General features: G+C 52.5%; 5 protein-coding genes across 18 annotated transcripts in view; 1 reads left to right on the forward strand and 4 right to left on the reverse strand.

Annotated features, from left to right (window-relative positions):
* Window positions 1–582: 582 nt before the first annotated feature.
* Window positions 583–10,845, reverse strand: FNDC5 (fibronectin type III domain containing 5). 2 transcript variants are annotated; one of them, XM_029081498.1, is made up of 6 exons: window positions 10,687–10,845; window positions 6,028–6,143; window positions 5,595–5,793; window positions 4,971–5,063; window positions 4,100–4,233; window positions 583–2,290 (listed from the first exon to the last, which is right to left on the reverse strand). In XM_029081498.1, exons 1-6 carry the CDS (start codon window positions 10,781–10,783, stop codon window positions 2,249–2,251), a joined length of 681 nt encoding a protein of 226 aa, XP_028937331.1. In that variant the 5' UTR covers window positions 10,784–10,845; the 3' UTR covers window positions 583–2,248. The 2 variants fall into 2 exon arrangements, with proteins under 2 accessions (XP_028937331.1, XP_028937332.1); XM_029081499.1 differs by lacking the exon at window positions 583–2,290 and adding an exon at window positions 3,067–3,234.
* A 4,804-nt stretch (window positions 10,846–15,649) lies between these two features.
* HPCA (hippocalcin) lies at window positions 15,650–34,558 on the forward strand. 5 transcript variants are annotated; one of them, XM_029080483.2, is made up of 5 exons: window positions 15,650–15,749; window positions 27,769–27,805; window positions 30,208–30,608; window positions 31,638–31,743; window positions 33,048–33,145. In XM_029080483.2, exons 3-5 carry the CDS (start codon window positions 30,231–30,233, stop codon window positions 33,143–33,145), a joined length of 582 nt encoding a protein of 193 aa, XP_028936316.1. In that variant the 5' UTR covers window positions 15,650–15,749; window positions 27,769–27,805; window positions 30,208–30,230. The 5 variants fall into 5 exon arrangements, with proteins under 5 accessions (XP_028936316.1, XP_028936315.1, XP_028936314.1 ...); XM_029080482.2 differs by having other exon boundaries at window positions 15,651–15,749; window positions 30,211–30,608; XM_029080481.2 differs by lacking the exon at window positions 15,650–15,749 and adding an exon at window positions 26,625–26,832.
* Window positions 34,508–47,423, reverse strand: TMEM54 (transmembrane protein 54). 6 transcript variants are annotated; one of them, XM_029080478.1, is made up of 7 exons: window positions 46,790–47,423; window positions 46,336–46,517; window positions 37,728–37,921; window positions 37,084–37,143; window positions 36,318–36,506; window positions 35,537–35,671; window positions 34,727–34,847 (listed from the first exon to the last, which is right to left on the reverse strand). In XM_029080478.1, the coding sequence occupies exons 2-7, from the start codon at window positions 46,478–46,480 to the stop codon at window positions 34,773–34,775; spliced, it is 798 nt and encodes a 265-aa protein (XP_028936311.1). In that variant the 5' UTR covers window positions 46,481–46,517; window positions 46,790–47,423; the 3' UTR covers window positions 34,727–34,772. The 6 variants fall into 6 exon arrangements, 5 of the variants coding, with proteins under 5 accessions (XP_007669944.2, XP_028936311.1, XP_028936310.1 ...); XR_003765066.1 differs by adding an exon at window positions 35,233–35,413 and having other exon boundaries at window positions 34,758–34,847; window positions 46,336–47,423; XM_007671754.3 differs by lacking the exon at window positions 34,727–34,847 and adding an exon at window positions 34,508–34,639 and having other exon boundaries at window positions 46,336–47,423.
* Window positions 47,424–47,498: 75 nt separating this feature from the next.
* RNF19B (ring finger protein 19B) lies at window positions 47,499–70,041 on the reverse strand. 3 transcript variants are annotated; one of them, XM_029080475.1, is made up of 9 exons: window positions 69,315–70,041; window positions 55,267–55,472; window positions 53,870–54,011; window positions 53,098–53,260; window positions 52,411–52,525; window positions 51,440–51,580; window positions 50,690–50,897; window positions 49,735–49,866; window positions 47,499–48,330 (listed from the first exon to the last, which is right to left on the reverse strand). In XM_029080475.1, the coding sequence occupies exons 1-9, from the start codon at window positions 69,929–69,931 to the stop codon at window positions 47,874–47,876; spliced, it is 2,181 nt and encodes a 726-aa protein (XP_028936308.1). In that variant the 5' UTR covers window positions 69,932–70,041; the 3' UTR covers window positions 47,499–47,873. The 3 variants fall into 3 exon arrangements, with proteins under 3 accessions (XP_028936308.1, XP_028936307.1, XP_028936309.1); XM_029080474.2 differs by having other exon boundaries at window positions 53,870–54,014; window positions 69,315–70,038; XM_029080476.2 differs by lacking the exon at window positions 47,499–48,330 and adding an exon at window positions 48,344–48,477 and having other exon boundaries at window positions 53,870–54,014.
* Window positions 70,042–106,558: 36,517 nt separating this feature from the next.
* The window catches only part of AK2 (adenylate kinase 2), a 19,466-nt gene continuing 1,860 nt past the window's right edge, over window positions 106,559–124,164 (reverse strand). Inside the window, exons 2-7 of one of the 2 annotated variants that reach the window (XM_029081016.2) lie at window positions 118,000–118,125; window positions 114,734–114,844; window positions 114,482–114,576; window positions 111,398–111,470; window positions 110,050–110,245; window positions 106,559–107,449 (exon numbers count right to left, since the gene is read on the reverse strand). In XM_029081016.2, coding sequence (XP_028936849.1) covers window positions 107,442–107,449; window positions 110,050–110,245; window positions 111,398–111,470; window positions 114,482–114,576; window positions 114,734–114,844; window positions 118,000–118,125 — 609 coding nt within the window. In that variant the 3' untranslated portion in view covers window positions 106,559–107,441. Of the gene's footprint in view, window positions 107,450–109,907; window positions 110,246–111,397; window positions 111,471–114,481; window positions 114,577–114,733; window positions 114,845–117,999; window positions 118,126–124,164 lie in introns of those variants that run through there. The other variant, XM_029081015.2, reaches the window with a different exon arrangement.

The raw sequence follows: 124,164 nt of genomic DNA on the forward strand, positions 1-124,164 counted from the left end.
TACAGTCTGCCGGGCGGAACATAATGTTGTTCCTTTTACTGCCAGGAACCGCGCGCTGTGAATATTGAACCAGGGAGAGCTACCTTGGGCTCCTGTTTTTCTCCCTCACCCTCCTCCCTCTCTCTTGAAAACACAAGCCCTATGGGATGACCAGAGGTGGGGAGTCTGTATCTCAGAAATCCAGCACCCCCAGAATCAGACCTCCTTCTCTCCCCCAGTCCTCTCTTCTCCCCATTCCCGTCCCCCCACCTGACTTTCTTGGCAGTGGGGGTCGGGGGCCTGTCTCCCCTAAGATGATGATGGAGCAGCTATTTTCTCCTCCTGCACATGCCACCCCCATCTGTCCCAGTTTCCCCCCTTCATCCTCCCGCCTCAGGCTCCGCTCCACTTCAGCTCCGGGTCCTGCTGGCGGGCACCTTCCCCGGGCGCCGCGAGAGGAGATGGAGGGAAACGATCGACTCTTTCTCCTTCAAAATCAGCTCCGCCTCCTCCCCCATCCATCCATCACGCGCGGTGCAGGCTGCAGGAAAGACAGGGTGGCGGGGGCGGGGGGGGCGGGAGAAAGAAAGGCCAGGACGCCCCTTCTCTGTGCTTTTTTGTTTTTTATTGTACATTAAAAATTGGTTATTGCTCTAACTGGATCAAGAGGTATTGCCCTCTCCCCTAAGGAGGCTCGCCTCCTAGCCCCGTTCAGCAAGGATGGAAGTTACACGACAATGGATTTGAACCCTCCCTTCCCTCGCTGGCATTGGGGAAGCCCTTGATGTTGAAATCCCTCCTCGGGCTAAGTCTCGCCACCTCCCTCCCACGCGCACTGCTCCCGGAAGGCTGAAGAGAAGGATCGAGACGGTGAAGGCCTAGGCTAGTGAGAGCTTCTTAAGGTTGTCGAGATGGAGCTTCTGTCTATAGGCAGAGACCCGCAGCCCGCTGGCCTGCCTCTTACTGTCTGGCCGAAGTGCCACACAAGGTAGAGAGGGTCCTCGCACCTTAGATCAGTTAGTCTAGACCCCTCTCCCCTTTGGTGTCTTCAATCCATACCCCCTACCCATTGTCGCGAGGCCCATCGCTCGCTGGCAACCTGGACGTGTGGTCCCCACGGGGGGTTGGATGTGAATCAGGAGAGCAAGAGGCCCCCTGGTCCTGCTCTACCTCCAGGTCCTGGAGGTGCAACCCTGGCATCAGGCAGTGGCTTTCCCTCAACCCCGGACGAGATGGCGTCATGAGGCGAAGAGGGTGATCGGGGGTGGGGGTGGGACGGGGAGAGAGAGGAAGCCAGGCCTGCCCTGCCCCAACCCTCCCAGTGCTCTCCAAGCCCTAGGAAAGAGCCAGTTAATGGCCCAGTCCAGGCTGGGCCTCTAACCAAAGCCACCAGGCTTCCGGGTTGATGGGACCAACGGGATTTCACTCCACAGATGGAGAGGCAGGGCCGGGCTCGTGTGTTCTTCTCACCCCTGCTTTCCCCTCTGGTCTCTGGTGGAGCTGGGGGTCCCGGTCTGCTCATTAGTAATGGAGACAAGGAGACCCGGGGCACAGGGGTACAGACAGAGAGGTGAGATGGGGTGATGGTGGCAGACCCCTGATGCCCTCACCCAGAGAGGAGCCTTGGAATCCTCGGAGAAGAAATGAAAGACCATCGGGTCCACACCCCCCCAATCCCTCCTCCCGCTTCTGTGTCCCCAGACCTCGAGTCGCAAGGGTGTGAGTCGGAAGCCGGGCAGGGCCGAGCTCAGTCCGGTCCCTAGGGAGTGAAGACCGAAAGGCAGGAACCATTGTGTGTTGTGCATTTCCCCAGAAGGGAAGACCAGGCCTGAAGGGAGCAGAAGGCAGAAGATTGGTCCGGTGCAAGAGGAGGGTCCCAGGGGAGCCGGAGCCGGACATGGGGTAACCCGGCCCACTGGAGCGTTTTCAGAGCCTTCTCCTTCCTCGGGGTTGGGCCATTCTTTTTTTTTTTTTGCAGGATTCAGCTTTCTGGGGTTGCCCAGCCCACCGGACTCTTGTCAGAGCCTTCTCTTCCTCAGGGTCGGGCCATTCTTTTTTTTTTTTTTTTGCAGGATTAGGCTTTCTGTGGAGCCGCCACCCCCAGGATGGGACAGGTCGGGGGGTCGGGAATGTGCAGCGGTGGGTGTGCTCTTTCCAAGCTGCTCTGTGGGCCCCCGGTCCCCCCGGCCCCCCGGGATGTGCGGAGACGGAGCAGGGGAGCGGGGAGGCCTTCTCCCACAGGCAGGAAGGCAGGCAGGCAGGCAGGCAGTCATGCTTCAATGATGTTCACCGAGGGCTTTTGTTTGGGAAACTGGAAGAGGAGGGGAGGTGGGAAGACAAATGAGAGAAGTCTCCAGGATCCACCAGGCCAGGCAGAGGGTCTAGCATTTGGCCTGGAGGTGGGGAGGTCAGGGGGAAGAGACCCCGGCAGAGGGAGACCAGGGGAGAGGATGGGACAGGAAGAATTCCTTGGGTTGGGTTGGGCCTGGAAGGCCAAAGATGGTCAACTGAAAATGAAGGTGGCCTCTAGGGAGGTTCACTGCTTACTTCCTGATGTCTTTTTTTCCCTCCTTCCTTCCCATTCTCCCACCCTCCTCCTCCTCCCTTCAGCCAAAGAAGCCAAGAGGCCTAGTAGAAATAACACATCTGGGAGTCAGAGGACCTGGGATCTAATCTCTGGATCTAATCTCTGCCCTATCACTTGCCTGCTGAGTGACCTTGGGCAAGTCACTTCACTTCTCTGTGCTTTAGTTTCTTCATTTGTCAAATGTAGATTCAATGCCTGTTCTCTCTCCCTCCTACTTAGACTGTGAGCCCTGTATGGAACAGGGACTGTGCCTGACCTGATTATCTTGTACCTACCTCAGCACTTAGTTCAGTGTTTGGTACATACTAAAAATACTAAAAAATACTATTATTGTTATCCAGGGATCATTTTGTAGATTACCAGCAAGGCCTGGGAGGGGGATGTGAGGCAGGAGTGGAAGCTTTAGTGGGGAAGAGCAAGACCTAAGAATTAGGAGGAAGAGAGAAAGTCCGAGCGTGAAGGGGCAGGGGAGACGGAGAAAGAGAAAAAAAGCTCAGGCATCAGTTGTCATATCACTATCTTCACCATTCCAGTGGAGGGACAGGGATGATCAGGTCTGTTTTACAGGGAGAAACCGGGGCCTAGAGACGTGAGGGACTTGTCCAAATACCACAGCAAAGTCTAGAACCCTGGTCTGCTGATTCCTCTTAGTGGGAGAGGGGTCGAGACTGGAGAATGATATGAGGGAGGGGAGGGTGGGGTCAGAGGAGGCTTTCTGACTCCCAAGAGTCTTCCCCATCTGGGGAAGTCCCACCCAGAAGGGGGAGAGAGTGATGGGGTGGGGTGGCTGGAGCTGTGAGGCTCCTCTCCATCAACATCCTCCCCACCCTAGCCTATGGCATCAACCCATGCATGGCCTAGTGGAGAGAGCAAGGCCTGGGAGTCAGAAGGTCATGGGTTCTAATCCCGGCTCTGCCACTTGTCTACTGTGTGATCTTGGGCAAGTCACTTCACTTCTCTGTGCCTCGGTTCCCTCATCTGTAAAATGGGGATTAAGACTGTGAGCCCTATGTGGGACAGGGACTGTGTCCAACACGATTATCTTGTATCTACCCCAGTGCTTAGAACAGTGCCTGGCACAAAGTAAGCACTTAATAAATACCATCATTGTTAATAACCCAGCTGGGGTCTCTCCGGTCCCTGGGCCAGAAGCATCCTGCTCTGCTCTCCAGGCCCCACAGCTCCAGGCCACCCGGAGCTGGAATGGGTGGGGTCCTGGCTCTATTGACCCCACTGGCTCTGCTGAGTCCCCTGACCCCATTGACCCTGCTGGCCCCCATTGACCCTGATGGCCAACTGATCCCCCTGAAGCCACTGGCCCTGGCTCATCCTGCTGGCCCCACTGGTCCTGCTGTCTCTGGTGGCCCCTGACACCACTCGTCCCATTGACCTTGCTGAGTTCCCTGACCTCACTGGTCCTGGATGACCCCCGCTAGGCCCATTGGCTCTGCTGACCCTACTGATCTGCTGGATCCCACTGAGCCCACTGACCCGGCTGACCCCACTGATCCTGCTGACCCCACTGACCCTCACCTTGCTGCGCAGAAGGCCCCCACCCTGGTGCTCTGGGGTGCTGCTCTCCGACGGACTCTTGGCTTTTTCCTTGTTGTTGTTTGGCTCATTGTCCTTGATGATGTCGTACTGCCGGCAGAAGAGGGCGATGACTCCTATAGGTGGGGAGGAAGGGAGGAGAGATGGGAAGGGAGCTGGGAGGGAGCTGGGCTCCCACAGCAGAGCCCTCGGGGGGCATGGAGGCAGGGGACTGCAAAAGATGATCTCTGAGAAGCCTCCCAGCCCTGTCATTCATCTCCCCCCGGAATACACCCTCTCCCTCCTCTCCCTCTCCCTCCCCCCCTTGCCCACCTGCTCCCCTCTGGAGAGACCTCCCAAGTGGAGCTAGGAGGCTCCCAGCTATATGCGTGACTTAGTGGATAGAGCACGGGCTTGGGAATCAGAAGGACCTGGGTTCTAATCCCGACTTCACCACGTCTCCTTTGTGACCTTGAGTAAGTCACTTAACTTCTTTGGGCCTCAATTACCTCATCTGTAAAATGAGGATTAAGAGTATAAGCCCCATGAGGGACAGGGGCTGTGTCCCACCTGATTACCTACCCCAGAGTTTAGAAGAGTGCTTGGCGTAGAGTAAGCGTTTAACAGGGACCATAGCTTTTCTGCAGTTGAGTCACCGAGGGAGGGAGCGACAGGAGGGAGGGGAGCTGGGGACAGGACCCCTGGGGTCCCATGGTTACCCCGGCCAAGAATCTCCAAATCTTTCACGGGTCCTTCTGGGAGGAGGTGGGGGGAAGGTGGTCTCCTTGTTTCATGGAGTCGGGGTATTGAGAGGGGGAGGGGAAGGGGGAAGGATGAGGCCCCCGGTGGGGGGGTCCTCACCCGCAGAACTCACCCGCCCACATGAACAGAACCACGGCGATGATGAGCACCTCCCCCGTCCTCAGCTGCTGGTCCTTGCTCCCCATCTCCTTCATCGTCACCTCGTCTGCCGGCAGGAGAGGGACTCTGAGTTCCTGGCCTCTCCCCACCTGCCCGCCCCCCCCAAGACTGCCCTTCCCCAGTCTTCCCCTCCCCCGGGGGTCCCTACACCTCCGTCCCCTTAGCCACAGGCCGGGCCCGAGGAAGAGAGGCTCCTATAACACTCCCACCTCGCTCCCTCCACTGTGGCCAGGGCCCCAGGGGTAGGAGCTGGCCCGCTCTGGGGGTGTGTTGGTAGCAGGGGAAGGATTTGGGCCAGGGGGAGCCCACCGGGCTTTCTCCACCCCAGACCAACCCCCGCGGTCCCAGTAGCATCAATCCGGCTAAGGATGCTAAAGGCGAGGGAGTCTGATCTATTATATTCTAGGCTGTGCCGGCTGAGAGTGACGGATGGAGAGAAGTGGGGCCGGCGCTAGTCCAACTCAGCAGACTCGGTGCAGGCCGTTGCTCAGGCCACGAGCTCGGAACTAACGTCTTTAGGAGATGCGGACCCCCACTCCCACCCCCACCCCCGCCCCTTCTGGCCCTGCCCTCCTGCCTTTGTTCTTGGAGGCCAGCTTCTCGGCCTCGCGGGGGGTCTTGAAGAGGACCGGTTCACTGGCGGGGCTCTGGCCCTGGATGGAGATGGCCTGCACGTGGACGATGTACTCCGTGTCCTCCTCCAGGTCCCACAGCGCGCACGACCGCGTCGTCGTGTTCACTTCCTGGATGAAGCGGAGCATCCTCACGTCCTTTTTCTGCAGAGGCCAGAGCAAAGTTGGTGCCTCCCCCTGCCCGACGACCCCGTTCCTCTCTCCTCTCTCATCCACGCCTCTCCTGCACGCCCCATCCCTCCTCAGCCTCCCCCCTTTTCTCTCCCTCACCGTTCCGCCCTCCCCTCCATCAGCGACCCCCTTCCCTTCCCTCCAGAGCCCCCTCCCCTCCGCCCGTCCCTGTTCTCTCCAGCCCCCGGCCCCGGGCCTCCACGATACCTGCTGAGAGATGGCAAATCCAATCACCGCCTCGTCTTCCAGAACGTCCCAGCTCACCACGGCCGAGTTGGCCTTCAGGTGCTTCACGGTGACGTTGACCGGGGCGGAGGGACTGTCTGGAGCGAGAGAGATGGTCGAGGTAAGAATCTGAGCGGGGGCTGAAGCAGCTGTTCTTCTAGCCGTCGCTCTCCCCCACCCCACCAAAGTCTGGGATCTCAAGGACTCACCCAGAGGGAGCCCACCCAATGGGGTCAGAAGGAAGGGAGTGGGGAGGAGATTCTGTGTAGATTAAACATCCAGGCATAGCTGGAGAAACGCTGAAAGTAAACCAAAGAGAGGTAGGAGCTCAGAGACAGAGAGACAGACAGACAAAAAGATAGAGAGACCCAGCGAGATGGAGACTCAGACAAAAACCCGGAGAGTCAGACACGCAGAGAAAGAAACGTGGAGAAATAGGCCTAGAGAGATGGAAACACAGGGGCACCCGGAGAGAGGCAGAGACCTAGAGAGAGGTAAAGACCCAGAGAAACAGAAATAGAGAAAGAGACTCACACAGATAAAACCCAGAGAGTCAGAGACACACAGAGACAGAAACGTGGAGAAACATCCCCAGAGAGACCCAGAGAGAGACAGAGATGAAAAAAGAGGCAAAGACCCAGAGAGACTAATATATAGAGAAATAGATTCAAACAGACAAAAACCCGGAGAGTCAGAGAGAGAGAGACAGACAGAATCTCGGAGAAAAAGAAATGTAAAGATTCAGAGATCCCGGATGGATCCTCCCACATTGCCCCATCTTCTCTCCTGGCCACAGCTGACTGACCCCACAGTGTAATGATCAGGCCAGAGAGCATGTTGGCGTGGCCTTGGAAAGAGTCCACAGGGTGTTTTCAAGGAGAGGCAGAGTGAGACTCAGAGAGAGAGACAGAAATGTCTAGTAATCAAAAGGCAGGGGTTAAGTCCTGGCTACCTTGATCTATCTCAGGAGACCCCTGGCTGGTCTCTGGCCCCATCGAACAGGAGGGGAAACTGAGGCAGTGCCCAGGCTTGTCCTAAACTGCTCAGTCCCTGGGGTAGACCCCGGGGCCTGGGACATGCCTTGTCATCCGTCCCTCGAGGGAGGCTGCTGAATCTATTAATCAATCAATTAATCATATTTATTGAGCACTTACTATGTGCAGAGCACTGTACTTATGACTGCTGACGTCAGCGGGTGGGAGGGGATCTCAAGGGGAGGCTGGGGAGTGGCTCACCCTTGGCTGCTCCACCCTGATGCCCTGCCCTTCAACCCTGATGCCATGACCTCACCCCAGCTCTCTCTAGCCTTATTATAAGAGGCTTAGGGTCCCATCCAGACCCCACCCCCCTGTTTTCATCCCAGGGAAGATGTGGGGAGAGGGGGCAAGGTCCCTGCTATCTGGAGGCTGGGAGAGGGACTCGTGGCAACCACAAAATTTCTGCTCCAGCCTCCAGACTAGGAGTCCCTCATGCTGGGCAGCAGTATGGGCCTCCTCCTGACTGGGGTGGGCACTACCAGACAGGGACCAGAGGACAGTAAGGGGCTCCTGAGACACCACTCCGGACTCTGGTCATGCCGAGAAAGGAATGGGCTCGGGGTCAAGGCTGCTTGGGCCCAGGTTCAGGGGAGCGGTTGGGGACAGCCACCGCTGATTCATAACGGAGGCACGTGGGCTGGGGCTGAGCTGGGGCTCCCTGGCAGCCAAGCAAACTGTGGGGAGGAGCCTGCGTCAGTCCTAGGACAGAGCCCAGGTCTCTCTCCACCAATCCGTTCCCTCCCCCGGGCCCGTAGACCTCATCCTGGACCACCAATCCCCCCTCCCACCCCGGTCAGAGAAAAAAGGTCAAATGGGAGCCTGGGGCCTGACCCTGGAGAAGCTATGACCTTCCCTGATCCATTGACCTTGGCATCAAAAAGGTCAAAGGGCTCAGGCAGCTGACGTGGGAGCACGGGGGAGAGATGAAACCTGAGTCATCCCGTCTCCCACAGGCTTGGTGGCACCTGGAAGAGACGACAGGGTCTCGGGAACCTGGGGGAGCGTTTCCCGCTCCTCCCTCTCCCACTCCCCCCCCCCATCTTGAACTCCAGGGAACTTCAGAGTGTGACTCCAGCCTGGACTCCCTGGGTCCCTGGCAGTGTCCACTCCAACCTCAAGGGTGGAGGGGCTCCCTTATTCCTGCCCCTCTGGGCAAGAAATGGTCTGGGCTGACCTCCTTGCTCTTCTGCCTAGGGGGAGGGATGGGAATTAAAATGGCAGGGGAGCTACCGGGGCCCCATACGGCCCCATTCAGGAGTTCCAGAAAGAGGAATAATCGTTTTGAGGGTGAGGGCCAGTGGTCCTGGGCCTCAGTCTCCTCTACAGTTGGGAAAGCCTTCCTCCAGACTGAGGGAGAAGCTCGGGCAAGCCCCCTCCCTGCTGGCCAAGGGCTGCAGGGGCTCCCATCAGCCTGGATCAGAGGGCAAAACAGCAGAGGTTGCAGGAGCATGTGTAGGGCGGGTGGTGGGAGAAAAAGTGTGATCTTGGGCAAGTCCCTTTATTTTTTCTGTGCCTCAGTTACCTCATCTATAAAATGGGGATTAATACTGTGAGTCCCACTTGGAATAACCTAATTACCTTGTTTCCCAGTACTTAGAACAGTGCTTGGCTCATAGTAAGCGCTTAACAAACATCGTCATCATTATTATTATTAATAAACCAACCCCGAGGGAGGAGTCCCTGAAAGAGCAGATGCAGCTGGGCTGGGGACTGGACCGGACCGGGAGGGAGAGGAGAGGAGGGGGCTCTGGATGGATCTGGCAGGGCATCCTCCTGCCCCGTCTGCTAGGAAGAGAAGCTGCTGGGGTGGGTGGGGGCGCAGGGCTCCTCCAGGCCAGGAACTCCTCCAGAAGGCTGGGGCCAGGTTGAGGCTACAGTGTACAAAGATGGGCTGAAGGATCTGGAGGTCTAATGAGGGGGCTGGAATCTCCTCCTCTGGTCCCCTTTCCTTCTTAAGATCTCTGCCACATTCAGGCTGGCCTGGAGGAGTCAGGGTGCTGTTGCTGCTGTTGCTGCTGTTGCTGCTGTTGCTGCTGTTGCTGCTGTTGCTGCTGCTGGGGTGTGTGTGTGTGAGTGTGTGAGTGTGTGTGTGTTTGTGTGTGTGTGTGTATGAGAGAGAGATATAGGGGGACAGATATTGAGAGAGGAAGAAAATATGCTTTCCTATTTGTGACCAGCCCCCTATCAAACATCCCTTTCTGGACCTCCTCAAAACACAGGCCCACACAAAACAACACACAGACACCTACTCACCCATTCATGTATTCTCTCTTTCTCTCTCTCTCACACATACACACACACACACACACACACACACAATCACATGCGCTTGCCCAGCTGCCCAGGAGGGATTTAGTGATCCCTTCTTTTGCTGAATTAGTGCAGAGACAGTGGTGGGGAGGAGGGGCTCATGAGCGGGCAAGGGGAGCGGCCTTGGGATGTCCCTCTGTCCCTGGATCCGCTTGACCCGGAGGCCGTGTGTGCTCAGGAACTGAGGAGGGGGGAAGGGACTCACTATGGGGATGGAGGGAGAATCTCCTTGACGGACCCTACTCCCCAAAAAAATCCCTGAAAAACCAGCCCTGAATCCTGCGCCTTTTCTAACCCTCGAGTTAAGCACAGCTCTGGCTCACTCTCAGGCCCAGAGCTGGGTCCGGGGAGGGAACACGGAGGCCTGAGAGAGACAGTGACCGACAACAGGGCAGATAGACGTGGCCGGGGAGTTACTTTCAGCCCCAACACCGGGCCCTGGACCCCCAACTTCAGTCCCCGGTCCCAGCCCCCGGCCCCTGGCCCTGAACACCCGGCCTCCAGCTCCAGCCCCCTCTCCCGGCCCCGAACTCCCAGTCTCCAGCCCCCAGTCACGGCCCTCAACTTCCAGCCCCAGCTCCAGCCCCCAGTCCTCGGTCCTAGAAGCCAGCCCCCAGGCCCAACCCCTGCCTCAGTCCCCGGCCCCCAGCCTCCGTCTCCGACTGACTCTGGATGCCGTGTCCCACTCTCCAGCCCTCCCAGCTCTCTGAATCCCCGGCCCTCTCTCCCCAGTGCTTCTGTGCTCCAAGTCCCTAGTGCTCCTGTGCTCCCAGCCCCCAGTGCTCCGATGTTCTTGTGCTCCCCGCCCCCGGTGCTCCTGTGCTCCTGTACTCCCAGCCCCCGGGGCTCCTGTGCTTCTCTGCTCTCGTGCTCCCGCGCTCCCAGCCCCCGGGGCTCCTGTGCTGTGCTCCCAGTCCCCGGGGCTCCTGTGCTCCTGTGCTGTGCTTCCAGCCCCCGGGGCTCCTGTGCCCCTGTGCTCCCGTGCTTCTGCGCTCCTGGTCTCCCGGCCCCCTGGGCTCCTGTACTCCTGTGCTCCTGTGCTGAACTCGCAGCCCCGGGGGCTCCTGTGCCCCTGGGCTCTTGTGCTCCTGCGCTCCCGCGCTCCCGGTCTCCCAGCCCCCGGGGCTCCCGTCCCGGCCGGGCGGGCAGGCGGCCTTGCCCCCATCCCCTCTCTGCTGGGACGCCCCGGGCCCCCCGGGCTCCCCCCGGGTTCTACCCCAAGGGCAGGCAGAGGAGCGGCGCCCCCCCCCGGCCCCCCGGCCCCCGGCCCCCGGCCCCCGGCCCCCCGACTTACCCGCCTCCACCAGGAAGAGGCTGGCATAGCTGAAGTAGACGAGCAGCGCGGCGTGAATGTAGAGCAGCGAGGCGTCTGGGGCCCGGGCCGCCCGCATCGCGCCTCCTCATGGGCAACGGGGGCGGTCTCCGCTCCCCTCCCGCCCCCCGCCCCCCGTCCGGCCCGGCCCGGCCCGGCCCGGCCCGGCCCAGCCCAGCCCACCCCCCGGCTCCTCCCGGCCGGGCCGGGCCGGGGGGCTGCTCACAGGCGGCTCCCTCCCGCTGCCCGCTGCCCCCGGGCCGCCCGCATCTCAGCACCGCGGACAGCAGGTCCTGCCCCGCCCGCCCGCCCGCTCTTCCTCCTCCTGCTCCGGATGATGCTCCGGATGATGCTCCGGATGCTCCTGCTGCTGCTGCTGCTGCTGCTGCTGCTGCTGCTGCTCCTGCTGCTGCTGCATCCACGTCTGTCCGTCCCCGGCGGTCAGCCTCTATCCCGCCGGAGCCGCCCCCGCTAGCCCGCTCCGCTCCCTCTCTACGCCGCCTCTCAGCCGCTCAGGACCCTCCCCGGACCCCCGCAACTTGGGGTCCCTCTTCGCGTAGAGGCGGCTTGGGGCCCGAGGAACGGACGGGCGAGCCGGAGGACGGACGGGCGAGCGAGGGAGAAGGGAAGGAGGAGGCTTTAAGGGCGGCCCGAGGGGGCGGGAGCGCTCCCTGCTCGCTCCAGACCCAGGCCGGGCGGCCGCGAAAGAGGAGGAGGAGGAGGAGGAGCCAGGGGAGGACCCGGTCCCTCCCAGCCCCTCCCTCTCCTTCCTCCTTCCCCGTCCCTCCCCCGGGGCCCGCGGACCCTGGTGTATCCCCTCTGGACTCCCCCACCCACCCACCCTCCAAGAGAGAGGTGAGGGGCGGGCACCACTGGTGGACGGCTGGGGAGGAAGCAGAGTTCTGGACAGGGCCCCCAAGGTACGTACAGGAGGGAAGGACGGAAGGAGAAACCTCACATAACCTTCCTTCTGTCGTTCCCCTCTGCCCTGCCCTCTGGGTCCCCTAAACTCTGCCCCCAGCAACCGGTTCCAGTTTCAGAACTCCTGCCCCTTCCTCCCAACTCTGGATCTCATCTGGCCCAGGTCCCCTCGGGAGGGGTTAGGAGAGCTGGGGCCCCTCGGGAAGCCAGTGGATCTGCCGGAGGAGCCGCCTCACTGGAGGAAAGGAGACAAGAAGGACCCAACCTAATTCACCTAGTTCCCTTTTACAACTCTTCGGGATCTGCTTCGCCCAGTTTCCCTGCAGCCCTCCCCGCCACACTCCTGCTCTCCTCCCTCTTCCTATTCCCTTTGGCCAGCCGGAGGGGCCGGGAACCCGGGTAGGGGGAGGGGCAGTCGCTGTGATTCAAGACAGAGCGGAGAAGCCAGACTTAGCCTGGGCCTGGTCAAGGCTCCAGGGACTGGCTGATCCAAACTAGTTTCCCCCTCCTTACCGGGGGGGTTGAGTAGGAGAGGGAGAGCTCCCGACCCGAACAGTTCCCTCATGGGAATGGAGGGGTTAAAACCACTGGAAAGATGGAGGCAAGAGCCCCAGGTTCAAGAGGCATTGGCGGGCTGTGTGACCTTGGGCAGGTCACTTAGCCTCTCTGGACTTCCACTTCCTCATCGGTTCAGTGAGGCTCACTGGCCTGAAGGAAAGAATCAAGCGGAGACAGTTGCTGTGAGAGCATTTTGGGGTATCATGCATGCGCAGTTTCTGGGGAAGAATCAGAGAGCTGGGCCCAGGCCTGTAACTGGTTCTGAGGAGCTCGGTCCCTCTAGGAGCTGAATTCGGGCTTCTCATGGGGAGAACTCATTTATTCATTCATTCTGTCAGTCGTATTTATTGAGTGCTTACTCTGTGCAGAACACTGTACTAAGCGCTTGGGAGAGTACAAGACGACATTAAATGGAGATATTCTCTTCCCGCATGAGCTTACAGGCTAGAAGGGGTGACAGACATTACTATAAATAAATAAATTACAGATATGTACATAAATCCTGTGGGGCTGGGAGAGGAGATGAATAAAGGGAGCGTGTCAGAAACCGGACCCTGCCATCAATCCATCAGTCAATCAGTGGTATTTATTGAGCACTTTCTGTGTGTTTGGGAGAGTACAATAAAACAGAGCTGGAAGACATGTTCCTTGACATGCCTTGGTTTGGGTCTCCTTTTACACTTCTCACCTCCTCAGGAATATTAGAGCCTGGATAACCGCCCCCCCCCCACCAACACACACACAGACACTCAGATGAATAGGTACTCACACAGAAAAAAACACGCAAATGGTGCACACACATCCACAAGAAAAACACACTAAGAGCACACCAACAGCACCACACTCTCCCCCATATACTGACACCAGAAACAACCTCCACATGGACCAGAAATGCACTCCCTCCTTCCTCCTCTCCCACCTTCTCCCAGCTGAGGCCGAGGCCTTGGTTCCCTCCTTTATTTTTTTTTCCTGTGGAATTTGTTAAGCACTTATTTTGTACCAGTCACTAGACCAAGTGCTGGGATAGATGCAAGTTAATCAGGTTGAACACTGTCCGTATCCCACATGGGGCTCACAGTCATAATTGCCATTTTGCAGATGAGCTAACTGAGGTTCAGAGAAGCTAAATGACTTTCCCAAGGTCACACAGCAGACAAGTGGCAGAGCAGGGATTAGAACCCAGATCTGCTCTGCTCCTCTGTCTTCGAGACATGGGGGTTGGGGGGGCAGCTTCTCCTTCATCCTGCTGCCCCTCCTCACCTACCCCCTTTCTTTCCTGTGACCCCCGTCCCCTTATTCTGGTATCTGACGCTCCTGAGGCCCTGACTTCCAACAGACCGTGGGGACTCGGGCACTGACGCTGTCCAGACTCTTCCTTCCTTCTGGGAAAAAGGTGGCAGGGACACAATCAGGGAAGTTGGGTGGGAGGGAGGAAGTATGGAAATATTGAGAAGCAGCATGCCTTAGTGGATAGAGCACAGGCCGGGGAGTCAGAAGGTCATGGGGTCTCATCCCTGCTCCACCACTTGTCTGTTATGGGCAAGTCACTTCATTTCTCCGTGCCTCAGTTACCTCATCTGTAAAATGGGGATTAAGAGTGTGAGCCCCATGTGGAACAGGAGCTTTCTCCACCTGATAAGAGTGGAGCGTGGCTCAGCGTGGAAAGACCACGGACTTGGGAGTCAGAGGTCATGGGTTCAAATCCCGGCTCAGCCGCTCGTCAGCTGTGTGACTTTGGGCAAACCCCTTGACTTCTCTATGCCCCAGTTACCTCATCTGTAAAACGGGGATTAAGACCGTGAGTCCCATGTGGGACAATCTGATCACCTTGTAACCTCTCCAGCGCTTAGAACAGTGCTTTGCACATAGTAAGCGCTTAACAAATGCCGTCGTTATTATTACCTTCTATCTACCCTAGCGCTTAGAACAGTGCCTGGCATACAGTAAGCGCTTAACAAGTGCCATTATTATTATTATTAATAAGTGTGGAAGAGGAGGTCTCCCAGAGGTCATGTTTGTCCCCCTACTTTCAGTCGGACAGGTGGGAAGGGGTGTGTGGGTGTGAGTTGGGGGGGTGGTCGGGGGTCTTAGCGAGAGCGAGAAGGAGTCAGCCGGGTTGGACCCTGAAACGTGGTTCTTTACTGCCGCCTGCTGGCCACCGCGCACACCCGCAGGCCCAGGCCCCCTGCGCCGCCTGGGCCGGGGCTGGGAGCTCGTCCCGCCTGGGTCCTCCGAGCCTCCCGGGGCCTGCACTTCCCCGGGGGTTGGGATTCTTGGAGCCCCCAGGCCCCCAGAGAACCTGAGGGTGGGGAGTGGAGGTCGGAGGAGGCGGTGGGGGCGCGAGGGAGGGCGAGGGAGGGCGAGGGAGGGCGAGGGAGGCTCCCGCAGGCAGGTTGCAGGCCTGTTACACCAAGTCCCCAAGCTGCTGACTCCGGAATCACAGACGCTAATTTGCATCTTGTTCTGCGCATCCTTTGCGTGGCATTCATTGTCATGCCTTTCGGATTGTCAGCAAGCCCAGCTCCCGCTCCCCATCCAGCTGGGCGGGACTGGGGGGTGCTTTGGGGACACCCTTGGCCAGGAAAGGGGGGCGGGGGGCTCTCAGCCAGAGAGGAGACTCCCGGTGGGAAGGTATAGAGAGGCGGGGAGACGAGGGGGCCAGAGGGAGGGGTCTCCCCCCAAAGGCCAAGCCCCCCGCCCCTCCTGGTCCGGGAGGCTACCCCGATCTCTCACCCCTCTTCGTGTGAGGCTCCAAACCTCTCACCTCCCGTCTCTACTCTTTCTCTCTCTTCCCAACCCCCGGGCCCCGGCGGGAGCACGTGCGAAGACTGCAGGGAGAGGGGAGGAGCAACCACCCAGTACGGCGGGGGGCTTCATCACCTCCCCACCTCGGTCCCCATTCCCGGCTCCCCCATCCTGGTTTCCATTCCCCGGTCCCGGTTCTCCCCATCCCTGTCCTCAGTCCCCATCCCGTCCCCCATTCCCAGCTTCCCCCAAACCGGACAAGCCACCTCCCCCCACCCCACCAGGCCTTTACTCTCCTTTCACCCGGAGAGAGAAGCCTCCGTTGAGACCCTCGATGAAAAGTAGCATGGCCTGGTGGATAGAACATCCTCACCCCCCCTCCACTCCCCAGTGCTACACACCTCCCCTTCTGTCAGTCAGTCCTATTTACTGAGCGCTTATTGTGTGCAGAGCAATGTACTAGGCCCTTGGGAGAGTAAAATACAACAATAAACAGACACATTCCCCGCCCACAACGAGTTTACAGTCTAGAGGGGGAGACAGACATTAATATAAATAAATAAATTGGAGGTGCATACATATGGGCTGTGGGGTTGGGAGGAGGGTTGAATAAAGGGAGTCAGTCAGGGTGATGCAAAAGGGAGTGGGAGGAGAGGAAGGGAGGGCTTAATCGGGGAAGGCCTCTTGCAGAAGATGTGCCTTCAATAAGGCTGTCTGAGCATCAGCCCCCCAAATTGGGGCACCCCCCGACCAAGAAAGAGGGCCACCCCCGGCCCCTGAGACCCACCCTCACCTGGTTCTGACCTCCGCTTCCCAACAAGGTGAGAGTTAAGCAGCCTTAATACTCTCCCGGGGTGGGGGGCAGGGAGGAGGGGGGCAGGGTCTCCCAACCGTGGCCTCTCCCCTCTGCCTGGCCCCGGACCCCACTGGGGAATCAGTGCGGCTTCCGGGCTGGATCAGGCCCCGGACCCAACGCCGGGCTGGGATTCCAGGAAACTTCATTAGGCCACAAATCCCTGAAACAGCCGTGGACCTGACGGCTGGGCTGGCATCTGGGTTTAATCCCTGTCCTCCACCAGCCCTTCCTCTGTCTACCCCTCCCCCCCAAAGACCCCGATGCCAGAGTTTAGGGGGAGCCCCCCCCCCCATCCCAACCAGGGAGGAGCGGCGAGGACTCTAACCCCAGGCCGAACCGCAGACTCTCCCAGGACTCATGTGTTTACTGGTGGTCTAGAAGTTAGAATCTGGCACTCTCACAGCCGCGACCTGGATTCAATTCCTGATCAGAGAACCGCGTTTCAGGGAAGCAGCATGGCTTAGTGGATGGAGTACGAGCCTGGGAGTCGGAAGGTCCTGGGCTCTAATCCCTGGCTCTGCCACATGTGTGCCGTGAGACTTTGGGCAAGACACTTCATTTCTCTGGTCCTAAGTTACCTGCTCTGTAAAATGGGGATTGACTGAGAGTCCCATGTGGGACAGGGACTGTGTCCTACCTGATTAACTTGCATTTGCCCTAGTGCTTAGAACAGTTCTTGGCACACAGTGAGAACTTAATAAGTACCATAATTATTATTATGTGGGACTTAGACCCTTGTGTCTCTGAAGACTACATAGGAGAGGCAGGGAGCTACCCATCAATCATCAATCATATTCATTGAGCACTTACTCTATACGGATCACTGTACTAAGCACTTGGGAAAGTACAATATAGCAGAGTTGGTAGACGTGTTCTCTATCCACAAGAAGCTTACTGTCTAGAAGGGGAGGCAGACATTAACATAAATAAATGAATTACAGATCTGTATGTAAGTGCTGTGGGGCTGAGGGAGGGTGCTCATTCATTCATTCATTCATTCAATAGTATTCATTGAGCGCTTACTATGTGCAGAGCACTGTACTAAGCGCTGGGAATGTACAAATCGGCTCATCACAGCTTCCACCCGATACCAACCCTCTGATTGGCCTAACAGCCTCCTGTACAATATAAATAAGATAGGAGATAGAAAATGAAATACCTGCTCCCTCTCTAAGACTGTTAGTCTTGTGTGGCACAGGAGAGGGACTGGAGTTTTCAATCTATCTTGTACTTGCCCAAAGGCTTAGCACATTGCTTGTCACTTACCGTGTGCATCTAATATGTGTGCACGTGAGATATGAGTGTGTGTGTGTTTGTGTGTGTGTGTGTTGGGGACAGAAAGGGACACCCTTGGAATGTGTATACATGATATCGGGTATGTGCGAGTGGGCCCTGGGGCTGGGATCACCCCCAGGAGCTCCTCAGCAGCCCGTGCGGAGCAGGAGAAGAGCCCAGAGCCGCTTCCCAGTCACCATGGAAACGGAGGAAATACCTGCAGGTCTCCCTGGAGAGTGAGACACCCAGAGAACGCAGAGACAGAGAGACAGAGCAGGAGAGGCTCAGAGAAACACAGGGGTCCGGGGCGCAGAGGCAGAGACCCAGTGCTGGTGGGCCCGAAAGACAGAGACGGAGACAAAGAGTCAGAGGCAGGGGGAGACAGAGACCCGATGCTGGAGGGTCCAAAGGCAGAGATGGAGTCAAGGAACAGCGATAGGGAGAGACAGAGAGGCAGTGGCGGAGGGCTCAAAGGCAGAGACAGCAAAAAGGGGCAGGGACAGGGAGACACAGAGGCCCAGAACCAGCAGCTCCAGCCTTAAGCTGCCTCCTGCTCCACTGGATCAGGTTCTCCTCCTCAGGAGCAGGATTAGGATGGGGTGCCTGTCCTCTGCATCTCCAGAGCTCCAAGGGGCATTTCCAGGCAGACCCTGCCTCTGCCTCTGTCCTTGCCCTTGTCCCTGCAGGTACTTTTCCTTTCTGGGTCTCCTGCTGGGCACTGCCAGGGTCAGGCCTGGAGAGGGCCCAGAAGGGGGCATAAACCCCTTTACCAAGGCAGTGGTCAGAGGGATGGGAGAAAAGGGAGCAGAGAAGAGGAGACGTGTGAAGGAAAGAGGGAAGAGGGTTGGAGTAAGGGAAGGGCCTGGCCCTCCTGGCACCACCTCCTGCTCCCTAAATTGTGCCCACTCCCATCCTCCCCAGGCTCATGTTCCATGCCTACTCCATGCCCACACCCCACGCCAACTTGCCAGGGGGTGCCCAGACCTAGGCCCGAGATCTCCATTTCCCTCTTGGCCCCGGGCCCGGGGAAGAGATTACTGAGGTTTTAGGGACAGGTTTGAACCGAAAATGGGAAGCTTTGAGCCCAGCCTGCGTCAGCCCCGAACTGACATCCAGCCCCAGGATTAAAATAGATACGAAGATTAGGCGGGGGAGGGGGAGAGGGGCTGGGGCTCTGGGGGGTCCGGAGGAGAGGCCAGCCCGGGGGCGGGTCACAGCCCTGGATTCTCTGAGCGGTTCCCTCCCCCCTAGTCAGTCCCTTTGCTCTCCATTCTTTCTCCTCATTCTCTTCAGCATCCCTCCCCTACCTCCTCCTCTCTCCCTAATTCCCTCGCCCTGTTGGGATTGGGAGTTTTCACCCTCTATTGCCCTCTCCCTTTTAGGATGCTGGCCTAGTCTGGATTTTTCAAGTAGGGATCTGATGGGTAGGTGGGCTGGAAGTATCAATGAGGCCTAGTGGATAGAGCACGGGCCCGAGAGTCAGAAGGTTCTGGGTTCTAATCTCAGCTCTGCTACAAGTCTGTTGTGTGACCTTGGGTAAAAGTCATTTCACTTCTCTGGGCCTCAGTTACCTCATCTGTCAAATGGGGATTAAGACTGTGAGCCCTGTATGGGACGGAGTTATGTCCAACCCGATTACCTTGTATCTACCCCAGCTCTTAGAACAGTGCCTGGCACATAGTAAGTGCTGAACAAATACTATTATTATTATTATTATTATCTTAACATCTGGAGTGCCCGGGGCACAGCCAGGACCGGGCCGGAGTAGGTACAGAATCCTCACGATCCCTGTCCCACATGGGGCTCACGGTCTAATTAGGAGGAAGAACAAGTATTGACTCTCCAATTTACAGATGAGGAAACTGAGATATAGAGAAATTAAATGACTTGCCCAAGGTTTCACAGCAGGCAATTGGCAGAGCTGCGGCAGATACAAGATAATCAAGCCAAACACAGCTCCTGGCCGACACGAGGTTTTGTCCAAGGTTAAGCAGCAGACAATGGATAGAGTCGGCATTAGAACGCAGATCCTCTTGACTTTCAGGCCTGGGCTCTATCTTCTAGACTGTGAGCCCATTGTTGGGTAAGGATTGTTTCCATTTGTTGCTGAATTGTACTTTCCAAGCGCTTAGTACAGTGCCCCGTGCACAGTAAGCGCTAAGTAAATACAGTTGAGTGAATGAATAGGCCATGTTGCTTCTCAGAACTGGCCCAGTACTGCTGACTGCCATAAACTAGACCATAAATTCCTTGATGGCAGGGATCCCGCCTACCAACCCTTTTGTACTGTACTCTCCCAAACATTTATCACAGTGCTCTGCATCTAGTGGGCTCTCAATAAATACTCTTATTAATAATAATAACAATGTTGGTATTTGTTAAGTGCTTACTATGTGCAGAGTACTGTTCTAAGTGCTGAGGTAGATACAGGTTAATCAAGTTGTCCCACGTGAGGCTCACAGTTAATCCCTATTTTACAGATGAGGTAACTGAGGCCCAGAGAAGTGAAGAGACTTGCCCACAGTCACACAGCTGACAAGTGGCAGAGCCGGGATTCAAACCCATGACCTCTGACTCTCAAGCCCGGGCTCTTTCCACTGAACCACGCTGTCTCCCAATCAATCATGGTATGTAGACATGATGGGAGACAGGGACTGTGTCCAACCTAATTCATTTGTACCTACCCCAGCACTTATAACGGTGTTTGACACGTAGTAAATGCTTAACAAATACCATTGAAAAAATTCCATCGATACAATTGAATTTTACATCACAGGGACCCACTCTCCACTGAGTCCATTGATGGAATAGGCTGGGAAGCAGTGTGGACTAGCGGAAAGAGCACAAGCCTGGGTGGCAGAGGACCTCGATTCTAACCCTGGTTCTGCCACTTGCTTGCTATGTGACTCTGAGCAAGTCACAAATTCTCAGTGCCTCAGTTTCCTCAATTCTTTCCTCACTCTTGTCCTCTAGGCTGTAGGCTCATTGTGGGTAGGGATCGTGCCTATGGACTGTGATGCACTGTACTCTTCCAAGCCCTTATTACAGTGTTCTGCACACAGTAAGCGCTCAATAAATACTAATCAATGAATGGTATTTTTTGACAACAGAGCACTGTTCTAAGCACTTGGGGGAGTTGAAATACAACAGCGTTGGCAGACACATTTCCCCGCCCACCACAAGCTTACAGTCTAGGGGGTAGAAAGACATTAATATCAATCAATAATTTTAAATGCATAATTTAAATAGGTGCACATAAGGGCTCTGGGGTTGAGGATCAATTAATACCATGAATTGATTGCCACTTAAACTGTGAGCCCCATATGGGACAGGGACTGTGTCCAACCAGATTAACTTGCATTTACCCCAGCATTTAGAACAGTACCTGACACATCGTTAGACTACTGAAATACCGTAATCCTCCTCATCTCTATCAGCATCGGCAACAGGATAAGGCCCTGTTGTGTCAGATTTTGGGGCTGGAGTGAGCCCCCCACCCAGCCCCCTGCCCCCTAGGATCACATTCATCAGGCCGAATATATCTCTCCCACCCTGAGAATAATAATAATAATAGTATTTGTTAAGCTCTTTCGATGTGCCAGACACTGTATCAAACTCGGGGGTGGATACGCGTAAATTGCACTGGACACAGTCCCCGTCTCACGTGGGGCTCCCAGTCTCAATCCCCATTTTCCAGATGAGGTAACTGCGGCCTAGGGAAGCGAAGTGACTTGTCCAAGGTCCCTCGGCAGACAAGCGGTGGAGCTGGGATTAGAACCATGACCTTCGGATTCCCGGGCCCGGGTTCTAGCCACTTCGCCAGGCCGCTTCTCATGTCAGAGAAGGAGGGTGTCAGCTCTGCCGGGTGACAGCCCCCTTCCCCCTCAACCCACGGAGGGAGGGCTGAGTCTTTCAGCTTCTCCGTGAGCAACATCTTCGGGAACAGGCGTTTCGAGGCTCGGAGGAACACGACCAGCCGTCTCCCTCTGGCTGAGCCTCCGGCTCCGGGGACAGCGTCTTCGTCTTCCCCTCTGGTCCGTGGGCGGTCCGCGACGGAGCAGAGATGGGAGCCGGGGGGAGGGGAAGACAGAGGGGCCCGAGCCCGGGGCCTCCCCCGATCCCCCCAACCGGGGGGCGAGGGCCGCTCGGCTCCCCCCTCGCCCCTCACCGTGGCCCTCGAGCATCGTTGCCGGAGCGGCGATTTTAATCACTTTATAAATGTTTGTTTGTGTAATTCAGACCGAGGGGGCTTCTTCGTCCATCTGCCCGGCCATCTGCTCCCGACATTATTTCTAAACCGTTCCAGTCTGGGGAGATTGCGCGGGGCAGGGACTGAGGGGGCTTGCCGGGGGGTCTCACCTTCAGCTCTCTGAACAGTGCTTGGCACATAGGAAGCGGTTAACGACTACCATGATTATGATTATTATAAGGAAGAGGGATCTGCTGGGTTGACCTCCCCACCACCACCACCTCCGGCCCCTTCTTCGAACAGGGGGAAGGACTGAGCCTGTTTCTCCTAACTGCTCCTCCCCTCCAATCCCACTCCCTGCTCCTTCCCTGGATCTGGCCGGGAAAAGGACCAGGGCTCCCCAAATATGAATATGCATCTTCTTCTGCCTGCGTTTGCATATCGCTCCCCCCACCCGCACCCCATCCTGGCCCCGGGAATGTCAAAGGAAATAGAAAAAGTGAATGAAGCCTCTTCTCCAGCTGCCTCTTGTCCAAGTCTCATCCTCAGGGCAGAACACCCAAAAGATGAGGGGCAGAGGGACAAATAGATCCTGCAGAAGCTGATGGTCCTTTTCATTCATTTATTTATTCATTCATTCATTCATTCATTCATTTGTTCGTTCAATGGTATTTACTGAGCGCTTACTGTGTGCAGAGCACTGTACTAAGTGCTTAGGAGAGTACAATACAACTAGAAATAGACACATTCAGTTAAGATGCCCTGGTCCACCCTGGGGGTGCTGTAAGCTGTTGTGAGAGGCTCTGGGTGACGGGGTGGAGGGATGGGAGGTTGGGGGTGGTGTGGGGGGGGTGTGGGGAATCAGCCTGGCAGCTCTCTGCTCCTCTGCCCTTGAAGCCAGCCCCATCCTCCTCTCTCCCCTCCTCTGAGATGTAAAAGCCAGCGGCTCCAGGTTCCTTGGCAAGAAAGGGGTTAGATCCAGGGCCTGGGTTCTAATCCTGGCTCCGCCACTTGTCTGCTGTATGATCTTGGGCAAGTCACTTCACTTTTCCATGCCTCAGTTACCTTAACCGTAAAATGGGGGCTAAGACTGTGAACTTTGGTCAGGGACTGTGTCCAACCTGATTAACTTGTATCTACCCCAGTACCTGACTCATAATCAGCACTTAACAAATACCGTTTTAAAAAAAGGAGGGGCACTAAGTCATCCTCTTCCTTTTCCGGAGGTGCACCTGGAGTAAATTCACTTACATTGCAGTAAGATGGATCAAAGTGAGACTCTAGTAAGCACTCTTGACTATGGGTGTTCTCAGGCAGTAAGTTTGCAATGAGCAGGGAAAGTGTCTGCTAATGTATTGTACTCTCCCAAGCACTTAGTACAGCGCTCTGCATAAAGTAAGTGCTCAATAAATAGCATCGATTGATCAGATCTTTAAGAACCAGAGAGATGTCTGTCTAGGAGAGGAGGCGGAAGATTGGATGCAGGTGAGAGAAGGACCCAGAAACCTCCAAGAAGACTCTCCTCCCTCTCCCTCTCTCCTTTTCTCCTTTTAGTGGTATTTGCTAAGCCCTTACTATGTACAGGCACTATTCTAAGCTCTGGGATAGATACCTGCTAATAGGGTTGGACACAGTTCATTCATTCATTCATTCATTCAATAGTATTTATTGAGCGCTTACTATGTGCAGAGCACTGTACTAAGCGCTTGGGATGAACAAGTCGGCAACAGATAGAGACAGTCCCTGCCGTTTGACGGGCTTACAGTCTAATCGGGGGAGACGGACAGATAAGAACAATGGCACTAAACAGCGTCAAGGGGAAGAACATCTCATAAAAACCGATGGCAACTAAATAGAATCAAGGCGATGTACAATTCATTAACAAAATAAATAGGGTAACGAAAATATATACAGTTGAGCGCACAGTCCCTGCCCCGCATGGGGCTCAAGTCTTAATGCCCATTTACACCCATTTTACGGATGAGGCAACTGAGGCACAGAGCAAAGAAGTGATTTGCCCAAGGTCAAACCGTAGATAAGTGGCAGAGCCGGGGTTAGAACCCAGGTCCTTCTAATTCCCAGACCCGCTTGATCCACTAGACCATGCTGCTTCTCTACCTTCTTTCCCTCTCCTTTCATCCTCTCCCTCCCCTGCCCCCATCTGGCTGGGTGGGACCAAACTCCACCCAAGAAGCTTTTGGGACCACTTGGAGAGGACCCAGGAGGCTAGGCCGGGGTCCTTGGACAGGGGTCCCCGCTGATGGTCCTGGGCAGTCAGCGGGAGGTTGATGTGAGGATGAGGATGGACACTGTTACTCTGGCAGCTGCCTCACCAGCAACACCCGAGCCTGCAAACTGCAGAGTGATGACTCTTGGAGGGCCCTGGGGGCCGCCAGGGTGGCGGGGGGCATTGGGGGCCACCGCCAGGGATGCCACGGGGGCTGCTGAGGGGGAGGGGATCCAGTGCCCCCTCACTGGCAACCTGGCCCCTTTGCCAGGACCAGCAGAGTCTGTCCCGGGCAACCTTCCCTCCCTCCCCTCTTATTGCCCCCAGCCTGGCCATCCCACCTTCTCCCACTCCCCATCCATCCATCCATCCATCCATCCATCCATCCATCCATCCATCCAACCCCAGCCTGCTCGGGCCACCAATCGATCAATCAATCGATCATATTTATTGAGTGTTTACTGTACGCAGAGCACTATACTAATTGCTTGGGAGAGGACAACACAACCATGTAACAGACACAGTCCCTGCCCACCACTGAGCTGCCGGGTCCTGCCGGGCCTGACATTCACTGGAGTGAGATGGCTCTCCACCCCCTCTCCCAAGCCATCCGGCCATGGCCCGGTACAGCTTGGCCCCCACGCGTGACGGCTGCCTTGGCTCCGTGGGCACCTTGTGGAGGCAGGTTATTGGCTGAGCCCGTGCTGAATTCGAGGCAGCAGATTCCGGCCTTTCTGGGGGCGGGGAGAGGGGCGGAGGGTTAGCTGACCCAGATCCCTCTGCAGGGAGATCAATCAACCAATCGATATCGAGCCACCTACCGTGAGCAGAGCCCTGTGCTAAGCGCTCGGGAGAGGACAGTGCAGTAGAGTTGGAAGACGCGATCTCTGGCCACAAGGAGCTTAAGGTCTAGAGAAGCAGCATGGCTCAGTGGAAAGAGCCCGGGCTTGGGAGTCAGAGGTCATGGGTTCGAATCCCGGATCTGCCACTTGTCAGCTGTGTGACTGTGGGCAAGTCACTTCCCTTCTCTGTACCTCAGTTACCTCATCTGAAAAATGGGGATTAAGATTGTAAGCCTCACGTGGGACAACCTGATTACCCTGTATCTCCCCCAGCGCTTAGAACGGTACTCTGCACATGGTAAGCGCTCAACAAATACCAACATTATTATTATTAGAGGAGGAGATGGACATTAAAATAATTTATAGAAAGGGGAGATGATAGACTATAAGGCTGTGGACTAAATACTGTGGGGCTGGGGGTGGGGTGGGGAAATCTGATCATCCCATCTTCCTCCACTCTAGCCCAGTTGTCCACCTACCCAGGACATCGTGATGGGATGGGGAGAAGTAAGGCTCGGGGCTTCCCTGGCATCGGCTGACCAGGTGGCAGGCTGGCATCCTCTGCCCAGTGTCCTCTGGCCCCTCTCTTCTGGAGCTGAACCCTGGCCCTGGAGGCCACAGGCCCTTGAGAGAGGGTCAGTGGGAGCTGAAGGGGGGAAGAGCGGAGGAGCAGTGACTACTGTCAGGACACCCACCCTCAGGGGTAAGTGGCAAACACAGAGTGGCCTAGTGGAAAATGCCTGGGCCTGGGAGTCAGAGGACCTGGATTCTAATCCCGGTTCCATCGCTTATCTGCTGTGTGACCTTGGGCAAGTCTTTTTTTCAGGTATTTCTTAAGCGCTTACTGTGTGCTAGACACTGTTCTAAGCAGTGGGATAGATACGAGCTAATGAGTTTGGACACATTTGCTGTCCCATCCGGAGCTCACAGTCCTAATCTCCATTTTCCAGCTGAGGTTACTGAGGCCAGAGAATTAAATGACTTGCCCTGGTCACACAGCAGACAAGTAGGGGAACCAGGATTAGAACACAGGTCCTTCTGACTCCCAGGCCCATGCTCTTTCCATTAGGCCATCCTGCTTCAAGTCAAAAGTCACTGAACTTTTCTGTGCTTCAGTTCCCTCATCTGCAAAATGGGGATTTCCTACCTGTTCTCCCTCTTAGTCGGTAAGGCCCAGGTGGAACCTGATTATCTTGTATCTACCCCAGCACTTAGTACAGTGCTTGGCAAATAATACTAATAATAATGATGGTATTTAAATGCTTACCATGTACCAAGCACCTTTCTAAGAGTTGGGGTAGATACAAGGTAATCAGGTTGTCCCACGTGGAGCTCACAGTACTTCTGAAAGACCCCTCCCTCTGGTCGAAGACCTCTGCTTTTCCCCCCTTCACAACCCCCCCCACGTCCTGGCAGAGGGTTGTTTTGTCCCCTGTGAGCCAGAGCTGAGGCTGGAGGCTCCAGAAGACTGGCAGAGGAGAAAGGAGGTTGGGGGCAGTAGGATTGGGGTGGGGTCTGAAGCGGGAAGGACCCTTCCTTCACATTCCTCTACCCCCTTACACACTCAAGACCCTGAGATCCCTAAGGCAAGGAGGTGGGGAGGGTCCCAGGAGACAGGGCAACATTAAGGGGAGCAGGCCGAGTGAACACCTACTGAGGGTCGAGGGAGAGGATCCCTTGAGAGGCAGTGTGGCTTACTGGATAGGGCATGGGCCTGGGATTCAGAAGGTCATGGGTTCTAATCCCGACTCCACCACTGGTCTGCTCTGTGACTTTGGGCGAGTCACTTCACTTACCTCATCTATAAAATGGGGATTAGGACTGTGAGCCCTGTGTGGGCCAGGGACTGTGTCCAACCTGACTGCCTTGTATCTACCCCAGCGCTTAGAACAGTGCTCGGCACATAGTGAACACTTAACAAGTACCATAATTGCTATTATTACTCTAATTATTAGTGCGCTTTACCGTCCAGGCGCCCTGGCATCCCGAGGGCATCCTGAGGGTATCCTGAGGGCCTCCCTCGGCCCCCTCCTCATCCTCTCTCTCTCCCCCCGCTCCCGTGCCATTCACATGGCGTTCGCCCCCAGGAGCTCCCAGGACGGCGCCAGCCCGCCTCTTTGGGCACGAGGTGGAGAGGCCGGGCAGGGCGATTCCCCGGAGCCGGGGCGCGGAGGGGAGACCAGGAGGTCCGGTGGGCCCCCCGGGGGAAGGGGAGGGGAGGGGCGGGCCGCAGGGAGGAGACAAGGAGGGGGTGGGCTCAGCCTCGGAGACCCTCCCCCTGCCTCCCCCCGCCCCCGCCCGGAGGTGCCGAGCCCCGCAGCAGCCCGGCCCGCCAAGACTCCGCTATTAAATCCGGGGCCGGGGCTGAGCGGTCCGCAGAGCCCAGACCCGGGGGGCGAGGGGCGAGGGGCGAGGGGGACGGGGGAAGCGGGGGACCCGGGAGAGGAGGCGCCTCGCCTCTGGTCTGGGCAGTGCCCACCGGCCCCGGGGGCAGAACCAGCGGGTCCAGCGCCAGGTGGGTAGGGGGGCGAGGGGGTGGGGGGGAGAAGGCGGCGGACCAGGGGGCCACAAGTTGCCCGGCGGCGGGGGAGGGGGCTGGGCCGGGGCGGCACCGGCTCCACGCGGGTCCTTCCCTTTGGGGTTGGAGCGGGTGGGAAGGGATGGATGGAGCTGGCGGGGGCGGGGGGTGGGGGGTGGGGAGGCTGTCCTGGGGTGGGGGGCCCATGATCTCCCTCCTCAGGAGAGGGGGTCCCGGGGCTCTGCCCGGGGCCACTCCCACCGCCCTCCCCGGGGAGCTAGTTGAGGGGGGCCGGGGATGCCCGGGATGCGGGGGGGCTGGGGATGCTCGGGATGCGGGGGGCTGGGGATGCTCCGGATGCGGGGGAATGGGGATGCTCGAGATGCGGGGGGCTGGGGCCGCTCAGTTGCGAGGGGCTGAGGATGCTCGGGTTGCAGGGGGCTGGGGATGCTCTGGTTGCGGAGGCTGGGGATGCTCTGGTTGCGGGGAGCTGGGGATGCTCAGTTGCGGGGGGCTGAGGATGCTCGGGGTGCGGGGGACTGGGGATGCTCGGGTTGCGGGAGCTCTCGGAACGGGCTTCCCCGTCTCCCGCGGACCCTCCCTCTCTCTCGGTCGACCCTCTCATCTTCTCTCCTTCCCCCTGCCCCCTTCTGCTCTGCCTCGGGAGCGCGGCGAAGGACCGGAGCGGAGAGCCCGGCGTCCCCCTCCCACCGAGGCGGGGAGCGTGCGGGAGGAGACGGGGGAGTCCTCGGAGCCGGCCAGGGGCGGGGACCCAGCCCGGGGGAAGACGAGGCCGAGGGGGAACGGGGGGAGGGGGTCTCCCCTGGACGGGGAGGAGGGCGGGGGGCGTCTCCCTCCTTCTTCCCGGGGCCTCGGGCTCCCCCCCGTCCCGCCCCTCCGGCCGTCCTCACCCGCCCGCCTTTCTCTTTGCAGAGCCCGGTTTCTCTGCGCAGTGTCTGCTCGCGTCTGGGTGAGTGGGGCCGCGCTCCGGGTGGGGCTGGGGGCTCCGAGGGAGGAAGGGTTTTCCAGGATCCCGGGGGTGCGGGGAGAAGCGGCTCGGGACCCCCGGGGCTCCGACTGGAGCCCGTCTTCCCTATCGGGCCCGGGTCCGGGGCGCAGGGGATGGAGAGAGGGGTGGGAAGGCGGGGAGGGGGTCGGGCTGCGGGTGGGCGCGCATCTTGCGCCGGGACCTCCCGCCCCGGGGGAGGGGGCGAGCCGGTGTCAGCCGTCGGGAGGCGCTTCAGCTCCGCCTTGGGTCGGGGGGCGGGGGGCACGAGGAAGCCGGGGGGCTCTCCGAGGTCCTGAGGGGAAGACCTTGAGGGCGACGGAGAACGAGACTCGAGGGAGAACTGCCCGAAGGGTCGGGTTCACCATCCCCGAGACTCATCACTGCAAGGACCCGTCGGGGGGCGGGGGGCGAGGGGTCCTGAAGGGTTCCAGGGGGACAGAAGCGGGGGGCTGGGGCTGAGCCCCCTTCCCTCTCCCCCCGGGGAGGGATGAAGTCAAAACCTGCCGAGGAGGGAGTGCCGGGGGCGGCCCATAGGGACCCCTCAGCTTTCCCTCTCGCGCTCCCCATCGTTGTCTAACCGGCTCGGATCCTCAAGCGCAGGGCGACGCTCCCCTCCCTCCCTCCCTTCCCTCCTTCCCGCCTCCTCCCCCGGAAAGGTTCAATCCCCCTACTGCCCACCGGTTTCTGCCCACCGGTTCCTGCCCCTCGATGGGCTGACCCAATTTGAGGGAGCCTCGCACGAGGCGCTCCTCGGAAGAGAAGGGGGAGGCACTCTGCCTCCCACCCTTTAGCTGCAGCCTCATTCGACCCCTCCCAACTTCTCCCAGGGGCTCCAGGCGGTGCCCACCCGCCCTTCCCCTTTCTTCTCCATCCCCACCCCCACCCCCGCCCGCGCTGCCCCGTTCGAATTTGTCCCCTCCTCGTCCCCCCCCCCCCCACCGTGGGTATCCAGATACCTGCAGATTCTCCCCCAGGGAGAGGAGGAGAAAGGGGTAAGAATTCTGTAGCTCTCCGGCCCTTCCCGGTGGGCCCTCAACCAAGGCTTTCCCAGGTCCGCCCCCAGCCCCAGAATCTAACTCGCCCAACTTGTCCCGGAAGGGACACGGGCGGGTAGGGGGTCAGGGTCAGGAAGTGAGGGGTCGGGATCAGGAGGTAGAGGTCAAGGTCAGGAAATACAGCAGACACACATACACACACTCTATCATGCCTCCAGTAACCCTACAGTTAAACATACACACCTGCCTCGAGTGCCCCAAGCGTGGACACGGTTTCATTCACCCCATGGACCCACAGACGGGTGCAAACACTCTGTCCCACCCAGGGACACGGAGCCATGTCCAGGGAATCTCACACTCAGATCTATTCTTTCTGGAGTCCCAGATAATGATGAAATGTGGCCTTTCTCACGTGGGGAAACTGAGGCTCTTTGAGCTAAACGGCTCTGGCTCCTCGCGATGCCGCACGCATGCAGACACAAGCACGCATACACACACGCTCACACCCATATCCCCACGTTTGTGTGCTCACACTCGGTCGGTGCTCGACACAGTGCAGATAATAATAATTATCATTGTTATGGTATTTGTTAAGCGCTCACTAAGTGTCAGACACTGTACTAAACACTGGCATGGATACAAGCAAATCCAGTAGGACACAGTCCCTGTCCCACATGAGGCTCACGGTCTCAATCTCCATTTTACAAGTGAGGTAACTGAGGCACAGGGAAATGAAGTGATGACTTGCCCATGGTCACACAGCAGACGAGTGGCAGAGCCGGGATTAGAACTCATGACCTTCTGACTCCCAGGCCCGGGCTCTAGACGCTACGGAGTTGGAGGGCAATGATAGTTGTTTTTCCCCTGGAGGCTCCCCCTCCCTCCCTCCTCTGGGCCCGACCTCTAGGCACTTCCCCCCCCCCCCCTCAATTCTCCTGGGTCCCTCTGGATCGGCAGGGAGAGACTGGGCAGAAAGCAGGGGGAAGAATATGTCCGGCCACTCCTTGTCCGTCTCAGTCCCTCAGGCCACTCGGCCCCACCCTGGACCAGGGGAGCGGCTTCCTGCCTTGGGAGAGATTTCCTGCCCTGGGAGTCCCCGGGCGGGGCAGGAATTGGCCGTGGGGGGCGACAAGAGACTGAACCGGAGTGGTCGCGAGAAGTCAGAAGGGTGGAAGTGGGCAGGGAGGCTGGACGTCGCCGGTCCCCACCGGGGCCGAGCGCGTCCCCCCTCTCCGAGATCCCGTCCCCACCCGGGAAGGAGGGAGAGATTCCCAGGAAGGAGGCAGAGGGGCCGGGGGCGCCTTCTGTCCGCTCCCTCACCCACCCATCCACCCACCTACCTACCCACCATCGCCTCTCCTTGGGCAGCAGGCCGGGACTCTGGAGCGACCATGGGGAAGCAGAACAGCAAGCTGCGCCCAGAGATGCTGCAGGACCTGCGGGAGAACACGGAGTTCTCGGACCTGGAGCTGCAGGAGTGGTACAAGGGCTTCCTGAAGGACTGCCCCACGGGCATCCTCAACGTGGAGGAGTTCAAGAAGATCTACGCCAACTTCTTCCCCTACGGCGACGCCTCCAAGTTCGCCGAGCACGTCTTCCGCACCTTCGACACCAACGGGGATGGCACCATCGACTTTCGGGAGTTCATCATCGCCCTCAGCGTCACCTCCCGCGGCAAGCTGGAGCAGAAACTCATGTGGGCCTTCAGCATGTACGACTTGGACGGCAACGGCTACATCAGCCGCGAGGAGATGCTAGAAATCGTCCAGGTGCCGGGCCCCGCCCCTGACCCCTGACCTCTTCCCGTTCCCTTCCCCGTCCACCCCCGCCACCTTCCTCTGAAACCTCCATCTCCCGTGCACCTTCCTCTCTCCCTCCCCCGGCCTCTCCTTGTTATCTCCATCTTCCTCAGCCTCCGTCTGTTACCTCCCTCCTCGGCGCTGCCAGCCTCTCACCCAAAAGTGCCCAAGCTGTTGACTTAAAAGCAGATGCTCATTTGCATTTCGTTCTCGCATATATTTGCATGCCATACACGGACTGTCCAAAGTCTTGGGCGCCCCCCCCCCAATTCCCACCATCCCCCCCCCCCCCAGCTCCTTTCCTCCCATCGTGCTCTCCCAGCTGGGGTGAGTGCGAGGCCGAGACATCCACCGCCTTTCGGACTCCCCGCTTTCTCTTCTCCTGAGGCCCTGCCTCAACCCAACCCCCAACTTCTGGACCCCCAAGATCCCCCTCCCCCCCAAAACCTTTAGGCTCCAGACCTCTCCAAAGCCCCCCAGTCCTCGTCCTTTCCCGAGGGCAGAGCCGGGAACGGGGAAGGTCACCTGGGAATTCCGCCGCCCCCTTCTGGTTGCGGTCGGTACTGCAAGCTCGCATCCCGATCTACCTGGGGTTTTCCCGGTCACTGCGGGGGTCCGAAAGAGGATGGGGAAGGGTCGGGGAGTCAGGAGTCGCCTGCCCCCACCCCCAAAATCTGGGGCGGCACCCTGTGCCTGCTGCAGGGGTGGGCGGGGGGGCGCTGGGGCAGACAGATCCGCAGCTAATCAGGTCAACGCCGCTGGCGGTTCACCTGCGGCAGGTCCGGAAAACGCCTGGGGATCCAACCCAGCTCTATTTTAAGGATGCTCTACCCTCCCCCAGGGCTCCAGCCCCTTCCCCGCCCCCCGGGGCTGTTCCCGGCTTGACTCTGGGCTCACTCCGGCTTCTCCCGGCTGGGCTGTCAGTTGGTTGACCACCCCTCCCACCCCGCGACTCTTTCTTTCCTCCCCTTTCTCTTCCCCACCCATTTCCCTCCTTAGGCCATTTATAAGATGGTCTCCTCCGTGATGAAGATGCCCGAGGATGAGTCGACCCCGGAGAAGAGGACGGAGAAAATCTTCCGCCAGATGGACACCAACAACGATGGTGAGAGGGGGACTCGGGGAGTTGGGGGAGGGGGGCCGCGGAGCCCTCCAGGGGGTGGCCCAGGATCCCAGCCCCTCGCCCCGGTGCGGGAGAGAGGATTGACCGAACGCGGGGCGGAGGGGCTGCGGAAAAGATCTTCCCCCGGCTGGAAGCTGTGGCGGGGGCTGGGAAGAGGGGGACGGGAGCGAGGAAGGCGTTCGATTGGGGGAGATGGGCTCTAGACTGTCAGCTCATTGTGGGCAGGGAGCAACTGTGTTAGTAATAATAATAACAATTATGGTATTTGTTAAGCGCTTACTATGTGCCAAGGCACCGTTTTAAGCGCTGGGGTAGATATGAGGTGATCAGGGTGTCCCACGTGGGGCTCACAGTCTCAATCCCTATTTTAAAGATGAGGTAACTGAGGCACAGAGAAGTTGTGACTTGCCCAAGGTCACGCAGTAGACAAGTGGCAGAGGCGGGATTAGGACCCACCTCTTCTGATTCCCAAGACCGTGCTCTTTTCCACTGAGCCATGCTGCTCCGCCACTTGTCTGCGGTGTGACCTTAGGCAAGCCGCCTAGCTTTTCTGTGCCTCAGTGACCTCATCTGGAAAATCGGGACTAAGACTGTGAGCCCCGCGTGGGACAACCTGATTCCCTTGTATCTACACCCAGAGTTAAGAACAGTGCTTGGCACATAGCGCGTCATTATTATTATAGTGTACTCTTCCAAGGGCTTAGGACCATGCTCCGCAGACCGTAAGCGCTCATTAAGTATCATGCATTCATTCAATAGTATTTATTGAGCGCTTACTACGTGCAGAGCACTGTACTAAGCGCTTGGAATGTACGATTCGGCAACAGATAGAGATAATCCCTGCCCAGTGACGGGCTCACAGTCTAATCGGGGGATCACTGATCGATTGGTGCAGGAACTTGGAGGGGCTAAGGTTTACCGGTCAGTGACATCCCGACTCTGCCCTTTGTCAGCTGTGTGACTGTGGGCAAGTGACTTCACTTCTCTGTGCCTCAGTTCCCTCATCTGTAAAATCTGTAAATGAGCCTCACGTGGGACAACCTCATTCTCCTGTATCTTCCCCAGCGCTTAGAACAGTGCTCTGCACGTAGTAAGCGCTTAACAAATACCAACATCATCATCATCTCCCTTTTCCGCTCCCCTCTGAAATCAAGGGGAAGGCCCAGATCGGTCCCAAGCTGCAGACGGGGGTCTTTGGGGTGGGGTTTGGGGGGGGGGGTGGTCGCGCTGCCGGGTGCGGGGGTGGCTCGGGCCTAGCTGAGATCCGCTCTCCTTCTCCCACCCAGGCAAATTGTCCCTGGAGGAGTTCATCAAAGGCGCCAAGAGCGACCCGTCCATAGTCCGGCTGCTCCAGTGTGACCCCAGCAGCGCCTCCCAGTTCTGAGCCTCAGGGGGAGGGGTGGACTGGGAATCCTCCCCCCTCCCCGCGCCGCACCCCCAGACCCCCTTCCCCCGCACTCCCCCGCCCCCCGTCTTTGCTTCCCCTTCGCTCCCGGGGTCGCACGGCCCGGCAGCCGCCCCCCACCCCCGCGCCCCTCACCCCCCACCCCGTGGCTGTGATCGTGTCTTCCCCAACCCCCCACCCCGGGGAGCAGGGGCCCGGATCGCCAGGGAGAGGGCCGGATGGGGGTCCAGCTGCCCCCCGGCTGGCTGAGGGAGGGAGGGGATCCAGGCTCCCATCTGACGGGACCAGCCTGGGGGCGGGGAGAAAAGCGGGGGAGGCGGCGGTTGCACCTGGGCTCAGCTGGTTTGGGTCAGGCATCTGACAGAGAGACCCCCGCCCCCCGCCCCTTATTCCTCCATCCTGCAGTAGGCAAGGGGAAGGTGGAGGGCACGGGGCTGGGCACCTCGGGCACGGGCTTTCGGGAGGACCACTGTGGGAGAGGCAGGGCCAGGGGGGATCGTCTCCTCGGGCCTATCAGCCTCCCCCCAGGCCAGGCCTCCCCCTCGGAGCTGAGGAGGTTGCGGGGGGCGGAGGGGTTGGAGAGGGAGGGCAGAGCCGTGCCCATTCCAGAGGCCAGCCTACTCCCGTGCCCCTCAAGGCCCGGGTGTCCCATTACACGTACACACACACACACACACACACACACACACACGCTCACTTCCTTCCAGGACACAGGGCCAGAAGGGAAGCAGGAAGCTTCCACTGGCGGCCGGAGAGTCCGGCAGTCCCAGTTAGACAGGATCCACCTCTTTGGCTTCCCGTCCACCCTCGCCCCAATTCCCTCGCTCGGAGGAGGAAGGGAAACTCCCTGCAGACCGCCCTCCGCCCCCTCCCCCCCGACTCCGACCCAAGTATCCAGGTCTACGGCCACACCCCTCTTCCCCCGGGGCCTCCTTCTCCCCACCCGCGGCCTCCGCCCACCTTGTCAAGTCCCAAAGCTGCCGTTGCAGGGGGAGGTGGGTGGGGAGCGAAGATATTGTCAAAAGGGAACAAAGCCCACCGAGGAATCTGCGGTCCATCTGGGGGACAGGAGAGCGGGGGGTGGAGATTCACTCAGGACAGCCCCTCCCCGCCACCTCCGAGCACTTCGTCTCGCACACGGACACACGAACACACACGCACTCCCCAGCCTCCATGTGTGTGAGAACACGCCCTCCCTAATCCCCCCCCACCTCCTCCCTCGCGTCCCTTTCTCCTTCCCGGGCCTCTGGTTCCTTGTCTCCTACCCCGGAGGAGGGGGGAGGCAGGCGAGCCCCCAGCCCCCAGCCCCTTCCACGCCGCGCGCGTGCATGTCGACTCAGATTTTCTTTGTTCTTTTTAATAACTTCAGAATTAAAGTCTTGTTTCAGTGCAGCTGGCCGGGCGACCGTCTCTGGGGGCTCTGGGGGTCCAGACAGTGGCCGGGCTGGGTCAGGAGGGCTGCGGGGCGGGATCCTGGGGGAGAGGGGCCAGGGGAGGGGCGGGGGGGGGCAGGTCGGTCAGTGCGGCGGGCGTGCAGGGGGGGAGGGGGCACAGCCAGGGTCGTCGAGGAGCCTGGGGGTGGGGGGCAGGGGGCGGGGGAGGCCCCTCAGAGGGCCAGTGGCTCTGAGCTGGAGCAGCTCAGCAGGTCTCGGCCTTCGCTGAGCTCCGGGCTATCCCCCACCTGCAGGTGATAAGAGTCCAGCCCCCCACCCCCGGCCGCCTGGATCTGAGCAGGGGACTATCCCCCACCTGCAGGCCATAAGCGTCCGGCGTCCCCCCGGCCGCCTGGACCCCGGCCCAGCCCCGTCGCTTCTCCTTTTCCCACGCCTTCCCCCCCTTGCCACCCCCCACCCCCCCAAGACCCTCCAGGGAACGAGACCCGAGAACAGCAAGAGATGAGGGAGGGAGGGGGCTGCCCTCGGGGCCTCCGTCACCCCTAAGGGGTCCCCTGGGGTCAGACCCCAGGGAGAGGCCTACGACCTCACAGCCAGCATGTCTCCGGTCTCGGCCTCGCCCATCGGTCCCGGTGCCAGCTCCGTGGAACTCAGAACACTGAATGCACCCACCCTGTCTCTCCTCTTTCCTTCGAGGGGCCGGGGCTGCCTCTCTCCATTTGGTACCGTCCAGGGGTGAGGCCCGAGAGTCGGGGGATCTGGGCTCAAGTCCCGGGGGGATCCATCACCGCCATTGCCTCGGGGAAGCGGCTTAACCTCTCTGAGCCTCAGTTTCCCCTGAGGAGTCTGGGTGCTGCAAACATGCCGGGGAAACGATCAAAGATGGGGGGCGACGGGGGCCCAGGGGGAGGCGAGGGCTCGGTCAGGGCTGGAGGGGCGCGGCAGGGGTCGAGGTTTGCAGGGAGGGCTTTCTTACCATCCTGGTGCTGCTTTTGCCCCACCAGGGCTTCAGCTCCAGCAGCTGGTGGATGAGCTGGGCACAGCGGACGCTGAAGATGCTCTCTGCCACCTCGAGGACCAAGGAGATGCCCCACAGGCACAGCGTGGAGCTCTGTTGGAGCACACGGGGGGCGGAGGTGGTGGGGTACGGAGAGAGCCGCCAAATCCCCCGCCTGTTCTCAAGCTCAACAGCTCCCCGGAGCACGGTTTAGCAACCCCACCCAGTCTTGCAGGCCTGGTCCTGGTCCTGAAAAGCAGCGTGGCTTAGTGGATGAGAAGAGAACGGGCTCGGGAGTCCAGAGGACCTCGGTTCTAATCCCGCCTCTGCCACATGCCTGCTGTGTGACCTTGGGTGAGTCATTTCACTTCTCTGGGCCTCAGTTATCTCATCTGTAAAAGGGGGTTAAGAGTGTGAGCCCCATGTGGGACAGGGACTGTGTACGACCTGATTAACTTGTGTCTACCCAGCCCTTGGAACAGTGCTTGGCGTGAAGTAAGTGCTTAACAAGTATTATAATAATTATTATTATTGTCCCTCCTCCTTCTCCAGTCACCAGGCTCCCTGCCTCTGCGGGCGGGAGGTGCCAGAAAGGTGGATGATGTCTAGGTGCGTCTGGGGCATGATGTCCTCCTCCAGGCAGTGGACGCCTCTCCTGGCCTCCCTCCCAGCCTCTCTTCCTCCTCTTCCCCTCCTTCCTGGCCTCCCTCCCGACCTCCCTTCCTCCGGTCCTCCCTCCCCTGAATCGCCGGGCACTGACATAGATGCGCGTGGGGTCGAAGGGGCAGTCGGGCGAGAACTGTGCCAGCTCTGGGCTGCTGAAGGAGCAGGTGGCCAGCAGGGATTGACCCTGGTTGGCGAAGGTGATGGCGATGGAAGCCAGGAGCCCTAGGGCACAGGTCACCGAGAAGAGGGCACTGGTGAGGCTCATGATGAACACCGCCCACCGCTGGAGGCAGAGGAACAGGGAGACAAAGGGTGGGAGAGGAGACTGGTCAGCAGGGCTCCACCCCGCAGCTCACCGAAGCCCGAGCTTTTCTTCTTGAGAGAGACCCCCCCGCGCCCCCAGCCCCACCCCTGTCGGGGGAGCTCCCTCCTGTAAACCCTGGACCGTAAGCTCCTTGTGGGAAGGGAATGTGTTTCTCGTTGTATCGTACTCTCCCAAGTGCTTAGGACAGTGCTCTGCACACAGTAAGCGCTCGATAAATGAGTGAATGCGAGCCCAGCCGAGGGCCCGAGGCCTGCAAGGAACCAAGCCACGAGGGCTCCATCGTGAGACCTTGCCATTCCTGGCACTTTACACCCTCCCCGCAGCCCCTCCTTCCTTCTCCTGCCCAGCAGGTAGAAATACCCTCAGATCCCACCCTCGCCCCCAGTGGCCCCAGCCCCAGCCCTGACCTTGATCCCAGGCCTGACATCACCACTGCCTGCAGAGGCTTTACAGCAAAGCTCCCTCTTGTTCTCCCCCAGATCCAACTCTCCCCCTCGGACAAAGCCTCCGCCCGTACCCCAGTCCCTATCCTTACCAGGGGGGTGCGGGAGAGGTAGCGGGACAGGACGATGGCTGTGATGCCACAGGAGATGATCTGCAAAGGAAGCCCATGGTGGGGTCTTCTCTGGGGGTGAGATGGGCATCAGAGGCAGACCCAGTTCTCCCATCCCTTAAGGGGCTGCTCCATCACCCCCTGGGGCCCAGTGGTTGGAGGGCCAGTAACCCCCTTCCCCATCCTCCTTCCATTTCCCTAAATTCTCCCCACAGGATATTGGGCTTCAACACCAAAGACGATCCTCTCCTCCCGACCCAAGACCCCCTCCTGAAAATGGCACCTTCCGAGCCCAGCGTACTTACCTCCAGCCACTGCCAGAGCTGGGATTGACCAGTTCTCATTGTTCTCACCCCAAAATAATAATTATATTCATGGCCACTTGCCCAGTGCTTACTCTGGGTCACGGATTGGACTCAATCACTGACCCGCCTGGGGCTCACAGTCTAAAATGGGAGAAGATCTGGTATCTTAGCCCCATTTCCTAGATGAGGAAACCGTGGGCCAGAGAAGAAGATCGAACCCTTATCTTGCAACTCCCAGTCCTATGCTCTTTCCATTAGGTCCTACTGCATCTCAGCCAGGGCTCCCGCTACCAGCCTCCCCAGGGCCAGATGGGCGGGTACCAAGAGGGCAGAGGTCACGGCGAGGATATTGGAGATGGAGTACTGCAGCGTGACGGCGTCATGCGTGTCCATCATGTAGCGCAGCACCATGCCGTGGACCAGGGCCCCCGCGATGAAGCTGATGTGGCCGAGGACGATGAGCACCAGCCCCGTCTTCATCAGGATCTTCCGGTAGGCCCCGAGGCTCCTCCCACCTGGCGGGAGGAGACGAGGCCGAGGCTGGGGGGACGGAGGGGTCCTGAGGCCGAGGGGGTCCTCCCGTCCCAGACTCCGGGACGCGCGGGAGGGAGGGAAGAGCCGCTGGGCCCTCAGAACCTCCCTGTGTGGTGCGGGGGGCGGGGGGCCGAGGGTTGAAGCGGGTGACGCAGACGGGAAGATGGGGGCGTCAGGCGGGGAGGCCGTGTGCGGCTGGACTTTGTGCAAGCAGCAGATTCTTTCAAAGATTAACCAGTCCTCAAACAGCAGGGTGCTCTCTCCCCCGGCCTGCCCCCACCCCCACATTCCAGCACCCCGACCCCCAACGTCCCCACCACCCTCCTCCCCAGTGACCAGAACGCTGCCCATCCTCGGGCCTCCCCGGGCCCCTCTCGCTCTTCTCTGGTCCCCTCCCAACCCAGCCCCCGCAGGTCCGGCCTGCGCCTCGGCAGGGCTGGGTCGGCCCGTTTGGGTTGCCAGGGTGGCACCCACCCCGCACCCATCGCTTTTCCCTGCCGCGGCTGTCAATCGAGGGTGCAGCGGTGACAGCGACGTGGGAGAGAGGCAATGAAGGGAACGGCAGCTTTGTGTCACTTCCCCACGGTGCACACGCTCCCTCCCTCTCGGCCACAGCCACGGCTCCCAGCTCAACGGCGGCAACGGCAGGGGGAGGGGGAGGGCAGAGGGAGCTGACAGCGGCTGGGACCCGCAATCCCCACCCCCCACCCCCCCACCGCTTCACGCACAGCCTCCCCCTCACAGCAGCCGGGTTGGGGGGGCCCCGTGACTGCACCCCCACACCCCGGGTGTGCTCCTGGTAAGCCCCATTGTCGCTTCCGTGCCCCTCCTCTCCGCAGGATCCTCTCCCACTTCTTCCCTCCCTGGATTCTCCTCGTGCCCGCCTTCAAGAGGGAGTGGGGGCCTGAAGACGAGCTTCCCGGGGGCCAGGTCTCCCCAGGGCCCAGTGCCTTGTCCCCCACAGATCTGCAGGTTGGTGGTAGCACCTGGACTGACCCTGGGGAACCTGTCTATTGAGCAGCGCAGAGGGGAGTATTGGGGTTGGGTCGGGGGGCGGGGATGCGAAGGGGTCTCCAGGCCCCAGGGGTCCTCGAGAGAGAGCAGCTCAGAGGGAGCGTTATGGGGGATGCCAGGAGGTCACCAGGTCGCCTGACCCTCCCGGAGCCCTTAAATTCTCCCTCTCGCAACTCCTCCTCCCCAAGTTCCTAGCAGAGTCCCCATCGTCGGCTATTGTCAGGGGGCCTGAGTGAAGTGGGCCTCCCAGACCCAGGCTCCCGCTCCCCATCTCTGCCCGCCCTTCCACCAGCCGCCGGCCGAGCCAGGCCCGGCCGGGGGGAACAGCTCACCCAGACGCAGACACATCCTGACTCGCCCGGCGCCTGTAGGCCGCTGCTCCTCCCGAGAGGGTCCCAGTTAGCAGGCCTCCTCTCTCCCGGCGCCCTTCCGGCCCTCAGCGCCCATCCTCCCCGAATCCCGAGGGCCCAGAGCGGGACTCGGTCTCCCTGGCCCAGTCCGCAGCCCCCGACTCTCCCGTACAACGGGGTCCCCTCGGCCCGGGCGCCTCCTCTCCCATCGACCTCCTGCTGCCAAACCCCGGTGGCTCAAAACCTCCTTTGCATCTCGGGTTCCTGTTTGACCAGCTCTGCGGGCCGGGCCGACACAAAGGGCCCGACTCCACCTTCCCCGGCCCCTAGGAGGAATGATTCACGGCTCAGACCCCACCCACAGCGCTTCAGTCACCCTGCTCTAGTTATCTAGGTATGTCAGCCTCTCCCAGCCTTTCCTGGTCTCTCCAGCCTGCGGGCAACCCGCTCCTCTCCCATCCACACTGAGGCAAGTCTTCTCTCTCCCCCAACTTTCCCTTGTGTGTATACATGTGTGTGTGTGTGTGTATGCGTCATAAGCTCCCCCTAGGCCGACCTGTTCCCCACTTTCTGGACTCCCCACGATGCCCCGACCAGGAGCCAGAAATAGCAGCCCTGAGGGGGCATTCTTGTGCATCTTGGGGGCAGAAAGGAGGTCGCCCCAGCCTCTCTGAGGTTGTCGCTATGGCTTCTTGAGAAATATGTGGGACTAGGAGCCAGGAGACTTGGGTTCCAGTTCCAGCTCTACCCCCGGCTAGCTGCATGACCTTGGGCAAGTCCCTTAACCTCTCCGGGTTTCAGTGTCCTCATCTGTAAAATGAAAAATGAGATACTGGCTCACCTTCTTAGACTGTGAGGGTCAGGTGGGGCAGAGAATGTGTCAATCAATTGTATTTATTGAGCGCTTAGCCCAATCTGATTATCTCGTATCGATTCTAGCGCTCAGCACAGTGTTCGGCCCAGTTAGTGGATGCTAAATACCGTAATAGGTGTTGTTGTTGCGTCTGTCCCAGTGGGGAGAGGACCAGCTCCAGAACCCAAGGGTCCCAGAGGAGGCCAGGGTGGCCTACCACAACACTCCTGCCATGCTTCTCCAGAGTTTGTGTCCTTGTGATGTGGTTGAGTGGGGGGACAACTCAGGGTGTCTTGGACCGACCCCAAATCTGGGGAACAGAGAGCCAGACCCCGACTCGACTGATGGATCTGGGGCCTTCGGTCCCGGTCTGGATCCCAAGGGACTGTCATTAATGGACCGGTCCTTCCCGGGGAACTGGCCCCGGCGAGGCCGCCGCCAACCTCCCGGATCCCACTTTGGTCTCCGGGCTGCATCTTCAGCTCCCCAGCGGGGCTGCATTCAAGCCTGAGAGGAGCAAACCCGAGATGACCACCTTCTGCCCGGTAACGGGGAGTTGGGGGGTGGGGCAGGAGCCATCGAATCCGGCCACTCAATTGGTTGCTCTAGAGGCCTCGGGCAGACGGACGGCCGAGCCCCTCCTGCCCCCGGCCATCCAGCCGCCCAGCTCTGCAATTTGCATTTGGTGCCTGGCGGCTCCAGGATCGCAGCTCTGTCCTCTATGGCGCTGCTCCCACGCCACTGTCTACTGCTCAGCTCGACTCTAATGAGGTTTCACATTTCCCCGGGCCCTTTCTGGAAGGGGCTTGTGAGGAATCAGACCCCGGAAGAAAGAGGAGAGGGTGAGGTAGCCCAGTAGATGATCTGGAAGGAACACCCTGGCTCTCTTCCCCCTTCATAATATCTCTACTGTGCTTTCCCCTCCTCTCCAATCCGATGATTCTATTGTGCTCCCCAAGTCCCTGGGGGGAGCAGGGAAGGGCAGGGATTACGGTTATGAGCCCCATCTTACAGCTGGAGAAACTGAGGCCCAGAGAGGTCGAGTGACTCGTTCAAGGTCACGCAGGGAATCACGGTTGAACCCGACTGCGACACTCGTCTCTTGGCTCCCAGCTGGATGCTGGGCTCCTCACGTGTCCTACACCCACCCGGCTGGGCTAATCTCCGCCTGGCCTCCGCTCTCTGCTGGGCTCGCAAAAAGAAGTCTGGAGCCTGATTTCCAAACCCAGTGGTATCCACGCTGAGTCTGATCTCATTATTCTGTGTGTCTGTGTGAGTGTGTGCATGCGTGTCTATGCACGGAGAAGGGGCACCCGGAAGAACCCCCTCAGAGAATCAACAGCTAATGGGCCTTCAATCCTTCCCTGCTTCCATCTGGTAGCAGATTTTGACTCGGAAATGTCCGTCTTCCCCTCTAGTCTGTAACCTTCTTGAGGGCAGGCATCATGTCTTACTGTAATGCACTTTCCCAAATACTTAGAGCAGTGCTCTGAGCACAGTGTTCAATAAATACTATTGATTGACTGAGGAAACTGGAATCGGGAAAGCAGCAGGGCCTGGGAGTCCGAGGACTTGGGTTCTGAATCTGACCCCGCCAGGGTGACCGCTGTGACACCCTGGGCAACCCACTTTACTTCTCCGTGCCTCAATTCCCTCATCTGCAGAATGAGGATACAATACCTGTTCTCTCTCCTGCTTAGACCGTGAACCCTATGGAGGGACTGATTTGTTTGAATCTGCCCCAGCACCTAATACAGTGCTTGGCACATGGTAAGCTCTTAACTCAATGTGGGCAGGGAATATGTTATATTGTACTTTCCCAAGCACTTAGTGCAGTGATCTGCAATAAGTGTTCAATAAATACGATTGACTAATTTTTATCATCATTAGTAGTAGTGGAGCCTGGGTATGGGGCAGATCTCTTACGCCCTGGGCCGCAGCCCAGATCTTGCTGTCTTGGGCCCTGAGACTGAGAGGGAGGAAGGAGGGGAGAACAGGGGGACCAGGGTCCAAAGACCCTCCCCAGATCATCCAGCTGAGCCTGGCTCACAGCACTTATGTCCATATCTGTTATTTATTTCTATTAATGTATTTCTATTAATGTCTGTCTCCCCCTCTAGCCCGTAAGTCTGTTGTGGCCAGGAAATGTGTCAATTATATTGTTATACTATACTCTCCCAAGAGCTTAGTACCGTACTCTGCACACAGTAAGTGCTCAACAAATTCGATTGACAGACTGGGGTCTCAAGGGCATAAACTGGATCGGCAGGGGAGGGGAACTGGGCCGAGGCGGGGATGGATGGGCAATTTCTGCCTAAGTTTGTGCATCTGTAGAACAGGGGCTTGGCCTGGGAAAAGCGCTTTAGTTCAGTGCTCTGCACTCAATAAGTGCTCAATAAGTAACACTGGCTGATGAATCGATGACCGGGCCAGACCCCAGAATTTCTTCCCTCCCAATATCCAGCCCTTTGCCTGAGCAGGCCAGGGCGATCGAACATCGCCCAAGCATCCGGCAGGCTGGTGCCCGCTCTCCTGCTGACCTACTAAATACATCCAAACCGGGCCAAACCCCTATTAGCGAGATCACACCAGCTGCTGTTCCGCTTGGCCACTGCTGGTTCGGCCTCCGCTAAATCCTCGGGTTTAGGGTGATTCTCCATGCTCCAGGCAGGTGGGCTACCTCCTCACTTACCACACCTTCTGGATCTCATTTCTGGGCCTCAATCCCTGCTTCTCCACTTCCCTCCCTGACCCGCTCACCCCTCTTTCTCCTTAAGGCCACCTCGCACCTCAGGGGGTGTCACAAACCCTTCTCAATATTAGGGAGTTGTACACCTCTGGCCTTCCCTGAAAAGGTAGCTCCCACCTTGGATGGGTCTGTATTATCGCTCAGACTCAGGTGTTGCTCTCTCCGCTCGCCCAACCTCCCCAACTCTGAAACGAATTAGCAAACATTCCAATCATTCCTCCAGCCCCTAACTTCTCTCCCGCCACAACTCAGGACTACAACAGTTCCCTCTTTTGTCTTCTAGCTGTGCCTCGCCCCACCTCTCTCCAATGCCGTGGCCATGGCAGGGTGGAGAGGGAGTAAATCGAGGTCAGAGCTTTGGGGTAGCTTAGCAGGCCTCTGGCTCAACCAGTCTTTTTTTTTTGGTTAATGGTCTTTACTAAGGCTATGTGCCAGGCACTGTTCTAAACACTGGGGTAGCCAGGCCTTAGCCTCCTGGCCATCTCACCTCTCCGGCCATTCCGAGTTGACCATCCAGGACTGGGGCCACGGCATGCTCCTCCCCCTTAATCACCTCCCCTTTAAGCTCTTTCATGTCTCCCCGTCTCCGTCCCCAGCCCCGAGATCCCCTCATCACTAAGCCTCGGCCTTCCACCCTAATCTCACTGTAAAGTCAAGACTCAGGCTTTCTCCTGATTAAGGGATTTTACTTCAAGTGAAAGTATTCGCTCCACTAGGGAGCCTCAGCCCCTGAAGCCAGCACCCGGTCGGCCGGAGAACTAGCGGGCTGGAAATGTTTTACGGAAATTTTGTTTTAAAAGCACTAATATCTGCCTCATTAGCTGACTAGCGATAAGGAGATTTGCCGGTGGCTCTCTGCTTTTCGGTTCAGCAGAGTTGAGAGGCCGGAAGCTCAGTGGGGGGCTCTCATCCGCCGACACCATTCATTTTTGACTTACTTCCACCTGCCCGCACGAGGGTGGCGATGGGATGGAGAAGGAGCTCGTCGGAAATCCTATCTCCTCCAAAGGTCTTTCCTGGATTCATTTTACATCTGTCCAGATCTCAGCCGATATAGACTGTAAGCTCCCTGAGGGCAGGGATCGTGTCTGCCAACTCTCCGAAGTGCTTAGTACAGTGCTGTGCCCAAAGGGCACGATAAATATCATTGATTTCCTCCCAACTTCCTCCCAAGGGCACTTCTGTATTCACAATCGATGGTATTTATCGAATGCTTACTGTGTGCAGAGCACTATACTAAGCGCTCAGGAGAGTACAGAGTTGGTAGACACCCACTCTTAGAGTTTCTGCACACGGCAACTTATCTACCCTGCTACGAGCCATTACTCATCCACCAATCCATCTTCCCAGTCTCTTGTTCCTCCTGTAATCATCATCATCATAAGAATAGTGGTATTTGTTAAGCACTGTGTGTCAGTCAATGTACTAAGCATTGGGGTAGATACAAGATAATCAGGTGGGACACACAGGGCTCACAGTCTAAGTAGGCGGAAGAAAAGGTATCCAATCCCCATTCTGCAGATGAGGAAACAGACACGGAGCCAATAAGTGACTGGCCCAAGGTCACGCAGCTGGCAAATGACAGAGCTGGCATTCAACCCAGGTTCTCTGACTCCTGGGTCCATGCTCTTTCCCCTAGGGCACATCGACTCTGAGTCCATTTTGTCTGTTTGTGTTGTGTTTTAACGTTTCATCACTCCTGCTGAGTCTCTCTCTAATCTCCTCTCTCCACAAACTTTCAGACTGTGAACCCCACGAGGGGCAGGAACTGTGTTTAATTCCCACCTGGATATTTTCTCCAAGAGCTCAACACAGTACTTTGCACTCAGTAGGCGCTTAATAAATACTCCTATAACACTGCTTCCAAAATTTAGTCTTTCTTCCCAGCAGGATCGTTAGCTGGAGCATTTCGTCTAACTCGATTATACTCTTCCAAGCACGCAGAACTTTGCCCCGGTGGGAAGTCCCAACTATTGATTGATGAACTGGGAGGGGTCTGGATGTGTAAATTAGGCTGCCAATCACTTAAAGTGTGAATGTCAAGATTTCTAGGCAGGCATCTTGTTTGCACGGCGCTTCATCCCGTGCAAGTTAATTTTGGGTATTAATAATGTTGGGCTTGCCCTCAGGCCAAAAGAGAATGTAAAAAAAATCTGAAAATCTCTTCAAATCCCCCATGCTCCACTGCCTGGGACCATTAATATTTGCATGCATTGTCCCACACCTCAGCTTTTTATATTCATGGATATATCCTACAGACCAACTTGCATAAGTTATTCATCAGCCTGGGGTTGCTGCATGCTTTTAAAATCCTGTTATCTTGAAAATTAAATGGCAAGCTGGTTCTCTGTTTTCCCTTCTCCTGTCAGCCACGTACCACACACTCACTGCCCTAGTTTATGTCCTGAGAGTTTCTATCCTCTTACCCCATCACCCTCCTCAACAGAGCGTGTTCCTAAACACCTGACCACGGCACCCAGTGGTTCCAAACTGTGTCGGTTGGGCAATGGAGCTTTCGTCACCCTGTATCCATCCAAGCGCAGATGGGAGGTGATGCAGAACCTCAATTTCTCCTCCAGCTCCGGGATAATAATAATCGTGGTGTCTTTTAAGCACTTACTATGTTCCCAGCACTATCCTAAGTGCCGAGGTGTATACGTGACAATCAGGTCAGAGAAGGGCCCTATCCCACATGGGATCCACAGTGTAAGTGGGAAGGAGAACAAGCATTGGATCCTCATTTTAAAGATGAGGAAACTGAGGCAGAGAAATGCAGCGCCTTGTCCAAGGTCTCACAGCAGGCAAATGGCCGAGCCGGGATTGGAACCCGGGTCCTCTGACTCCTAACCCTGTGCTCTTTGCCAATAGGCCACGCTGATTTTCAATAATGGCCAAAATGTACCACCGTGTCCCAGCTGGTGCCATCCACAACATCGCACATATCCACAAAATCGATCATATTTATTGAGTGCTTACTGCACGTAGCGCACTGGATTAAGCATTTAGGAGAGTACAATACAGAGTCAGTAGACGTGTTCCTTGCTCGTGAGCTTAAAGTCTAGAAGGTGAGACAGACACTAAATTAAATAATTTATAGACATGTTAAGTGCTGTAGGTCTGAGGGTGGTGCGAATACTCAGCTGTAAATACGGCTAGTCCATCAAGCCATACCTTGCAACTCACTCTTCCACTCGAGCTCTCTTCCGGATCCCTGATTAGCTAGTACCTCCCCCAACCTTTAGAACAGAGCCTGGCACATAATAAGCATTTAACAAGTACCACAATTATCATCATCTCCATGCCCTCTCGCTAAGAGGAAGCCACCCGGTAACCCATCTGGGGGACGCGCATACTTCCCTCGACGACGGCAGACTCTCGCTGCAGAGAACTGAGATTTTTCTGCTCATCGGCCTTAGGCGGCATCCCTACCTTTCAGAGGGAGACCGGCTTGGGGGTGGTTTAGGACTGGCTCTGCACGATCCCTCGCTTCTTCTGGAAAATTCAAGCCATCGTTCTCGTGATGACAGGATTCTCTCATTAGTTGACAGATACGTTTCACCGACAGTAGCGTCATCTTCAAACACTGAGGGTACCTGGACAACTCCCTGCACCTGGGTAGAACGCGGGGACAGGTGTTACTCTGTCTGACGCTCTTTCCGCCCCCCACACTAAGCCCACCGGTGAAGCCTACCCCTACTTGGCAACAGCCCAGGCAACGCAGGCTCAAAGTGGGGAGGCCGAACATGCCTACGCGCTCCGAACTCGAAGTACCACTAACTGGTTTTCGCAAACCAGAGGCTCGTAAGTCTCCCGGTGGTCCCCGGGTGGCGAGAGACCTTCAAACAGATGGTTGCAGTTTGTTCGATCCTCCCCCGTTCCTCACCCTCGCTCTGTATAGTTCCAGCCCGGCCGGATGGGGACCGCCAACTGGCCCCGCTAAGATGAAGGTTGCTTGTCCGCTTGTCCCCGGCTTTGCAAGTCTGCCAGACGTCGACCGGCCCACCTCGGTGGACGGCCAGAGGAGGCAGGAGTTCAAATCCCAGAGCGGGATGGGGGAGAAGTAGCGCAAGATGCCGACTGGATCCCGGGGTGATCGTGGCTTGGTGCCCATTCTGCGCCCGGACTTCGTGCTTCCTCCCACCAGCAGGGAATGCTTACTTCTCTCCCCCAACTTGCTATTCCTCAATGCGTCCATGCAGGGATCTTCTGCAGAGCTGCACGCCAGAAACCCGCCCCCTCCTCCGGCACGCATGATTACGGTGAGGTGAGGCTCGACTTCTCTTGGGAAGACCAAAATCCATCTCTAGGGGGCAGGCTAGGCCAGGCCTGACGACTCATCCTTCCGCGGCGCGGCGCGGGGGTGTTCCCCTTCCCTTTGGGGCAACCAAATGACACCGTCCAGCAACGGGGCCGGGTTGGCGCCCCCGGTTCCGTACTCACAGCCATTCCCTTTTCGTTGGGAATCACTCTTTCCCCGTTGCAATCCGTCCATCTCCCAGGGGGCACGGACCCGTGGCGTCCCCGCGTTTCGACGAAGCCCTGGGCTCCGCGGTTCCTGCCGCCGCCTCAGGAAAATGCAACGGGAGTCGAAATACGACAGAAATCTTTATTAAAACGTGTCCTTCGGTAATATGTTTGCATACATACGATACACACACATACATATGTACACTCTTACACACCTTCACGGATCACCACCAGCAGTTAACCAATAAATTAAAAAAAGGAGGCGGGGGGGAGGCCGGGGAGAGGGACGAGGGGAAGGGGGCAGAGGAGAGGGGTAAAATTTCCAGGTGTGATCTCATCGGCAATAGCATCTTTCTCAGATTCACACCGGGCAGAACTTGTGACCACAGAATATCTGAAATAAAATAGCATAAACCGCAGTTGAGGGTGAGGGAGGGAGAAAAAGTGTCCGAAAGATGCAATTACGATAAGTGTGCTTCTCGGAACGGTAGAGTTCCATCTCATAGTCTGCCTTGGCTCTCCTCTGCCTTGCGCCCTTCTGCCGGGGCACCGTGGGCCCTTGGGCTCTCTGCCCCTCTGGCCTTTGGACTGGGGGGACGGGCTGCAGTCTGAGAGCGGGGGGAGCCACATTCGTCGGAGGTGAGGTCGGGCACGTCGTCCGACTGGGTGTCGGAGCTTTCCAAGTCGCTGCGGATGCTCTCGGGCTGGGCCAGGGTGATGTCCCACGTCTTGCTGCCGACACAGTCCTTTCGGTCACAGCTTTGGTGTCTGCAGGCCGGGGGGCCCTCCCCAGCCGCCGCCGCCGCCGCCTCCTCCTCTTCCTCCTCCTCCTCCTCTTCGTTCTCTGCCATCTGGGCCTGAACGTGCAGCGAGTCCTCGGTGCTACTCCCGCTAACTAGCTGGTAGTGACTTGGCTTGGCTTCAATGTCCACTTGGATCTCCATATTGGTGCACTCTCTGAGGAGACAAAACCCACCTTGCTGAGTCAGGAACCGGGGCGTCTGAGTCACGTTTCGGTGCCACTGATACCGGGGGTCAGGGACGGAGCAGACGGTTATTCATAAAGCAGCGGCTTTACTGAAGACGGGAAACGAGGCTGGGTTTCTATTTCAGAAAAAACTTTCACCGTTACAGGATGTAAACATGTGGGCCGACAGAGCCCGACCCCCGCACTTGAAAGGAAGGGCGGTGTCTCTGATGAGTGGGGGAGAGTCTGTAGACGGCCTGACTGGCAGGAGAACTCACTCAATATCTTAAAGGCTCGAAAGGCCAGTCGAAGGAATCCCAGCCGTCTGCCGGGTGGCACAGAGAACTCTAAAGGGGGGACCAACATCTACTCCGAAGGGAAACAGCGTGGTCTAGAGCGAAGAGCACGGGCCCGGGAGTCAGAGGACCTAGGTCCTAAGCCCGCTTCTGCCAATTCCTTGCTGGGTGACCTCGGGCAAACTACTTTACTTCTCTGGGCCTCTTTTCCACAACTGTAAAATGGGGATTAAATCCTCTTCCCTCCAATCTGCGAGTCCCATGTAGAACAGGGATGGTGTCCAACCTGATAAACTTGTCTATCTTCCTCAGCGCTTAGAAGAGTTCTGGACACATAGTAAGCACACAACAAATACGATATATATAAATAAAAGATGGGGCAGAACCGAGAGATGGGGCCCTCAGTTGGCTGGTAGTAGCCTTAAGGTAAGACCAATGAGACTCTGAAATCCCGGATTTCAATCAATGGTATTTATTGGGCGCTTTCTGTGAGCCGAGCACTGGACTAAGCGTGATCCCCGCCCACGAGGAGTTTACAGGGAAGCAGCCTGGTGTAGCGGATAGAGCACGGGCCTGGGAGTCAGAAGATCATGGGTTCTCATCTGGGCTCCGCTACTTGTTTGCTGTGTGACCTCAGACAAGTCACTTCACTTCTCTGTGCCTCGGTTACCTCATCTGTAGAAGGGGGATTGAGATTGCGAGCCCCACATGGGACAGGGACTGTGTCCAACCTGATTTGCTCGTACCCACCTCAGTACTTAGTACAGTACCTGGTACATATTAAGCACTTAAATATCACAGTGATTACTATTATTAGGGATGGGGAACCCAGTGCCTTGAGAACCATGTGGCTAAAACCGCTTTTCACTGCCACATTCTGCTACAAAGCCCCATTCCTTGCCTCCTCCCCCTACCAAAAAAACAAGAGCTAATGAGAAAAGCAGAGACCTTTGACCCCATGGAACCCCACTCTGGTGTCCATGACTCCCAGGTCAATTTGGTGAGCATATCCAGGAGGCAATGTTGAGAGTTTCACCCCCGCACCATCACCGCTCCGCAGGATCCTAACGGGTGCTGCCCGCTCCCCGATCCGCATACCTGTCCTGCGGGTTGTAGGAACTGATTATGGAACCGGCCATAGCACGAGTGCTCGCATTGTCACTGATAGCGCCAAGGCTGGCCGTGTCTTTGGGGAACACCTCCTTCTGGACGTCGGCGTGAACTTCTAACCTGGGAAGATGGCGAAGGGACCCAGTTAAGGCCAGAACCGGGCAGGCCGGGCCACACCGCCTCCTAGGCTCCCTCCCCGTTACCTGCCAACTGTGTTACTCCGGTCTTCCCCTCGCTCTCAGTTGGGTGAGGGCCGATACAACCCCCGCCACCACTGCTCTACAGAGCTGAAAAGGTCTGAAGAGCCCGACCTCCTCAGCTGTCTCGAGCCAAACACCCACTAGGCAAGTGGAAACCATCCCCTTTCTCGAGTCCGGCACCATTTTGTCGAACACTCGACTCCACTGTTGCTATTTCCCCCCGATGGGTTTCACGGTCAAACCCTTCTGACTCATCTGCTTCCTCTCCCGAGAGGATTTCCATGCAACTGGAACAGCTGGATTGGTTGAGCTGTACTCCCTCTCCGCCTGGAAGTCGGTCTCCAATTATGCGCCTGTCTGCCGATTTCCAGGGGAGGTTTAAGGAAACCCGGCAGTAGACGTTCACGACTGTGGAGGCGGGCTCCCCTGCCACTAAGAGCTCTCAGCAAGAGGAAGCCGGTGCCGGGAAACACTAGCTGGGTCAGCGGGGGCCCGAGGTACCACACTCCTGCCGCCTCCGTTGGCTTTTCTTCCCTCTGCTTTGGCCACGCCCCCAGCCCCCTTCCTCCTGCTCCCTCCCCTCTGGATTTCTTTTTAAGGCATTGGGAAACGCACCAATTCCTTTGGGGAGATGAACGCTCTGAGGATGAAGAGCAGAGCAAATTTAGGTCAGGTTAAGGGCCCCGGGTGCCAGGCCCGGCTGCAGTCCCCCTCCCCCACCCGCTTGCGGCCAGCTCGCTCACCTGCTATACTTTCCTTTTCCGCCCGACAGGACCCCGCCACTCAGCGTGCCCCCGGAGAGGGCCACGAAGCTGGCCGTCTCGCTGTAGTTGCCCTGCATGACGCTGAGCCCGTCGGTGGGGCTCCCGCTGGTGCTCAGCACGCTGGTCAGCCCCTCGATGCTGCTCTCCCCGATGCTTGGGTTCTTCAGGGCTCGCCAGGCATCTGCCACTGGGATAGGGACCAACACATTTCAGAGTTTGGAGTTTAATCTGGGGAGGTGAGAACTTCATTCTGGAGATTCCAGATGGAAGCATCTCTCTCTCTCTCACACATACACACACACTTTCTCTGCTAATTTCTATGTGCGGGCACATACACATAGTGGCTTGAAAGTGCTTTAAGCTCTGTGCATTGCAATAAAAAGGAGGATTCTAGTAACAAGCTTAAAAAAATAAGCTCAGGATCTTCCTAGGCTATAAGCTGCAGGTTATTAGCTTAATTGGTCACACTTTTAACCGTTCTGTGTTCACACCAGTTTGCTCCTGCCACAACGTAGCAAGTGACAGAGGAATTAACCTACTAACTCTGGCATAGGTGTGTGGATCTCAATCAATCTCACACACAATCTCAAAGCTAAAAATACTTCCAACACCCTTTAGAGCTCATTATCCAGCCCAATTAATCCCATAACAATTTGTCCACAGATGGCACTGGATTTTTAAAAAATCAAGTCTGAGTAAAACCAAGCCCGGACAAGGTGATTTCCTTACCTGTGATTGGTCCATCATCCTCATCAAACTCGATTTTCACTCCCTTTCCATTGGCGGTGCTGACGCCACAGCCCCCTCCACGACAGAGAGAAATGGGCACAACACCATAGACATATGCCAGCATGATAGGGACACCAATACCTAATCAAGAGAGGGTAAAACATCAAAAGGTTACCCGACAGTGGTACAGCTGCACTTGAACTCACATACTCAACTCGACAGCAGAAACCCCGCTTGCTTCCAAACCGCACTAGAAGAGAACCACCATCTCCAAAGGCTACGCTACTGAAGGTCACGTAGCCTCCCCAGTGGCTCAATTGATAGTATTCATTCTGTGCTGGACACTGTACTAAGCGCTTGGGAGAGTACAACAGAGTCAGTAGCTACGATCCCTGTTCTTAAGGAGCTGATCACCAAGTGGGTCTAGTGGAAAGAGCACTCGGTCCCGGCTCTGCCACTTGCCTGCACACCCTTGGGCAAATCACAACTTGCTAGGCCTCAATTTCCTCCTCTCTGAAATGGGGATAAGATACCTGTTCTCCCTCCCTCTTAGACCATGAGCCCCACGTGGGGTGGGATATGAGTCCGATCCAATTATCCGGTACTCGCGTCGATACTTTGCATAGTGCTTAGCAAAGAGTAGACCTTGAGTAAATCATCATCACCACCTATAAATTAAACTGCACAATACTAAATTCAAAGGTGACCCTCCTTGGGAGATTCTGATCCCATTTTGCCAGAAATTTAGAAAATCCTACCAGGCTTCATCTTTAACACTGGAGGAAATGCCCTCCCCTGGCCATAACGCAAGAAGACTCTGGCTTTAGAGAGCTTCCGGTTGCCCTCTGGTACCTGGATTAATTTACACTAGAAATGAGGCACAGGAAGTATCCCAAAACCCAGACTGGGGGAAGGGGCATGGCCAAGCAGGGGCGGGTAAGAGAAGGAGCACGCAGGTCCCGCCAGCTTACCGACACTGACAGCAGCAATGACTGGGGATGCAATGACCGACAAGGTCACCCCGCCAGTGATGGCTAAATTCCTCTTGTGTTTGGAGGTTTTCTTTCCCTCGTATCTGCTGTGGATCTAAGGAGTGAGGAGAAAATCCAGATCAGGAAATGGATCTTTTTGGGAGAAGAAAAAAGAACGAACACATGAAGGGATAGCAGCCTTCTTGGTCGGGGCTTTTACCTGCTCAGAATGTCTCCCCTCTCTACCCCCGAACCCACATCCCTTTCTCAAGGCTGGGGTGGGCAAGGTGTGGGTATGTGTTTTTAAGAGGGGCAATGGGACTGGACTCCCCAGATCTGCCCTGCTTCCCCGAGTCAAGCGCTTAATACAGTGCTCTGCACATAGTGCTCAATAAATACTATGAATGAAGATAAGGGCCACACCTCATTTTGGCTCCTGAAAAAAAGGGACAAGGCACCACTAGGAAGTGGGAGAGCTCAGAGGAATGGCCTCTGCAACAGTCTCCAACTTGGCCCAGGCTGTTTAGAAAGCACTTGAAATCCTCTTGAGGGTTAAAAAATAAAAAGGGGGGGGGGGTCCACTTAAGAAATTGGTGTTATTTCTCTCCAAAAACCAGCCAGACTCACAGCTTCCCTGTCACACCTCCCTTAACTCTTTATCCACCAGGCCTCGAGGCCTTCACTTACCTTCCTGCCCACATAAACGGGGATGCCAATGACCATGGCAGGGATGGCAATGCCAGCAATGAGGGAAATGCCTACTGGAGCGCCAATCAACGTGCCCAGCTGCCAGAGGATCTTCTTCTTTCGGCTCCACGGCTTTTTGCCCCAGAAGGTGCAGCCAGAGGGACTGTGGAGAGATCAAGTGGGGCAATCAATTGAAGGCCAAATATATCAGAGAGGAATCTCTCACCAAACCGCCTGTTTTGCCAGTCTTCTGTGCCGAGGCTCAGGGGAGTAGTGTGGCCTCGGGGAAAAGAGCACAGGCCTGGGAGTCAGAGGACCTGGGTTCTCATCCCAGCTCTGCCAGCTGCCTGTTGTGATCTGCAGCAAGTCACTTAACGTCTCCAGACCTCTGTTTCCTCAACTGTGAAATGCAGATTCAATGCCTGTTTCTCCCCTCCTACTTAGACCGTGAGCCCCAAGTGGAACAGGGACTGTGCCGGACCTAATCAACTCGTTTCTACCTGACCTTGACATGAAGTAGGCACTTTTAAATACCACAATAACAACATCAGTAATAATAATAGTAATGGGAGGTGAACAGAGACTTCCCAAACGGCAGCTTGGACTGCCTCCCCCTTCCTGCTCTGGCAGAGTGTTTTAATGTCTCAGGGGAAATGAAGCCTCCCTGGGCCTTGACTCCGCTCTCCCTCTAGTGCCACCCAACCCCACGAGCACAGGGAGAGAAAAAACATCCACGGGGCAATCCTCTGCCATCCCGCTCCCTCCGTCTCACCTGAGGTAATGCAGGTCGGAGATCTCTTTCATACACAGCCAACAGAATTCACAGCCACATACGGCACAGGTCATGTGGTTACAGCTCCCATCGTTCATCTTGATGATATAAGCACTGCACCGGGGGCAGGGCTTGATGTCATCTGCTACAGGGAGAGAGAAGAGAAGTGGCAAACGATGCACCCTCGCCCCCGGAATAGGGGCCAGAGAAACACCCTGCCCTGGAGGACTGGCTGGGCCAGGCTTCGGGAAGAGCCACTCCATAAAAAACAAAACAAAACAAAAAAACTCTGCCACTTCAGACAAGGTGAACCTCTCGGGGCCTGGGGGCTTTCTTGGAGAGAGTAGGAAAGTCCCTAGAATTGCAGCTTCCTCCCGCAAACGGGCTGGAGAAGATTAGCAGCCCAAAGGAAGAACAAACAGTCTGTTGTATGGAACTGGACTTCCTTGGTCAGAAGAAAGTGTACCTGAAGTGCTTATTTTAATACAATTTCAGCCTCACTCAGCAACAGGATTCTTATTTGCGGAACAAAGGGTCTTCAGCGGGCCGCCAAGCCGCTATCATTTTCAAACTGCCAAATGAACGGGAGAAACAAAGGAACCATCCACCAAAATGCCGCCGGGAGCCAATTCCTGGTGGTTACGTGCACAGTGAGCCAGGAACTAGCACTACAGCGAAGACTACGGGTGGGATTGCCAGGAAAAAGTGAACGCTGAAATCTTTCCTTTGAGTTTTCCCCAGATGACATCGGTGAAATAAAATCTGTTTTTCTAACCAGCAAGTCCTTTTCAGCCTTTAAATAGACTCCTGCCTCTTACCTGTCAAGGCTAGATTTGGATGTGTGGCATTTTGCATACTAAATTAATAACTAACACTAGGCTAGAGAAAGGAATCAAACTCCCGGCATTCTCTACACCGCTTCAGAAGTCAAGTGATACTCTGGACTCTAGCAAGAACAGAACCCGGGGTTCATATTTCGCTTGGGTAAAACCCCTTTCTGTTCAGCTTGGCAATCCAAAATAAGCTCAGCGGTAGAACCGGAGAGTCCGACCCTCAAAGAATCCAAGCCCTTATGCCAGATGGGGAGAGCCAGTCTCGAGACGAAAAAGCCTCAACTTTTCCCTGGGCCCCACACTACTTGACAGAGGAGTGTGTTGGTATTTAACAGAACTGATTAGCTGACGCAAGCTGCGAGGGAGGTGGGAGAGGAAACTGATCCCTGGGGGGGCTGGGGGCAAGAGATACATACCCACTTTGAACCCAGGGCATGTTGTCTAAGAGATGGGTACTCTATTGCAGCTTGAAACTAATACTTCTGTATGGTTAACTGAAGGGAAGTAGAGACACACACACAGAGAAAGAGAGAGACACCGAGGGGGTCCCCACGTCAATCATACCTGGTCCAGATTCCTGTCCGTAACTGAGGCCTGAGGTATGCTTGGTCCGAACGCGGAGAGACTGGGCCCTCTGCTGACGGGCCATGTCGCACGTTTGGTTTGGGTGCCATATTTGCTTGCAGTGGTAACAGAATTCCGTCTGACAGCCTTCCCTCTCACAGGTCAGCTTTGGGCAGCTGGCACAGCCGTAGGCAATGACAGCATAACTGGGGAAGAGAAGAGGAAGGGACACCAGAAGAGTGAGACTGATCTTGTGAGGACAGGAGGCAGGGATATTCCCGTTGCACTTGTCGAACCAGATGCCCCCCCCAACAAAGGCAACGAAGGAAAAACCTTTATCCGACCCCTGGGGGCCGACTGTCTAACAGCCGTGCTTTGGGGAGAAGGGTCAAAGACTTCTTCCTACCGCAGCCAGAGTCCCAGAGTCCTGAACCACTGAGGATAGATGTTGCTTTAAACCTAGATATTTCCTGACACCTCCCACCTCCCCGCCAAAAAATTGTAGTTTTACTTTACTACAGGGGCACCCTGCTCCACGGAAGTCTCACTAGCTAAATCAACACCATTTTCTTCTCCTCATCATGCTGCGTTTTCACGGGCTCAAGATTTTGCACCATGGGATGGAACATCTGTTCCCTTAACAGCCACAGGGGAGAACTGAATAAATCACCGCCATCTCGGTCAGCCGCACTTCCTGGTCTGAGAGGGAAGACCCTGCTAGTTATTACTCGGGGATTGATGGGCGCTACTTTTATCAGAGGAGGCGAAAGCAAACTAGGTTGCTATCCCAATTACTTCCGCCCAAAGAAGTCCCCCCATTTTTTCCTGGTATCTGTTAAGGGCTTACTTTGTACCAGGCACTGTATTAAGCGCTGGGGTAGATACAAGCTTAACCATGTTGGACACAGTCCACGTTCCACATGGGGCTCACAGTTTTAATCCCCATTTTTACAGATGAGGGAACTGATGCACAGAGAAATTAAGTGACGTCACAGAGCGGACAAGTGGTGGAGCCCGGATGAGAACCCAGCAGGTCCTTCTCACTCTCAGACCCGTGATCTATTCGCTAGGTCACGATGCTTCTCTTCCCTGCTGCCTTTCTCTTACGGGTGCAGATGGAAATTGGCCATGCCTAAGAGGGGAGGAGTATTTTTTCAGGCACCAGTGATAATAGTAATAATAACAATTGTGATGTCTGTTAAATACCTCTTATGTACCCAGGATTGCCCTAAGCCCTGGAGTAGACTTAAGGTAATTCATCTGGTCACCGTCCCTGTCCCAACTGGGACTCTCAGTCTCAGGATGGGGGGAGAGAACGGATAATGACTCTCCGTTTTATAGATGGGAAAACTGAGGTGCAGAGAAGGGAGGTGATTAGCTCAAGGTTGCCGGCAGGGAAGTGGTGAAGTCAGGATTGGAACTCAGGTCTCCTATCAGCCCTGTAAACCTTCTGTGGCCGAGAACACCAGCTCACCAAGTCCAAGGTTTAGACCCATTTTCTGTTCCTGGCCCACAAGAATGCTTGGATTGCTCTTAAAATAAAAGGAAAAAAAGAAATCAGAACACACCGCATATGTGATTTTCACTTGCCCCTTCCCAATAAAATCAATGGTAAGCACTGAGTATTTTCCTGCAGTACACTACGACACAGTTAGTAGACAGAATCCCTGCCCGCAAAGAGCTTTCAGTCTAGAGTTCTGAATCTAGTACCACCAAGTACCAAGAATTGTTTTCACAGATTCTCTCTTGCTGATGTTCAATTACTCGGCCCAATCAGACCCTCCTAGAGATCTTCGTAACTTCTGAAACATGCTGAACTAAATCCCTTATCAGCGTTTTGGGTGCCTCACCTAAGCCGAACTGGTGCTTAAAATCCTAAAGTCCAATAAGGATCCTTTGAAGGAAAGGCCAGGAAAAAGGGGAGGAAGAAATGGTAAGATGATGGTGGTGGTGGTGATGGCAAGTGGAGAGTCTATTTGGCCAAAGTAGGCACCTGGCTCTAATCACCTGGACACCTGGGCCATCACTGGTTCAGGTGGCAAGAATCTCAAAGGAAGAATCTTCCATGCTGCTCGGATGCACCTTTTCCACTTTGGGTTTCAACGCGGTGGCACAATTAGGGAGCATTCTTCCGACCGCCCGCGCCTACCCGATACAATGAGATGCAGAGGTCAGAAGAAACCGCCGTGCCCGTGGGTGGACAGAGCTGGACTCACACAGCGCGTGTGTTCCTCGACCCGGGGAAACCTGCGGGGACCCAAAGCCCTGGGTGTTCCAGGAGAAGCGGGTAAACCCCCAACCTGTCAGCCAGATCGCACACGGAAGCTTCTGCCTGGATTCAAGTCAGGGGTTCAGATTCTCAGGCTAAGTTTTTCGGCCTCTTGTTCAAGGGCTCGGTGGCGGGACTGAAATGAGAAAGCATCCTTACGGCTTTATTCATTTATAGCCACCCCTCTGTAGAATTCAGCTTCAAGTATGGTTTCTCAAAGGTAGCGGGGTGAGAGCCCTGGGGATTGTGTCACCCTACAAATGATTCATATCCGGCAGGAGCTTGGGTGCAGCTTCCCCACCTCCGTGCAACACGGTTGCTCAAATCAAACACGGCCACCTTGTGTTGGAAAGGAAGCAGGAGAAATCACCGCAGATACCTGCCCTCTGGAAAACCCGCATCTTTCTTTTTCTTCTTGTGAGACAGGGGCAAGGGGATGCAAATGAGCACTGCCCACCTTCGAAACTAGGAGTTTTAGGTAGATTTCCCAGCCCCGTGGTGTTCCACCATCTGAAGGAAGGAAACCCCAGGGCTCGCCCCATTAGAGGATTTTAAAAAGTGAGGAGCATGGTTTTCTTTTGTTTGTTTGCTTTTTAATGGCACTAGTTAAGGAATTACTATGTGCCAGGCACGGTACTAAGCGTTGGTGTAGATACAATATAATCAGATCGGACACAGTCTGTCCCACAAGGGGCTCAAAATCTAAGCTGGAAGGATGAAGATTTAGTCCCCCTTTTATGGAAGAGATAACCGAGGCACCGAAGTGAAGTGACTTGCCTAGGTCACCGGACAAACAAGTGGTAGAACCAGGATTAGAACTCAAGATCCTCTCTTTCCACTAAGCCAGCACGGAGTGCTGGTTATCAACAGAAGCGGCATGGCTTAGTGGAAAGAGCGTGGGCTTGGGAGTCACAGGGCATGGGTTCTAATCCCAGCTCTGTCACTTATCAGCCGTGTGACCTCGGGCAAGCCACTTAACTTCTCTGTGCCTCAGTTCTTTGTGGGGATTAAGACTGAGCCCTAGGTGGGACAACCTGATTACCTTGTATCTATCCCAGTGTTTAGATCAGTGCTTGTCACATGGTAAGCGCTTTTATTATTATTATTATAATCTGAAACGGGGACTTTAGCCTCCGGAGTGTAAGCTCATCTCTAGACTGTTAGCTTGTTGTGGGCAGGGAATGTGTCTGTTTATTGTTAAACTGTCCCAAGGGTTTAGTATAGTGCTCTGCACACAGTAAGCACTCAAAAAATACAACTGAATGAATGGGATTAAGGCTTCACCCCATTTGGGTCATAGACTGTGTCCAACCTTGTATCTATCCTAGTGCTTAGTACAGTGTGAAGCTTAGTACAGTGAGAAGCAGCGTGGCTCAGTGGAAAGAGCATGGGCTTTGGAGTCAGGGCTCATGAGTTCGAATCCCAGCTCTGCCACTTGTCGGCTGTGTGACTGTGGGCAAGTCACTTAACTTCTCTGTGCCTCAGTTCCCTCATCTGTAAAATGGGGATTAAGACTGTGAGCCCCACGTGGGACAACCTGATTTCCCTATGTCTACCCCAGCGCTTAGAACAGTGCTCGGCACATAGTAAGCGCTTAACAAATACCAACATTATTACAGTGCCTGGCACATAGTAAGGGCTTAGCAAATGCCATTAAACAGCAGTAGCAAAAGAGTTCTCTGATAGAAAAAGATGTGAATTGACTGCCTGCAATGAAAAGTTGCTGCAGTAGTACAACATATTACATCTACCCTTTCCCTTCTAACCTGACGACCTTGTGGAATCTGATAAATCTTTTCTGCACTGGACACTAACCTGGGCCGAAAAACCAACCTATCAATCCATGGAATTTATTGAGTGCTTACCGTGTGCAGAGCACTGTTCTAAGCGCTTGGGAGAGTACAATAGAAGAGAATAAACAGCTAGGTACCCAGCCCCTGATGAACTTACAGTCTAGAGGGTCCAGAGCTAGCCCCCTCTCCCGTGCGCCCTGACTTCTAATTTCCTGTCTCAGAGAGAGGGGCTATGGAGTATGCAAGTCAGACCCATGTGCCCCTGGAAAATGGCTGAAGCACCAACCCACCCTGCCTGAAAGCCAGCCTGCAGGCCAGGCCGGGTGCTGAATGGACCCCCCCCATCCCAACTCAAAGAAACACCCATCACCCTCAAAGCCCCGCGAAAAACCCTTTCTAAAAATGAACCGACACTTCTCATCGCTGCATTGCCAATACATGTCCCACGTAGCTTGTCTTGGAGATGAAATGGACGTTAAAGATAAAAAAAATAAATGGGGCGGTAAATGGCTACCCCGGCTAGACCAATTCCCAAGCCATGAAAAACCAAATCCATCAACCAAGAGCATTTACTGAGGGCCGCACTGCCCCGGGGTACCTAAGCAGGGACAACGGAATTTGAAAGGCACCATCCCTGCCTTCAAGGAGCTCCTACTCTATGAGGACCAAGTGACTGAGGTGCTCTGCCCAGTCTGCAGAAGAACACGGAAGGGGGAAAGAGGCACAAATAATTACAGCTAGATGGAAAAAGGAAATGGAAAGGTGGCTACGTGGAGGCGAGTCAGAAAAGAATGGTTCTCAGTGTCCAGCTTGGCTCAAAGAGGCACATACGGCTCCTTGGATTGCTCTGCCCCCGTGGCACAGCACGCTTTGTGGGAAGCCCACATTAGGTCACAGTAACATGTTTTCCTTTTCAGTGACTGCATCCAAATCCTGGTAAATCATCGATGAGTCACTGCTTTCCTATTTCCTGGGCTCGCCCCAGCTATTGAACAACGCCCCCCCCCCGCCCTCCCCCCCAAAAAAACCTAACCAAAACGCTAGGCTTCCTCTCCTCTTTCACTGCCGTCCGAAACCACCTCCCTACGCCGCAGACTGGGCCGAGCACCTCGGTCGCTCGGTTCACGTCCCACCGGTCCACCTTGTCATGGCCAGACAGCTCTCCTGCCTGCCGTCCTCCCACCCTCTTTAGTTCCGCTCTGGCCAATTGTTCGGGTCTGCTGCTCGTCAGGAAGCAGTGAAGGAGGCGATTCCGGAGGAGCAGCGGTGAGAGCACTGCAACGAATCTCCACACGCATCCATTTTTAGAAAAGACTTCTCTCCCCCTCTCTCCCCGGTGAAACTGATAATTTTTCCCTCATTTTGTGTAGCAATTTTCTAAAGCTCGACGAAGGCTACAACGTGACAGGCACCAAATAGCGGCACTGGCTGGTTTTCAGCCCGGTTCGGGGGAGGGATGGAGAAAGTCAGAATTAGTAGGAAGATCTCCATTATGCACCAAAGGACTGCTGTTGTCAAGGAAACGTGCCATGTCTGTACTTTCCTAGGCGGCGTCATACTAAGCCACCTATTTATGAAGGGAGTCAAGAGCCTGGGAAAGAAAAAAGGGGTGTGGCCGCCGTGCTGCCGGTCACCTGGTCGGCCCCGTGGAGCGCACCTGGGCACAAGCGGCCAGACTGCAGCTGCTGCACTGCAGAAACTGTACGGCTGAAGATTCCGGGTCTCTAGAATCGGCGGAAAGTTCTCTGCGTGCGTTCGACGCAGTTCGATTCAGGTGCCGGCACCGTCTGACCCATTGCCGTGTCACAAAAAACCCGGCCCTGTCTAAGGCTTGCCACATCCTGCTCTGAAACCAGGATTAAAGAAAAAAACCACCACCACACCACTAAATCCTAAGGACAGTGTGGTCAGACGTCTTAAAAACCGATGCTAAGATGGGATTTCTGGCTGTACAAAGATACTATGCAGGGTAGCCTGCAAAGGGCTGCGAGACCCACCCATTTTCCCCAGTCATAGCTGGTCTGGGAAAACAGACATATGGTTGCAAAGGTTATTTAAACTCTCCAACAAACTGAAAATGCATCTGCACGGTCTCTAGTCTCTCGGAGCCCGAGCCCAGGAGCCCGGGGACCTGGGTTCTAATTCCGCTTCTGCCACTTGCTTGCTGGGGCATCTTGGGCAAATCACTTCACTTCTCTGGGCCTGTTTCCTCAACTGTAAAATGGGAATTCAATACCCGGTCTCCCTCCCAGTCTGAGAGCCCCATGTGGGACAGGAACCCTGGCCTCATCACGTACCTACCCTAGCACTTAGAACAGTGCGAGATGCCTAGTAAACACTTAAGAAATACCACAACTATTATTATCAGCACCACGACCACCATGCAGGAGACACCATCCTAGTCCACTTCACGCCTGTCCTGTGGGTTTTGTTTAACACCCAAGTCTAAGGCCCTGTCTAGAGAGGAGACAAGGGAAGTAGTCGGCTAGGGGCGGAGGGGAGGGGGCTTGGCAGACAGCACAACCGGGGGAGCAACCTGGCTGAGGGGAGTCAGGGGGAGGCCGAGAGTGCCTTGTCGTGGCCAGATCCTATGCCCAACTCTTCTCCCGCTCCTCCCTGCTCCACTCTCAGGGTAGAGCTCTGCCCGGCTCTTCTGCCCATCCTCAAACATGGTATTTATTGAGTGCTTATTGTGTGCACAGCACTGTTCTAAGCGCTTGGGAGAGAAGCAGCGTGGCTCAGTGGAAGGAGCCCAGGCTTGGGAGTCAGAGGTCATGGGTTCGCATCCCAGCTCTACCACTTGTCAGCTGTGTGACTGTGGGCAAGTCACAACTTCTCTGGGCCTCAGTTACCTCATCTGTAAAATAAGCCTCACGTGGGACAACCTGATGACCCTGTATCTACCCCTGCGCTTAGAACAGTGCTTGTCTCCCCCCATTAGACCCTAAGCCGGTCAAATGGCAGGGACTGTCTCTATCTGTTGCCGACTTGTTCATTCCAAGCGCTTAGAACAGTGCTCTGCACATAGTAGGTGCTCAATAAATACTACTGAATGAACAGTGCTCTGCACATAGTAAGCACTTAAACAACATTATTATTATTATTACGCTACGACAGAGTCGGTAGACAACGCTCCCTGTCCTCTAAACTGTAAGATCCTTGAGGGCAGGTGGTTCAGAAGCTATTACTGATTGACAGACTGATATCCTGACATGTGCGGAGGCCTTTCTGAGACGTGATATCTTGGCTGGATTAATACGGTAGACACTTGTTATGCCATAAATCCACGCTTGCCTTCTCAATTGAACCAGGCCGTCTTCTTAGGCAGTTTGGTGGAAGCAATTCAAGTATCTTTCCTCTCAAAAGGAAAATTTAGTTTTGAAGTGTTTCTGGTTTGGAAGGGTGTACTGGTTTTGCGGTGCTTCACCAGGAGCGTAACACTGTATTTCAGTTTGGGTGAGTGCAAGCTGCTCCATTTAATTTCTCGGTATCTACTGACTGATTCCTCAGAGGCGGTAGGGGTCGTCACAGTATTCATTCCTTCATTCAGTCGTATTTCTTATGTGCTTATTGTGTGCAGGGCACTGTACTAAGCGCTTGGGAAAGTAAAATGCAACAATAAACAGTGACATTCCCTGTCTACAATGAACTCGCTGTCTAGAGAAATAGCGAGGCTCGGTAGAAAGAGCCCAGGCTTGGGAGTCAGAGGCCATGGGTTCGAATCCCACCTTTGCCACTTGTCAGCTATGTGACTGTGGGCAAGTCACTTACCTTCTCTGTGCCTCAGTTCCATCATCTGTAAAACGGAAATTAAGAATGTGAGCCTCACGCGGGACAACCTGATTATCCTGGTTCTACCCCAGCACTTAGAACAGTGCTCTGCACCTAGTAAGCACTTAACAAATACCAACATTATTATTATTAGAGCACAAAAATGAGAATTAGACACAGTACTTAGTCCTCAAGGAGCTCAGAAAGAGTCCTGCCCCAAGAGATTAGGATTCAAGTCTGAGTTGACTGTCTCTAAGTTCTTAAGTCCTTGATCCCATTTTCCTCATTTTTATAGACAAGCCTCCCCACCCCCCTACACACATATCCTCTCCACATTTCACTACACAGTTCCAAGAATAATGAAATTTTCAGGGAAGCGCTGGCACAAAGGCACTTTAAAAAATTCAAGGAGTCATTCCTCCCATATAGAATTCCATCTTGTCGGCAGACGAGACTTTGGAAATGCCCTGGGGAGGTGGCTAAGAGCTCTTGACCCCTAATCTTGATGAGGCTGGGCTCTCCATTTCCAAGTTAATATGTTTAATAAAGCATTTGTCCGCTGGTTTTGGTGATTCAGACTGACTTCTCAACTCATGTCCAAACTTAAGTACAAACCAGAGACGATTCTCAAAATGAAATAAAGGGCTTTAGAGTATCAAGACCCACCATGGTGAGAAAGTACAGAACCCACAGGGGAAAGGTTTCAATCTCTGCCCTTAAACAGAAGTTATTACATAAGATAGGGACAGGTAGATTTTGGCCTCCTAGCTCTGATACTGAAGCATACAGGTCTCCCCACAACTACTGAAAACAGAATTCCCCCCAATTTCTGAGGGGGTCTGGACCATTAGCAAGCAGTTCCCAAGCAAGATCAGCAGAGAGAACGGCACTCAACAGCAGACTTATTTTCAGCCCTGGGTCCGAAGCAGTCATTGAAACTCTAAGGAACAAATGGACAAGACACAGAATACTGCAAAGGGCTTCTCTATATGATTACCTTCCCACTCTGGACAGGATGGAGAAGGCCAGTAATTTGTGCACTGTGGGGCTGGGTGGCCAGGAGGGCCTAGAGCTTTGGCTCGACATTCTGGATTCAGAATGTGGCTCGGTGGTTTATCAGTTAATCTTATTTACTTTGAGTGCTTACTGTGAGCAGGGCACTGAATTAGGCATCTGGGTGCGTATAAGAGTTGGTAGACACGTTCTCTGCCCACAACAAGCCTACAGTCTAGAGGGGTCAAGGCGTAAGATCTGTCTTCCATTAATTCGTGCTTTCTGGTATTTGGGGCTTCATCATTACCAGAACCAGTAATGAGGGCCAGACTGAGTTCGCACGGTTACTGGGGGAAAAAAAAAAACAAACAAGGAGCCACTCTGACCCAGAGGAAACTAAGGCAATTATGACCTAGGATCAGACATCCTTTTGCACCTGAAAGACAGGGGAAGGACTATATTAAAGCAGCAGCAAGACCCAGGGCCAAATCCCCAGGGAACTCTCTGCTCCAATACTTCTCTTCAGGAAGTGACAAATTTTTACTACTGCTTACTTGGTATTTACATAACACCTTCCACTGAAGATCTCCACACACTTTTTTTGCAAGCATTAATTAAGCCTCACATTCCGGAGTTGCAAACTAGGCCCAGCTGTATTTTATAGGAAAAGAAAAGCCAACCAAGAGGTTGAGTGCAAGCCAGCAACAGGTGACAAGCCAGGTCCTCAAATGGGACCAGAACTATCCATTAATGATATTTATTGAGCCCTTACAAGTACAAAACACTGTACTGAGTGCTTGAACAAACATCTGGCTTCCACGCTTTCACTTTAACATGATTACATTGAGCAAGAGAGATCATCCTGGCACATGAAACTCGAAAACAGAGCAACTATCTTGGGGCAAAGGACAACAGTGGGGAGATTCAAAAACTTCACCAAATTCTAGAAGCAACAAATGCAACCATCGGGCACTCTTTTTGCACCCGTCGTGCAGGAAGGTTTGTCAGACCCCTACTGGTCTCAGCCACTGGACCTGCACTTTTGCCAAAAAAACAAACAGAAAAAGGGAAAAAACCCCTATCTAATAATAGTAATGATGATGATGGCATTTTTTAAGCATTAAGGTATTTGTCAAGCACTATAAGCAATGGGGTAGATACAAGCTAAATAGATGGGACACAGTCTCTGTCCCACAGTCTTAATCCCCATTTTACAGATGAGGTAATTGGGGCCTGGAGAAGCCAAGTGATTTGCCCACGTGGTTAGAGCCGAGATTAGAACCCAGATCCTTCCAATTTCCAGGCCCTGCTCTATCCACTAGGCCTTGCTGCTTCCTGTGGCTAGCATCTGCAGCATCCTCTTGACTCGAAGGGCAGCTATACATCAAACCGGTGTCTTTCTGAATCAACCAGTCAATAAGTATTTATTGAGCACCTACTCAGAGCACCCGACTATGTGTTTCAGAGCATACGACAGAATAGACATGATTCCTGCTCTCAAAAAGCTTACCATCTAGGGAGGGGAGACTGAACTAAAATTCAATATAAATAGGCAGTAATTGAATGCTGCAGCAGTTTCACTTTCTAAATTCTTGCTGGAACATCAATAGGATGTCACAGATAACCCATCCCAAACCTCTCTCTGAGATTTACAAAAGAGATGCCTTTAAGTGGATTATTCAAAAATTGTCCCATTTAGTAAAATGAGATTTTCCCCATCCCAAGGTGACACCTGATGCATAAAGACAAAGTATTTCCTGAGTAAACCAATTAAGTATTAAATCAACTGTGATTCAACTTATTTTGCTATCTCACACAACAAAGATATTACAGGCTCATTGTCTGTTTTCACCAGTGAGATGGCAAGTCAATATTTAGAAGTCGTCTCAGCAGGAAAGAAAAATGGCTCTTGGAGTCACAAAGCACTTGGTCAGCCTTGACAACTAACCCATAGATCTGCATCCAAGTTCCTCAATTCCTTGCCTGGAAATACCAGACAAGAAAAAAAAGTCTCAGCTCCTATGCCTCTGACAACAGCATATTCTCTGAATCGAAAGTAGGATAATGAAGAGTTCCTGAGAACTTTGACTGCCACAAACAAAGTGTAACCTTCCTCCCCAAGCCTCGAAAACCCTTTTCCCAAGGCAAGGGACCCCAAAACCCTACGCACATCCTGGGGGATGTTTCCTATCGCAACCGTACAGGGATGAGGTCAGACCCAGACCCGGTACCTCTGACCATAGTGCCTCAAAATACTTTTAAACCCCTCTACACTGACAGGGAAAGGAACTTATTTGAGAGAAGGCAACACACCCGACTCCAACAGGTCAGGTGAAGACAGAAAGGGAACAGACCCAGATCAGACACCTCAACAACTTCCTGTCTTTGTCACTACTTCTGCTTTTTTTCCCCCGAGGTGACAGAACACTATTGAGAACATGGAGGAATTCCACTCCATTCAGTCTTGACACTACCCAGGGTCCCCTTCTCACCCACTCTCCGGTAAGAATCAAGAAACATCCGGCAAAACGTCGCACCTGACCACCAAGGACCCGGGTCAGGGGTGGGGCGGGAAGGGTTTTCAGCACGAGCGGACAGAGACGGGAAGCGATGATGCTATTTGCCCAAGGTCGGGGCATGACATTGACTCCAATCCTGCACTCCCATCACTTGAGCCTCTCTCGGCTGCAGACGGCCACCTCCAGCAGGGGCTGATGGCAAGATACAGAGAAGAGGTGAGCACCCCCTTCACAGGCCTAATGCTCCACACAGCTGCATCCAGTGATGTCACTCCTGCCCATTTTTACCCATTAACCTTACACAGACTGAAACGTGTGTTGAGCATTAAAGAAAAAAGCACTTCCTCTACGTAGGGCCCTCAACACACAACCTCGCAACAACCTGGAAGGAGATAATTTCCACTTCTTTAGAGCCACTTAGCATCCCACCACCTCCTCCGTGTAACTTCATTCCAGGGAGGTAGCATTTCCTCCCCCATAAGAAAAGGATGAATGCCTTTCTCCTCCACTCCCTTCCCAATGACAGCCCACGGCGTCTAGCCTACCTGGCTGGGGGAAAGTGGGGGAAGGGTTTATTTGGCTAATGGGGGCGCCTAATGGGGGCAGGGAATGTGGCTAACCCACTCTGTTATTTGTATTTACTTGAATTAACGTCTGCTTCCCCCTCTAAGACTGGAAACTCACTGTGGGCGGGGAACGGGTCTACCAACTCTATTATACTGTGCTCTCCTAGGCGCTTAGCACAGAGCCCTGCACCCAATAAGGGCTCAGTATGTACGACTGATATAGAGTACTCTCCCAGGCGCTTAAAGCAGTGCCCTGCACCCAGTAAAGGCTCAATAAGTACGACTGATTTAGTGTACTCTATAAGATGCTTAGCACAGTGCCCTACACCCAGTAAGGGCTCAATAAGTACGATTGATATAATATACCCTCCCAGGCGCTTAGCAGTGTCCTCACCCAATAAGGGTTCAGTAAGTACAACTGGTACAGTATACCCTCCCAAATGCTTTAGCCCAGTGTGCTGCACCCAATTATAATATACAGAACTGATATAATATACTCTCCCAGCTGCTTAGCACAGAGTCCCGCATCCAATAAAGGCTCAGTAAGTACTACTGATATGGTGAACTCTCCCAGGTGCTTAGCGCAGTGCCCTGCACCCAGTAAAAGCTCAATAAGTATGACTGATATAGTATACTCTCCCAGCTGCTTAGCACAGTGTCATGCACCCAATAAGGGTTCAGAAAGTACGACTCGTACAGTATACTCTCCCAGGAGCTTAGCCCAGTGTCCTGCACCCAGTAAGGGTTCAGTAAGTACGACTGATAGAGTATACCCTCTCAGGTGCTTAGCAGTTTCCTGCACCCAGTAAAGGCTCAATAAGTACGATCGATATAGTATACTCTCCCAGCTGCTTAGCACAGAGCCCCGCACCCAATAAAGGCTCAATAAGTACTACTGATATAGTGAACTCTCCCAGGTGCTTAGCACAGTGCCCTGCACCCAGTAAAGGCTCAGTAAATACGACTGATATAGTATAGTCTCCCAGCTGCTTAGCCCAGTGTCCTGCACAAAATAAGGGTTCAGTAAGTACGAATGATAGAGTATACCCTCCCAGGTGCTCAGCCCAGTGTCCTGCACCCAGTAAAGGCTCAATAATCACCACTTATATAGTATGCTTTCCCAGCTACTTAGCACAGTGTCCTGCACCCAATAAGGTTCAGCTAGTACGACAGATATAGTATACCTTTCCAGGTGCTCAGCCCAGTGTCCTGCACCCAATAAAGGCTCAATAATTACAACTGATATAGTGTACTCTCCCAGCTGCTCAGCACAGTGTCCTGCACCCAATAAGGTTCAGCTAGTACGATACAGTATACCCTCCTTGGTGCTCAGCCCAGTGTCCTGCATCCAATAAAGTCTCAATAATTACAGCTCATATAGTGTACTCTCCCAGGTACTTGGCATAGTGTCCTGCACCCAATAAGGTTCAGCTAGTACAACAGAGTATCCCCTCCCGGGTGCTCAGCACAGTGTCCTGCACCCAATAAGGGTTCAGCTAGTACAACAGATAGAGTATCCCCTCCCGGGTGCTCAGCACAGTGTCCTGCACCCAATAAGGGTTCAGCTAGTACGACAGATATAGTATACCCTCCCAGGTGCTCAGCCCAGTGTCCTGCACCCAATAAAGGCTCAATAATTACGACTGATATAGTGTACTCTCCCAGCTACTTGGCATAGTGTCCTGCACCCAATACGGTTCAGCTAGTACGACAGATAGAGTATACCCTCCCGGGTGCTCAGCACAGTGTCCTGCACCCAATAAGGGTTCAGTTAGTACAACTGATAGAGTACACCCTCCCAGGTGCTCAGCCCAGTGTCCTGCACCCAATAAGGGTTCAGTAAGTACGACTGATAAAGTACACCCTCCCAGGTGCTCAGCCCAGTGTCCTGCACCCAATAAGGGTTCAGTAAGTACGACTGATAGCGTACACCCTTCCCAGGTGCTCGGCCCAGCGTCCTGCAGCCAGGAGGAGCTCAGTGAGTCCACCCGGTAGAGTATATTCTCCGTGGCGCTTAGCACGGCGCCCTGCGGCCAGGAAGGGCTCGCCGTCCCCGACGCTCAGCCCAGAGGAGGGGCTCACTAGGCGGCCCCGGTGCCGTGGCGGGGTCTGGGGGTGGGCGACGGGGGTGTCTCACCCGCAGTCCGGGGCCGGGCACCAGCGGCAGTCGGGGTCGGAGGCCAGGTATCGGCGGAGCATGAACTCCTCGTACTTGTGCATGAGCGGGGGGTCGTCGAGCAGGCGGCGGATGTCGTGGGGGTTGAGCCGCTCGCTGCACTCGGGGCAGCTGATGGGGACGCGGCTCTCGCTGATCTCCAGCCGCAGGTAGTGTCGGAGGCAGTCCCGGCACGAGCGGTGCGGGCAGCTCAGCAGGCGCGGGGCCCGCTCGGGCGGCAGCCGCACCAGGCACAGCGGACACTCCACCTCCTCCTCCTCCTCAGGACCGGCCGCCGCCGCCGCCCCCTCGCCCTCCGGCGGCGGCTCGGCCGGGCCCGCCTCGGTCACCGGGGCCGGAGGAGGAGGAGGAGGCGATGGAGGAGGAGGAGGAGGAGGAGGAGGGGATGGAGGGGGAGCGGCCGCGGGCGGCGGCTCGGCCTGGGGCTTGGCGCGGGCCCGGCGGGCTCGGGCTGAGGCGGAGAAGACGCTCTGGAAGGACAGGCGCCGGCGCCGGACGCCGCTCCGGCACTTGGGGGCCGGGCCGGACGCGTGGAACGAGGTGGAACGCGGGGATTCCGAGTCCTTCTCGGAGCCCATGGCGGCGTCCTCCTCCTTCTTCTTCTCCTCCTTCGTCTTCTCCTCAGCGGCGGCCTCCGGCCCCTCCGCCCGCCTCCCCCAGAAGCCGAGCCGCCCTCGGCCAAACGGCTAAATAGCCGCCGCCCCGCGCGGCCCCCGACGCACTGCGCAGGCGCGCCCCCCCTCCGCCCTCCGGCGCACTGCGCAGGCGCGCCTCCCCAACGGCGCCTGGCCGAGGGAGGGAGGGGCCGCCCCCGGTCACGTGGTCGGAGCCGCCTCACAAAAGCCATCTTGAAGGCGAGGCTGAGTGGGCCTCTGTGGTCTCCGCCCTATCGAGGAGCTCTATTCATTCGTTCGTTCTTACTATAATCATCGTATTTCTTAATGTTAGCGATAATATTATTTTAGCGCTTGCCATAATGATCAGGATGATGGTACTTGTTAAGCGCTTACTAGGTGCCAAGCAGGGTTGTAAGCGCAGGGACAGATGCAGGTTGTCCCACGTGGGGTTCCCAGTCTTCATCCCTGTTTTCCAGAGGAGGTCATGAGGCACAGAGAAGTGAAGTGACTTGGCCAAAGTCACACAGCTGACAAGTGGCAGAGCCTGGATTAGAACCCATGACCTCTGACTCCCGAGCCCGGGCTCTTTCCACTGAGCCACGCTGCTTCTCGTGCAGGCTTTCTTGCTTTTTCCTTCTTTCTTTCTTCCCTTTCTTCTCTTCCTTCCTTTCTTTCTTCTTCTTTCCCTTTCCTTCTTTCCTTCCTTCAGCATGGCTTTAAGGGAAAGAGCACGGCCTTGGGAGTTAGAGGTGGTGCGTTCTAATCCCGACTCTGCCCCTTGTCAGCTGTGTGACTTTGTGCAAATCACTTCACTCATCTGGGCCTCAGTTACCTCATCTGGAAAATGGGGATGAAGACTGGGAGCCCCACCTGGGACAAACTGATGACCTTGTATCTACTCCAGCGTTTAGAACAGAGCTTAAGTAAGCACTCAACAAATACCATCCTTATTGTTATTACTCTATGGAGAGCACTGTACTAAGCTCTTGGAAAGTACAATTCAGCAATAGAGACGATCCCAGCACCAGGAGCTGATCTTAATATAGTGTATTATTATTATTTATCTATTTTTATTAAACTGTGAGCCCCATGTGGGACAGGGACTGTGTCCAACCTGATAAACTGGTATCTACCCCAGTGCTTTGAACGGTGTGTGACACATAGTAAGCACTTAACAAGTACTATAAAAAAGTATTTGCATGAATGTCCGTATCCCCCTCTAGGCTCTAAGCTCCTTGAGGTCAGGGAAAGTGTCCACCGACTGTGTTATATTGTACTCTCCCAAGTGCTTAGTATAGTGCTCTGCACACAGTAAGTACTCAATAAATGTGATTGACTGGTAAGGGTGGGATGAGAGACCGAGGGACGGGAGACATGGGAGCAGAAGAAAGCCACTTTTCTTGGCAGTATTGAATCCGTCCCGACTTCCTGGAGAAGAGCTGAGTTGTCCCCACAATGGGACACGCGCCTCTGCCTCTCCCTCCTAGTGCTCATGTTTGGTGTAACGTGTTTATCCCCTCGATTCTATTTATCGTGATAATATTGTCTTGTTTTTGTTTTGTTCTGTTTTGCTCTGCTGTCCGTCTCCCCCGATTAGACTGTGAGCCCGTCATTGGGCAGGGATTGCCTTTATTTGTTGCCGAATTGTACATTCGCTTTGTACATTCGAATTGTACATTCCAAGCGCTTAGTACAGTGCTCTGCACATAGTAAGCACTCAATAAATACTACTGAATGAATGAATGAATGTAACCTCTGTTTCCCAGAATGGTCTTTAGGATTTAGCCATGCCCTGCTCAAAGGTTTCCACAAAGCCTCCCTCTTCACGTTGTGTCCCCAGATTCTCTTCATCTGCAGTAATTTGACACCTTGCTGCTCTAGGCTACTCCTATCTTCATCTTTGGCTAGGAGACCCTTATTTCTGATGGTACAGAGGGTTCAGGAAGAAGTCTGAAAATATTAACCCGTGAGAAGCCCAGAAAATTCCAAGCCTTGCCCTGGAAATTCTGACTTGTCTTCTGCAGAAAAACCAATTTGTCATAAGACCTGTTTGCCCGAAAAACTGAACGAACAAAATATGCTTCCTTGCCCTGGCGTGTACTCAGAAACGAGAACAGTAACTGCTTTGCACTTGCTCAGAGCCTGGGATGACAAAGCTCTGACCTGAGGATTTAACCCACATTGTTGCTGCCTTACTGTACTAACTGCAGTACACCTACCCAGAAACTCACACCCCACCCAGCTGCTAATGTGGTGTCTATTCCTTTTCCTGCTACAGAAAGGTTAAACAACCAGAGATGCAGCTCAGGGCATGGCAGAGAGACGATGACCTCAAGGAATTCCTCTGGGCAGAGGAAGAAGCAGTGAGCGCGTTGCTTTGTGTCTCTAAATTGGTTAGGAGCATCTGCCTACTGTCAAAAGATACACCACGCAGGAGTTGGTGTGGTGTGATCCATACTAATCTCACTAGTGACTACAAGTCACATATTAAGCTTTCCCTCCAGCAGACACGTATTTGGTTTTCCTCAGCACGTCCGGATGCGTATCCTGGGAGCTGGTTGTCTTTTCTGTTTCCTCTGTGCCTTTCCAGGAAAAGCAAGGGCATCCCTCAGCGCCCTCCCTCACCGGAGGTCTCTCCAGCGCTGCCCTCCCCTGCTGTGTCACTCAACTCTGTATGCACTGCAGCAGCATCCGAGACAGCGCTAGAAGTCACGACCGGCTCCAATCTTCCTCTCGGAAGCACTGGCTGCAGGCTTCACAGTCTGTGCTTCCCTGCCCTGAACACAGCTTTACCTTCGATTCTGCTCTTAACTCGCCCGTAGAGCTGCAAGAAGGAGGAGAGGAGATGGGGGAGCCATTTCTGATCCTGCCTAACAAAAAAAGAGGAACACAGTCCCCTTCTCCTCACCATCACATCTCAGCATTCCAAGTGCAAATTTGATGAGGGTTTGGAGCTGTGTTTTCTAAGGCCAGTTATGACTCCCTGAGGAGAAGTGATCTGAGGAAGGGGGAGAGAGAAAAAGAGAGAGGGAAAGAGAGAGGGGAAAAGAAAGAGAGAGGGAGGGGGAGAGAGAGAGAAGAAGGAGAAATGGTTTGGGGAGGAGAGAGAGAGGAGACTTTTCCCTGGGTATAGTCTGCCCTCGACTGAACATAAAATCAGAGACGGATCATCTCTGTATAAAGGTCTCATTCAAGAATAAAAATGGTCCCTATGTCCTATCTCTAATCTGGGAGACAAGATGGACGCCCAGACAACTAACATCAATATTTACAAATCGCTATACTAATTGTGAGAATTAATTGAAAAGGAGTGGGTCAAAGATTGCACCTACTCAGCTATCACATTTGCCTCACTAACCTCAACCTCTCACCTGCTCTTCAATCTTGCATTTTCCTCTTGCCTTGAGGACACCACCAAGTAAATGACATACTGGCACCCCCAGTTAAACGTAGCTAAAGCTGCACTCCCCCTCTTCCTTTCTCAACCTAGGTTTCCTCTCAATTTTCCCCTCACAATCAGCCACATCAACGTTCTCCCTGGCCTGAAATCCCAGGCTTGGCGTCGTCTTCTACTCCTTGCTGACTTTTAACTCCCACATTCAGTCTGTTGTTAAATCCTGCCATTTTTTTCTCTCCTATATTTCCAGGACCTGTTCCTTCTTCTCCACCCAAAGGCCACCATCCTGATTCAAACCTGAGGCATCAACTAGATTACTCCCTTAGCCTTTTCACTACTGGTCTTTCAACTTTCAACCTCTCCCCCTATCACCGAGAATGTTTCTATCATCTCTGATGTGTTGTACTCTCCCAAGCGCTTAGTACAACACTAGTAAGTGCTTAATAAAGCCCACTGATTAATTGATCGATTGAATTTCATTCTATCCTATATTCAGCTTCCCAGGTCATCTTTGTAAATCCTGCTCAGTATGTCTCTCCACTCTTTGAAAAACTCCAGTAGCTACATTTTTCTCTCTCTCCATCAAGGAGAAACTCCTGACCTTTGGCTTCAGTGCATTCCATCAACTCTCTCCCTCCTACATATCTGCTCCAGTTACTTTCCAGCTCACGTTCTTCACTCTTCCCAAACTGATCGTCTTCATCGCCTCGCCTTTTTCCTACCTTTGACCTCTTGTCACGCCCTTCTCTTACCTGGAATTCCCTGCTCCTTTAAACTACCAGGCTACAGTGCCCTTTGGAAATCTCACCTTCTCAAGGAAGCATTCCCTTATTCATTTCCCACACAGACCAGCAGCAGCCCCTTAGGACTTACTTATATACGTGAGCCCTTATGTAAATACCTTTCTACTATTCCACTTATTAATAAATTATTTATTCATCTATTTACCTTCCCCTCTATATGCTCTTATCACCTTCTGTACCTTCTGTTCCCATTATTTGGGATTAATTTGCTTCTCTCTGCCTTCCCCATTAGATTGCAAACTCCTTGAGGGCAGGAATTGTCTTACTTTTATTGTACTTTCCCAGGTGCCTAGTACAGTGCCTTGCACCCATAAGGTTCTCAATAAATACTTCTAATCGACTGATGGTTGCACTGGCAGGTTGGAGAATGATTGAGATCAATAAGGAAAACTTCTTGGAGGAGGGGGCCTTTTGACTGCTCTTTAAAAGAGGAGAAAGACGTGTTATGCCGAATGGAGCAGGTGCCCTTGAAGTTCAGGAAGGGCTTTTAACCTGAAGCCACCTGGAGCACCTTCAGCCTGGCTTCCTTCAAAAGGGTGACTCATGGAATAGGCTCATTAATCCAAAATGTGACGCTGGCTCACAGTAGAGATTTCTTCTTCACGACAGAGGAAGTCTCACTCTTTTGTAGAAGCTGCCCTCGGCCACCGTGCGGAAATCAAGCCGGGTCGGCTCCTTCTCAGGAACCTCAAGCTGTCCTGCTTCAGGAGATTCCAATTTTTATCCGTCCTACCGAGAAAAGCATTTTTCCCATTGTTTTTTCCTCCTTCCAAGGAGCTTCTGACTCCAGCGGTGTGAGGAACATGCCTGGATTTGGGAAATAAGAAAGAGAACAACCCAAGGCATTTTTTGAGTGAGAGCTCCTTGAGGGCAGGAAATGCATCCTGGCCTATTTCCCAAGCGGCACTGTGCTGCATTCAGCAATAATAATAATAATAATAACTGTGCTTCAGATGCTCAAACATTGACCGTTCAGTGTGGATGATGACCTTCTCCCCTTGCTGTCTGGAACCCCTAAGGCTGATTCGGCAAAGGATGCGGGGACGGATGGTGGAGCTCGAGTCGCTGATGACGAAGGATGTATCCTGGCCACTTCTCCGAGAGCAATCTTCTCCACCGCTTTACTCCTAAGTGACCTGACATCCTAGCCCGGAGTCATCTACTCCCAGGGACAATCTAGTCATTTGAGGTGCAAACAGCGTTTCCCATAATAATAAAAATAATAACAACTGTGCTTTTTGTTAAGCGCTTACTACGTGCCAGGCACTATACTAAGCGCTGGGTTGGATACAAGCAAATCGGGTTGGACGCAGTCCCAGATGGGGCTCACAGTCTTGATCCCCATTTTACAGTTGAAGTAACTGAGGCCCAGAGAAGTGAAGTGACCAGGGGGCTGGGGTGAGTATCAAAGTGCTTAAGGAGTCCACAGCCAAGTTCGTAATTGACGCAGAGGAGAGGGCAGATAAGAAAAATCGAGGGCTTAGTGTGGGGAGATGTGATTTTAGGGGGTTTTGATCTCAGTGGGAACCCTGGTCCGAGCTCACACGCCTCTGGGAACGAGGGATATCCCTCAAGTCTGGACACGTTTTCTATCTGCCGGCCTGGATCTCAGCACGAGGAGGGGCTGGCTTCACCTCCAGGGACAGCCACACACATAAACCCGCGAGATGGATAGAGAAAACATCTGGAACCTCTGTGAAAAAACCAAACAAAGAGAAAACACAAACCCCAAACGGCTTACAATCCGCTGACTCGGCAGCCCGGCCGGCTCAGCCTGAGAACCAGAACACGAGAGGGAGAGGGTCCAGCGTGGAGCTACGGGAACGCCCAAGGGGAATGAAGCATCATGTGGGCCGAAGGTCAACCTCCCGACCCGCCTTCTCCCATCTTTTGATGAGAATGATGGTATTTGTTAAGCACTTACAACGTGCCAGGCACTGAACTAAGCACTGGGGTGGTTACAAGCAGATCAGGTTGGTTGGACACAGTCCCCATCCCACTTGGGACTCACAGTCTTCATCTCCATTTTATAGATGAGGTCACTGAGGCCCAGAAAAGTGAAGTGACTTGCCCACAGTCACACATCAGACAAGCGGCAGAGCCGGGATTAGAACCCAGGCCCTTCTGACTCCCATGCCCGTGCTCTACCCACTAGGCCACGCTGCTTCTCTCCCAGCCTTTTCCTGAGCTCCAGAAGAGCCTGCCGGCTTCCAGGCTCCTCTTTCCCGGCTTCAGTTCAGGGAAGGGTCCAGACATATTTGAAGCCTCAAGTCTGAAAATCAGCCACCGAGAGGCTCCAGATTTTTCGTGGTGGAGAATTTCCACAGTGCTTGCCAAAGGAGAGTCCAAGGGGATTGCGTTCCGACGAGCACATTTTTGATCAAAGAACTTTCAGCTGCGTTTCCTACAGTCAGAGTTCCAGTCAAAAAAGGTGCTTAAAAATAAAAATTATTAACAATAATATGATTACTATTATTATTATAGTATCTATTAAGCATTCATTCATTCAAAAGAAATGGGTAACAATAATAATTTTTATGACTACTATTATTCTGGTACCTAGTAAGCATTCATTCATTCAGTTGTACTTATTGAGCACTTTCTGTGTGCAGAGCACTGTACTAAGCACTTGGGAGAGTACTATATTACATCTGACGGACAAATTCCCTGCCCATAGTGAGCTTACAGTCTAGAAAAGCCAAGCGCTGGGAAGATAGAGGATAATCAGTTTAACTGCCGTACTAGCACCATAAAAAGGCTCACGATCAAAGAGGTAGAGAGAGCTAGGAGAGATGGACTTTAGTGATTGTAATTGTGGAATTTCTTAGGCAGTTACTATGTGTCAAGCACTGTCCTAAGCGCTGGGGTAGATACAGGATGCTCAGGACCCGTATGGGGCTCACGGTCTAAGTAGGAGAGCGAACAGCTACTGAATCCCCATTTTGCAGATGAGGGAACTGAGACCCAGAGAAGCGAAGTGACTTGCCCAAGATCACCCAGCAGATAAGTGCTTTATCCCCAGCTCTTAGTACAGTGCTCTGCATTTGGTAAGCACTCAATAAATACGATCGGTTGATGGATAAGTGGAGGAGTCGGGATTGGAACCCAAGCCCTCCGACTCTTAGGCCCGGGCTCTTCCCACTAGCCACGCTGCCTTAAAGCAGATGTGGCAAGATGAACCCCTTTGACTTGGTTTTTCACCCTAGTGCCCACTTCCCTTTCCTGCCACTGTGACCCACTGCCTCCTCCCTGGACAGAGGAAGGCTTCTATCGCAAAGTAGAAGAAGAAGACTGGGGGAAGGGAGAGTCCACAATGCCTGGCCTACACCCGGGGCACGAGAACGATAGCTTGACTCAGCCCCTCTTCCGGAGCATCTTTCCCAGACGAGGGTGGAGTCCTAACGCCGTCACCCAACCACTTCCCTACAAATGACAGTCCTGGCTGCCAAACGCCACAGAACCAGGGGAGAGACGGGTCGCTCCTCCAGCAGGGGACTGGGACCCGGTTGAAAATGCTCCGGGTCTCCTCGGCTGGCTCGACAACCCTCCCACCCCCCATAATAATGATAATGATGATGATGATGATGGCATTTGTTAAATGCTTACTAGGTGCCAAGCACTGTTCTTAGCGTTGGGGTAGATACAAGGTCATCAGCTTGACCCACATGGGGCTCACACTCTTCATCCCCATTTTTACAGATAAGGTAACTGAGGCTCAGAGAAGTTAAGTGACTTGCCCAAAGTCACACAGCTGATAAGTGGCGGAGCGGGGATTAGAACCCATGACCTGTGACTCCCGAGCCCGGGCTCTTTCCACTAAACCATGCTGCTTCTCAACTGTGAACGACATAACAGAGGCTTAGAGGGAAAGAACTTGGGAGTCAGAGGACCTGGGCGTACTCTCCCAAGCGCTTAGTACAGTGCTCTGCACACAGTAAGCGCTCGATAAATATTGATTGATGGATTGATTAACTCTAATCCTGGCTCCACCTCTGTCTGCCGTGTGACCTTGGGCGAAGCACTTCATTTCTCTGGGCCTCAGTGACCTCATCTCTAAAACGGGGACTAAGACCGTGCGCCCCATGTGGGACGGAGACTGTGTTCAAACCCAATTTTCTCGTCTCTGCCCCAGCGCTTCGTACAGCGCCTGGCACACAGTAAGCACTTTTACACGCCAGTTATTATTATTGTTAATAACTAAGAGTGAAAGCTGTCCCCGCCACGGAGAGAACGTGGACTTTGCCTGGCGTTGGCTCTCTCCTCCTGAAGCGTGGCAAACAACTCCCGCATTTCACGTGTTTGCGCTCGGGGGGTGGGGATCGCCACTGGTAGGAGGCTAAACCCGACCTAAGGAATCTCTGAATCAACTCCGAGCCAGACTGTTTTCCGTGTGGAACTTAGACAAACAAGAGGGAGGAAAATAGGGCAGCGAGGCTGTGGCCACCGCTCAAAACACAAACCTCAGAAAACTGGCCTTCCCCGCCCTGTCCTCTGGCCTCTTCCAAATCATCCCGCTCCCAACAGGAGAGGTGGGAAATGTTATCATGTGTCTTGTGCTCCGTCTGCCGCAGGTTGGCCGAGTCTTTTTTTTTAATGGTATTTGTTAAGCCCTTACTATGTGCCAGGCACTGTACTAAGCGCTGGGGTAGAACAAGTAGATCAGGTAGGACACGGTCCCTGTCCCACCTAGGGCTCGCCGTCTTAATTCCCATTTTACAGACGAGGTGACTGAGGTCTAGAGAAGTGAAGTGACTTGCCCAGGGTCACACAACAGACAAGTAGTAGAGCCAGAATTAGAAGCCAGGTCTTCCTGACTCCCAGGCCCGTGCTCTGTCCACTAGAAGATCCGTCATTAGAGTTATCTGTGTATTCGATGATTTATTCAGCTCTTTGATGGAGTCGTCTTTGAAATGATCCCTGTTCTAATCTTGTTCTTCCCCCTGCTTTCACTATTATTATTTTTATCACTGTTCTGTTTGGTAAGCGCTTACTATGTGTTGAGTACTGTTCTAAGTGCTGGGGTAGATACAGCTGGAAACACTCTCTTTCCCAAAGGAGCTCACAGTTTAAATAGGAGGGAGACAAGATATTAAATCCCCATTTTGCAATGTGAGGAAAACGAGGCCCAGAAAAGTGAAGTGACTTGCCCAGAATCACAGAGCAAGCAACTGGTAAAGCCGGAATAAGAACCCACGTCCTCCGACTCCCAGACCTGTGTTTTTTTCTACTAAACCACACTGCTCCTCCAACTGCCTGGAAACACTTCCTCTAGACTGTAAGCTCATTGTGGGCAGGGAATGTGTCTGTTATATTTTATTCCTGCCAAGTGCTTAGTACAGTGCTCTGCCCACAGTAAGCACTCAATACATACTAATGATTGATTGATTCATTCATTCAATCGTATTTATTGAGCGCTTACTTTGTGCAGAGCACTGTACTAAGCTCTTGGAAAGAACAATTCGGCAACAAATAGAGATAATCCCTACCCAGTGGATTCACAGTCTACAAAGGGGGAGACAGACAAAAAAAAATAAAACAAAGCAAGTGGACAGGCATCAGTTGCATCAATGTAAATAAATAGAATTATTGCTATTGTTCTTGTCTGTTCGCCTCCCCCGATTAGACTCTAAGCCCGTCAGAGGGCAGGGACTGTCTCTATCTGTTACCGATTTGTACATTCCAAGCGCTTAGTACAGCGCTCTGCACATAGTAAGTGCTCAATAAATACTATTGGATGAATGAATGAATTATAGGTATATACATGTCATTAAAAAATGAATAGGATAATAAATATGTACATAGATATACAAGGGCTGTGGGGCGGAGAGGAGGGAGTAGGGCGATGGGGAGGGAAGGAGGAGCAGAGGAAAAGGGGGGCTCAGTCTGGGAAGGCCTCTTGGAGGAGGTGAGCTTTCAGTAGGGCTTGGAGAAGGGGGAGTGTGCCTCCTCCATTAGATTGTAAGCTCCTTGAGAGCAGGGAATGTATCTTACCTCTGTTACTCCTTCCTAAATCCCACTCGGTAGTTTCTCAGTAAGTTCCTCTGATGGAAAAAGCCCAGACTCAGTATTTCTGCTCACCGAATGCCGAGGGCTGGGGCTATATTCGGAGAACATTCCTGAGAAGGGAGGAACTCACTAATTCCGGGATTCAGTTTGGACGGCTCATTCTCGATATGAATTTAGACTCAGACAAGAAGGGGGAAAGGGTGATTTTGGGGAAGGAAATGCTGATGGTGACACATTGTGATGATTTTGGGATCTGGTGGAAAGCCCCGTGTCTAATGCTCTTGATTAATTGATCAGATTACACAGCTCCTTTTCTCTGAAGAGTCCAAGGCCCCCGTTTAAAGGAACAGTGGTCCTCAAGTAATCTCAGTCCCGCGGATGGACAGAAGGACGAGGAGAAGGGGATGGAGTTGGAAACAGGAACTGTGCTTATGCGTTCATTTATATCAAAACTCAGCATTCGGGTGTACGTGAATGTTCATTTGAAAAGGTACTCATGATTTATTCTGATTCCATTACTTGCAGAAATCTATGGGTCGGTCCCCCCACGTTAGAGCGTAAGCTCCTTGTGAGCAGGGAACGTGACTTGAGTTTTTGTTGTATTTTCCTAAGCGCTTAATACAGTACACTGCACTCAGTAGAGAAGCAACGGGGCTAGAGAAGCGGCGTGACTTAGTCGCTAGAGCACGGCCCTGGAAATCAGAAGGAACTGGTTTCTAATCCCGGCTCCGCCACGTCTGCTGTGTGACTTTGGGCAAGTCACTTAACTTCTCTGGGCCTCAGTTACCTTGTCTGTAAAAAGGGGGATTAAGAGTGTGAGCTGTGTCCAACCTGATTGACTTGTATCTACTTCAGTACTTAGAACAGTGCTTGGCACATAGTAAACCCTTAACGAGTACCATAATTATTAGTATTAGTAGCCACTCTATAAATACTATTGCTATTGGCCAGGGGAATCCTACCTAGGCTGGTTTCAACCTAGACACAATGGGTTTGGGCTAGAGCACGGTCCTGGAAGCCAGAAGGATGTGGGTTTTAATTCTGACTCTGCCACCTGTCAGCTGTGTGATCTTAGGGAAGTCACTTAACTTCTCAGTTTCCTCATCTGCAAAATGGGGATTAATACTGCGAGCCCCTTGTGAGAAATGGACTGTGTCCAATCTGATTAGCTTGTATCTCCCCAAGTGCTTAGAACAGCGCTTGACACATAGTAAGCACTTAACAAATACTATTATTATTACTATTGTTATTATTCTAATCTAGGGCCTTTTCTGCGATAGACACAGGGGCCGAACTATTCCCGTGGTTGTCACTGATCTCTAGAGCTCCTTGGCTCTTTTTTTTTTAAGTGGTACTTGTGAAGCGCTTATTATGTCCCCTCTACTCTGTAACCTCATTGTGAGCAGGGAATGTGTCTGCCAACTTGGTTATTTTGTACTCTCCCAAGCGCTTAGAGCAGTGTTCTGCACACAGTAATTGCTGAATAAATACAGTTGATTGAGACTGCTTGCCGGGCACTGTATTAAGCTAATCAGTTTGAAGACAGTCCGTGTCACACCTGGGGCTCACGGCCTTAATCTTCATTTTTACAGTCGAGTGAACTGAGGCGCAGAGAAGCGAAGTGACTTGCCCAAGATCACACAGCGGACAGGTGACGGAGCTGGGATTAGAACCCAGGACCTTCTGACTCCCAAGCCTGGGCTCTAGACTCTAGGCCATGCTGCTTCTCTGAGGAGACGGCAGTAGGGTGCGGTGGGGGGGAAATGGAGAGAATCCTGTAACCATAGAGAAGCACCCTGGCCTAATGAAAAGAATAGGAGCCTGGGAATCAGAGGATCTGGGTTCTAATTCTGCCTCAGCCACTCATCTCCTGCGTGACCTTGGGCAAGTCACTTCACTTCTCTGTGCCTCAGTTCCCTCATCTGCAAAATGGAGATTTAATACCTGTTCTCTCTCCTACTTTGACTGTGAGCCCCAGGCAGGACATGATTATCTTGCATCTACCCCAGCACTTGGGACATAGTAAGCGCTTAACAAATACCACAATTTGTTATGTAATGTAACAGCTCCGCTGCCTTCCTCCATTTCATTTCTTGGTTTCTGCTGGTGCTCAGGATCAGGCTGTGGCCAGTGACATTCATTTATCAAGTCCCCATATGTGAGGACAAGCGCTTAGCACAGTGCCCTGTGCAAAGTAAGTGCTCAATAGATCCTACCGATTGACTAGATGGGTACGATGAGTCCGGTGGAGAGACGTTAGGCTGCTTCCCCTTTCCCTGCTATGTCTTGACCATCCCACTGTCTCTCTAACCCCACTTGGTTAAAAATGGGAATCCCTCAAAGGCAGCCTGAAATCTGGAAGAGGAAAAAGCTGACAGTCTTCTTCCCTCCTCTTAAACAGATAAATCTGATCCAGTCACTCTGGGCTCATTTTCCTTTTTAATTCCATCAAGCACTTCCAATTGGGAAGACAATTCTTCTAATCTATCTTTCGTCCCCTGATAGACACCACTTAATCAATCTAGGGGTGGAAAAGTTTTAATTGTGCCAGTTATCTTTTTTTTTAATGGTATTTGTTAAATGCTTACTACATGTCAGACATTGTACTGAGTGCTGGGGCAGATACAAGATAACCAGGCTGGGCACAGTCCACGTCCCAAATAAGGCTCCCAGTCCTAATCCCATTTTACAGATGAGGTAACAGGCACAGTTAAATTAAGTGACTTGCCCAAACTCACCCAGCAGACAAATCAGGGAGGTGGGATTAGAACCAAGTTACCTGCTCTTCCCACTAGCCCATGCTGCTTTTCAAAGTAAGTGACTCTACACCATCTCGTTCCAGGAATGACGTTATCTAGATTCTAAACTTTGGTGACTCAAGCAGCTTGTGAGTCAAGATGACCCTCAGTCTTCTTTCTGCTATAACATCAATCAGTGGCAATTTCTGAGCGTCTACTACTGTACTGAGAGCACTGTACTAAGCCCTTGGGAGAGAACAATACCACAGAATTAGTGGCTATGTTCGCTGACCATAATGGGCTTATGGTCTTGAGGGAAAACTCACCTTTCCCAAGGATGTCCATGTGCAATTGTGTAATTGTTCGTGTGCTGATTGTGGGCTCCCTTGTGACCTAATAGTCCTATTGACTTAAAATGGGAGTTCTCAGGGAAGTTGGAACATGCATAGAGCATGTAGCACATAAGACAGGGAGTGGTCAGTGGAAGGGGTACTTCATTTCCTATTTCCCCAAAGTCCCTGGCCCCCATTAAACATCTCTAAATGCTAATAGTGGAGAGACCCAATCATTCAATCCGTGATATTTATTGGGCGTTTACTGTGTGCAGACACTGTAATAAGCACTTGAGAGAGTACAAGGAAAGCAGCCTGGCCTACGTTATTCATTCAATCGTATTTATTGAGCACTTACTTTGTGCAGAGCACTGTACTAAGCACTTGCAAAGAGTATGGGCCTGGGAGTCAGAGGGCCTAGGTTCTAATCCCAGCTCCATCTCTCGCTGCTGTGTGATATGGGGCAAGTCACTGTCCTGTGCTTCAGTTTCCTCATCTGTAAAATAGGGATTAAACATCTATCTCTAAACATCTGAGGCCTTGGACTCTTCAGAGAAAAGGAGCTGTGTAATCTGATCCGTCAATCAAATTACATTAAATGAGGATTAAAGGCTGTGAGCCCCAGGTGGGACAAGTGAGGTCCCCATTTTACAGATGAGGTAACCGAGGCACAGAGAAGTAAAGTGACTTGCCCGAAGTCACGCAGCAGATAAGCGGCGGAGCAGGGATTAGAACCCATGACCTTCTGACTCCCAGGCCAGTGCTCTATCCACTATGCCATGTTGCTTCAACAGTGAGCATCCCAGGGGCTGTCAGGGAGCAGGGACTGCCCTTCTGTCTCTCCAGGTTCCTCAGGTTCCGGCTGACCTGGTCCGCCTTGGCCCCCCTGGCCCTCCCAAAGGGAGCCTCTGCCACACGGCGGATTGAGCTACCAGGCCAGAGCTTGTTCATTCGTCCATTCAAACGTATTTATTGAACCCTTAATGTTTGCAGAGTACTGTATTAATAATGTTGGTATTTGTAAAGCGCTGGGGGAGATACAGGGTCATCGGGATGTCCCACGTGAGGCTCACAGTCTTCATCCCCATTTTACAGATGAGGTAAGTGAGGCCCAGAGAAGCGAAGTGACTTGCCCGCGGTCACACAGTTGACAGGTGGCAGAGCCGGGATTCAAACCCATGACCTCTGACTCTTTCCACTGAGCCACACTGCTTCCCTGAGCCACACTGTATTAAGCAATTGGGAGAGTACAATATAACAATAAACAGACACATTTCCTGCCCACGATGAACTCATAGCCTGGAGGGGAAGACAGACATTAATAGAAACAGACGACAGATACGGACATAAGCGCTGTGGTGTTGGGAGGGGGGTGAATAAAGAGAGCAAGTCAGGGTGGCGCAGAAGGGAGTGGGAGAAGAGGAAAGGAGGGCTTAGTCAGAGAAGCCCTCTTGGAGGGGATGTGCCTTCAGTAAAGCTTGGATGCGGGGAGAGAAGTTGTCTGTCAGATTTGAGGAGGGAGACCGATCCAGGTCAGAGGCAGGATGTGTGCGAGGGGTCGGCGGCGAGGTAGATGAGATTGAAGGGCAGTGAGAAGGTTAAACAGGAGGAGCAAAGTGTGAGGACTGGGTTGTAGTAGGAGAGTAGCTTGTTGCTTGTCACCAGCTTGGCCTTGAGCAGATCAGATAACCCCACTCGGTGACAGCCTGGTTGTCAAGTCAGTTCTTACCAGCTCCCTGCCTCACCTGCAGGATGCAGATGATAACCCCCACCTGCCTCTCAGAGACAGGTGAAGCTTAATGAAAGTGTGCAAAACACTCTGGGCTCTGAGCCCAGGATGTGCATGATTATCCCTCACCAGGCCACCAGGCAATTATATATATATATATACAGTTTTTTAAAAATGGCATTTGTTAAGCGCTTGCTGTGTGCCAGGCACTGTACTAAGTAATGGGGTAGTTATAAGCTAATCGGGTCAGAGACAGTCCCTGTCTCACGTGGGGCTCACAGTCTCAATCCCCACTTTACAGAGGAGGCAACCGAGGCCCAGAGAAGTGAAATGACTTGCTCAAGATCATACAGCAGACAAGTGGGGAGTCAGGAATAGAAACCAGAGTCTCTGACTCCCAGGCCCATGCTCATTCCACTAGACCACACTGCTTTTCTTGAGATTGAAAAACTTCTCTCTCTCACCCCATTTTCCCTCCCTCTTGCCTCTCCTGTGTATTTAGTCATCCAGTGCTCTGCACACAGTAAGAGCTCAATAAATACCTCTGATAGTCCCAACCCTTAAGCAATTAAATATTCCCCTCCCCGCCCTCCAATCCCCTCCTCCATAGCTCTTAGGTCCATTTCCTTATACTCATTTGCTTCCCTTCCCTGTAATTTATTTTAATGTCTATCTCCCAATTGGACTGTAAGCTCCTTTAGAGCAAGGGCCCTTTTCCTTAACCCATTTTTTGGATCTCCCCTGGAAAGTCCCAGAGTCCAGGGAGAGCAAAGAGAACTCTTCCAACCGGAGGTGAGGCAAAGAGGAAAGTCTGACCCTGGCCCGCTTTCCTCTGATTTTCCAGGCACTGAGTTTTATTGTTCCGATGCGTCGCTCCCGTAGCAGCCTAGCTGGGCCGACTTTGTGTCCCAGCTTAGCTCTGGGACCAGGGCACTTAGTGCAGTGCTCTGCACACATTAAGTGCTCAATAAACACGATCGACTGACTCACCGACTGGCCCTTGTGATTCCAGTGGTGAAACGTCCAGTCCTTCCTAGACTGTGAGTTTGCTATAGACAGGGACCATGTCCGCTAATTCTCTTGCATTGTAGTCAGTTTATCATATTTATTTATCACTTACCGCATGCACAGCACTGTACTAAACACTGGGGAGAGTATGCTCTCACCCTCTAGGCTGTAAGCTCGTTGTGGGCAGCTCGTCATTGTGTTTTACTGTTTCATCACTCCTTTTTTATGGCATCTGTAAAGCGCTTACTATGTCACACACTGCTCTAAGCACTGGAGTAGATAATAATAATAATAATTATTATGTATTTGTTAAGCGCTTAACTATGTGCCAGGCACTGTCCTAAGTGCTGGGGTGGATACAGATCGGGTTGGACACAGTCCCTAGCCCACCTAAGGCTCAGAGTATAAGTCATAGGGAGAAGGATTTAAGTCCCATTTTACAAATGAGGTAAAAGAGGCCCAGGGAAGTGAGTTGACTTGCCCAGGGTCAAACGGCAGACAAGCGGCGGAGCCAGAATTAGAATCCAGGGCCTTCTGACTCCCAGGCTCATGTTTTTAATAATAATAATTATGGCATTTGTTAAGCACTTACTATGTGCCAGGCACTTTACTCAGAGCTGGGTGGATACAAGCAAATTGAGTTGGGACACAATCCCTGCCCTGCATAGGACTCAAGTCTTATTCTCCATTTTACACATGAGGTAACTGAGGCACAGAGAAGTGAGATGACTTGCCTAAGGTCACATAGCAGACATATGGCGGAGCCGGGATTAGATCTTCTGACTCCCAGGCCCGTGCTCTATCCAGTACGCCATATTTTCAACTAGGCCACGCTAATATGTCTGTCTCCAATCCCGTCTCCCCATTTAAACTTTTAGACAGCGAGCCCCACGAAGGACAGGGAACGTGTTTATTTCCCACCTGTGTATTTTCTCCCAGCACTTAGTACATTGGTCTACACACAGTAAGCACTTAAAACATACTCTTCCAACTACTAGTGATTAGAGTGCTATTGCCCTTCATTGTGAAGTTTTAAAAAAAAAGGAATTCAGAAGCAACTGTTTGGGGGTAGATTATTTGTTGAAGTTGGCTGGATGACTACCTTAAATTTCTTAAAATGTCAGGTTTTAGTTTAGCTTTTGGTGTAATTGCTCCCGTACAATAACATCTGCCTGACAAATGTCTCTTCATTCTTATTACTCCTTCACAGCATTTGCACAGGTCATTTGCACACAGTCAGTGGACTCCCGCCTTCCCACTGGCCTTTACAACCATGCTAAGACCCTTCACAGAACCAGGGCGCTGGACTCCAGGGTCAATCAAAAATAGAGCCATGCACAAATCTTGGGTTTGCCGTGAGGGCTCTGCATTAGAGCAAGTAAAACGAAAACCCAGACTACAAAGAGAAGCAAAAACTGGCCATGGGCACCCGTCACCATGGAAACACCAGACTCTTCACTGAAAGGGGACAAGGGAAATTCTTCGGGAAAAAAAAGAAGATGGGCTTAAAAATGATCGCTCTCTCCAGAAATCACGTTCTGAAATGCATGTTGATTCTATTGGAAAGAGTAGAAATATGGATGATCCATCACAAAAGTGTGCTAAATTGACTTGAGTCGAATGTGGGAAAATTGGGCTGAATTTCTAAATTAATTCAAATCCATCCTGGCAGTGAAAGTAGTGAGGCAAAATTTTTAATGAAAACTTTTGGGATTTTTTTCCAGATTTAACCCTTATTTTTAAAAATAGAGTCATGGAGGTTAAGGATTAGGTTAAACTAAAATTCTATGTCCTGGGAACAATTTAATCAATTAATCAATCATATTTAATGAGCACACACTATGTGCAGAGCACTGTGCTAAGTGCTTAATATTAATAGATTAGTAATTCATAACAAAGATGTAAAACATTTTTTAATTGGACTGGGCTAATCCTACTTCCTCTTTCAGTTTCAGATTCCCATTTCCCATCTTTATTGAATGTACACAACTGAGTCTGGGCACCAGACAATAATAATAATGATAATAAAAATAATAGTGGATGTAAGCACTTACTATTTGCCAAGTATTGTATTAAGCACTAGGCTGGACTCAGCCAATATGGGGCTCACAGATTAAGGGGGAAAAAACCAGTCATTTAATTCCCATTCTACAGAGGAGGAAACTGAGACACTGAAGTTAAATGACTTGTCCAAGGACATGTTGCAGTCACGTGGCAGAATGGGGATTAGAAGCCAGGTCTTCTTCATCATGGAGTACAGAACCCAGACAAGGAACAGGGTCATGTGAGGTATAGTCATCAAGGGCTGAAAATTTGGGGGTTACCTCACACCAAGTGACGGGGATGGGGACAGGAAGCTGGGTTCAATCAAACTTCTGCAAAGATGGGGGCAGAAGAGGAAGGGAACAGGAGAGATGACTGACCGGGCCACACACACAAGATCCTGTGGGTATGGAGTCCCAACAGGTGCTCAGAGACTTTCCAAACATATATTCAAATCTATAAATTATATATTATAAACAAATAATTTATATTAATGTCTATCTCCCCCTCTAGAATTTAAGCTCACCATGGGCAGAGAATGTGTCTACCAACTCTGTTGTATTGTGCTCTCCCAAGAGCTTAGTACAGTACTCTGCACGTAGGAAGTGCTCAATAAATACCACTGATTGACTGCTATGTAATGGAGCATATATCTACCGTGGCCCCACAGTTATCACGCTTGCCCAAGAACTGGGGTCCTCCATGCCTCCTGAAAAGGCTGAAATAAAAATGGAAAGAGGACCACCAACCTAGTGGAAAGAGTGCAGGTCTGGGAGTCAGAGGACCCGAGTTTGAATCCCAGCTCGCCACTTGTCAGCTGTGTGACTTTGTTCAAGTCACTTCACCTCTCTGTGCCTCAGTTCCCTCATCTGCTAAATGGGAATTCAATACCTGTTCTCCCTCCCACTTAGACTGTGAGTCCCTTTTGGGATCTGATTATATTGTTTCTACCCAAGTTCTTGGTACAGTGCTTGCCAAATAGTAAGGTTTTAACAAATACCACAATTATTAATATCAGGACAAGAACCATTCCACTCACGTCATATCAACCCATCAGCCACTTCTAGCATTTACATATGAATTTATCCCTTTGGCAGCACTTAAATATATACAGATAATCATTCTGATAACTCCGGCTGTCAATATTTTTAGGTCCTCCGCCTCCTCTGCTAAGTGTATAAGCACTCTGAGGGCAGGGAATGCACCTTGTGCTTTTGTTGTGCTTTCCCAAACAGTTAATACAGTGTGTTGTATCCCATGGATGCTTTCCAAATATATTTATTACAACTGCTACACAGGGAGGCATTTCAGGGCCTGGTTGGGAAATCCTGAACCTGTGGAAAACTGGATCCTTCCTTTATCTGGTCTCCAGCCGGCCCCTGTAGAGTCATTCATTCAAGCACTTCATGCATTCAGTCATATTTATTATTAATAATAATGTTGGTATTTGTTAAGCACTTACTATGTGCAGAGCGCTGTTCTAAGCGCTGGGGTAGATACAGGGTAATCAGGTTGTCCCACGTGAGGCTCACAGTCTTCATCCCCATTTTACAGATGAGGTAACTGAGGCACAGAAAAGTTAAGTGACTTGCCCTCAGTCACACAGCTAACAAGTGGCAGATCTGGGATCTGCTTACTAAGTGCTAACTGTGTGCAGAGCACCGTACTAAGTGCTTGGGCGGGTACGTTATAATGATAGACACATTCCCTACCCACAACGAGTTTACAGTCTAGAGTCCCCAGTCAACAAGAGGGGTTTCTCTTCGGCTGCGATATGAGCGAGGCCCAGCCCTGACTCACAGGAAAGATGGTGGGTGTGTCACAGGGGAGTTTTTTCTTTTTAAAGATCTAAGTTTTCCGGCCAGCGCGTAGCCTCTTGCTCAGATGTGGGCTGCACCGGAGTTCAAAAGGTGAGATGGGGAGCAGAGAAAGGACAGGGGACCAGAGACGGGAAGGGGAAGTGGAGGTCCTCCATTGCTAAGGGCGATGAGGGGGTGGTGGGGAGGCTGAGAGAGGGACTTGTCCGGCTTCTTTTACCAGGAGCAGGTGAGCCCGGGGAATTGTCTTAGCTCTGGACCAAGGCCCGGAGCCTGGGTCCAGACTGGGGGTGATCAAAGGGCCAGGTCAGCCTTCCTACCCCCCATTCTAGACCGTCAGCCCAGGCTCAGGGTCCAAACCGGTATTCTTACCTTTTTAAAAGGACATCACTGACCTGGAATTTAGACTCTTCTCAGCCAGTGGTGAAACAGGGACCCAAAATGGAAACCAACCAACAGGGACATAAACAACCTCCACGCTTATCTAAAGCAAACAAGTGAGCAAACAGAATCAAGTCATGCCCCCCTCAGGAAAGCAAACAGCACAGTGATTTTACCTAAGGGGTTTGAACCCAGAACTACCGCTGAGTACAGGACCACTGCCCTGCTGTTAATTGGGGTATTTGTTAAGCGTTTGCTATGTGCCAGATACTGTACTGAGCGTTGGGGTGGGTACCAGCAAATTGGATTGGAAATGAGATAACTGAGGCCTAGAGAAGTGAAATGACTTGACCAAGGCCACATAGCAGACAAGTGATGGAGCCAGAATTAGAACCCAAGTCCTTCTTACTCCAAGGCCCGTGCTCTACCCACTAAGGCACACTGCTTGACCAGGGAAGCGGGAGACTCTAGTTCTAGTTTTGACTTTGGGGGCTGTGAGCAGGGAATGTATCTGTTTATTGTGGTATTGTGCTCTCCCAAGTGCTTAGTACAGTGCTCTGCACACTATAAGTGCTCAGTAAATTTGATTGATTGACTGGCTAGCTGTGCCCTTAGTTATTATCATCATTAAGAGAAGCAGCATGGCTCAGTGGAAAGAGCACGGGCTTGGGAGTCAGAGGTCATGGGTTCTAATCCCGGCTCCGCCGCTTCTCAGCTGTGTGACTTTGGGCGAGTCACTTAACTTCTCTGTGCCTCAGTTGTCTCATCTGGAAAATGGGGATTAAGACCGTGAGCCCCATGGGGGACAACCTGATTACCTTGTATACTCCCCAGGGCTTAGAATAGTGCTTGGCTTATAGTAAGCACTTAACAAATGCCATTATCATTATTATTATTATTATTATTGTGCTCTTTGAGTGCTTCCTACGTGCCAAGAACTGTATCAAGTGATGGGATAGACACAAGCTAATCAGCCTGGTCACGGTTCCTGCCCCATGGGAGGCTCAAAATCTAAGAGGGGGGAAGAGCTGACAATTTATCCTTATTTTGTAAGTGAGGAAACTGAGGTGCGAAGCTGTGAAGTGACTTGTCCAAGGTTATACCACAGGTAAGTAGCTGAGTCAGGATTAGAACCCAGGTCTTCTGATTCCCAGCCCTGCGATGTACTTGCTCGATGGCACTTCACGCCCCAATGGAAACACGACCGGCGGGGCCGAGAAAGTGTCAGTGAGTCAGTTGATTATTGAGTGCTTACTGTGTGCGGGGCACTGTACTAAGCGCTTGGGAGTCTACAATATAACAATAAACAGACACACTCCCTGCCCACAACAGCCTAGTCCTATAGGCTAGAGGGGAAGAGAGACACTAATATAAATAAATAATAATAATAATTGTGGTATTTGTTAAGTGCTTACTATGTTTCAGGCCCTGTACTAAGCCCAGAGGTGCACATGAGCAAACAGAGTTGGACACAGTCCCTGTCCCATATCTCACAGTCTCCATCCCCATTTTACAGAAGAGGTACTGAGGCACAGAGAAGTGAAGTGACTTGCCCAAGGTTACAAAGCAGACAAATGTCAGAGCCGGGATTAGAACCCATGACCTTCTGACTCCCAGGCCCGTGCTCTATCCACTGTGCTATGCTGCTTGGCTGTTTGGTGGGATGTGGGTGGGAGGTGATGAATAAAGAGAACAAATCAGGGCAACACAGAAGGGAATGGAAGAAGAGGAAAGGAGGGCTTAATCAGGGAAATATGAATTACACCTGGAAAACCACTAGAATCAATATCTTCACATAAGTAAGTCTTCGGCCCTGAAGTTTCAGGTCAGAGGGTGGTACATCCATCCTCAAAGAGAGACTCATCATCACGGTGTCACTAGTGATATTGGTATCTCTCCTGGAAAAAAAAAAAAACTTTGGAAATAACCAGCCTCCCAGAGATGGTGAGGAGACCAATGAGATAATCATCTTGAAAGGTCTTTGAGCAATTTGGAAAGAAAATTCTCTAGAAATACAGGTTGGTAATATCATTACTGTACTTACACAACAAGGATGTTGGCTTACAGAAATTCTTGTTCTTACATCTGGAGTTTCTCCCCAATCAACAGCCAGCCGGTTGCTGTTCCCGAGGTCTGACAGGAGGGCCGAGAAGAGAACAGGCTCAGGGGAATTTGAGATCAGAAGGATGGGAGACCTGTTCTCCCTTGGGCTAGGTCGTGGGCCGGGGAGAGATGGGCTTTCCGTAGATGAGATCTCTCTTGCCTCTTCTCCCCCGGTTCCCCTGGACTAACTTTCCTGACTCTCCCCTTCTTCTTGCCAAACCCAATGGCCTCTACTCCATCCTAATCCTCCTCAACCTCTCAGCTGTCTTCCACCACCTCCTTCTCCTGGAAACATTATCCAACCTCGGCGGCTTCGCCGACGCTATCCTGGTTCTCCTCCCATCTCCCTGGCTGTTCATTCTCCATCTCTTGCAAGGGCTCCTCCTCTGCCTCCCACCCTCTAACTATGGGTGTCTCTCGAGATTCAGTTCTGGGTTTCCTTCTATTCTCCATTTACACTCACTCCCTTTGAGAACTCATTGGCTCCCATGGCTTCAACTCCCACCTCTATGCAGATGATTCCCAAATCTACATCTCCAGCCCTGATCTTTCTACTCTTTGCAATCTCACGTTTCCTCCTACTTTCAAAACATCACTACTTGGAGGGCCGGCTGTCTCCCAGACCTAACACCCACCCAAACCCTGTCCTTTCCTTAACTTTCCCATCCCTCTAGACCATAACTCCATCCTTCCTGTCACACGAGCCCGTAAACCGGGCATTATCCTTGGCTCCCCTCTCTCTCATTCCATCTACATACTTAATCTATCACTAAATTCTCTCGGCTCAGCCTTCACAGTGTCATTCTTCTCCAACCAAATTGCTATCATATTAATCCAAGCATTTATTCTATCCCACCTTGATTATTGTATCAGTCTCCTTGCTGACCTCCCTGTCTCTCCCCTCTCCAGTCCACACTTCACTCTGCTGCCCGGATTATTTTCTACAAAAACATTCAGTCCGTATTTCCCCACTCCTCAAGAACCTCCAAGTGGTCGCCCATCCACCTCCGCTTCAAACAGAAACTCCTTACCATCATCTTTAAGGCACTCAATCTCCTTGCCCCCTCCTACCTCACCTCACTACTCTCCTGCTACAACCCAGCCACTTGGCTCCTCCAATGCCAACCTACTTACTGTACCTAGATCTCATCTATCTCACCGCCGACCTCTCGCCCACGTCCCACCTCTGACCTCGAACGCCTTCCTTTTTCATATCCGACAGAAAATTACTCTCCCTCCATTCAAAGCTTTAATGAAAGCACATCTCCTTTCCCAAGAGATCTTCTCTGACAAAGCCTTCCTTTCCTCTTCTCCCACTCCCTTCTGCATCACCCTGACTTGCTCCCTTCGTTCATCTCCCGCTCCCAGTCCCACAGCATTCATTCATGCATTCAATCTTATTTGTTGAGTTCTTACTGGGTGCAGAGCACTGTACTAAGCACTTGGAAGAGGGCAAAATAACCACAGACACATTCCTACCCACAGCGAGCTTACAGCCTGTTTTCTTCTTTTGTTGCCCTTCTCCCCGCTTCTAGACTGTGAGTCCATTGTGGGCAGGGATGGTCTCTGTAGCTGAACTGTACTTTCTAAGTGCTTAGTACGGTGCTCTGCACACAGTAAGCACTCAGTAAATATGATTGAATGAATGAATGAATATTTGTCATTTATGTACTTACGTAATGTCTGCCTCCCACTCTAGCCTGTAAGCTCCCTGTGGGCAGGGAATGTGTCTATTATATTTTTGTTTGTACTCTCCCAAACACTTAATACAGTGCCCTGCACACAGTAAGCGCTCAGTAAATACTACTGATCGATTGATTCCCCTCCCCCCTCCCCAGTCTTTCCACGGGGCCCTCAGAATAGCTTTTTTGGCTTGGTGGTGGAAGGGATTCTTGATTCTCTGGGATGCAGTTTTCTGGGGCAAGGCCAGGCTACTCCATTCCCAACCGGGGCCACCAGACAGGGAAATCCATTGGAGATCCCCTTGCTCTAGGCAGGAGCTTCTGGTTACGTGGTGAGATCAGAAAGAAGTCACATAAGGCCTACCCCCACCCACCCACGAAACATTTCTCTCCATTTCCTTCACAAACAGCCCTGTAGGCAATTTCAAAGGCAGGCCTAAAACAGAGAGACAAGAGCCGGAGCCAGAGAGGGAGAAAGAGAGAGATCCAGAGTTAAACCAGAGAGGCCGCCACCCTCCTACCTGGGGCTTCCAAGGAAATTACCTTGTTGCCCGGGAAACATAGCTCAGAGAAGAGTTCTGGGGAAGGCAGGTTGGGGGTTTTCCCTGGCTCCTAGCCAAGCACGGCCTCTTCTCAGAGGAAGCAGAGGTGAGACCAGTACCCTCAGTCAGACCGAAGGAAGCTTTCTTCTCCAGCTGCTAAGGGGGAAGCCACCGCTGAATCCACTGGTCGATTCAGATCATTCCCAGCACTGACCAGTGCTAAGGGAGGAGAGTGGTAGGAGGGTAAATGCGAAGTCCTCACCCTGACCCCTAAGAAGATTATGCAAAGAACTGAGAGAGAAATCTCCTGTTGATGCAATGAACCACAGTTGATAAATAGCTTCCTTTAGCAAGAGGACTACTCCACAGTCAGGGTATTTGACCATATCTTAGGGGACTGAGAACTGCAGGGTCTTCTGTCTCTGATAGGATCATAAAGCGCTTGTTCCTTGCGATATTTCAGACCCTGCCCGATTCCGACACCCCGGTGACAATATATTACACAACACACAGCCCAGAGGGACCAGGGGTAGTCACCTAGTCAGCCAGTAACATTTATTGAGCGTCCACTGTGGGCCGAGCCCTGTCCTAAGCATTTGGGAAAGTACTTTATAATAAAAGCAAGACTTGAACCCTGCGCTACAGCCTCTTAAACTCTAACAATTATTTTAAACTGAGTCAAGATGTATTTCCCCACTTTGCCACAAGCTCCCCAGCGTAGGGTTTTGTTTTTTTTTTAAATCAAGCATCAGAAAATGATTCTGCAGAAATGACCCACACGTACCCTCTCCCCACTTCCCCTTCCAATGTGCTCCACATACAACAGTGTGCTCCGCCTGTCAAGTCGAAACAAGATCTCACTAACACTCGGCCCGGCAATCGAGCCAGATGCCGGGCACGTTCAAGCTGTGTTCTCTAATAAGCGCTCTTCATCTTCAAAGTGTCGGGCAAACATTCATTAGCCCCCCACGACGGGCCCGCGAAAGGCATCCCCCTACTCCCAGCGGCGGTCTGCCCTCCCTCCGCCGAAGAGGAAACTGAGGCAGGCGGGTTCTGGTCACAGGAGACGGCTGTGGCAGAGCTGGGAATTCCCCTTCGGAGAGGCTGTCTGGCTTCCTGTCCTGCCGTCATCCGTCTGCCTTTCCTTCCCTCCATCCGAGAATGGCTTTTCAGCTGGGGTTCCGGGCGCCCTCCGAATGGGAAGACCCAAGAGATGAGATGACGCTGAAAGAGAGAGGACCTTGAGGGGATTTTGGTTTTTATTGCGGGGCTCTAATCAGGCTCAATTGCTTTCACTATCAATCATCTTTATTGAGCGCTTACTGTGTTGCAGGACACTGTACTAAGTGCTTGGGAGAGTACAATATAACAGAGTTGCTAGATCCATTCCCTGCCCACAAGGGCTTACATTCTAATCACTCCCCATTACATTCCAGAAGACCTCCCCATTTAATAATAATAATAATAATGATGGCATTTGTTAAGCACTTACTATGTGCCAAGCACTGTTCTAAGTGCTGGGATAGATACAAGGTTATCAGGTTGTCCCATGTGGGGCTCACAATCTTAATCCCCATTTTACAGATGAAGTAACTGAGGCAGAGAGGCGTGAAGTGATTTTGCCCCAAGTCGCGCAGTGGTGGGGCCGGGATTAGAACTCACAACCTCTGACTCTCCAGCCCGTGTTCTTTCCACTAAGCCACGCTGCCATCTTACTATTTATCTACCCTGGAGGCTCCAAACAACGTTACGGATCAGCAGCCCAAATTAGGTATGGTATTCATTAAGCACTTAATAATAATAATAATAATGTTGGTATTTATTAAGCGCTTACTATGTGCCGAGCACTGTTCTAAGCGCTGGGGTAGACACAGGGGAATCAGGTTGTCCCACGTGGGGCTCACGGTCTTCATCCCCATTTTACAGATGAGGGAACTGAGGCACCGAGAAGTTAAGTGACTTGCCCACAGTCACACAGCCGACAAGTGGCAGAGCTGGGATTCGAACTCATGAGCCCTGACTCCAAAGCCCGTGCTCTTTCCACTGAGCCACGCTGCTTCTCATTTGCTAAGCACTGGGGTTGATATAATATAATCAGATCATACAAAGGCCCTGCCTCACAATGGCTCACAGTCTAAAAAGTAGAAAGGGAAGGCAACTTATCCCTTTACACATGAGGAAACCGAGGCACAGAGAAATTGACTGGCCCCTACAGGCCAGTGATACAACTGGGATTCAATCATTCATTCAATAGTATTTATTGAGTGCTTACTATGTGCAGAGCACTGTACTAAGCGCTTGGAATGTACAATTCGGGAACAGATAGAGACCATCCCTGCCCAGCGATGGGCTTACAGTCTGATCGGGGGAGACAGACGGACAAAAACAAGACAACACAATCAAGATAAATAGAATCAGGGGGATGTACACCTCATTAACAAAATAAATAGGGTAATAAAAATATATCCAAATGAGCACAGTGCTGAGGGGAGGGGAAGGGACAGGAGGAGGAGCAGAGGGAAAGGGGGCTTAGCTGAGGGGAGGTGAAGGGGGAGCAGAGAGGGAGCAGAGGGAAAAGGGGAAGCTCAGTCTGGGAAGGCCTCTCGGAGGAGGTGAGCTCTGAGGGATGAGAACCCAGGTCTTTCTCCTAGGCTGCACTGCCTCCCAGCCCCACGATTAGCAGTCAAGCAATGGAAGGAAGCGACTGGCCCCAGTTGGCTAAGGCTGGGCACTCTGAGGCCAGGAGAAGCAAGACCGGGAGCCAGAGACTAGGCCCAGCGCCTGCTGGGAACTTCCTGTGGCTCAGGTCCCGTTTCCTAACTAGGAACAGCTGGAACTGGGCAGGACTGCAGGCTGCTCACATTCCAGGGGCTTCACTCCGCACCAGACGGGCAGGCGGGCTTGAAGAAAGGCCTGTGGATTTTGGACCACGGGCCTGGAACAATGTGGGCTTTTCCAGAGGTCAGCTTGTACCTGGCCAGGACGCTAAAGGGCCTGCCAGTCCGGTGACTTGTTTTGATCTGTGGCCTTTATCCCATGACTCAGGTTCTAAGACTTCCTCGCCTCCCAGCTCTATTAAGCCGCTCCCAAGGCCCGTCTGTGGCTGGACTGGGACTGGATCATCTGCCTTGGGAAAGAATGGGGGTGGGGCAGGGCATGCGGGGTGTCTCCCTTCATCCCAAAGTCCAGGATCTTCGGGACCGGATTGGTTAGGTGTGAAGAATAGCGCCCCTTACCGTCTACTTTGGGGCAGCGAGTTTGTCAATCGGAGCTTTGGCGTGCGGACAATCCGTTATTCGATCGTTCAATCATATTTATTGAGTGCTGTGGGCAGAGCGCTGCACTGAGAGCTTGGGAGAGGACAATATAACAATAAACAGACACATTCCCTACCCACAGAGAGCTGACAGTCTAGAGGGGGAGACAGACATTAACGGAAATGAATGAATTACAGATAACGGACGTAAGTGCCGTGTGGCTGGGAGGGGGGGATGAGAAAAGGGAGCAAGTCAGGGCGATGCAGAAGGGAATGGGAGAAGAGGAAAAGAGGGCTTGGTTAGGGAAGGCCTCTCGGAGATGTGCCTTCAATAGGGCTTTGAATGGGGTCGGGGAGAGTAACCGTCTGTCGGATTTGAGGAGGGAGGGTGTTCCAGGCTAGAGGCAGGATGTGGAAGAGGGGTCGGCAGTGAGATAGACAAGATCGGGTCACAGTGAGAAGGCTGGCATTTAGAGGAGGGAAGCGTGCGGGTTGGATCGGGGTAGGAGAGTAGCAAGGTGAGGCAGGAGGAAGCAAGGTGATTGACTGCTTTAAGGTCAATGGTGAGGTTTGTTGTGGGCAGGGAATGTGTCTGTTCTACTGTACTCTCCCAAGCGCTTAATGGAGTGCTCTGCACACAGTAAGTGTTCAATAAATACGGTTGACTGAGCGTTTCACTGCAGCACGCCTCTCCCAGGTGCTTAGTACAGTGCTCTGCACACAGTAAACGCTCAATAAATACGATTAACTGACTGACCGCCTGCCACCCGCCTGGCAGGCCTCCAGAATCACCCCCAGGACTCGGTCTCTGGCCCGACTCCGCCTCCAGCATCTGCCGCCGGTCACCTCCGTCGTCTTCCGCAGCGTCACCATCGCGGGGGCTCTGCCCAGCTCGGGGTCCAGATGTGGCTGGGGAAAGGGAGTTCCACACGCAACAGGGAGCGAATAGCAGTCAGACAACATCTGGAGAAACGGGCCTCTGAGAGGGAGTAGACTCTCGCTGCCTTGCCAAGAGCAGAAAGCACCCCCTCGGCACTGAACGTGGACAAGGCCATTTAGGGATGTCTGCGGATGCCTCTCTTGGCGTCAGCATGTTGCAGGGGAGGGAGAGCCTGGACATTTTGAGAAGCATCACGGCCTAGGGGATAGAATTCGGGCCTGCGAGTTGAGGACCTGAGTTCTAAACCGGGCTCTGCCACTTGTCCGTTGTGTGACCTCGGGCAGGTCACTGCACCTCAGTTCCCTCATCTGGAAAATGGGATCGAGACGGAGTCCCATGTGGGACACGGGCTGCGTCCAACACGATTAGCTCGAATCTACCTCAGGGCTTTGTACAGTGCTTGGCACATAGTAAGCACTTAGCAAATGCCATAAAGAGACAGACAGAATGCAGATCTAGAAAACCACTCTGCTTGGAAGGATGCCCTGTAAATCTTAACATTTTGTTCTGGTTTCCAACTGACACTCATTTTTTCTTGTCTTTATTTTGTTACATTTTTCTTGTACTATCGAATGAAAGCCACAAGATGTCTTTTTCCCCTCCCCGACCCCATCTACTCCCAATTCTTGAGAATTGGGTTTCCTCTCGGCAGTTTAGAGACACATAGCTAACTTTAAGGGGAAAAGAACAGATTTGATTGAGACAATAAAGAGTCAACCAGGACCCCAGCTCCCTCAACCCTCCCTAATTACTGAAAGTGAAGGGATATTAATCAATAGTATTTATTGAGCGCTGTGTCCAGAACTCTGTAATAGGCACTTGGGAGAGTACAATACAACAGGATTGGTAGACACGTTCCCTGTCTGCAACAAGCTTATGGTCTAGAGACTCAAATTACAGACCCTCAAATACCAAAGTGTTAGATTCCTCCTCTTTTGCTCCCCTCCCATGGAAGTGAGACAGAAATGGTGCTGAAGCTAACACTTCCACCTGTCCTATGAAACAATAATAATGCTGGTATTTGTTAAGCGCTTACTATGTGCAGAGCACTGTTCTAAGTGCTGGGGTAGACACAGGGGAATCAGGTTGTCCCATGTGAGGCTCACGGTCTTCATCCCCATTTTACAGATGAGGTAACTGAGACACAGAGGAGTTAAATGACTTGCCCACAGTCACACAGCTGACAAGTGGCAGAGCCGGGATTCAAATCCATGACCTCTGACTCCAACGCCCAGGCTCTTTCCACTGAGCCACGAAACAACGCAGAATTCACCTCTCCCACAATGACGATGATATTTATAGAGAGTATATGGTGGGTTAAGTGTGGGCTTAGTCCCACTGGACTAAGAGGTTGGGAGGACACTACCCCAGAGGCCCAGTGCATCACAAATCCTTGCATGATGGGTCAGTCCTATTCATTACAATTCAGATGCAGGCCCTTCAAATCTTCCTTCACTGCTGACCCCTTTCCTACATCCTCCCTCTGGCCTGGAACTCCCTCCCACTTTCTATCAGTCAGACCACCACTCTCCCTACCTTTGAGGTTCTCCTAAAATCAGATCTCCTCCAAGACAGTTTTCCCAATTAAGCCCTCACTTTTCCTACTCATTCTCCCTTCTCCCATTCAGGTGTATGCTTGGATCTGTACCCTTAAAGCACTTGATATTCACTCCACCCTCAGCCCCACAACAGTTAGGCACAAATCGTTCTCTTCTGTCATTTCCTCTATCTGTATTTATTTTCATGTCCGTTTCCCCCTCTAGTAGGTAAGCTATTTGTGGGCAGGTTTTACATCTCCAAACTCTACCGTATTATCCTCTCCCAAATGCTTAGTGTAGTGCTCTGCACACGGTAAGTCCTCAATAAATATCACTGATTGGTAGTTCTCCTTCAGATAGCACACACCCTGAAGATATAGACCTAATGGACAGAGAAACATATATAAATGTGTGTATTTTTAAATGATATTTGTTAAGTGCCTTCTCTGTGCCATGAACTGTACTAAGCACCAGGGAAGGTACAAAATAATCAGTTTGGACTTGGGGCTCACAGTCTTAATCCCCATTATACCGATGAGGCAACAGGCACAGAGAAGTTAAGTGAGTTGCCTAAGGTCACACAGCAGACAAGTGGTGGAGCTGGGAGCAGAACCCAGGTCCTCCGACTTCCAATGACTATAATGGCATTTACTAAGCACAGTCTAGGTGCCAGGCACTGTGCTAAAAGCTGAGGTAGGTCCAAGATTCTCAATTAATATTTACAGATTCCTTACAGTCCCTTCCCAACATGGAGCTGACAGTGTAAGAGTTGGAGAAAATAGGTATCATTCTCATTTTAACAGAAAAGGAAACTGAGGCCCAGAAAGATTAAGGGATTTGCTTCAGGACACACATGGGTCCAGTGGCAGAGTGGGATTAGAACCCAGGTCTCTTTCCGTTCCACTGTTCTTCTTATGTAAAACCCAGTGAGATCTAGAGTTAGGTCATAATAATCAATATTAGTTGACAATTTTGAGAGTGGAGTAAAGCAGCAGTCTAGATTTAATGGCTCCACACGATCCTTTTATGGGGTCCAGAAAACACCATTATTGTATCTCCAGTGGAGCAAAATTCGTTGATAATGCCATTACCAAATAAGCTCTAAAATAGCAATAAGGCAGAAATAACTGCAGCATCTGCTAACAGCTGGATGCACATTTAGGGGCCTTGTGGGAAAATGCTGATGTGCCAAGTTAAAAATTAGCAGGCCTGTCAAGGGCTACGCAGATGCAGTTGGTATTTATTGTTAGGTTGAACTCTCCCAAGCACTCAGTACAGTGCTCTGCACGCAGAAAGCGCTCGATAAATACGATTGAATGAACGGAATAGTAACGGCAACCTGGGAAATAGCAACCTAGACTGAAATCAAACTCTAGTTTTCAAAGAGAATTGGGCACACCATTACATCCCAATAGATAGTGCAGAGCACTGTACTAAGCGCGTGGGAGAGAATAATATAAAAATGTAACAGACACATTCCCTGCCCACAATGAGCTTATGGTTTAGAGAATGAGGTTACAGTCTAATCGATAAATGAGAAAGTCTGGGAAAGTCTCAAACCCAGAGGAACATGTGTTCTCAGAGCTTCTTGCCCACAGAGGGAAACCCGCTGGTCTCACAGCCCCCACCCCATCCTGAATCGTGCCATCTCTCGGACCGCTTCTCTCCCGGCTCTCGGACCGGTTCTCTCCCGTCGACAGCGATGTCAGGCAATCATATTTATTGGGGGCTTACTGTGTGCAAAGCACTGTATTAAGCACTTGGAAGAGTATAACAATAAACAGACACATTCCCTGCCCACAACGAGCTTATGGTCTAGAGGGAGAGACAGACATCAGTAGAAATAAATGACATATATGGACATAAGTGCTGTGGGACTGGGGGAGAGGATGAATAAAGAGAGCAAGTCAGGGTGATGCAGACAGGAGTGGGAGGAGAGGAAAGGAGGATTTAATCAGAGTAGGCCTCTGGAAGGAGATGTGCCTTTAATAAAGCTTTGAAGGCGGGGAGAGTAAATCTCTGTAGGACGTGAGGAGGGAGGGCGTGCCAAGTCAGAAGCAGGACGTAAGCTTGTCCTCTAGATTGTATGGTTGTTGTGGGCAGGAAAAGTGTCCTTTTATTGCTGTATTGCACTCTCCTAATTGCTTAGTACAGTACTCTGCACACCCTAAGCGCTCAATAAATTCGATTGAATGAATGATGTAGACGAGAGATCGGTGACGAGATAGATGAGCCTCTGGCCTGAGACTTTGGGGTTGAGAACGTGCATGTGGGAATTCTTGGTTGCCTGATTGATTACAGCGAGAAGTTGGCACAGGATCAATCTGCTTCTTGGCCCTGCCTGCCACGTTCCCGCTGGGCATAAGTGGAGTTCGATCTTGTCTGCTGGGGAGCGTTTGGACTCGGATTGTAATGGAGGCCTTTATGATTTCATTTTGCTGCCCAGCTTCTTCCCTTATTAACAATAATGATAATAATAAGAATAGTATTTGTTAAGCACTCTAAGCGGTGGGGGAGATTCAAAGTAATCAGGTCTCACACGGGGCTTAATCCCCATTTTACAGATGATGGAACTGCAACACAGAGAAGTGGCTTGCCCAAGGTCACACAGCAGACACGTGGTAGAGCCAGGATTAGAACCCACGTCCTCTGTCCCAAACCCATGCTCTTTCCACTAAGTCACGCTGCTTCTCTAGATCACCCTAGAAATCCTTCCTTGGAAGACACACAGCTTAAACGACCTGAATCTTCCCTGTCAGAAGGTCTTCCTCCCTATCCCCCCAATCCTAGAGATTTAAAAAAGAAAAAGGTATTTATCGAGGGCATGTGCAGAGCACTGTACCAAGTGCTTGGGAGAATACAATATAACAGACTTGGTAGATATGTGCCCCGCCCACAAGGAACTTACAGTCTAGATGGGGAGGCAGACATTAAAATAAATAATACGTACATAAGTGCTGTGGGATTGAGGGTGGGGTGAATAAAGCGTACAAATCGAAGTGCAAGGATGATGCAGAAGAGAGAGGGAGTAAGGGAAATGAGGGCTTAGTTAGAGAAGGCATTTTGGAGGAGATGTGGTTTTAATAAGGCTTTGAAGGTGGGGGAGTCATGGTCTGTCAGATATGAAGGAGGGCGTTCCAGGCCAAAGGTAGACCCTGGGCGAGAGGTTGACGGTGAGCTAGTCGTTTGAGGTTCGCTGAATAAACTGGCATTAGAGGAGGAAAGTGAGAGTGCTGGGTTAGAGTAGGAAATCAGGGAGGTAAGATAAGAGGGGGTAAAGGTGAATGAGTGCCTTAAAGCCAAGGGTAAGGAGTTTCTGTTGAATGCGGAGGCGGATGGACAACCACTGGAGGTTCTAAGGGAGTGAGGAAACACCCACTGAAAGCTTTTATAGAAAAATGATCCAGGCAGTAGTGTGAAGTATGGACTGGAGTGGGGAGAGACAAGAGGCGGGGGGGGGGGGGGGGCAGTGAGGAGGCTGACACAGTAGTCAAGGCGGGATAGCAACCCTGGATTTGAGTTAGCCACGTCAGGGAAGATTGGCTTTTTCTGTTCTCTGAACCTCTTCCCTTCTCTCCAAATACCTACCCCGCCCACCCTTCACCCCCCCCCCCCTTCTTCAAAGGACTCTAATTCTCTAGTGGTATTTTGTAGTCTGCCCTAGTCAAGATAAAAGATCATTACTAAATTGCACCAAAAAATCTAACCACAAAACAATGCAGTCCTCCAACACAGGCACCAGAGAACCAAGCTAGACTCATGAATAATTCAAACCATTAGCTGGAAAAAGCATTCTGTTTCTTAGGTAGGTTTTGGCCACTTAGACCTGTTCCAGTTTCTCTAGGACAGGGGTCGGCAACCTTTCTGTTTAGCACCCAACAAAATGAAACCTGCTCTTTCCCAGTGCTTAGTACAGTGCTTTACACACAGTAGGTGCTTAATAAACCCCATCACTACTACTAGCAGTTGATGCACAAAGAGCAACATGGACTAGTGGCAAGAGCATGGGCTTGGGAGTCAGAGGACATGGGTTCTGATCCCGGCTCCACCACTTGTCTGCTGTGTGACCTTGGGCAATTCACTTCACTTCTCTGTGCTTTAGCTCCCTCACCTGTAAAATGGGGATTAAGACTGTGAGCCACATGTGGGACAGAAACTGTGTCCCACCTGTTTACTTTGTATCTACCCCGGTGCTTACAACAGTGTTTGGGACACGGTAAACGCTTTAACAAACACCACAATACCAAAGAGCCAACCCAATCACGACATTGTTGGTTACTTCATTGTGAATGTTTTAAATGCCTCGTCTTCTCACCCCTCTGCGTTGTTACAGATTTGGCCCCCTAGCTTTCCTTCCAGGCCTGGCCCCGAACCCTTCTCGTTCCAGTTTTGGCCCCCAAGCCTTTGCCTTCCAGGTCTGGCCCAGAAAACCTCTCTTTCCAGCCAAACGTTACTCACTCCCAAGTACTTAGCAAAGTGCTCTATACAGTTAAGCGCTCAGTAAATAATCATATTTATTGAGTGCTATGTGCGGGGCACTGTACTCAATAAATATGATTGATTGAAGTATTTGATTTCTCTAATGGATATTTTGTATCTTAACAGAATGTAAGCTCCTTATGGGGAGGGAAATGTGCCACTTCTGCTTTGTACTTCCCAAGCTCTTAGTATAGTACATTGCACCTTGTAGATGCTCAATAAGTAGTACAATTATTAGAAGGCTAGAATAAGTTCCCAGCCCCACAAAAACGATTCCAATACTGTAGCATTTCAGTGGGTGGACCGTGACAGAGCAGTTAAGAATGAAACATCGCTCTGTGACAGAATGGCAGAATTTACTCCATCTCTTGCAAGCAGGGACTGAAACGAAGCAGCTTAGGAGTGTCACTCCCTGTCTTGATCCAGTTTGAAATCTAGTCATTCCGTTGTTCCATTCCGAATCTGAAACTAGTGCGGGTCAGTATGGAAACGTGGCTACAAGACGCTAGATGTCTCGGGGAGCTGGGGAGAAGGGCAGGCAAGGCTGAGAAATGTACTAGATTGGAACTAGACAGTGAGAACTGAAGGACCACAGAAAAACCAATATAATATGACACTGAGGAATTGACCAGCAAGGAAATTACTTCATACATCAAAACTCACAGGTATAGGAGGGGAAGAGGTCAGGCACCACATCATTACTTATGTCAGCCTTTTTTCTATCTGGATGACCCAACAAACCCAAAATGGAACTTGGGTTAATCGTAAACAGAGTTCCAACATTCAAGAAAACTTGCCGTTTCTCAACGGCCCCACAGTCAGCTTCACTTTCTGTCTAAAGAATGATGAGAGCTCATGCATATGGTGCAATATACAGGAAAGGAGCCTAGGAGAAAGAGCACTGGCCTGGGAGTCAGAAGTCTTGGGTTCTAAATCCTGCTCCATGACTTCCTTGCTATGTGGCCTTGGGTCTTTACTTTTCCTCAGTTTCCTTATCTGTAAGATGGGGATTCAGTGCCTGTACTTGAGACTGTGAGCCCAAGGCGGGACAGGGACTGTGACTGACCTGATTAACTTGTCTCTACCCCAGTACTCAGTACAGTGCTTGACACATACTAAGCGCTTAGCAAATCATCATAAACAAACTGGTGATTTACCAGGCCCAAGGAGGGAATTTTGACATTTGTTAGAGAAAAATGAAACTCCTGAGGAATTCAGTATCTGGTTTGGTAAAATCTCCCCATAGAACGATGTCGATTTTTAGAAGGAACAGCCTTTCCCTATTTACATTAGATCATCACGGGGCAGACAATGGTTATTTGTATTTGTTAAGCGCTTACTATGTGCAGAGCACTGTTCTAAGCGCTGGGGTAGACACAGGGGAATCAGGTTGTCCCACGTGGGGCTCACAGACTTCATCTCCATTTTACAGATGAGGTAACTGAGGCACAGAGAAGTGAAGCGACTTGCCCACAGTCACAAAGCTGGCAAGTGGCAGAGCCGGGATTTGAACTCATGACCTCTGACTCCAAAGCCCGGGCTCTTTCCACTGAGCCACGCTGCAATGCCACTCACCATCCTCACCCCCAAGGGGTCAAGTGGTTTTTCTCAGCGCTGAGCAATATAAGCTCACTCGTTTTGGGTTGGTTTTTCAACCAGGATCCTTTGGACTTCAACATTTCACGGCAAAGAGGGGAGGAGCTGCCATGCCCACAAATAAAACGCAAGTTCCAAAGTCATCATCTCCTCCCCCTGACTGGCTTACCCCCAGCTTCCAAAGAAGAGAACATTATAGAGGATACAAACTTTGAATACATTTTATTGCTTCAGAGGCCAAAGAGGCAGTTATTTGGTCAATTAAGAAAGGCACCCGGTTAAACCCATACACACCTGCATAAACACACACACACACACACCCGGCTGTCACTGCTGACAGCCACGTGGGTTGGGGGAACCTCAAAGAATTTGGATCGATGTGGCTTTCAATGGTCAAAGAGCAATCCCTTACACACAGCAGCACACAGGATCCCCACTGTTTCCATAATTGCTAATGGTTCCTCCCCACCAGATCAGCAGAATTAGCAAATTCTGAGGTGGGTTGGAAGGGAAAGAGGGAAAAAAAAAAAAACACGGAATGATCTGTTCTACCCTCACTCTTAGGCGCTAGTTCCAAACTAAACCCTGGCCAATCCCTCTGGGTGAGCCCATTTCCCACATCCTTCCAAATGCAGGACTTTTTGTTTAGTCACATTGTGTGGGAATTAAACTCAACCACCAAAGCCAGCTCGGGGCATCGGGCAGGCAGTCTACGAGGTTCTTAAATAACAGCTGAGGTCTTGTGCCTTTGGCTGGTCCAGACTGACTGTGGACATATTTCCCCCGGGGGGTTTGTGGATACCACGCCACCTCTTCTCTCTCCTCCCTGGCCCTGAGGCTTTCTTTTTATTTATCTTTCTTCCCCATGATTATTTTATTTTCTTTAAAAATACTCCCTTCCGAATGAAGGACACACCCACGCGGGTGCCTCCTCCCCAAATACTCATGTGTCCCACCTCATGCCCCCCTCCCAGCCCCCCACCTTCTTACCCCGATTCCCCCTCCCCCTTGACCGGCATTAAAGTACGGAATTCCATCGAGGCCGGTAGGCAAATGGCGTGGTCTTGACTGGCCTGTAGAATCACTGGGCTGAAACACAGGGGAAACAAAGAGAAAACAAGATGCGTTTAACAAAAAAAAAAAAAAAAGAAGAAACCAACCAAACAGAAAAGAACCCCACAGATAAATCAGAATGAGGCCAGCCTACAAGAACCAGCTGGAAGTCAGAAGCAACAACAGCAAAATACAGTTAGGCGACATTTCCATGACAGAAGGTCGCTCAGGCCCCGTGGGTTTGGATTTCAGAGTCCCCATAGGGTGAAAAGCTAAGAGGATCCGCTCCCAGATTACTAGGAAAAGGGGGGAGGGGAGCTCACCAAGAACAGAGGCACGGATTCAGCAATGCTAAGCTCTCTGGAAGGAACCCGTTGGGGAAACCATGCGATCTAAACCAGTCAGCCTGCAGGGAATTCACTTCCAAGGGAAGACCTAACCGTCACCAGCTAGCAAACGGTGAAAAGGAAAACCCCCCGTCTAGAAATGACAAGTTCTGCTGCACCTGCAAGTCGCCCCCTCAAGAGAACCCCGGCTCTGGGGCCGTTGAGGGGAAATGACTGCTCAACAGCTCTGGGAAAACCCCAACCCCCGTCGCAGGGGCCGAACACACTGTTTTGGTTTCATCTCCTTCTTCCTTCCACCTTCTTGGTAATCACGTGCTTTCCAAAGTACACAATGCCAGGCTGGGTTTCAGTATCAGTGGTGAAAAGAGCGGGGGCGGGGTTTGTCTTCAGAGGAAAAAGCCAGAGAGAAGAGGCCTTCGGTTTCCACAGAGACACTCAAACCGAGCGACGGAGGGGGGGAGGAACGCTCAGGTGGATGGGGTGAAACCCACGAGGGTCGGAAGCCGTATACGGGAAAGATTTCCGGTCTGTCGGGGACGGTACACCTGAAATGACCCCTTCCTCTGAGCGGGCCCAGCAGGCTGACCAGCCTGTGTTACTATCTATCGGCTCAGCTGACTCGGTGATGATTTTTCCAGATGGCACTGTTATATCTGAATGTCGAAGTACGCAGTTCGACCTTTCGAAATACGGCTAGTGCCACCGAGGCAGGGGCATCCTACGATGCCAACTAGTGACGAGGTTAGTCATAAGGGCAGGGATCTCTGCTGGGGAAGGGAGAGGGAGGGGACAGTTCAAGTACGAAAGCGACAATTATCTGGGTTTTGTTCACTCCTTTAATACTTATGTATATATCATACATACTTCAGTGCTAACTCATGTACATAGCCCGTTGTGGGCAGGGAACATGCCAACTCTGTTGTAGTGTACTCTCCCAAGCGCTTAGCACAGTGCTCTGCACACAGTAAGCCCTCCGTAAACACGACTGATATCCCCTTTGCCTTCGTCCTCCAATCTGTAAATTGTTTTAGCGTCTTGTCTCCCCCGCTAGACTGTAAGCTCCTCTACAGCAGGGACCGTGGCTATTGACTTCACTGTACTGTCCCTTAAGTATTTAGTTAAGTGCCAACCGGCAGACATTAAATACGTACCACTGTCTGTTCAGACGTCAACTTGACAGACCTTTCCCAAATCACTCCCCCATCCACCAAGGGGAATCGGATTTTTCCTCCGAGGCCTCCTCAACTCTTCAGCTTGAAGGTTTAAGAAGTGATCTGGATCATCTTAATCCTGATTAATTCTGTCTTCCTCCTCCACGTTACAAGTGTGGCCTAACGGAAAGCGCCCCACCCTGCGAGTCAGGGGAGCTGAATTCTAATCCCGGTGCTGCCGCTCGTCTGCTGGGTGACCTTGGGTGAGCCATTTAACGTCTCTGTGCCTCAGTTCCCTCATCCGCCAAGTGGGGGTTCTCCCTCTGAACCAGACTGCGAGCCCCCTAGGGGACCTGATTAGCTTGCAGTGCTCAGTTTAATCCATGGCACATAGGAAGTGCTTAACAAATACCACAATTACCATATAATATTACCTTGGAGAGCTGGTTCTAAAGCCTCTGCTGCCCTCAAGAGTAAGCGACCGACCCCAGCTCCTCCACCAACCCCAGCTCCTCCTTACACCTTTTCTACCTCTTTCTTACACCTTTTCATCAACGAGGTCTTCCAAGCACTGGGTCAGTAACAGTTTGCTACTTCACTTAGATACACACACACACACACACAAAAAAAAGAAACAAAGAGAGGAAGAACTTGGAGCTCGTGTCAACGCAAACAACCCCTCACACAGTCCAGGATAGAGACTTTGCCCATCACATCCTCCAACCTCATGAACTCCAGTCCCGTGGCCAAGTTCCAGGCTTCTGACAGACCGGGTCACCCAACAGGGGCAGAAACTCAAGATTTTTCGGAACTGTGATGCCAGGAAAGGATCTGGAAGAATCGCTTTCGCTTCTGCCTCGGCGAATCCTGGCTCCCGAAGCGAACAGCTGACTTAGCAACCCCCGAAACCTCCTTGATGAGCAGAAGAGGCTGTCTCTCTCACGGTTCCGTATACGCACAGACGGGCTGACAGGCAGCCATGCCAGAGGAAAAACCATCAGTTAAGTGCTTATTTAATCGCCACCTCTAACGGCGGTCTCCAAGCCCCCCTCTCGCCCTCCCCAGAGCAGAGGCAGAAAGAAGGAGCAAGAGGGTTCCGCCCGCACCGAACGCTAGACAAACATAACCAGGTCTTTACATGTCGCTTTCGAGAAGGCGGCCAGGATGCTGGCGAACACCACGTCGGGAGACTGAGAGGCATCCACGACCGAGTGGATCCCCCTTTTGCTGTAGTAGTTCACCAGGGGGGTGGTCTGGGTGTGGTACGCCTTCAAGCGCGTTTTCAAAGCCACCTCGTTGTCGTCTGAACGCCGGATCAGGGGTTCGCCGGTGATCTGCGGACAATGAGAGGGCGGTGAGGAGACCGGGCCTGTCGCGGGCTCTGCTCAACCCTGTTCCTTTTCGATCTGTGATTGTCAATCTGTGATTGACAGCTGTTTCTTGCATAGGGCACAAAAGGGAAAGGCTTCTAAGTAGCCCCCTCCCCGTCCCCAGAGGGACTCGGCTCTGAGGGAGGCTAAACTGGCCAGTGGAGGCGGGAGAGTCGACTTAATAGTAATAATTGTGGCATTTGCGATGTTCAAGCATTGTTCTAAGCGCTGGGGAAGATACAGCGTAACCAGATCAGAAAGAGTCCGTCACGCACGGGGTTCACATCTAATTAGGAGGGGGAACAGGTATTGAATTCCCATTTTACAGATAAGTTAAGTGACCTGATCGAGGTCACACAGCAGGCACGTGGTGGAGCTGGGATCAGAACCCAAGTACCTTGTCGCCCCGACCCGTGCTCTTTTCATTAGGCCACGCTGCTCCTCCGGCAATGGCACCTGTAAGCTGGGAATTTTCTGGGTGCCCTACCTCTGCTCTCGGGGTTCGATTTAAAGGACCCTGATTTCTCTGGGCAGAAGCCCAGGCAAGAGAGGCTGTCGACCAAAGGGCAGGAGCTCCCATCCCCTCTCTGGAGTCCTCCCTTCAAAGCAGCTTTCCTTCCCCTTAGACGCTCCCACCCTGGTGTCCTTTCGGCTGAGGGACAAGCTGCTGGCCCTCTGCTGGGGACAGGCAGGGAGCGTGGTCTAGTGGAGAGAGCCCGGGCCTGGGAGAAGGACCTGGGTTCCAATCCCAGCTCCGCCACTTCTCTGCCGGGTGACCCTGGGCAACTCACTGAATTTCTCTGTACCGCAGTTACCTCATCTGTAGAACGGGGATCAGGTCTTTGAGCCCCATATGGGACGGGGACCGCGTCCGACCTGATTACCTTGTATCTCCCCCAGTGCTTAGAACCGTGCCTGACACATAACACACATCACAAGAAAAAGACCACCGCCTCACGGAGTAAGGGCCGAAGAGTTGGCAAGTTTCAAAGGATCAATCAATATATCGCATCTATTGAGCGCATACTGTACGCAGAGCGCTCTACTAAGCCTTTGGGCGAATACAACATAACGGAGTTGGTCCGAGGACGGTCTCTGTCCCCGGAGTTCACCTACATCATCCTTCAAGGGCTCCTTCGGTGGATTGAATTCCTCATGGTAGGAGCGGCCGCTGGCTGGGTGGATCAGTCTGAAGAGCGGGAAACAAATATGAGTGAGGGACATTCTTTTTCCCTCTCCAACTGCCCCCAGAAGGTAGCCCACCTGGGGCGGGTTCCCAAATTTGAATCACGCGGTCAGAATTAAAGGATTCTGGCTCAGCTGAATCACGCCAACTCATCTATCACGAAGCTCAGCTTGTCAACCATCAGACAAGCAATCATTGGGGGTTAATTCAGCACTTACTGTGGGTGGAGCACCGTATTAAATGCTTGGGAGAGTACAATACATCAGAGTTGATAAGCATCGTCTCTACCCGCAAGGAGTTTACAGTCTAGAGGGGGAGACATTAAATAAATTACAGTTTATAAGTGCTGTGGGGCTAAAGTTGGGGTGAAAATCAAGTGCTTAAAGGGTTCAGGTCCAAGGGCAGAGGTGACACAGAAGGGAGAGGGTGATGGAGAAAAGAGGACTTAATTGGAGAAGGTCTTTTAGAAGATAAGTGATTTTAATAAGGCTTTGACGGTGAAGAGCGTGGTGCCCCGGCATATATCAAAGGGGAGGGAATGCCACATCGGACGGAATGTGGGAAAGGATCATTAGTGAGACAGATGAGAGTGAGGCTCAGTCAGTCAGTCAAAAATCGTATTTACTGAACGCTTACCGTGTGCAGGGCACTGTACTAAGCGCTCGAGAGAGTACAGATAGAATGACAGCCACATTCCCTGCCCGCAATGAGTCTAGGCAGGGAGAAAGACCTTAAATAAATTACATATATGTACATAAGTGCTGGGAGGCTGAATAAAGGGAGAAAGTCAGGGAGATTCAGAAGGGAGTGGGAGAAAAGGAAAGGAGGGTTTCTCACAGTGAGTGGGAAGAGATAAGAGGCAGGGAGGTCAGCAAGGAGGCTGACGCAAAAGTCAAGATGAGATGTGATATGTGCTTGGGTCAGCATAGTAGCCGTTTAGATGGAGAGGAAAGGGTGGATTTTAGTAATGTTGGTGAAGGTAAAACCAATGGGATTTGTGATAGATTGAATATGAGTGTTAGATGAGTCAGAGATAATGCTAAGGTTACAGACTTGTAAGATAGGGAAGATGGTGGTGGTCTCTACAGCGATGGGAAAGCCACCAGAAGGATTAGAGTTTGGGTTGGAAGGTGAGTTCTGTTTTGGACACGTTAAAAGTCCGAGGCATCGGCGGGATATCCAGCTAAAGACATCCTGAAGGCAGGAGGAAAAGCGAGACCGAAGAGAAGTTGAGAGGTCGGGGCTGGAGAGGGAGATCTGGGAATCAGCCGTGTAGAGAAGGTGGTTGAGGCCGTGGAAGGTAATGAGTTCTCCAAGGGAGTGGGTGTAGATGGAGGATGGAAGGGGACCCAGAACTGAGCCTTGAGGGGTTCCCACTAGTAGAGGAGCCTGCAAAAGAGACGGAGAAGGAGCGGCCGGGGACGTGGGAGGAGAACCAGGAGAGGGCAGTATCAGTGAAGCCAAGCTTGGATAATATTTGAAGGAGAAGGGGGTGGGTCCACAGTGTAGAAGGCAACTGAGAGACTGAGGAGGATAAGCATGGAATACAACCCATTGGATGGCAAGGTAATTGGTGACCTTTGAGAGGGCAGTTTCTATGGGGCAAAGGGGGCAGAAGCCAGACTGGAGGGGGTCGAGGAGAGACTTGGAAGAGACGAAGCAGAGGCAGTGGACGCAGACAAACTCGCACAAAGAGTTTGGAGAGGGATGGTAGGAGGGATTTGGGGTGATAACTGGAGACATCAAAGGAGGGGTTTTTTTAGGGTAGGCAATACCTGAGCATGTTTGAAAGCAGTGGGGAAGAAGCCACTGGAAAGTGAGGGAAACATTACGAAGGGATGGGGCTAGAGGTGCAGGTGAAGGAGAAAGATTTTGAGAGGAGGCAAGACGTCTCTTCTTGAGATACTGCTGGGAAAGATGGGACGGCCAGAGGTGGCAGGAGGAGGAAGGGCCTGGAGAGGAGCAGGGGGGATTTTAGGGAGATCACGCTTCAATTTTATCAAAAAGTGGGTAGGCCATTATGAGAAAGAGATTCGGGGGAAGGCAGAGGGACAAGGGATTTGAGGAGGGAGTTAAACGTCTGAAACAGCTGGATTCAGTAAGTCAGTAAGGAAAGGCAGCATTCAGCAAGCACCTTCTGTATTCAGAGCACTGTACTAGGTGCTTGGGAATATACCAAAGAAGTAAAAAATCCCAGTCCCCACCTTCAAGAGGCTTACAGTCCAATGGGGATGCATCCAGAACAAGTGGGACAGTGGATGGACTGTGGTTTATGAGACAAGGAGCTCCTTGGGGCAGCCCCACTGTACTCCCAGAGCTTTTGAGGATGGGGAAAGGATCACATGAGAGCCCAGTGGGTCACCTGCTTGGCTCTGCAGCTTAAAATAGAGTAGCTGTGGGCTTGGGCGACATGCCCGGGAAAGGGCCCGAGGTGACCACTTTTCCAGAGCCCGGAGGTTGCCGTATTTACTTCTGGGAGAGGAGCTAGGGATGGCGAAGTCTGATCAACACCCCCCTCTCTCCTGGGTCACTATCCTCAACAGCACTTACTGAACACCTGAGCACCAGACTCTGGACTAGGAGTCGGGCAGCAGTGGAAGAGAAGTCCTTGCCCCCACGGAGCTTACGATCTTCTCGGTGAGATGGGCAGGCACCGGCTGCCAGATCTACCATCGGTCAGAGTGAGAAGATAGACACAAATGGTGAACACCAAATAAACGGGTCTACCCAAAGTGTGGGGGAGAGGGGTTTATCGAAATGGCTGATAGGGTAGCACAAGAACTCGAAATAGAATATAAAAGCCCCCAAACACTCGCTCTACCGGATACTCATTCCAGCCAGAGATGATCAAGTGCCACAACAGAGGCTTTGTTTCCTTCTCTCTATTATGAGGTTCTCATCCTAGCCCGTCGCACTGACGATAATGGCTCCATTGAGTCATCTGTTGGTGAGGCTGGATTAGGCGAGCTTCGAGGCTTTAGTTTTTCGGCAGTTTCCTAGAACGGGGACCTTACCTTCCAGTGATTCTGCGGATCAGCAGAGAATCTGCGATGCTGAACTCGATCACGGAATCCAGCTTTTCTTTCCTCTTCTCCATGAGGTCATCCAGCTGCAAGAGAGAACAGGCAAATTCTATCCTAACGGTTCCTCCCGGGCCCCCCTCGGCTTGGATCCAGCCAAGAGTCTCTCTTGAAAGCGACAGGCCCCTGAAATTGGACTGGGGGTGGCCGGGGCGGGGGGAGGTGTCTCCTCCCAAGCTAACATACCATTTCCGCCTGTTTCACGGTTCTTGGGAAGCCATCTAAGAGAAAGCCGTTCTTGCAAGCAGGAGTGTCCAAGTTTTTCTCGATCAGTTCCACCACCATCTCGTCACTCACCTGGAAGTCGGAGAGAGGAAACATGAGCCATGCTTTAGCCCCGCCAAAGAGGTCGATACCTGCCCCAGGTAACCCAGGCCGCCCAATTACCGATCATTAAACAGAGAAAACTCGATCCTAACCCAGGTGACCTCTGGGTGTCCCAAAGCACTCAGTCAGGGGACGAAGAGCAGTGTGATAGGGAAGGAATCACCCTGGAGATTATGCACCTGAAGTGACAACCGTCCTTTGTATTGATTCTTGGCTGCAACCTGAGCAGCTCCTGGGGGATTTGGATGCCTGTCTGGGAGAGCTCATTGTGGGTAGGGACAGTCACTGTTTATTGTTGTACTGTACTTTCCTAAGTGCTTAGTACATTGCTCCGCACACAGTAAGCGCACAATAAATACGACTGACTGAATGAATAATACATGTGATTGAACGAATGATTGAAAATGAAGACTCTAGTCTAGATGTCTCGAAGATTTTGTGCACGCAAGCCAGCGGCCTCAGAACTGCCAAACTCTGTAACTTCAAAGGAAGCTACAAAGAAATTCCTATGGAAGGTCTTGCTGAAAACTCCAATGGAAGCCAATTCCAGATTTGTGGAAACTTTTTCCCCTTTGAGAATATAGAAAGCTGCCATCTCTTTGACCTGTGTGTTGGAGGCTGGTAAGCTTGACAGTTAATATTCTTATCTCCCAGAGCCAGCTGGGCGGTCAGGGACAAAGTTCGGGCTTCCAAACTGCAAGGAAAGCTGGAGATAAGCAATATCGTTGCCACATACCAGTTTTCCCTCTGTTCCCAATTTTCTGCCAAACACTAAAGTCTGCAGTATTGGCCTTCCAACTTGACTCAAGGCCACCCTGACGAAAAGAAACCGGAGGAGCCTAAACCGGGATTCAAGACTCCATGTGTCTGCAGAATCCCCGACGGCCAATCTTTTCCCAGAGAGTGGACAATGTGGCGATTGAGGACAAAGGGCAAAGAAGGACTGGATTTTCCTCATTGTCCTCTGGCCTCTGTGTTTTTGCTGGACCTAAATTCAATCCAGATAGAAAAACTGAACTCTAGCTGAACTCCTGAACAGCACAGTGACAGTACCATCATACAAAGGCTAGGGCTTCCAAAGAGGTTCCGGTGCTTTCTAGCCCAGCCAGGCAAAGGAATGCTGACCCGCTGGCCTAAAAGAAGCCCAAGAAATAATTTTAATAAACATTTGATGGCAGGCTTCACAGGCGTTAGAACGGTTCTCCTGCAGGCCACGGCTCTTCGTTAATATTCTGGCATTGAATCGGGGGGTATTTTTTTTTAATGGTATTTCTTAAGCCCTATGTGCCCGGTACTGTTCTAAGCGTTGGGGTAGATACAAGCTTATCAGGTTGGACAGAGTCCACCTCCCACCTAGGGCTCACAGTCTTAATCCCCGTTTACAGATGAGGGAACTGAGGCCCAGAGAAAGAAAGTGACTTGTCCAAGGTGACATAGCAGGCTAGTGGAGGAACTGGGATTAGAATTCAGATCCTTCTGACTCCCAGGCCTATGCTCTCTCCACTAGGCCATGTTGTTTCTATTTTTTAAGCGCTTACTGTGTGCCAAGCACTGTACGAAGTACTGGGGTAGATATAAGATAACCGGATTGGACACAATCCCGTCCACATGGGGCTCACAGTCTAAGAATTTATTAAGTGCTAAGCACTGAAAGAGGCACAAGGCAGTCAGGTCAGACAGATCACGGCCCTCAAACGTAGCACTGCCAGGATCCTAAAAGGGTGGGAAAGGCCAGGGCACATTTTTGTGGTCTCCTAATTCCTCTCTAATTTTTGGCTCAAGAGTTTGGCTGATTCCGCCAGAGTAATTTTGACTAATTTACGAAATAAGTCGGGAAAGTTTTCAAACGCTCCAAAAGAAAGAGGCTACAGGATATAGGTCGAACGTCCAGAATCCTCCAAAGGCAGCTCTCCCCAGGCCAACTCCCATCAACAGGCTCTTTTACTCTTTTTCCCTTCTCCGCAGATGGACCACGGCTCTCCTCCATCTTCAAAGCCCTTTTGAAATTCCACTGCTCCATCGCCCCAGCAGAAGCAGCAGTGTAGCCTAATGGATAGAGCACAGGCCCGGCACTCAGAAGGACCTGGGTTCTAATCTCAGCCCCGCCACTCGTCTGCTGTGCGACTTCGGGCAATTCATTTCACTTCTCTCCGCCTCAGTTACCTCATCTGTCAATTGGGGATGAAGACTGAGCCCGATGCGGTAGAGGGACCGTGTCCAATCGGATGAGCCTGTACCTACCCCAGCGCTTAGAACAGTGCCTGGCACACAGTAAGCACTTGACAAAAAGCGCTCAATAAATACTATGAATGAATGAAAAACAACAGGAAGCCTTCCCTAATTTGTATTCTCTCCCCAGTAGGGGCCTCAATTGCCATTTAAGCCCTTGCGGGCCACCTAAGCACTCAAGTACTCACACTCTCCCATAGGCCTTAAACATAGGTACAGTGCTTGGCACACAGTAAGCACTTAAATATCATTATTATTATATTTCTCTAGACTCTTACTACCTCCTATCTGTAATTTATTTCTGTGTCTGTCTCGTCCCCCTGCCTTGTAAGCTCCTTGAGGGTAGGAATCACGTGTACTCATTCGAGTGTGCTCTCCCAAACGTTGAGTACAGTGCTCTGAATGCAATAGGTGCACAGTGACTGAGGGGGGGAAACCCCTCCCAACAGGCATATCTGGCATTTTTTAGATATCAGGTGGCACCTTTGCTTTTCAGAACGCCTCCACCGATATCAATCAACTGAATTTATTGAGCGCTTGCTGTGTGCAGAGCACTTTATGGAGCGCTTGGAAGTGTATAATGTACCGAGTTGGTAGACTCGTTCCCTGCCTACAACGAGCTTACAGTCTGGGAGGGAGGGGGAACAGACATTAATATAAATAAATAAAATTATGAATACAGACGTGAGGTCTGTGGAGCTGAGGGAGGGGTGAATAAAGGGTATAAATTCAACCGCGAGGACGGTGCAGAGGGGAGTGGGAGAAGAGGGAAGGAGGATTTGGATGGGGAAGCCCTCTTGGAGGAGATGCGCTATTAACGAGGCTTTGAAGGTGGAGGGAGTGATCGTCGTTAGCGCGAGGACAAGCTTAAGATCCCGGTTGACGGATCAACCTACCAGCTTCCCAGCATCCATCGTCTCCTTCAGTCTCTTGCCCAGCTCGGAACCGGAGGCCACCATGGCCCTCAGCATGTCCCCAGTTGCCAGGTGGCACACACAGTAATTCTCAGCAATTTTGGGAGCCTGTGGGTGGGTAAAAAAAAGCCAAAAGGGAATTAGCAGAGCACCTGTCTTCTCCAAAGATGGAGTCAGCCTCCAGCAAGGGAATTGTTTTCTTTTTTTTTTTTTTTTAAACAACCAAGGGTGTTAGAATGCGCTAAGGAAAGGGACCTGCTTGGGAACTGGAAGTCCCAAGAGTTAAGAACGCGGAGAATCTGTAAAGGACTGGAGGTTAGAACTTCTTGCCCCCTCTCAAGTTCGCACTGGGAGAGTTTCCAGTCCTCGACCAGTCTCGGCTACAGGAGGGAGAGTCAAGCAGAGGCCTACCCAGTCCATTCCTAGCTTGGCCAGTGGCTAGCGAGTAGAAGGCAATGTGCTTCGAGTCAAAATTCACCCGTGCTGGGCAGCAGAGGCAAGGGAGAGAGTCGAGGGCGGAGCCTCGAGTTTACCGTGCGGAAGGCGGCAATGGTAAAATGGTATTTTTTACAGAGAAAACTCTGTGGATACACTACCAGAACGACTGCAGAGAGCGGGGCGTTCAGGGAGTGACGTGTCCGTGGTGTCGCTATGGGTCGGAAACGACTGGACGGCATAAGGCAAGGCAAGAACTACTTGGAAAGGAAGCAATAACTCGGTAAAGTAGAAAACTTCCTGGTCCTCCAAGAGGACTGTGAGATCGTTACCCTTCCCGCCGTCAAAAGAGTTGTTCGTTCGTCCCCGTCCTTGGGTGCCGACATTTTTTAAAAGGTGGTATTAAGCGCTTACTATGTGCGAGGATGCGAGGAACTGTACTAAGCGCTGCAGAACATACAAAATATTCAGGTTGAACACAGACCATGTTCCACATGGGGCTCACAGCCTTAATCCCCATTTTACAGATGAGGTTACTGAGGGACATAGAAGAATATTAACAATAATAATGGCATTTGTTAAGCGCTTACAATATGCCAAGCCCTCTTCTAAGCCCTAGGGTATCTACAAGGTTATCAGTTCAGACATAGTCCTTGTTCCACATGGGGCTAAGTCTAGGTAGGAAGGAGGAGGGCTTAATCCCCATTTCTACAGATGATGAAATGGAGGCACAGAGTAGTTAACTGGGCCAAGGTCTCGCAGCAGACAAGAGGCAAAGCTGGGATTAGAACTCAGGACCTCTGACTCCCAGGCCCATGCTCCTTCCACTAGGCCACTCTGCCTTGCCCGAAGCCACACAGCAGACAAGTAGCAGAGTCAGGATTAGAACCCAGATCCTCCTGACTCCTGGGCCTGGGCTCTACCCACTAGGCCACGATGCTTCTCAGCGTGAATGGAGGCTGGATCTGGTGGGGTTAGGAGCTCTGGAGGGGTTGGGCTTGGTCACAGAGTCAGGAAGGAGGAACCACAGAAAAGAGGGGTCAGGACGGAATGTAGCCTTTTCTGATTTTTAAGAGTCCCCTAAGCTGCCTAAACTGACCCGAAAACATCAGGGCCATATTTATTTTTTAACGGTATCTGTTAAGCACCCGCTGCGGGTCAGGCGCTATACCAAGTGCTGGGGTAGATATGAGATAATCAGGGCTCGGTCTTAATCCTCATTTTACAGATGAGGTAGCTGAGGCTCAGAGAAATGAAGCGACTTGCCCAAGATCACACAGGGCACAAGTGGAGGAACCGGAATTAGAACCCAGGTCCCCTGACTCCCAGCCCCCGCTCTATTCACTAGAACACACTGTTTCCCCGCTAGATTGCACATATCCCTCTCGGCTGTAATTTCGTGGTGGGAAGAGAACGGGTCTGCTAATTCTGTTGTGCTGTACCCTCCCAAGTGCTTAGTACAGTGCTCTGCACATCGTAAGTGCTCAGTAAATACCACTGATTGATTCCCTATTCTTGGTGGATATGGACCCCTGGGGCTTCAGGCGTATGTACCGAGTGTTGACTGTCTGCAAAGCACTATTCGAACTAAGTGCTTGGGAGTGTACAATATAACAATAAACCGACATTCCCCGCCCACGAGGAGCTTAATAATAATAATAATAATATTGGTATTTATTAAGCACTTACTATGTGCAGAGCATTGTTCTAAGCGCTGGGGTAGATACAGGGTACTCGGGTCGTCCCATGTGAGGCACACAGTTAATCCCCATTTTCCAGATGAGGTCACTGAGGCACAGAGAAGTTAAGTGACTCGCCCACAGTCCCACAGCCGACAAGTGGCAGAGCCGGGAGTCGGACCCATGACCTCTGACTCCGAAGCCCAGGCTCTTTCCGCTGAGCCACGCTGCTTCCCCAGTCCACAGTAACCTGGGACGGAACAACTCCTCTGTTCAGGCCTCCAATAATAATAATAATAATAATGTTGGTATTTGTTAAGCGCTTACTATGTGCCGAGCACTGTTCTAAGCGCTGGGGTAGACATAGGGGAATCAGGTTGTCCCACGTGGGGCTCACAGTCTTAATCCCCATTTTACAGATGAGGGAACTGAGGCACAGAGTAGTTAAGTGACTTGCCCACAGTCACACAGCCGACAAGTGGCAGAGCTGGGATTCGAACTCTTGAGCCCTGACTCCAAAGCCCGTGCTCTTTCCACTGCGCCACTCCAGTTTTCCCTCCCCAGCCGGGGACCCCGTAAAAGAGATTCCAGCGAACTGCAGGAGGAGCTTGGACCCGTTGAGCGAAGGATATTAGTTTAGCCACCGCACCTTCCTGCTTAGTACGTCAGAATCATTGCGACAATTTTGGGTGAAGAAACAGAAGACAGTTATGCAATTTGCCAGAGTCCAAGGTGACGGCGGGGGTGCAAAGTCCTCAGGGCAGTCTGCCCTGACTCACTGGCATCCCACAGGGTGAGCGATGTTTAGTGAGCCAGCAAAGGGGGCGAACGCTGCGGCCTGCGTGGGCAGGCCATTAACTGTGGAGTCGGGAGGGACCGGAGGGGTTAGAACCGAGAAGGGGAAAAAGCATTTCATTCACTCATTCATTTCATCGTATTTATTAATAATAATAATGTTGGTATTTGTTAAGCGCTTACTAAGTGCAGAGAACTAAGTGCTAAGCGCTGGGGGAGATCCAGGGTCATCAGGTCGTCCCACGTGAGGCTCACAGGAGTGAAGTGACTTGCCCACGGTCACACAGCTGACAAGCGGCAGAGCCGGGAGTCGAACCCATGACCCCTGACTCCGAAGCCCAGGCTCTTTCCACTGAGCCACGCGGCTTCAGGGGCAGCCTCCCACAGCAAAAACTTGCGTGTGCGTAAATCATTCTACATTTAAAAGGGATTTGTTAGCGTCGACATCGGGTGTAATTCTCACAGTAACGGAGCACGAGGTATCAGGTAACGGGCGTGCTCAGGGACAACTCCCGGCACCAAGACGTACAAAGAAGAGCTTTGCGGGGAAAGGGTCTGTCCTTCCTCACTCGTCTAATTGCACCCCAAGGTGCCCATTAATTCCCAAAAACAAATCCACTGTAAATCATCGGCAGCATTTATCGGGCTCCTTGTCTCTCGCTGTGGTCTGGTAGGACGTCGACAGTTTTAAAGTGCTAGACTCTAAAGTAGAGTACAATACCTGCTCTATTCACCTGCTCTAATTTCCAAACTCCTCACATTTCACGCTAAGGCTTTCTAGGGATTCGTACGTGACAACCCGTACCCGGAGCGCCGTAAACGGAGAGGCCCCAAGTCCCGGGAGGATTCTATCCATCCTTTTAGCCACCCGACCCCAATCGTCCACCCTGACCCAACTGCTTCTTTGAGAGGCCGTGTGGCCTGGGAGTCAGAGGACCTGGGTTCGCATGGTTTGCCAATTGCTTGCTGTGTGACCTCGGGGCAAGGCGCTTAACTTTTCTGTGCCTGGTTCCTCATCTGTAAATGGGGATTCAAAAACCTAATAATAATAGTAATTGTGGTACTTGTTGAGCACTTGCTAAGGGTCAGACACTGTACTAAGCAGTGGGGTGGATACACGCAGATCGGATTGGATCCGGTCCCAGTCCCTTTGAGGGGCTCGGAGTGTCAATCTCCGTTTTCCGGTGAGGTAACTGAGGCCCAGAGAAGTGAAGTGACTTGTCCAAGGCCACACAGCAGACAAGGGGAGGAGCCAGGATTAGAATCCATGACCTTCTGACTCCCGGGCCCGTGCTCTATTCATCAAGTCCTGCTGCTTCCTCCCTCCTGTTCCCCTTCCTACTTAAGACTGTGAGCCCCAAGTGGGACAGGGACTGTGTCAAGCTTGCACCTACCCAGTGCTTAGAACAGTGTTTAACACATATTAAGCGCTTAACAAGTACCATTAAAGCATTAAAGCAAAACTTCCTAAACACAATAATGATGATGGCATTTGTTAAGCACTTACTATGTGCCAAGCACTTTTCTAAGCGCTGGGGGGGGGGGGGGTACAAGGTAATCAGCTTGTCCCACGTGGGGCTCGCAGTCTTAATCCCCATTTTCCAGATGAGGTCACTGAGGCCCAGAGAAGTGAAGCGACTCGCCCAAAGTCACACGGCTGCCAAGTGGCGGGGCCGGGATTAGAACCCATGCCCAATTTGTATCTAGCCCGGCGCTTAGTACGGTGCCTGGCATGTAGCAAGCACTTTACATACAGGCACCCGTTGATTCTATTGTATCGTACTCTCCCAAGCGCTTAGAACAGTGCTCTGCACTGTAAGCACTCAATAAATACCACTGATTATTGGTCCGTCTCCCCCGATTAGACTGTGAGCCCGTCGATGGGCAGGGATTGTCTCTGTTGTCGAATTGTCCATGCCAAGTGCTCAGTACAGTGGTCTGCATATAGTAAGCGCTCAATACTATTGAATGAATGAATACTCTCCCAAGTGCTCAGTACACTGCTCCGCATAGAAGTGCTCGATAAATACCACCGATTAATCACTGCGGTCTCCCAAGCGCTCAGTACACTGCTCTGCACATAGCAAGCACTCAATACACACCACTGATTAATGTTCTCTCCCAAGTGCTCTGTACAGTGCTCTGCACATAGTAGTATGGTCTAGTGGCAAGAACACAGGCTTGGGAGTCGGAGGACATTGGTTCTAAACCCGGCTCCGCCAGCTGTCTGCCGTGGGACCTTGGGCAAGTCACTTCACTTCTCTGGGCCTCAGTTTCCTCATCTGTAAAATGGGGATGAAGACCGGGAGCCTTATGTGGAACACGGACTGCTTCCAACCGGATCACCTTGTATTACCCCAGCGCTCAGAACAGTGCTTTGCACATAGTAAGCACTTAAATATCGGAATAATAATTATTAGAAGTGCTCAATAAATACCATTGATTATTGTACTCCTGATAGAGCACTCTACACATACTAAGTGCTCAATAAATACCATTGATTAATGTATTCTCCCAAACGCTCAGCACAGTGCTCTGCACAGAGAAAATACTCTGTAAATACCATTAATAACAATAATAATAATAATAATGATGGTATCTGTTATGTGCTTACTATGTGCCAAGCACTGTTTTAAGTGCTGGGGTAGATAGCTCAGTCGGTAGAGCAGGAGACTTTTAATCTCAGGGTGTGGGTTCGAGCCCCACATTGGGAGCAAACCTTTTAAGAGAAGCAACGAGGCTTAGAGGAAAGAGCCGGGGCTGGGGAGTCAGAGGTCGTGGGTTCTAATCCCGACTCCGTCACCGATCATCTGTGTGATTTTGGGCAAGTCACTTGAGTTCCCTCATCTGTAAAATGGGGATGAAGCCTGGGAGCCCCTTCATGGGACAACCTGATTACCTCGTTTCTCCTCCAGCGCTTCGAACAGTGCTCAGCACCTAGTGAGCGCTTAACAAACACCATCATCATTATTATAAATGGTGGTCAGGTGGTCCCACGAGGGGCTCCCAGTCTTCATCCCCATTTTACAGATGAGGCAACTGGGGCACAGAGAAGTGAAGTGACTTGCCCAAGGTCACCCAGCTGACAAGTGGTGGAACCGGAATTGAAACCCGCGACCCCCGACTCCCAAGCCTGGGATCTTTCCACTAGGCCACTCCGTCGATTAATGTACTCTCTGAAGCGCTCAGCACAGTGCTCCGCACACAGTGAGCGCTCAATAAATGCCATCGATTGATT

The sequence above is a fragment of the Ornithorhynchus anatinus genome, chromosome 16 (genome assembly GCF_004115215.2).
Source record: "Ornithorhynchus anatinus isolate Pmale09 chromosome 16, mOrnAna1.pri.v4, whole genome shotgun sequence".
NCBI lineage: Eukaryota > Metazoa > Chordata > Mammalia > Monotremata > Ornithorhynchidae > Ornithorhynchus > Ornithorhynchus anatinus.

Coding starts and splice junctions, on each gene's coding strand:
- FNDC5 (XM_029081498.1), bottom strand. CDS start 10,783: ATGCGGGCGGCCCGGGCCCCAGACGCCTCGCTGCTCTACATTCACGCC. Junction 6,144..10,686: donor CCTCTTCCTGGTGGAGGCGG/GTAAGTCGGGGG, acceptor CTCTCGCTCCAG/ACAGTCCCTCCGCCCCGGTC. Junction 5,794..6,027: donor GATTTGCCATCTCTCAGCAG/GTATCGTGGAGG, acceptor TGGCCTCTGCAG/AAAAAGGACGTGAGGATGCT.
- HPCA (XM_029080483.2), top strand. CDS start 30,231: ATGGGGAAGCAGAACAGCAAGCTGCGCCCAGAGATGCTGCAGGACCTG. Junction 30,609..31,637: donor AGATGCTAGAAATCGTCCAG/GTGCCGGGCCCC, acceptor TTCCCTCCTTAG/GCCATTTATAAGATGGTCTC. Junction 31,744..33,047: donor GATGGACACCAACAACGATG/GTGAGAGGGGGA, acceptor TCTCCCACCCAG/GCAAATTGTCCCTGGAGGAG.
- TMEM54 (XM_029080477.1), bottom strand. CDS start 46,651: ATGTTCGGCCTCCCCACTTTGAGCCTGCGTTGCCTGGGCTGTTGCCAA. Junction 35,672..36,317: donor TCGACCCCACGCGCATCTAT/GTCAGTGCCCGG, acceptor GTGCTCCAACAG/AGCTCCACGCTGTGCCTGTG. Junction 34,848..35,536: donor GCAAAAGCAGCACCAGGATG/GTAAGAAAGCCC, acceptor TATCACCTGCAG/GTGGGGGATAGCCCGGAGCT.
- RNF19B (XM_029080474.2), bottom strand. CDS start 69,931: ATGGGCTCCGAGAAGGACTCGGAATCCCCGCGTTCCACCTCGTTCCAC. Junction 54,015..55,266: donor CGGACAGGAATCTGGACCAG/GTATGATTGACG, acceptor CTCTCCCTGTAG/CAGATGACATCAAGCCCTGC. Junction 48,331..49,734: donor TCCTACAACCCGCAGGACAG/GTATGCGGATCG, acceptor TTGTCTCCTCAG/AGAGTGCACCAATATGGAGA.